This window comes from Anoplopoma fimbria, chromosome 17 (genome assembly GCF_027596085.1).
Source record: "Anoplopoma fimbria isolate UVic2021 breed Golden Eagle Sablefish chromosome 17, Afim_UVic_2022, whole genome shotgun sequence".
NCBI lineage: Eukaryota > Metazoa > Chordata > Actinopteri > Perciformes > Anoplopomatidae > Anoplopoma > Anoplopoma fimbria.
The window spans coordinates 6,785,466-6,929,255 of NC_072465.1; the positions used below are offsets into that span (position 1 = coordinate 6,785,466).

At 41.6% G+C, this 143,790-nt stretch overlaps 7 protein-coding genes across 10 annotated transcripts; 6 read left to right on the forward strand and 1 right to left on the reverse strand.

The window, feature by feature from the left end:
* Window positions 1-5,311: 5,311 nt before the first annotated feature.
* ccdc120b (coiled-coil domain containing 120b) lies at window positions 5,312-10,571 on the forward strand. The gene is made up of 9 exons (XM_054617609.1): window positions 5,312-5,393; window positions 6,253-6,383; window positions 7,009-7,110; window positions 7,206-7,326; window positions 7,510-7,569; window positions 7,889-8,042; window positions 8,180-8,281; window positions 8,610-9,647; window positions 10,397-10,571. The coding sequence occupies exons 1-9, from the start codon at window positions 5,345-5,347 to the stop codon at window positions 10,491-10,493; spliced, it is 1,854 nt and encodes a 617-aa protein (XP_054473584.1). The 5' UTR covers window positions 5,312-5,344; the 3' UTR covers window positions 10,494-10,571.
* Window positions 10,572-13,633: 3,062 nt separating this feature from the next.
* On the forward strand, window positions 13,634-22,739 carry LOC129105679 (SRSF protein kinase 3-like). 2 transcript variants are annotated; one of them, XM_054616834.1, is made up of 15 exons: window positions 13,634-14,010; window positions 17,192-17,320; window positions 17,402-17,510; window positions 17,617-17,704; window positions 17,950-18,037; window positions 18,311-18,417; window positions 18,562-18,727; window positions 18,901-18,926; window positions 19,040-19,096; window positions 20,139-20,505; window positions 20,672-20,769; window positions 21,617-21,724; window positions 21,856-21,925; window positions 22,007-22,099; window positions 22,346-22,739. In XM_054616834.1, exons 1-15 carry the CDS (start codon window positions 13,755-13,757, stop codon window positions 22,528-22,530), a joined length of 1,947 nt encoding a protein of 648 aa, XP_054472809.1. In that variant the 5' UTR covers window positions 13,634-13,754; the 3' UTR covers window positions 22,531-22,739. The 2 variants fall into 2 exon arrangements, with proteins under 2 accessions (XP_054472809.1, XP_054472810.1); XM_054616835.1 differs by having other exon boundaries at window positions 13,758-14,010; window positions 17,098-17,320.
* Window positions 22,740-23,324: 585 nt separating this feature from the next.
* Window positions 23,325-28,261, forward strand: comtb (catechol-O-methyltransferase b). The gene is made up of 6 exons (XM_054617476.1): window positions 23,325-23,399; window positions 24,598-24,769; window positions 26,997-27,114; window positions 27,228-27,421; window positions 27,510-27,641; window positions 27,726-28,261. Coding segments are annotated over exons 1-6 (798 nt in total). The 5' UTR covers window positions 23,325-23,397; the 3' UTR covers window positions 27,906-28,261.
* A 1,915-nt stretch (window positions 28,262-30,176) lies between these two features.
* grm6b (glutamate receptor, metabotropic 6b) lies at window positions 30,177-41,976 on the forward strand. Of its 2 annotated transcripts, none has more exons than XM_054616832.1 (10): window positions 30,177-30,713; window positions 34,003-34,222; window positions 35,511-35,646; window positions 35,785-35,939; window positions 36,293-36,433; window positions 36,561-36,761; window positions 37,537-37,676; window positions 38,254-38,877; window positions 38,956-39,267; window positions 41,737-41,976. In XM_054616832.1, the coding sequence occupies exons 1-10, from the start codon at window positions 30,177-30,179 to the stop codon at window positions 41,974-41,976; spliced, it is 2,706 nt and encodes a 901-aa protein (XP_054472807.1). The 2 variants fall into 2 exon arrangements, with proteins under 2 accessions (XP_054472807.1, XP_054472808.1); XM_054616833.1 differs by having other exon boundaries at window positions 34,003-34,219.
* A 1,343-nt stretch (window positions 41,977-43,319) lies between these two features.
* Window positions 43,320-47,425, reverse strand: traip (TRAF-interacting protein). Its single transcript, XM_054617361.1, has 16 exons — window positions 47,344-47,425; window positions 47,012-47,130; window positions 46,872-46,929; window positions 46,703-46,786; window positions 46,491-46,530; window positions 46,271-46,398; window positions 46,075-46,169; window positions 45,615-45,728; window positions 45,429-45,516; window positions 45,238-45,327; window positions 45,064-45,152; window positions 44,797-44,952; window positions 44,576-44,621; window positions 44,393-44,497; window positions 44,240-44,290; window positions 43,320-43,926 (listed from the first exon to the last, which is right to left on the reverse strand). The coding sequence occupies exons 2-16, from the start codon at window positions 47,107-47,109 to the stop codon at window positions 43,819-43,821; spliced, it is 1,350 nt and encodes a 449-aa protein (XP_054473336.1). The 5' UTR covers window positions 47,110-47,130; window positions 47,344-47,425; the 3' UTR covers window positions 43,320-43,818.
* Window positions 47,426-48,570: 1,145 nt separating this feature from the next.
* Window positions 48,571-54,878, forward strand: mon1a (MON1 secretory trafficking family member A). The gene is made up of 6 exons (XM_054617007.1): window positions 48,571-48,788; window positions 49,245-49,399; window positions 51,732-52,109; window positions 52,206-52,971; window positions 53,125-53,272; window positions 53,534-54,878. Exons 2-6 carry the CDS (start codon window positions 49,273-49,275, stop codon window positions 53,672-53,674), a joined length of 1,560 nt encoding a protein of 519 aa, XP_054472982.1. The 5' UTR covers window positions 48,571-48,788; window positions 49,245-49,272; the 3' UTR covers window positions 53,675-54,878.
* A 783-nt stretch (window positions 54,879-55,661) lies between these two features.
* mst1rb (macrophage stimulating 1 receptor b) lies at window positions 55,662-74,345 on the forward strand. 2 transcript variants are annotated; one of them, XM_054617391.1, is made up of 21 exons: window positions 55,662-55,868; window positions 59,164-60,471; window positions 64,388-64,564; window positions 64,652-64,774; window positions 65,311-65,481; window positions 65,584-65,744; window positions 66,447-66,582; window positions 66,717-66,853; window positions 67,016-67,195; window positions 67,337-67,436; window positions 67,598-67,816; window positions 67,918-68,064; window positions 68,407-68,560; window positions 68,744-68,833; window positions 68,958-69,170; window positions 69,266-69,346; window positions 69,486-69,667; window positions 69,811-69,920; window positions 70,083-70,248; window positions 71,081-71,217; window positions 72,510-74,345. In XM_054617391.1, exons 2-21 carry the CDS (start codon window positions 59,266-59,268, stop codon window positions 72,745-72,747), a joined length of 4,128 nt encoding a protein of 1,375 aa, XP_054473366.1. In that variant the 5' UTR covers window positions 55,662-55,868; window positions 59,164-59,265; the 3' UTR covers window positions 72,748-74,345. The 2 variants fall into 2 exon arrangements, with proteins under 2 accessions (XP_054473366.1, XP_054473367.1); XM_054617392.1 differs by having other exon boundaries at window positions 68,961-69,170.
* The last annotated feature ends 69,445 nt before the right edge of the window (window positions 74,346-143,790 follow it).

Genomic DNA, 143,790 nt, shown 5'->3' on the forward strand with positions numbered 1-143,790 from the left:
GTTGTGTGAAAAGTCGCACACTCCCCCGCTGATCTGGATCCAGAACATTTCAGCAAACCCTTTTACTAGTACATTTGCATGCGTTTAAATTGAAAACCTGCTTTTGGCCTCGTCCAAAGCGCCTTGGTGCTTAGTGTGTGAGCTCAGGGAATCAAATCCCAGACCTTATCAAATGTTGGAAATACACCAGAGCAGTAGTGCTCTCTTTTTAGAAGATAAGAGAGAGAGCTCACCCACATTTCTTCCCTCATAAAGAACACACAAAAAAAGCACAAATGACTCACATCAGGCTCTTTTAGTAATGAATGTAAGTGTATGGCTGTGGCTGAACATCATAAGCGGCCCTGAGCTCGCTCCAAAACCAAACGAGGCGGATTAGAGCCACAGCGGAACATAAAAAAATAACATTGGAATACGTACAGAAATCCCTCCAGGTATTGCAGAGCAAAGGGAAAATGCATAGGTATAATCCCCACGGATGTTAGCCCCGCATTCCTTTCTTTATTACTCCCCCCACCACCACCACCACAGCTTAGCAGAATCCAGGTGGATAGCAATCACCAGGATTGCTTTGTTTCACCCAGCAGTAGCTGTGTCAAACGTGCAAAGGTGAGCGTCAAGGCCACGGAGGAGAAACGATGAGCCACAGGGATTGGTCGGTCCGAGCTAAGCTGCCCTGCTGCGTGCCGATAAGCGTGTTATAAATCAGTATTTCATGGGCACAAGAAGAGATCATAATAGTGTGTGGAGGGGTAGGGGATGGGGTTACCTGACCTCCCATAAGCCTTGCAGAGTTCTATGGTCGGGGTTGGTCAGGTGGAGGTACTTCAGTAAATCCTCTGAACTGAATCAGCTGTATGTCTGAGTGTCACTGATCTCTTTATGGAGAAGAAACCTGTCACATCTCCCTTTTTATTTTCTTTAGGTTAAAACCATTTGGAGTTTGACATTTATATTCCTCCTCCTCATCATTACACCTCACAAATGAGGCGTAGAGAACATCCTTAGACTTTGATGTTGAACGACAAGGGGATTGTTCTCTCAACAGAGCGAGGTTTAGAAGTGTTGTCCCGTCTCGCCATTGGAGGCGTTGCGAGAGACTTCCTTGCAACGTTTCATATTGTAACGGACTGAGTGACATGTAATGTTCATCTGTTGAGAATGTGTTTTAGCGGCGTTGTCTGTTGTTTTGGCGTAGGCTACGGCCCACAGTAGCCTGTGTACTGTCTGCTAATAAACGGAAATAAGCAAGATAACGTCTTGTAGCTTTCCTTACCAAGGGTCGCTACAATATGGACGTTTCAAAGCTACACAGTATTGGCCTAGTTTTGACTCCTCAGCCACATAGCTGTAACCCTGCTCTGGTTGCCATGTGTAAGTTCACAACAGCAGCAGCTGTGTCAACACCAACAGTCAACATGAGGGCTGCCGGCCTCACCTGTCCGTAGAGGGCCGGAGATGATGTTTCAGCTGCTCTTTTCTCCTCTCAGCTGCTCCTTACCGCCTGTCGAACGACACCAACAAACACGCCTCGCCCTCCCTTGCCGCTTGCAACAGATATGAGGCTGTTGCAGGAGAATCTACTGTTAAGGCTTCCTGTACTGTAAGTCATGAATATATGTGTTATATAAATGCTGTTGACAACAGCAGCTTGTTCCTGGCACTCCTGGGCCAGATAAAAGCTGACGGCAAAGAGAGTGAATCTCTTTAAGAGCCGGGAGGGGTCGTGTTTATCAAGGGATGAGAAAACTGGATAGAAAAACTGTTGCCTGTAGGAATTTAGCTCGGCTACGAACGTTGTGATCTAATATGGATGACTTCCAAGCTGAAGGGAGAGCGGTGCAGTTCGGATACGGTAGGATTGGACCTACCTTACAGGCCTCAGTGTTTAGCCCCGTCCGACTTGAATATTAAACTCCTCGCTAAATTTGCATTCGTGTGATGCTCGCTGCACAGGGGCGGCTCACTCTCATCGCATAGCTCATGTTTTAATCAACATGGCTCCCACCGTGCTATCTACACCGCCATCCCCGGGCCCGTCCCCCGACCCCTCTCACACATGCTAAGTCAACACGTGTTTGATGATCGTCTCGCGGTCATATCGCATTGCATCTCCTCTGATCCCTCCTTTGATGCCGGCTCTCTGTGACTCTCTGTTTATCTGATTCCTCATTGTCCCACCATATCTCCCGCAGGCTTCTCTCTGGAATGCGATGCCGTCTCGTGTTTTTGTAGGGCCTACCTGACTGTACCTCTGCACACATCTGTACACCAGATGTTCATGCAGTTAGCGCTTGACTTAGACCAGTGAGACCACTGATCCTCTCAGGTGTGTTATTCCTTTTAGACTCAGTAGTGGTTAGAGGGCGACCTGTTGCAGTTGATTGATTGGTCCTTGTCTCAAAGCGATACTTGAAATAACCCTGGAGTGCTTTGATGTTCATTTGGTGCTAAGCACTCACTACTTGGCTGTTTTTGCCCTTTGCAGAGACCTTATCAAAAATTGTGGCTCATATTGTGATGCCATTCTGTCAATTCTCTTACATAGTTGGTAACTTTTCTGTTTCCATTTAGATGTTGTAATTATTGCCGGCTTACTACTAAATTCATTTTTTGTTCAGTCCAAACAAACAGCAACAGCAGCTGTTGGATTATTTTCACAGAAAGACCTAAACGTTTTCATGAACTTGATTCATTGTCAGTCACGTTAAAGTAAAACTGAGGTATAACAGGATGTGTAACCTTTGCTGAACAATAGACAATAACGGGATGATGGTAAACGCTTAAACGGTGCAACGCTGTTTTGTGAGTGTCACATTATTTCACATGCGTCGCTTGATGCCAGTAGCAACACACCTGAACCACACAGACAGCAGACGTTGTGAAGGTGGAGTAGTCAGGAAGTGTTAATTGTGATAAATTGCTACTTCTGCAGAGAGCTGATGTGCGTTCATGCTGGGGAATAGGAACCTGACACGTTTGGTTTAGATACCTCAGATGTGTGTTGTCCAATAGAGAAGTACGTAGAATCAATAAATCAGCAAACTGACTTATTTTACCTGCTAATGTTTGCCAACATTAGCTACTGGTCATACCAGACCAAGTAACGCAGAAGCAGCAAAACCCACAGAGTGTGTGGAAGACAACACAAGTTGTATTACTACTAGATTTAACTTTTCATTTGTAAGAGGAACGAGGAATCATTTCTTTCTACAAAAGTTACATTGTAACGCTTTAAATGACTGTATTATGCCAGTTGTAGTAGCAAAAATGAAGCCCTAGTTAACCTCAGATACACTACATTCTTTGTTTTCTAAAGAGACACATTTTAGTGAGCGAAAGGGATCGCACCAAGCTTCCAAGCAAATGTTTTGCTTGCTGGACAAAGCCATTCTTCAGAGGCACGGCAGCCTTTTGGCTCCAGCTGCCCGGCGACCATGCAGATGAATACCAAATGTCTCTGTCTGTCTCCTCTTGACGGCTTCTCTCTGTGGGTTTACTGCTCAGCCTTGCTGTTGAACACAGAACAGACGCTGCGCTGCCTCGTACATTCCCAGGTGAAAGTCCTTCTCAGTATATTAGATTGACTTTAAAATCTGATTATCACAGGCTTGGGTTTTTGTGTAACAGGATTCATGTGATGAGCTTTTTTTGTCTGCGCGGCGGTCGTAAATCTGCCATTTGTTTGTGTGAAAGGCCCCTACTTGTCTGTCAGAGGGAGGTCAAGCATGCTGGGGATTTTTACACATACAGGGGCGAACTGCAGCTACTGGATCAGTTCCAGGACGGTAGCCAACGCAAACAAGGGTTCCAAGTATGTCTTCGAACAAAGTGAGCCCTATTGTTAATGTTGTTTAAGCGAGGAAAACAAAACACTATGTCTTAGTGAAAAAGCTGGTCACTTGTGAGCAGAGCTTTGAGACAGCCGCTCAGACTAACTGATAGATAAATGTTTCCTTTTGAGAGATGAGATGCTGGCAGAAGCAGCCCCTCGGATGGATAATTTTGCCTCAGCCCTCGAGGCCTTCCGTCTAGATTTGAGGGGTTGAATGGAGTCGTTTTTTGATTTACCCGGCTGGCAGGGGCGCTTGTTTATGGCAGCGATTTGTGAGCAGCGTTGAGTGAGCGGCTTTTGGCAGAAAAACGCGGGCGCTATTTTTGGATGTCAAGTCTCTATTGGGCATTAGGGAAGAGGCTTTGTTCGTAATGAACCTCCATTATGTGGATAAAAGTGCACATGAAACATTGCTCACTTGCTACAGTCAAGTGAAGGCAGCATATCTCGTCTTAGTTTTTATTTATTTATGTGGCCTCATTCAATGTAAAGCAAGAGTTCCCTTCTCAATAGAACTATCCTATGTGCTCTGATATGTTCGAGCTATAAAATATAGTTAACATAACTGCAAAGTGAGTTTAATGTAAACCTTGATATTTATGACAGCAGGAGAGAGGAAACTCTGCTGAACGTTGCATTTTACACCTCGCCTCTGTTATTTATTCCATCACTTTGCTTCTGGCTCTGTTCCTCTGGCCCCCTCCTCTCTTTTATACCAGCAGTGGCTGTTGAGCTACTGAGACTTAAACACTGAGGGTTTTAGGTTTCTCCCCCTCTGTTTCTGCCTCTAAATTATTAATATTACTTATCCTGTCACATTTCCTTCTCTATTCCAAATTAATTGGTTGCTAATTGTATCTGAGAGCTAATTTTAGAGAATCACTCACTTTCACAATGCCTTAAGGTGCAATTTAAATTATCATCAGACATTTATTGATCTCTCCATAGTCTATAAATGTTAAAAAAACCCGACTAAGTGCATTTTATTAATATTGCTTAATATAATGTCAAACATGGGACTAATACTGCTTTTAGTGAAGCTTTTGCTATTCTGATAAAATGTTATTTTTTCCTGTAAAACAAATTTACTTTAACCTTGTTGAGCCTGTGACGATTTATATATGTTTTACAATCCCAGAAAAAAACAACTAAATGTTGTTCCACTATTATTTTGAAGTTGTATTAGTATTGTTTTGTTTTTTAACCTTTTCAAGGATTCAGCTTTAGATACCTAAGCAGAGGTGCATTAGCTCCCCCTGATGGTACCTGGTGTAGTCTGATCTAGAAGACACTCATGATTATCTTCTGCTGACTGTTAGAAATGCAACCACTGATTCTAGACCTCAAGAAATCACATGGCTGATACTGCAAGGTTAGAGAGAAGAAAACATCGAAGCCTGAACACATTTTGTGGACTCATTCCCAGCAGCAGTTAAGTCTCTTTTGCTTTTTCATCAGGTGAGGGCCTGGCTGGGAGCGAGAGTTGTAAAGTCCCCAGAATTACATCACATGGAGGTCAAAGGTCATCTGATCACATCCATGGGTTTGGGGGCTCCTGGTGAGTACTAATGACTTCTCACCGTGTAAAGACACACACTTTCGTGTCGGGACAAGCCTGGAATGGCTTTTGTTTTTCTCCTTTCTCCCAATTCAAGAGAGGGAAAACAAAAGTGTTTCTCTCAAGGTAACGGCCAGCTGAAATAACAGCTGCATGTGTGTGAAGGCCTTTTGTTCACTTGCTGTCGCCACAGCTGTCATATAATCTTATCACAGCACTGAGGAACTGTGAGCAGACATCATATTGTGAGAAACGACACACTTTAAAAAGCAATCATTGTGAAACAGTAGAAACCAAAACACTGCCTTTTTAATTATAATGAATACTTAAATAAGTGAAATGTCTTATTTTGAATCATCTGCATTCAGATGATTTGGCTTAAAATGTCCAACCTCCTATTGTGAAAAGAAAAGTCTGTAATTTTTGTATATTATTATTATTAACATTTTCAGCAAATCCCATGAAAAGACAAAAAACAACAATGTGTTAGTCCTTCTCTGAACTTCTGACCTTAACCTGACTGTGGCTCCAGTCCACGAGCCATCTGGTTCCTACTGAAGAGAACAGAGCATGTACAGCAGGACTGACTCAAAATAAACAAGTTAATGTAGGAACATGTGACCCAGTGCAACGTTGTGGCTCATTGTTGAGTTTTTAATAGTTTCTGGACAACAATGGAGCAGCGTGACACGGAGGAAAGCGGTATATCAGACTTTGGATACACTGACAATACTGTATTCATTGTTGGTTCGGGTCTTTTTCGTGGGAATCGTTGACCATAATAATATAGAATAGTGCCAGCCTTAAACTTTAACTCATTCCTCTTTAACCTGCGTTACATCTGTGCTGTGCTGTGTAGATGTTCAAGGCTGCCAGGACAGCAAGCTGCAGGCTGAGAGGGTTGCAGCTCTGCAAGAGAGGAAGCAAGCCCTGGAGGCTCTCCTCAACGCCAGAGTGGGAGAGCTCAAACAAGTCTGTCTGCAGGAAGCAGTGAGTAGCTCTCACTTCACTTGTGAATCATACACGCATGGCATTCTCACTGAATCCACAAGTGTTTGTTACTTTGTTAATAACTGTGTTTTTATTAAAAAAGACTGCAGCATATTACAGATTATATCATGTGTTTTGAAAATGTAACCTATGGACTTAGATGGCAACCAGTCATTTTTTTCTTTATATATAAATTGCTTGAATATTAATATTTGCTTGACTGCTCCAGAGAACTTGTAAGCACTAGCTGCCTTAATGTAGCAACAGCTGCCTCAGCTTTTCATCAACAGCTGTTTAAAACGTCCCCATGCTTTCAGCTGGAGGTTTAGCAGCTCACTCTGTCTCTGTTTGCTCCATTATTGGATTCAAAAGTTGTCAAATCTGTTTGGTACCAAAATTAAACGTATGAAGCACTACTCATCTGCAGGGTTATTCTGTTTCGTAAATTATGATAGAAACATTATTTCTGGCATCTATTTCAGTGCAGTCAACTGTTTAAGGGCTGGTTTTTATAGAGGCTTAAAGTAATCTGTTAAGTAGTGTCATTTTATGGAACACTTCAAACCTCGCAGGCCAGTGAGAAGATGGATCTTAGTTACCGGGCGCTAATGAATGTCCTCTGCAGGAGCTGACTGGGAAGTTGCCACATGCCTTCCCCCTGGAGACGGGAGAGAAACCCCCGCCGGTGCAGCGCAGAGTTGGCCTGCTGCCCAATGCCAAGGCAGAGGTAAGTCAACACCTTGAATACCAATTGTGTTTACGCAGCAGCTGTACCGCTGTGTGTACTTGCGGTCTAACACGCCTGTCTGTCCCCGGCTGAAGGATGAGGCGGCCCAGAGAAAGCAGATGAAGGCCATCTTCACTGGTGCTCTGTACCGACACTCAGAGTCAGACCGAAATATCCCAAATAGCAAGAGGACGGTTCACCGGGGGTGTCACACAGGTACAATGTCAGACCATACACCCACTTTAAAAAGAGTTAAATATCTGGTATAAGTGAATTCAAAGAAAGCTGCATTTAACAATTTTAAATGCTTTTGAAAAACAAAAATTGCATTCATGTTTAGCAAAGATATCAGATTTCATGCTGCATCATCCGTGACCTGAATGGTTTGTTGTCTTCCAGAGGACACTGTCATGTCAGAGAGTACAAGCTCCATGTCAGATTCAACATCACATGACAATGGTGAGTCATATGAATACATACTCTGTCCGTCAACAACTCCCTCTGGTGGATACTGTAAATCCATATTCATAATGAGCTTAACTATATTTGCAGCCTTCTGCCCATTCAAAGTACATCACTCACGCTTAGTGGGTTGGAGATTCATTGTGTACTTCTGGTGTAAAGACACCAAATATGAAAGCGCTGTCACATTTTAGTTATAAAACCCAAAATAGCACACTTGGCTTGTTGTGCTCGTAATGACAGTGATCATTTCTTTGTCGTCTGTGAGTGGGCGTAATTAAAAAGATAATTTCTTTGTTTTTTCTCCTCCCAAAAGAGTCTTCTCCCAGCGTGGTGGCTGACCAGCGCTCTCTGTCTCAGCCCCGGCTCACCGTGGGCAGCCCTGACCACAGGATCAGCAGGAAGCTGTCGCCAGTCGAGATTTACTACGAGATGAGGACACGCCGCAACTCTGTCACAAGCTCTGTTAGGTACGTAAAGTGTCCCCACACTGCAAGCTGTGCAGTCTGCTTGATGTGCCTGAGAGTGTTCATATAATCATGATTGTTTTCATTAATTGGTGATGAATTATAAATGCATCCATCTCCTCTTGTGTTGCTTCTCACAGCCCGGCTCACTCTTTACCGAGAAGTGCGTCTAACATTGAAGGCAGAAGTGTTCCAGCTACTCCTCTGTTGGCCCGAACAGCTCCGATCAGCGTTCACGTCAGGTAAGCTGTGCTACAGTGCCACTTCTGTCTGACGCAGCGCAGCTTCAGCACCCTCCCGCTGTGATAACTGTGCGGTTGGAGATGGCTTAATGACTTAGTTAAATGCAGACACAGAGTTGGGGCTGTAACAACGATTAGTGTCATATTCAGCTACCAGCAAGGGGCTTGAGCTCATCTGTTTTTTTAAGCAGACAAATTGCGTCCCCTCCTAAGTGATTTTCTGTGAAATGCGGTTCCATGGTTTTGACTAAAATGTTTTTCATTCACTTTGCATAGTTGCTCCAAGTCCTGTCCTAATGTGAGCTGTTGTTGTGCTCGTATGCTTTAGGTCGGATGCGTCGGGTGGTAATGGTTTGAAGCAGTGGTCTGGTAGCCTGGATGTGCCCTATATGATTCCACTGGCCCAGGAGGGCTCCAACTCTGACCGCCGAGGCTGCCCTTACAGCTCCCGGGCCAGGCGCAGTAACAGCTCAGAGGCCCTGCTGGATAGATCGAGCCTCCCCGACGACCCTGCTCCCAGAAATGGGATGCCCCCCAGAGGAGGGCCCTACAAGAGCTCAGAGACACTGACTGATGGCAAGCTGCGCCACATCAACCTGGGCAGCCCCGAGAGGCACGCTGACGGCTCGGTGGACCAGGCCAAAATGCGTCTGTCCATGGGCGAAAGAGGGGCCGGCGGAGGCTACAATGAGCTCCTGATGGACTATATCTGGGGCAAACAGCAGCGGATGCCAGTGCAGCACCACTTGTACCAGTCCACGGGCAGGATCTGGCAGGACATGCCCTCTCCTCGCTCCTCCACGGCGGCGGTGCCTCCCCATGCCAACGGCTTCTCCCATTCCCAGGTGAACCTCCCCAGCGCCGCACCTCCATACAGCCCCATGGTCCTCCGGGGGTCCCAAGCTGAGTTGCGCAGGGTCAAAGTCACCAGAACCAAATCTTGTGGACCCTTTATTCCCTTGCAGCAACATCCCCAGGATGCCATCCTGCTCTCAGCGTACGAGTCTGCCCTCCCGGCCTCTGGCACCACCACGTCCTCCATCCCCAACCTGCACCCGTACCAGACCGAGCTGTCTGGACCCTCGTTCAACCGCAGACCCCCACAGTTCTCTCTCCCGACCCCAGAGGACTCAACGCGAAGCTTGCATAAAGCCCTGGCTCTGGAGGGACTGAGGGACTGGTACCTGAGGAATGCCCTTGGCTATCCTCCTGCTGCCTCTAAGGGCCACGAGGCAGGGATCTCGCGCCTCTCACACCCCCACCCGCTGGTGCACCAGGCCCAGTCTGTTCAAGGGGAACCAGCCAACCTCCAAAGGTCTCAGATACCCCAGTCAGCCAGCTTCCACGGTCACCCGCTGCATGGAAGGTCAGTAAAGAAGGTTTCTCTTATTGCTTTGTCTCTTTTACAGCTGAATGTCTATTGGTTAAAATCCGTATAAGTGTTGTGAGCTTGAACTTATACAAGCCACACAACAAGCCTTAAGAAATGGAACTTTTCTCTTTCAATATTGTGCATTATTTTGTTGTGGTTTTGTGAGAATACATTTTATTAGACTACAAATACCAAAGTGCATGTTTGCAGATACATTCACTCACTATTTATTCGCTCAAACATCTTTCTCCCTGGCAGCAGTTCTCTCAGCAGAGGATGGTTCTATTATTCTCACTCTATTCCCAGCCAATCCATCTATCATCTCCAGTGACCTTTACAACCGTGCTTGTTTTATTTTTGTTTGTGTTTGTATTTTTGCTTGGTCAGCATTATGTGCCGCTGTCTGCCTCAAGCCAACGTCCAGGCACTCGGATGTCTCCTCATCACTCAAAGGCGTCCTTGAATCGCCCTAAGTGGCCTGTTAGAGACAGCAGTCACATTTACACATGGAACTTTGATGACTCAACAGATAGAATGTGAACATGCATTAATGGGCCTCTTTGTTTACGACGGGGATTTTTTTCCCCTCCTTTCTTAATTTCACATGTATTTTATGAACATTCCAGGACATCCCTCTCCAAGCTCTTGACGATGATTCATAGTTTTAATTTCATGAAAATATATTCTCACTGTGCCTCTTGTTTATGGAGCGCTGTATTGATTTTATCCTGCCTTCCCAACAGGTCGATGGAGTTTTCTCTCTATCAGGAGACTCCTCAACCACAGATGCAAGAGGTGACCCCAAAGGAACCCAGTGCAGACCCAGGCACCCTAGTCTGAAGCAGCAGAACACACACACACACACACACACACACACACACACACACACACACACACACACACACACACACACACACACACACACACACACACACACACACACACACACACTACATGATCTGAGCAGAAACACTGTAGCCTCACAGACACACACATTCCCACAGACTCACATAACCACGCACACGCAGACGAGTTGATACAATGTGACCTCAACAGCAGAGCAAAACATGGCAACCTCAGCAGAAAGAGACTGGAATAAAAGACAAACTGTAGCTGTACAGTGTGAAAAAGCCTTGGCAAGTTCCCCGTGTTCTAACAGATCCCACCAGTATATGAACTTCAAATCCAGTATTCTCACGTGGATGTGCACTGGAGTCGACTCATCTGATAACAATATGCTCATACTGTACTTAATATATCAATATTTCTGGTCTAACACTAGCAGTAAAATCCTTCCGGAAAACCCTGAAAAGTCTCCCAAAATATACTTTTTTACAGAATATATACAACTCTAAATTACTATTTTGTATCTTCTGAGATATAAAGAACAACTATATTAAAGAGGTAATTTATTGCTCAATGATCTTGTGATACACAAAGATGTTATATGAGCTCACATCATTTGAAAAGTATTAATACATGCCAGTGAATGTGTGTTTGTAAAACTGTAGCAAAAGTCAGTCTTCATCTGCCGTTAATTTCACAGACATTTGTATTTTCCATGTTTGATAAATGAGAGGGGCCATGAACTGTAGTGTACTGATGTAGCAGATGGGAGTGCCTACGTGTTTTAATATCGAAACTAAAACCTTGGTTAGAAACCTTTAAAGTGCTTTCACATAATCTGAAATGCTAGCATTAAGCCTCTGTGAGCTTAGTCTAATCAAAAACTGAAAGCAGTTCACGATGTCACTAAATTAGGGTATTTGGAATGATGTCATAAATATTGTGATTTTTCAGAATGTTTTCTAGATTCAGCTTAGTGCTGGCCAGTAAATGTAGCTGTCTCTGTGCGGACCTTGAAAGAACAATTTGACCAAACCTGAGGGCTGTTGTGAAACCTACTGTATGGCAGTAGCACATCACTGTATGACAACAATTTACCCCCTTCAAATCCGTCTTTTCCTGCATTTAGCTGTGGAGGATTTGAGTGTCATATGGAGCACTTTATGAACATCTTAAGCCTTAATTCCCGATGAAATTGTCACCAAGAGAAATGACAGACAGTAGACAGGGTTTATAATTAGAGGAAAGTAAGTTTTGTCAACATCTACTGAAGGTCTATCTGAGAGTGAGTCTGTATATAGAGTGTACTGATGAGTTTCAAGTTTTATTCCCGTACTAACAATGTAATTTTCAAACTAACCACATGATAAGTATTTAATCAAAATAACCCCCCCCCCTCCTACCACTACCCAAGTGAGCACTATTTAATTGGATGTAAAAAAGAGAGCTTGGTGGTGTGAACAGAATAGGGCTGCTGCAGTTTTGAATGACGGTGTGAGCAGGTCTCATACCAGTAAATGTGTTAATGAGAATTCATGCTGTCTGATTTTTGTATTTGATTTCAACGCATTTCATGTGCTTGGTTTTGTGTTGTTTCAAAAAAGAAGAAAAAAACTTTACATTTTTTCAGAGTAGTTATGTGCCATGATATATTTCTAAGTAATCAGTCTTAATAGTATCGTAAAAATCAGAATAATTCATGAAATCCTCAAGGAAACAAAGTAAATGTCTTAGTGTAGGCAGAACATTTTAAAGTTTTTTTCCCCCCATTTATTGTACTTGATCTTTGGCCATCTTTGGACTCATTTGAATGTAATTATTTACATTTGTCATAAGTGATGTTGTTTTCTACTCTGTTACAAACTGTAGCACACAGTGGAATGTTACCTGGTTTCTCCTGCTGTCTGATGTGTTCATATCCTCTCAGTCTCCAGCTTCATAGAGCTTCTTCTAGCTGGTTAAAATCTGAAATCAAAGACCAAACTGCTGTGCACTGGGGGTCGTAAATGTATTTTTCATATAATGTACTCTGTAAGATGAAAATGAATGGTATAAATTTAGCTCTAAAGCAAATTTATTTAAACTATATTATATTTATGATCCTATAACATTTTGTAGCTATCTACTGTAGCTCTTTCTCATCAGTGCAGGAATTGGTCATGTGTGTTTAAACCACTTCATTCAGCAGCGTGACGTGTTGTTATCTGATTATTCTTTTGATTGTTTTTTTAAGATATTTAAATTCAGCCGTTTTCTCTTCCCCTCCTCTCTTCATACCCAGGCCTACGAAATAAGACTAAATAGGCCCGCCCTATACTGTATGTATGAGACTGTGCATTCACTCTAAATAAAGTGTCATGTTGAAATGAATGCAGAATGTGTGGGACATGTTTATTTATTGTTACACATAAGAAGAGGAAGCATAGCATACACAGTTGCAGGGCCCGTTCCCTAGGGAAACTAAGTGGATAGTATCCCTTGAAAATGCCCAGAAATTACTTAAATAAAAATAAAAAGTCCTATTCTGAGAATTACGTAACATCATCAAACTTGAGGTGAAAAAGTGCAGGTTAAACCACTCAGGAGACGGTTTGGAAATGATAAACATAGTTTAATATTAATATCAAAACATGCATTTATTATACAACTACAGCCTAGAGGCTTTTAAATACAACAGTCATAGGCAGAAATCTCACACAGAGGCCTTTTAAAAAAAATAAAAAGAATAATTACTTTACCTAAGGTATATATGATGTTATGTTGGCACAGTTCAGGCCATCCCATTGATAAGAGACTTTGAAGAAAGCAATTTAGGTGGTGCTGTTAAGCAATATGTTGAAATTGTATTATGAAAATGTATGAAAGCATAAGTATAAATTAGAAAAAAAATTAAACAAACACCATTCCCACTTCAACGCCATTAATTATATATCAGCGAAGACTGACTCAAAGCCTTTTTATTGTATTCTAGTTTTGGTCTCCCTGGTCTCCGTTTTTTCAGAAAATGTACGGTGAGTGGACTGGACAACTGGGGTAGATGTTCAGAGCCTGATGAGATTGATGGGATGCAGGTGTGCACAAGCAGACAGCAACCAAGATCACGAGGGAGAAAGAGGGGGAGGGGCCGCCACGCGCACACACAGGAAGATAGAAAAAACATGGCACAAACAGGGGAGAAGGAAAACAGGGGGAAAACACTATGCTTTCAAAGTATCTCCCCCTAACACTGCCTGTAGAAAGTACCATAATTATCTCATGGTGGCCTGTAGTATAAAGAGTAAAGTGTTAGAGAGTCAGAGTTGTAATAATAAAATAAGAGAATGTCCACCTCGCCCCAGTCTGGAAATAGAACTAAATGTTGTCAGAAACACAGCAGCAGAGGCAGTCTGCTATTCCTGGACACGAGCGTCTCTCAGTCACACAGGTCAGAGAGGAGCGGAGTCCTCCTGCCAGGCTCGGTTCTTTTCCCGCGTTACAAATATTACATCTGGATATATATCACACACAGCGGGTAAGTAGGCTCCTCCTCCGATGTTGTTGATGTAAAAAGGCTCCCTGAGCTTTTTGTATTTCCAACTGTTAACATCGTTAACACATAAACAGCATGTCCTGAACACATGGAGTCCAGCACGAGACTCAACTGGACTAACAACTGCTAACAACCTTTACAATTAAACTTTATTTGACTTGGTGTTGCTGTGACAGCAATAAGATACATAAGTTAATTAATACGTGACAGAAGACACACAAGACACGTAAATGTTCACAGACTTGGCTATATAATTATCAAACAGCACAGAAGAATGTAAAAAGTATAGCTAGCCGTAGGCCTACATCTGTGAAGTGTTTTGAATTGTAGACAAACGCACTGTAACACAGTGTAAACACAGCTATCTTATATGATTATTAATTAGGTTCAATTGCACTTGCTGCACTCTCCATAGGCCCAACAGTAGGCCACTTTAACTGGCCATGTTGTCCCAGTACAAGACAAAACGTATGTTTACAAAATATGAGCTGTAAACATGTTAATAACCTCAACAAAAATAATTGATAAAAAATAAATAATTTCAACTGCCACCCGTTCATGTTTACAGCTGTGGCGGCTACACTTAGACCTGGTCCATGCAATATCAGGAAGAGTTCAGTTGCAGCTGGGCCAGTGCAGGAGCTATTTACGTTGACATGCCATTCGTGGTGCTTAAAATAAACGCACATGTACACTGCCTCTTTGAAATGTCAGAGAAAACTACCTCCGGCAATCAGTGACTGAAAGCACAAACTAGCTGCCAGAGACAAACAGCTGGTGAACTGTTTAAGATATGTAAGCATGATCAAAGAACTTTGTCCATATTCTCCACCACTCCTCCAATGAATCGCCACCTTATCGTGGTGGAGGGGTTTGTGTGCCCCAGTGATCCTGAGAGCTGTGTTGTCGGGGGCAATAGCTCCTGGTAGGGTCTCCCAAGGCAAAGTGGTCTCGGGGGAGGGGTCAGACTAAGAGCGATTCACAAAACCTCAATGAATCGGACGATGCAAGGTAGTGGCACCTCGCCCGGAATAGGGAAACCGGGGCACCCTCCTGGAGCCAGACCTGGTAGGGGAGCTCGCCGGCGAGCGTCTGGTGGCCAGGCCTTGGCACATGGGGCCCGGCCGGGCCCAGCCCGAAAAAGCTACATCGTGCCGCCACCCTGTGGGCCCACCACCCGCAGGGATAGGCATTGGGGTCGGTTGCAATGTGAGCTGGGCGGCAGGCTGGGGCGGGAACCTGGGCATGCTGACCCCCGGCATCACAGACTAGCTCTAGGGACGTGGAATGTCACCTCTCTGGCGGGGAAGGAACCGGAGCTGGTGCGGGAGGTGGAACGCTACCAACTAGATATAGTTGGGCTCACCTCCACGCATAGCACCGGTTCTGGAACCAAACTCCTGGAGAGGGGCTGGACTTTTTCCTTTTCCGGAGTTGCCCAGGGTGAGAGGCGCCAGGCGGGTGTGGGGATACTCACAAGCCCCCGGCTGAGCGCCGCTGTTCTGGAGTTCTCCCCGGAGAACGAGAGGGTCGCCTCTCTGCGACTGGGAATCGCAGGAGGAAAGTCTCTGACTGTTGTTTGTGCCTATGCACCAAACAGCAGTTCGGAGTACGCGGCCTTCTTGGAGTCCTTGGGTGGTGTTCTGGAAAGGGCGCCGACTGGGGACTCCATAGTTCTTCTGGGAGACTTCAACGCTCACGTGGGTAACGATGGAGAAACCTGGAGGGGTGTGATTGGGAGGAACGGCCTGCCCGATCTGAACCCGAGTGGTGCTTTGTTGTTGGACTTCTGTGCTAGTCCTGGACTGTCCATAACAAACACCATGTTTGAGCATAGGGAGGTTCATAAGTGTACTTGGTACCAGAACACCCTAGGCCAAAGGTCTATGATCGACTTTGTAGTTGTGTCATCAGACCTGCGGCCGTATGTCTTGGACACTCGGGTGAAGAGAGGAGCAGAGCTGTCAACTGATCACCACCTGGTGGTGAGTTGGATCAGGTGGCGGGGGAGGCTGCCGGACAGACCCGGTAAACCCAAACGTGTAGTGAGGGTGAACTGGGAACGTCTGGCTGAGGATCCTGTCCGCAAGGTCTTCAACTCCCACCTCCGGAATAATTTCTCGTGCATCCCGGGGGAGGCTGGGGACATGGAATCCGAGTGGGCCATGTTCAAATCCTCCATTGTGGAAGCTGCTGCTAGGAGTTGTGGTCGGAAGGCGATCGGTGCCTGTCGTGGCGGCAATCCAAGAACCCGCTGGTGGACACCAGCGGTGAAGGAGGCCGTCAAGCTGAAGAAGGAGGCCTTTTGGGCTTGGTTGGCCGAGGGGTCTCCTGAATCAGCAGGCAGGTACCGGTTGGCCAGAAGGGCTGCAGCTGCGGCGGTTGCTGAGGCAAAACCCGGGTGTGGGAGGAGTTCGGCGAGGCCATGGAGAAGGACTTTCGAATGGCCTCAAGGAAGTTCTGGCAAACCGTGAGACGACTCAGAAAGGGGAAACAGGGCTTTTCTCAGGCTGTGCTCAGCAGGGGGGGAGAACTGCAGACCCGGACCCGGATATTGTCGAACGGTGGAAAGAACACTTTGAGGAACTCCTGAACCCGACCAACATGTCCTCTGTGGAAGAGGCAGAGTCTGAAGACTCAGGGGAAGTCTCGTCCATATGCCTGGCGGAGGTCGTTGAGGTAGTTAAAAAGCTCTTCAGCGGCAAAGCGCCAGGAGTGGATGAGATTCGACCGGAGATGCTAAAGGCTCTGGACATTGTTGGGCTGTTTTGGTTGACACGTCTCTTCTCTGTCGCGTGGAAGTCGGGTACAGTGCCTGTGGAGTGGCAGACCAGGTGGTGGTTCCCATTTTCAAAAAGGGGGACCTGAGTGTGCTCCTATTATAGGGGTATCACACTGCTCAGCCTCCCCGGGAAAGTTTACTCCAGGGTGCTGGAAAGGAGGCTCCGTCCGATTGTCCATTTTTTTAAAAGTATCCGAACGCATTTTTTGTTTGCAGCCTTCACCCTAAGCGCTGCTGTCTTCTGGGCCCATCTACAAACTGTGCTTGGACTCTTCTTGCCCCATTAGACGATGTCATCTTCATATGCCGCCGCTATATCGACCCTTATTTCTGCCAGCTCTTCCAATCCACCTGACAAACCAAGCCCTCACCCCTCCCCAGACAAAGGAGGGAGTCCTAAACCTTCATCCAAGTCCCACTGCCCTCCAGACGTACGGACACATCCTCATTCACCTGAGCCTCTGGGATCCTATGAGGAGCAACAGGAGAACCCTGAAGACTATGGCGTTGGTAGGCTGCACCACCCACACCACACTCAAACACACTGGTAGAGATATTGTTCTCTAATGCAGGCGGTACATTGTGTTGCAGGTGGATACTTCCCCATAGAGATTGGAGAGATATTCGTCGACCGTTACCAAGTAGTTAAAAAGTTGGGATGGGGTCACTTCTCTACTGTGTGGCTCTGCTGGGATATGGTGTAAGTACATGTCTAACCATTTTACCTTTCATATACAACATAATAATGTAGAGATAATATGATATAACCTTAATAGTAGCTAACTGCCATAATTGTTTGCATGCAGGAAGGGGCGTTTTGTGGCTCTGAAGGTGGTGAAGAGTGCTCAAACATTCACAGAGACGGCACTGGATGAGATCAAACTTCTGAAATGTGTCAGTGTTTCCGCATTGTTTTTTTGTTTTAAATACGTTTGTGAGTGTCTGATCAACACAAAGAAAAAACTGTCTATTCTGATTATAATACAGTGGAGCGGAGAAATAATGCACTGTATAGTTATCAGTCTTGGTAAAATGAACAGTGGTAGCTCAGCCTTTCTGCAAATATATCATTTTTATACACACCAATACGATTGTCTTTATACATTTTTGGGGATATTGAAACATGTTCTGAAAATCAGGTAAGGGACAGTGACCCCAGAGATCCAAAACGTGAGACAATCGTGCACCTTATTGATGACTTCAGGATCACTGGAGCGAATGGAGAGCGTATCCTTAACAGAAACATACATGTCCCAATGTAATCGCCAACTTGTGGTGCAGGTGTGTCTGTTCTTGCAGGTATTGTTATTAAAATTCTGCTGATTACAAATGTACCTACACACAGACGAACTGATGCAACCATGACAACATCCTTATATCAAGGTGGACCTTTAGACTTAAAGACGCTGTCAATAATGTTTTCGCCTCTTCTGAATACTTAAAAAACTATACGTAACCAAGATGTACAGCATAGGACAAAGTTCTTTAACTGCTTGCCAGATGTGTGCATGGTTCTGGAGGTGCTGGGCCACCAGTTGCTCAGGTGGATCATCAAATCCAACTACTCTGGCCTCCCCCTGCCCTGCGTCAAGAGCATCCTCAGACAGGTGCTGTGCAGCCCTTTATTCCATCTAAAATCACCTTCCCTGTCTTTCACCACTGCCTGGGCTTTTAACCAATCATCTTCTATTTTTGTTCCTCGCTGACATGAACTGCATCTACAGTAACTGGATTTTCATTCCTTATCACAGGTTCTGCAGGGTTTAGATTACTTGCACACCAAATGCAAGATTATCCACACCGACATCAAGCCGGAAAACATCCTCCTGAGAGTGGACGAGGTTTACATTCAGAACCTGGCGGCCGACACCAAGCTGTGGCAGCTGCCAGTGTCCTCTGCTTTCACCACCTCCACAGGTTAGTGACGCTGCATGAGCAGACACGTGTATGTCTAGTTTTGATTATTAAGGAATATGTGTCACAGGATGATGTTCTTGATTAAATGCAAGAAAAATCAGCGCTGTTGCCTTTTTCACTTATTTTTACACTATGTGCCTCTTCTTCTTGCTGATGATTTCACTTCCTGCCAGAGAACAGAAGCTCCAGAGAAAAACAGGTGTGTAACCTGAAATGTTTTTTTCTGTTCATTATTTCATTTATTTCATTAGGACAGTTGTGTTTTGTTATAGTTGCATTATGACGCCTGACTTTCGGCTATGACTTCCTTAGAGTTTGTCCAACTTGTTGGGGAAGCTGACCGGGGTTTTCCACAGTCTTGGGGAGTGGGTAAGATGCATGTTGTGTTTTGCTTTATCACCTAAACCTCTCAACTGCAGCTTGCCAACATCTGCAGCCTGAAACTCTCTTTAGGACTATGTCATAGACGAGCCCAGTGCATTGAGATTTATTTTGATTCTGATTGAAATAATTGTGATTGTGATGCTCAAGAAGGAGGAGATTTGAATTATTAATCTACATACATATTCATGGTGTTAATATAACAGCAATTCCCCCCTACTGCCTACAGCTATGTGAGCCACACAACTTATTATGACAAAACATTTTGTGTTCTTATCAGAAAAAAAGAGATGTCTTAATACAGGCAACTCCTGGATGTGCAATTTAGGAGTTTAGGTGATATAGTAGGTGTCAACCATTCTCATTCTGCTGTACTTTTCTTTCTATCACTTTGACCCTAAAGAGACAGTGGAAATCCCTTAACAATATTACACAGTTTGCAACTCTCTTAAAACATATTTTCACAAGTACTTTCTTCATTGAAGTCAAGACAAGTGAAGACATTAAAGGGATAGAAAACTTTGTAATTTGTGCTGTATGCTATTGTATCTTATAAAAAAAATATATATATATAACCATCACAAAGACAGAGATAGAAAACTGAAATAGTCCCTGATTTCCCAGATATTTTGCATGGTGACATATGTTTTGAATTTCTGTTCTAACTTGCTAGCCAAAGTAAGGGTGTGGAAGAGGGTTTCTTGTTGTAGGCTTCTGTAAGAGGACATAACTGCAGATTTTGATGTCCTTCCAACAACTGCTGTTGTGGTTTCAAAATAGCTTGTTGCTAGCAACTTACTGTTTACAACTTATAACTAAAAGCAGTTGATAAAAGGTCAAAGAACACATCGTTTTTCTTTAATATGTGAATTATGTCTGGTGTTTTTGATGCTATAATTAGAGGGCATCAAAGTCAGATATTTTTAAATCCTACATTGTGGCTTTAATTTGCATGACTTGTTTTACTTCCACACCAGGCATGAAGTTGCTCACCTCTGATTGTTTCCCACTACAAATTGCATCCCTGCAGTCCAGCAAGGTCTCCAAGAGCCCCATTAAGCGACTGACAAGAAAAGACAGGGCTCGACGAGGACAGGAGAGTGCATCCGACCACAATCAAAAAGACAAACTTCATGTGTCCTTCTCTGATGTCCCTGCTCCCTCTAGCACCCGTAGCTCCACCTGTCACTCTAAGCTCACAGGTCCTAACCTCGCATTAAGGAGGCAGACACTGCTGTTGGAGGACGGACTGAACAGTGCTCCACACAGCCACAGAGACTCCATCTGCTCGTGGCCAGACCTCAACACAGATGCTCCTGTTTCTGGCTCTAGATCAGTGTTATTACATCAGACTGCAGACAAAGAGCCACCTCCTCCTTCACCATCAGCTACTCGTGGTCAGTTAATGTTAAAGTTTGGTACACATCTGTACTTTTGTTAGTGTGTTTACATGTGCTAATGTTAGCATGGTAATGTGTTGATATGATTACCTAGCATAATTGGTACACTCAGTCTATCCTGGTCTGATCTACTTAGTGATCACATATTTTTATGTTATTTTAGGTGTCAGTGGCTCGGATGTACATCTAGACCTACTAAAACCCCAGAATGCTGATAAAATCCTCATCAAGATTGCTGACCTGGGCAATGCCTGCTGGGTGGTGAGTGATTATTGCAAGCAAACTAAACCTGAAAACCTACAAAATGTCTCTAAATCTAAATAGTTTCATCTTCAAACTAGAAAGCTGTCAGTAACTTCAAGTCCTTGATTTATGCTTCAAAATACGCATAGTGCGAATCATACTGATTGGCCAAGATTTGGGGGAATACCTGAATGATTCCTGCATCAGACTTTTAAGTTACATTTGTTAACATTTATCATGCAAAAAAAAAACCAGCAGCAGATTTATAACTGAAATTATTTATAGTTTTATCAAAATATGTTAAGTATCAAACAAAGAGAAGAATCAATTAACTTTGTTGTGAAAAAGGGGCAAAAATATGAAAATTATTAAGAATAAAATGTAATTCTGTTCAGTGAGAAATGGGCGGGGCCAATTCTGAAGGATAGTTCTTAAATCAATAAGACCCTCACAGTTGTTGGAGCTGCAAAGCAAATTGTTAGGTGTTTTATAAATGGCCATTGTCAGGCATTTGGGTGCAATCCAGGCAGATAGGGAGTCTGAGTGATGGGAAGCAAGTCCGAACGGGAGTTACTGAGGTACAATGTTCAAGTACAGATAACTTATAGGTACAAGTGGCTGGAAGGCAAGGCACGAAGCAACAGTGTCTCAACAACTGTTGAATGGATAGCTCTGAAATTTGGGACAACCCTTCATGTCTCCATCAGGATGAATTGTAATGACTTTGATGATGTCCTGACTTTTCTCCTGACTTTCCAGTTTGCTCTGAGATGAAGAGGAACTTTTTTTGTTGAGCTTTGTTAATAGTCATAGATGCAGGTCATTTAATAGTGGAACATTAAAATCTCATCTCTCTTGTCGTCAGCACAAACACTTCACTGAAGACATCCAGACGTGTCAGTACCGCTCTGTGGAGGTTCTGATCGGTGCTGAATACGACACACCGGCTGACATCTGGAGCACCGCCTGCATGGTGAGACGAGCACCAAGATGTGTATTTAAAAAAAAAAAACTAGTTCTTCATCTCTCCTATTTCAATAGGTTTCATTCCATTAATGCCATTTGTAGATGTGTCAGAGCCATGATTTTATTCCTTTACTGTAGGCTTTTGAGCTGGCCACAGGGGACTATCTGTTCGATCCACAATCAGGAGCCTCATTCACCCGCGAGGAAGGTTAGTGTTGTTCACAGCATCCCTTTTTGTCTTTGATTAAACTACATGGGCTTCATATACAGTGTGCTTGTGTTCTCTTAGATCACATTGCCCACATCATTGAGCTGCTGGGAGCCCTTCCATCCCAGTTCGCTTTGTCAGGGAGAAACTCCAAACAATTTTTCAACCATAAAGGTATACCAGTATAATAAATGAATAACAAATACAGTAATATTTTACTAGGCTCATTTGCTCATCATACTGCCAAATAACATGCATCTCAGATTTGGACTAGGACATAATAGTCTTCAACTCATAGTCAGACTCATATTTGTCAAGCTTAAAAAGGATTTTGTAATTTTTATATCAGATAAATTACCAATTTATTTGTTGTAAATGTAGATAAAAGCATTGTATCAGTTCATATCTAATCCTGTGCAGGAAAACTGCGACACATCTCAAAGCTGAAGCCGTGGAGCTTGTTTGAGATCCTGCTGGAGAAGTACGAGTGGCCGCGGGAGGAAGCCGCCCAGTTCAGCTCGTTCCTCCAGACCATGTTGGAGCTTCTGCCGGAGGAAAGAGCCACAGCTGCCCAGTGTCTGAAACACCCCTGGATCACCTCTTAGTCGAACCAGTTCTGTCTTGTTCAGAGCCCAGTGGACTAAAGCTCTCTGTTCAGGGGCAGGCTGGCACACATTACACCCCACACGGGACATCGGACAGCTGTGGGATATACAGCAGAAGTCTAGTGCTGGCATCATGAACTCATAGATATTCATTAGCCTGAAGAAGTTGCCTTTTCCAATTTGGGTTGCTTGATCTTTTAGTATTTTAATGACAGTCACATTTAATTCAGGTATTGCAATGACCAAAGAGAAGTTTTGTCTTACTGGAAAAAAGTTCTTGAATTTCAATAAATTGATAAAATATTGCTTTTGTTTTCTATTAGTTATTCGTCAGACAGCTAAATCAAGATCTCACCTTGAGGAATTGCCTGTTTCAGTACTGAAGAGTTAGTGGTATACCAGTCTGAGGGTATAAGTTGGATTTACTCAGACAGCACTCGGTCTCAGAAATGTTAACTTGAAGGATTACCATGACTCGCCACAAGAAAGAGTCGTACAGGTTGTAATATTGTAAACCAAAAAACTGCAAGATGGGTAATCAAAATAGGATTGAGATACATAGAGATGGGAAGTATTCATTGAATGAAAAATGCCAAGCAGGAATAACCGCCTTCGTTTCTTGCAATCCCAGAGCGTGTGCATGTGGGCATGTGTGTGTGTGTGTGCGTGTCAGCGTGGGGATTTGTTGTGCTGTGCATTCCTCACATTAGGCAGAGCACTGAGACGGGGGAGGAAGGAAGAGAGAGAGAGAGAGGGAGGGAGGAGTCAGTGTACGCAGGCATATGTCTGCCTTTTAGAAAACTCACAGCTCTTCCTCTAGCAGCGAGGAGAGGTGCGAAGAGGACAGGGATTGCCGCCTGCCCACACATGTAAGTCTGTTTTTTTTCCTGTTAGATTTTAATGAGAGACCCCTTTAAGAATGCATGAGGTGTTATTTCTGTGCCTAACAAGTGTTTGTTCCTGTGTTGCCCAAGGGAGACCATGGCTCAGTCTGCTTTTAATTCCTGTTATGGACTGAAGTGTCCATATGGACTGAGTGTGTGCACTCTTAGTATTGTTAAATAGGGGAGATTAGACTTAGTGTCAACAGGACATTGCTGGTGATGCTCCTTAGTCAAGCCATTCTCACAACAAATAATGTGTTAGGTCACCACGTTTTGGATGTTTTGATGAACCTTTATGTTCCTGTTTTCCTTCCTGTTCTTTCATTTGGAAACTTTGTATGATGTGAGTCGCATAGAGACTGAATTTGTTAGATTGGATGCACAGCATGTACATTGGAAGAGTGCGAGTGACTCCCTGCATAATGATAATAGATAAAAAGTGTGTTTATCATCACAATAATTCTGCTTTTCTCAATCTCTTGGTTGTGTGCATGTTAGGAGGAAGGCAAAGTAAAGGTTAAAGTCCTGGTGCGCTGCCTTTTTGCGACACAGCTCTTAACCCCCAGCCAGTTGCCATGCAACTCAAACTCCAAATCAAAAGGAATTACCTCAACCACTACTGGTCTCTCACAGTTTCATTATTAGAGCAAGGTAAAGCCGTTTCCAGCCATGGTCTTCACTGCTTTCCCACAGAAGGAGCCCTAGTTTAGGATTCTGGCTGTGCTTCTCTCCTCCTTTGTTATGCTCTGTTCTTCCCAATTCATCTGTGCTCGAGATATCTGAACACACTGATTGGTTCTGTCAGTGGGAAGAGATGCACTCAAAGGACTGTGTTGTGCGTACACCAAGTGTGTATTGCAGTTGATATTAAATGATATCCTACAGTGATATCAGCACATTGAGATGCGAGTGGGTGTGCAGCTTGGACCTGACAGCAGCAGCTGATAATGAAAACAGGAGCAGGAACAGTATTGTACCCTGCATAGTAAACACCCATCTCATTAGCCCTACACAAAGGGAGAGGTAGAGTGTGGGGACATATGAGGGCTCTCATTTATCTCATGCAGATGTGTTGTTATTGGGGTGTGTGTGTGTGTGTGTGTGTGTGTATGGTTAATTTATCACAGCCTCTTTCCATAATGCAGCACCATATATATAACCCTGATATCTGTCTCGGTTGCAGGATGTGGCTGACTCTTCTCTACAGCTGCAGCGGTGGAGCAGCTCTTCTGTATGCTCTGTACAGATGGGTGATCCCCGCCGCTGTGCAGTACCATGGAGGATTGGCGCTGGTCTGGCATGATGTCATCGTGGAGAGGATGCTGGACACAGTGACCCAGTCCACACGTCCTCAGGTGTGCCTTTGATACACAGCATTCACCTCTTAGAGCAGCTGTAACCCACTAATGACCAGATTAGTGTGACGCAGAAAAGTCAGGTGCAGGTCAGGAGGAGATTGACCTGACCTGAAACAATAGATGTGTTACTAATACCATTCATAAGAGCTGCATTCTGCTGCTCTACTATTGTGCATGCTGGTTCACTGGGACACTGTAGCAGGCAGCCATCGGTAACGATATAAGTGACACCTGTGCTTTTCAAAAGCCTCTTACATAATGATGGGCAACAAATCCTCGTTACTCATTAACACTGGCTGCTGAGGTAAATGGTCAAAACCAGCAGTTAATTTAGCATTTTATATCTTTCTGTTAACAACACAGAGAATTATGGATTTAAAATTGAAATACCATAAATCCATCCATTATCTCTGTGTATCGCATGTATTCCATTTATACTTTTATACTATATTTCAAATTGTTTTGGTTTTTTTCTATTCTTTATGTATATTTCTTGACTTTTGCAGCACTTAAGCACTTATATTATGTTCTCATACTCTGCTTATTATAAACGCCAAACACCAAAGCAAATTCCTTTTATGTGAACATCTAATTAGCAATAACTTGAATCTGATTCTGATACAATACATTATATAAAGGAGAGCAAGATAACAAATTCCTTGTTTTGATTAACTACATGACTATAAAGCCTTTCTTATAGTTACATCAGAGCCAGCATGGGACACCTGGCCGTACACACAATAGACATGAATGCATCAGTACAAGTGTGTGAATCCACACTTGTTTTTAATGTTTCCTGAGAAGAGCTCCTTTGTGCTAATTAATGAGGGCTGATGCTTCATCTGTCCCTAATGAAAGCAAACACACTTAAAAAAGAATTCTTCATGCCTTGTTATCTTTGGAGTACAACGTGTTCACAATGTGGCTTAGTAGATGAACAGATGACAGCAGAAAATGTACAAACCTTAACTTTACATATTGTAGCATGCTCACATTTTCTACGAAAACTAATTCCCATGAAATAGTTTTCTGTTTTTGGATTTCTAGATGACAGTGAGGATGTAGCTCACACGTTGTTGGTTGGAATCCCTGGAATAATGGGCAAAGCTTTTTTTAAAACACTTGGGCTTATCGTTAAAGGCACTGCAAACCTTAAAGTTGTTTTACCTGTAAAACAACTTTGAGCAGGTGCTGCCTACACAGTACAGATTACTGAGGAAACAAGAGACGGCTGTGCAAGTGGGCAGCAGGTCCCTGTGGTGATCAGCTGATGGCAGACAGGAGTGCAGGAAGATAATCTAGTAAGACAAATACATATATACTATAAACATGCTGCCCTCTTGAAATCTTGATGATCACTACAAATCACTAAGTCAACAAAGCTGACTTGCAGCAGCCTTTTTCTAACAAAAAACATATTTCATCATTCTCGCTTCCTGTATTTTTTGATGCCTGCTATTTAACTTGCATTCCCAAAAAATACACAATTTTTACTTTATTCCATATTGAAACAAACAGTGACACAGATTCATTAAGTGATTCCTCTGTACCTTTATGGACAAGAAAAAGACAATGATCATGTAAAAAAAGGAGGGTAATGCATTTCAACACTAAAAATGTAATGAAATAAAAAAAAGACAACGGGATGGAGCATCGGAGTTGCAAAGGGTGAAACTATATGCTTTACATACAGTATTATTGCTCCTTAATGCTATTCTGTTGAATCTTCTGGGCAACATCCCAAATAAAAGAATCAGAATCAGCTTTATTGGCTCCGGTTACTTGTGCTTACTAATACACAGAAACAGACAAATAAACAAAAAATCAAGGAGGTCCAAGAAGAAAAAAGGATAAACATTAACTATTTTGTACACAGAAATATAAAAATGCAAAAGTGTATATATATAAACATAAAAACACAAAAAACGACGACAATGAAGTGTAGAAAAAAGTGCAAATATGCAGAGTGCAATGCTGCTTGAATAAATATGTCAACAATTTGAATTTAAAGTTACCGGGTTATTGCACATGGATTTGTACCATACAGAGGATATTTGAAGTAAAAGAGGATGGACACCAACAAATGGGATCTTTCTCTTAAACCCAGAAGTTCTATATGAGCTTATTGATGATCTTAAAGCTATAATGGGTGAATAATTAATGACAGATTGTTAGTAACACTAAAAAGACAGTGACAATAAAAATGCATTTGTTCTCCCTTTAGCGGCTCCTGGCTGCAGTAAAGAAGAACGCCACTAGAGGGGACCCTCGCAGCGTGGTCCAGGCCATCGATCACTTCTGCAGAAACCATGAGTGGGCCATGAATGTGGGGGATGAGAAAGGTACTGATTTCTCATTATATTATATTATATGTGTATGTTCATGTAGAATCATTACCTTACATGAGTCTGTGAGCTGTGTGTGTTTATATCTTTTTTTGTTTTAATTGCCACAGGCTGCATTCTTGACTCAGTGGTGTCTGAGGTAAACCCAGCCATGGTGCTGGAGCTGGGAACCTACTGTGGCTACTCCGCGGTGAGGATCGCCAGCCTTCTTCCACCTCACGCCAAGCTCATAACTCTTGAATTCAACCCAGACTTCGCCTTAATTGCTCGTCAAGTCATTGCCTGGGCAGGATTAGAGGACAAGGTAAAGCCAGGTGTCTCCACACAAGCTGAAAAACAATCATTTACAAAGTGTGCACAGGTCAGGAGATAATATGTTTTTCTCTCTCTAGGTCCAGTTAGTTGTAGGGGCCTCTGGTGACTTGATCCCCAGAATGAAGGAAGACTTTGGGGTGAAAACATTTGATTTGGTTTTCCTGGATCACTGGAAGGACCGTTACCTTCCTGACACAAAACTGATGGAGGCAAGTGTATTAAGCTCATTTTATATTGATCAAACTCTTTTCTTTTCTGCAGTGGTGCATGATGCTCTTTGCTTTGTTCACCAGGAGTGTGGCCTCCTCAGGAAAGGCAGCGTCCTGCTGGCAGACAATGTCGTCTGCCCCGGAACTCCTGACTACCTGGAATTTGTCCGGAGCAGCCCGCGATACGAGAGCCAGTACTTCAAATCTCACCTGGAGTACACCAAAGTGGAGGACGGCTTGGAGAAGTCACTCTTCTTAGGGTAGTTTTGTGTCATGTTTGACACAGGTACTAGCAGACCTCTGACCTCTGTTGTCTTGGGTTCTCTGAGCAGACTTAAAATCAAATGTTAAATCTGTTTTTCTAACCGGTCACAGAGTTTAGAAACCTTGAAATGAAAAGTAACGTAAAGGATTTTGTGTTATGTGCTATGTTTTTTGTAACGCCACATGATGTAAGTCTCTATACTTGATGCCTTATTAGTACAGCAGGAGGCAGTATTGCTACAATGTTCATGCATCTAATTGACAGAAGCAAACTGATCTGGGGGGATGCTTTTCCCAGAGCTTCAACTCAAATCAATAATAAATCTAATCCAGCTGCTTTCTGTGGTGCTGAAACCTATTTTCTGCTCTGATATTCTTTACCATTGTGCCAGTGTTGACAGGTGTGTTAGGAGAGAGAGTGTGTGTGTGTGTGTGTGTGTGTGTGTGTGTGTGTGTGTGTGTGTGTGTGTGTGTGTGTGTGTGTGTGTGTGTGTGTGTGTGTGTGTGTGTGTGTGTGAGTGTATGAATCAAATCGCCACTCATCTAATCTCTCAAAGTGAGTTCCATCATGCTGGGGGGTGGGGAGGGATGGGGGTTCTGCATTTGGTTTAGCTGTATGAAAAAAAAAAAAAAAAAAAAAAAAAGTGGGCTAGTCCACCTAGTGCTTTCTTCACAGACGCCTGCATGATAATCCCAATCTGTGGCCATTAGTGCACTGATAGAACGAGCAAGGGGAGAGTTCAACAGAGAGAGAGAGAGAGAGAGAGAGAGAGAGAGGGGGGGGGGAGTGCCTGGACAGAGATGCACACAGAGGAAAAAGAACGAGAGAGAGAGCTTTTAAGGGATTTGGCAGTGATTTGTAGAATCTCACTGCTGTAATGTTGCTCTTTTCCTCCACTTTTCTCTGATTCTGCCATGATACTGCACCCTGAAGCCTCAGAAGTCAGTGTTTTCGTTTAGTCTTTTATCAACCACAACTACTTGTTTTTTTTCGACCATCGTTTTTAGTGTGTTCTGCTTATTTTTGAGAGTGCGCGGCGGTCTGAGATGATAGAGGATTTACCTTTGGTGAGGAGAGGAGAGCCTTGCCTCTAGATATTTAATCCCATTTGGATGGAGGCCTGTTTGGAAGAGCTCATGTGATGGATAAAATCCAGACTGGTCAATGAAGAATGGGCAGGTAAGAAGTGCCTTGACATGAAGAAATGACTCTACTTGCAGGTTGCCTTTAATGGTATTTTCAAAAGGGAAATATTATCTGTAGCAGTTGTGTTTATGCAGATTTACATTATGCTCTTATTTTGAGAATCTTCTAATTTCCATAATTTAATTTAAATAGCATGCAACCAGATATAAAGTGTTTATTTAGTATAACATATATGGATTTAACACTAAAATATAGTTAGCCCATAATAAATATTTCTATTGTTTAAAGCCTTGCAACATTAAATATATTTCAACTTTTTATTTATCCCAGCTGTTTACTGCAGGTTGTGTCAATGATCATCCTGCAGATAAAATGAACCTGCTCTAACTTTTGGAGCATGAAATGCTGCAACGGTCCAGTTGATGTTTTCTGTTTTGCAAAATTTATAGTGTTTTCCATCCTCGGCTCTCAGCTCTCTGTGATAAAAGCCATTCACTCTGTGTCATCCTACATGCGCTCTCAAATCTTGTCCTCAGCTACAGCTACAGGGTGTATACATGTAAAGCTTATGTTTTGTCTTTTTCTCAGTTTGGATTGAATACACCAAAACGGATTACAGCAGAAAATTTGACAAAAAATGTCAGCTTTTTTTATTATACAAATATTTTAATGGGCTCTGTGTTTAAACATTAGTTGTTGTTTTTTTACCTGGTACAGATCCTTTTAGCATTTACATGCAATGTTAAAAAAAATAAAAATAAATTAAAAAAATAAATAAAATAAATAAATATATATATAACACTAACTTTATTCAAGATTTAAAGTGACAAAATGACATGTTTTTTTAAAAAAATCATTAAAAATTGCTTGTTTTATTTATATATTTCACAGTCACATACAGTAGCCTTGCTGATGTGAGAGACCAAATATATATAGGAAACAGACCCAAGAAGGTTCACAAGAATAGTATTTGACAGTTTGCAGCCTTCTTCCTCTCAGAAAGAAGAATGACTCCTACATAGAGCCATTACGATGAGTTGCTAATTAGACCTGTCTGACTGCCCTCAGGTGTCAAAGGTAGAGGGAGTGGCCTGGTGCTGTCAGTACCTCTGCTGGTCATCATCATGACATCAGAGGCCTGCTCGTCCCATCGGTGCTGCTGGCTCACTTCGCCTTTCAGATACCAAACATGTCTTTGGCTGATGTGGGCGCTGCTGGTGGGTATTGGCCCTGGTTCATGGGCCCAGCAGGGCATCCAGCCTCAGTCCATCAAAATCGAGGGGGACATCACCTTGGGCGGGCTGTTCCCCATGCACTCTCGGGGCGCTGCTGGCGTGCCCTGCGGGGAGATCAAGAGAGAAAAGGGGATCCATCGATTGGAGGCCATGCTGTACGCCATGGACCAGATCAACAGCGACCCGGACCTGCTGCCTAACATCACTCTGGGGGCCCGGATCCTGGACACCTGCTCCAGAGACACCTACGCCCTGGAGCAGTCGCTCCTCTTTGTCCAGGCCCTCATCCAGAAGGACAACTCAGATGTGCGCTGCTCAAACGGAGAGCCTCCCATCATCGCCAAACCAGAGAGGGTGGTCGGCGTAATCGGGGCGTCTGGCAGCTCGGTGTCCATCATGGTGGCCAATGTGCTCAGATTGTTTTCGGTGAGTTTTCACCCCGTCTCTCTGAAAGGGAAGAATATTTAGAGAATTCCTCTTTTGAGAAAGTAAGCAGATGGGATCAATCCAGGTGAATTCCATTATTCCTTACTGACTTCTCTTTTTAATCTAATCAGGAAGGTGAAAATACTTGCATATGAGTGAAAGCAGCGGTTTCTAATCTGGGGGTGGATCTCCCAATGGAGCCCCATATATCTAAGTGGTCTCAAGATGATTGAAGGGATAGAAAAAAAAATTAAAAGTCAATTTTTATATTAATAACTTTATTTTCTCTTATTTTTGTTTTTTTACTTTGAATTAATTCATACTTGGGGTGGTTGAGTAGTTAAGACATAGACCGCATAACTCTCCCACATGAACTCCTCTCTGCCCCTGTTTTTCCTGTCTCGCTGTTTAGAAATGCCATATATCTTTAAAAAATATATTTTCTGGATGCTCTTTGGGCTTCAAAAATCATTCAACTGAAATAGGTGAATAGGGGACATAAGTAGCATTGTGTCATTTTACACACCAAAAAAAACACCAAAAAAAAGTGACCTCCCATGTGTCCGCTTTTGATGTAGAATTATGACTCAAACTAGCTGATTATTCTGATTTAATGAACGTACGTATCCATGCTTGTACTGTTAAATTAGCTCACGGCTGATCTAGTTAAGATGTACAGGAGCGCACAACGTTCCTGCTCATTTAATCATTTTGTCCACTCTTAGATGATGAATGGGGCATCATTAAATTTTGTCTTTATTCTGCAGCATGAGCACAGTAACTTTTAATTGCAGTTCACTTATGAGTTTCACAAACCTAATTAAGAGTTCTCCTCCCATTTAATAACATCTTCTCACATATCCCAGTAATGCTGCTGTATAGATCAATATTCAGCACATACATCACCCAATATGATTTTGAAACAAGTCATTTATAACGATGAATAATTTGAATGAGCCTCTGTACACGTCACAGGATTTTGGATCCATTGTCATGCGTTGCCTCTGCAGGCTAATCCCTGTTATGTGTTCATTGTAGTTTTTTGTGTGTGTTTGTTTTACAGATGATTGACCTTTGATGATTGATTACACTGCTCATAGCGATGATGGGACATTGAGTCTGTGTAAATCCCACATTATGTCATGTTCTCATCGACTTAGTCTGCCAGAAATCTAGAAATGTCTAAAGTAAGCACCAGTCTGGGTTTAAATTGGCCAAATTTGTTTTATAAAAAAAGAAAAAAGTCAGACATTTCTACTTGTTGCAGCATTCTTTGGAGTGAGGATGTTGGTTTGAGAGCCAAGAAATGGGCAACTTCCATACAGGCAGATGTTAACTACAGAATGATAGATCCCACCCTCCACTAAGCCCCTCTCAGCAGCTCAGGACCCTGAAAATAGAGCATCAGGGCAGCGGGATGACAGCAATGCCTGGGCGGCGTGGAGTAGATTTAGTTAAATGTGATGTTTCCTCCCGCTGTCCATTTGTGCTGCTCTCCACAGTGTGGATACTTCTACACGTTGAACATCTGCTCTTAGCCAGAGGAGAAGATGATTTAGAATCTACCACACATGCTGTTTTATGTTGCCTATTTATTTTTTTTAATCAATGAAAACTGTAGGTGAAGGGCATTTTATATTATATAATGTATAATTTATGATGTGTGTATGATTTTGTATTTTATTCAGCACTTTAGCTTGTTAAATAACAGGATATATAGTAGATCCAAGAGTAGATTCACTCAGTGACTTAACTGAGCCTAAAATGAGCCATTTGAAAACTTTGGTGATAGCAGTGGACATTTTCCACTATTTTTGACATTTCCTAGAGTAAACAATTCATAAAAAAATGATCTATATATCAACATAATAAAATCGTTTTTAGTTTTACCTCTATTTATAATGCAATTTCTTTAGTATCATATAATATTTCAACCCACTGTCATTACCTGAATCATCAATCCGCAACTGAAGGCAAAAATCTCAATGAATCGGTTTCAAAGCAATAATAATTTAAATAATTACAAAAGGGAATCTATCTATTCAATTACTCTGCATCATTCAGTGCATATTTTAGTATCTTGTACCTGCACACACTTCTTTTTATCTTTTAGTAAAGTTTAATCAGATCATTAAATCAGGGCTAAACCACAATCATATTTATTTGGCTTGGATCCTGAAATATCTTGGACCGTTTCAAGTATTTACTGATACTGAGAAGATTTCAGCAGTACGGGATTGTATGTAGATACAAGTGTTACTGATAGGGCTTATTGATTTTAGAAAGTGAATTGGTGCAGATGCTTCTATGAGATTAATTTGGAGAGGATTATGTCTTGTTCACTACAAAATTTGTATGCAAACAATTGAATCATCTCGCTTACAATGACACATCCTCCTCTGGACACGGACTTTAAGAACTTGTCAAACAGCGATGGAAGAATGTTTTTTGGGGGGGAGAAAATTCACATCTGGATGAGGATGTGGTCCGTAAAATGAAGGATGACAAGTAAATTCGAGACTGACAGGGTAAACACAGAGCAGCAAACTGAAGCTGCATGTGGCCACCAGAATTAAATATATTGTATGGCTTACAGCTGAGAAATGCTAACCTTTTTCTAGTCTTTTGATCTCTGTCTCTCCCTCTGTGCTTAACGTAATTTGACTAAAACCCCTATAATCCTTCCAGATAATCTGTGAAATGGTTCTCTCGGTCCACTCTCCTTCACTACCCCTTGTGTCTACCTTTCTCTCCTCGTCCACTCCAGAGGGCCCTACGTTAAGCCACACTGTGGGACCGGCATTAGCAGGGTCGGGGTTGAGATAAACTGCCGACATAAACTGTGTCATTAAAGAAGTAGCACACCAGTAAATTAATCTTCTCATCCTTTTTTTTCAAACAAATGCTTTTACAGCTGTGCTTGCAACCATCTGTATTTCACTGTGACGTTGTCCATATCCTCAGCACAGACCAGCTCTGGACAGATTTTACTGAGAAGTTGCTGAGAACACAGGCTGTTCAAGAGATGATCGCTGTCTGTGATAGTCAAATTTAGGGATTTTACCGCACTACAACTAGCTAGTATTAACATGGAAAGCCTCCATTTAGACAGTTAAGCCAGTTAAGGTTTTGTCTGTGAGTAAGTGGTGCATCATCCTCTGATATGGTTCAATGAATCTTCTAGTCATTCTTTTCTATCTTTGCTATCACATATTGGCCTAATTGTGCTGCTCATATTTTCCCCTTTACCCGACCCTTTCGTCATCGCTGACCCATCCTCATGTCTCAGATCCCCCAGATCAGTTATGCCTCCACTGCCCCCGAGCTGAGCGACAAAAGCCGCTACGAGTTCTTCTCCCGTGTGGTACCTCCTGACTCCTACCAGGCCCAGGCAATGGTGGACATAGTCAAAGCCATGGGCTGGAACTACGTCTCCACACTGGCCTCCGAGGGCAACTATGGAGAGAGCGGCGTCGACGCCTTCCTCCAGATATCCAGAGAAGCAGGTTGTGTTTCTGGCTCTGTGGTTGTGAAATCACTACTGTGACAATAAGGGATTACTCATTTATCAAGCCATTTTGTTCCCACTCATTAAAAGACTAAAATAGAAACAAAAATCCTTTAATACACACAAACTAACAGGGCAAACAGAAGTCACTGCCTCATATGGGTTTAAAAGCTCAAATGATTTTACTCGGGTTCAGATTTCATTTCATTATGGTATCATTCACATACTGCACATCAATAATTGACAATGCTGGACAGTTCGCTGCTAAAGTATCATGCTGACCACGGTCGGTCCACCATTTTAGTCAAGACTCAAATATCTCAACAGCTATTTGATGGATTGCCATTCAATTTTGTACGGACATTCGTGGTCCCCAGAGGATGAAACCTAATGACTGGGGTGATCCCCTGACCTTTCCCCTAGTGCCATCATGAGGTTGACATTTGTAGTTTTGAGTAATATGCCTCTATTATAATTACTGATATTATCTAGTATTTGATGAATTGCTGTGCCTTTAGCACAGACATTCATGTCCCTCTCAGAAAGACAAAATCTCAAAATCAAATTTTCCAATTTGTTTTTGGTTTAAGACCAAATTACTTCAAAACTGCCATTCCCAACAGTTCAATCTGTCTTTGTGTTTAGTGCTAATTAGCACTTAATGATAGCATGTTGACACACTAAACTAAGATGGTGAAAGTTGTCAGCATTTTACCTGCTAAACATCAGCATGTTAGCAATGTCATCGTTAGCATAGCATGTTGACATTAGCAAGTCTTAAAGCTGCTAGTGTGTCTGGAGACTCTTAGTCTTGTATTATTTATTTTTATTAATCAATTTTATTAATATCCCACACCCGGTTCACAGATGTATTAAATTATTTAGACATGTCCCTACTTTAAATACCATCTTAGGTCTGATGCTTTTCATCTAGAAACTAACAAGACTGAGTCCACAGCATTGCTAGTGGCTCTGTGAGGGGCTTTACTTATGCACAGCGGTGCTTTGAGCTAAGGGCTAACATCAGCGGGACAACATGCTCACATTGACAATGCTGATGTTGAGCAGGTAAAATGTTTATCATGTTAACCATATTAGTTTAGTGTGTGAGCATGAAGCTAACATCTGCTGACTAGGCGGATAGGAAGGGAAACGTGATGTTTCTGTATTAGCAATACACTTGTCATATAAATTACAAGTATTATATACATAACAAATTAACTGGGCAGTGAGGGAAGAAAACAGCAATGTACAGCAATGCCAATGCATTTCCAATATCTCTGACACAGGTGGGCTGTGTATTGCACAGTCCATAAAGATTCCCAGAGAGCCCAGACCAGGGGAGTTTGAGAAGATCATCAAGAGACTGATGGAGACCTCTAATGCTCGGGGGGTCATCATCTTTGCCAACGAGGACGACATCAAGTGAGTCAAGTTTTGCAGCTCATTATATGAGAGAAAGTAAGTCAGTCAGTCAGATGATAAGGTGTTATATAAAGTTTGATGATAACGCAGGGGAATGAAGTAGAAAGTGTGTGATGACGATGATCTGTTCTCATTCAGACGGGTGTTGCAGACTGCCAAAAAGGCCAACCTCACAGGTCACTTCCTGTTCGTTGGCTCCGACAGTTGGGGGGCCAAAAGCTCCCCCATTCAAGACCAGGAGGATGTGGCTGAGGGTGCTGTCACCATCCTGCCCAAAAGAGCCTCTATTGATGGTAGGGCAAATTTATGAAATCGAAATATTCAATCTTACTCTAACCAAAGGGATGCAATATGAATATCTGCAATAGCCGGAGACATTTGACATTGATAGATGAGTCTAATACCAATGCAACAAATAAAGGAAATTATTGATGATTTGATAAGCCTGCTGCTAATATTTAAAATATAAAACTAGTAAATTAAGTCAAAGCCATATATCATTGTGCAAAGAATTCGATTTTTTTCTTTGCTGATTTCAGCACCATGTGATTATTGATACACTGATATCAATCACTGTTTTTTTTTTAAAGCATGCATGACATTTTTATGAAACATTAAACAAAATCTGGTTTGCAAAATTATTCAGGGTTCGACCAGTACTTCACTTCGAGATCTCTAGAAAACAACAGAAGAAACATCTGGTTTGCAGAATTCTGGGAGGACGACTTCAAGTGCAAACTAACCCGCCCTGGAATAAAGTATGAACTTGGTAGAAGAAAATGTACAGGTAAGCAGGCTGCACTTCAAAATAAAGAGAAGTTCTTGATAATGAAACTTTAGACCTTTGTCTTTTCATTATTTTGTGAGCAGTTTTGTTGTTTTCATCACTTTTTGAGACTTCTGTTATCTATCAGGTGAGGAACGAATCAGCCACCACTCTCAGTACGAACAGGAGGGCAAGGTGCAGTTTGTAATTGACGCTGTGTACGCCATGGCCCACGCATTACACAGCATGCACCTGGACCTGTGCCCTGGCTACATGGGTGTCTGCGAGAAGATGGACCCTGTGGAAGGACAGATGCTGCTCCAATACATTCGCTCTGTCAGCTTCAATGGTGAGCTTTTGACCATCACTCTCTGTTTTTAACCTCCTGTCTCATGCAATGTGTGATGATTTAGATTTTTAAAAAAAAGTTTCATTTCTTTCATCAAACCGGACGAGAAACCCTTTTTTTGCTGGTAAAAACTGCTTTTGAACTGCTGCACCCTGTCACTGCAGGTTTGAAAAGAAACACATTTTTAAAAAGAAAACAGTTGAATGGAGGTCAGCTTGAAGTCGGAAGCTTTGAGATGTTTCTGCTAATGTACCTAGCTACAGTACACAGCATATTTTTTCAAAGCACGTCCCCCCCCTCCCTGGGGCTGCCTCCTCGCTCTTCCCTATACAAAACACTCCCTCTTTCCATCCTCGTCTTTCATAAAAATAAAAAGTCATAGTTACAGTTTGGATAAAGAAAAGAAAAGTGTTCTATGAGAGCATCCTATTTACCGCTCTCCTCTTGCTGGACGACCTTGGCTTGTATGGAAGACTTTATGATTGAGCGCCTACAGGGACCTGAGAGGAACATTCAATCACGTTGGGCCAACAGAGCAGAGTGCACTGAAAGACTGAACTCGTGGAGGACAGCCTTCACTAAAGAGCACTCAGCTTTCACATGATTGCACATGACTGAAGAAAGCAAACATAAGCTGAATTCAACAGCGTGTGGGTGTTTTCTCGGCCACTTAAGATGGGGGTGATGTCTCCGTCTTAGAAAGCTGGAATTCCTCCTAGCCTTTGACTTACTATTGTGCTTTTCTGATCATGAAAACTCTGTCTCCATCAAACAGGCAGCGCAGGAACTGGAGTGATGTTCAATGAGAATGGAGATGCTCCTGGCCGTTACGACATCTTCCAGTACCAACTGTCTAATGTCAGCAACCCCGGCTACAAGTTTATCGGCCAGTGGACCAACCACCTTCGCCTCAATGTAAATATTTGTTTTGAGGAACAACTTGAACTTCTACTTAAAGCTCGACCTATTGAGAAGAGTGATACCACTCTCAAATTTGTAAATTTGATCAAAATATCAAACTATTTATGATGAATTCATGTGTTAGTCATGTCCTTTCTTCTCATAGATTGTGGTCTCCTTTATAAATGGGCAGTCACTGTGCATCTTACTCTTAATAACGTTTTAACGGCCTTTCTGCACGTCAAGACCCTGGGATTTTTATGCTCTCACTGTATTAATCAGTTGACATGGAACCCCTGCTTGGTTTTATCCACTGAGCACTCAAGTAAAGTTTATTAAAACAAGACAATGGCTTCCTTTAAAATGTTGAAAAAGAGAGTGAAAGGCAGCATAACTGTGTGCAATTCAACTACAAACGAAGAAATTGGGCCTGTTACAAAAATTGGTTGTCAGACAAATTTGATGGTAAAATCGCTACCCAGTCCAAACAGTGTCTGTGCAGCATTTCTTTTTTTTTAATTAACAAAGTATTTGATCTACAATATGCCAGGCATAGTATGACAGTGTTTGTGTGTTTGTACATCCACCCTAGTCGGAGGAGATGCAGTGGTCAGGTGGTGACCGTAAGATTCCAGAGTCGGTTTGCAGTTTCCCTTGTGAGTCTGGAGAGAGGAAGAAGATGGTGAAGGGTGTTCCCTGCTGCTGGCATTGCGAGTTCTGCGATGGCTACCAGTACCTGCTGGACGAGTTCTCCTGCGACATGTGCCCCTTCGACATGAGGCCCTTTAAGAACCGCACAGGCTGCCGGCCAACGCCCATCATCAAGTTGGAGTGGAGCTCCCCCTGGGCCATCATCCCCGTCTTCCTGGCCATCCTGGGCATCCTGGCCACCAGCGGAGTCATCATCACCTTCATCCGCTTCAACGACACGCCCATCGTTCGGGCCTCCGGCAGAGAGCTTAGCTACGTGTTGCTGACGGGCATCTTCCTCATCTACTTCATCACCTTCCTCATGATAGCCGAGCCCAGCACTGCCGTGTGCGCCTTCCGCAGGCTGCTGCTGGGGCTCGGCATGTGCATCAGCTACTCTGCCATGCTCACCAAGACCAACCGGATCTACCGCATCTTTGAACAGGGCAAGAAGTCGGTCACGCCCCCCAAATTCATCAGTCCCACCTCTCAGCTGATTCTCACCTTCATCCTCATCTCGGTGCAGGTATGCATGTGGATGTGTCTTTCGCACACATCACCTGGATTCTTTGCCGCACTCTGACTAACGCTTCTTTCTCTGCAGTTACTCGGGGTGTTCATCTGGTTCGGTGTGATGCCCCCCCACACCATCATCGACTACGAGGAGCAGAAGCCCCCAAACCCAGAGTTCGCGCGCGGAGTCCTCAAGTGTGACATGTCCGACCTGTCCCTCATCTTGTGTCTGAGCTACAGTATCGTGCTGATGGTCACCTGCACAGTGTACGCCATCAAGAGCAGAGGAGTTCCAGAGAACTTCAATGAGGCCAAACCCATCGGCTTCACCATGTACACCACCTGCATCGTCTGGCTGGCCTTTGTACCAATCTTCTTTGGCACAGCGCAGTCTACGGAGAAGGTGGGCAATTTAACCTTTTTATAGTTCACTCCCCCTTGGGATTGGAGGTAGTTGTATTTTACATGAGTACCTTTATGCCGCTTAATACTTCTACTCGACTTGGAAATTTACTAACAAAATTCAAACTTACTTTGAAGATCCATAATTTGCATACAAAAAATTATCAACTTCTAGATGTATTTACAGACTGAACTACCCAACAGCATTAAAACATTAAATGTTGTTTTGTATGACTGTTTCATGTAATAATTATTCCATAATAAAATAACATTTTATATAGACATATATATGATGTGTTGACAAGAACACTTTCACTAATGATGGAATAAAAGTTTGTATTTTTCCCGCTAACATTATAATCAATACTTAGTATAATCATGAATGTAGGACTTTTTCTTATAATGGAGTATTTTTATTTTATGATCTATTGCTTTTACGTAAAAATACATTGCTACCCAAACTAGAAAAGTGGATTGAGTAGAGTGCAGATCTCCACCAGGTGGGTCTGCAACAACCTCTGCTGTAATGTTTGATTGAATGAAAACAAACAATTGTCCAACCTTCCCCATCTAGAACGCCAGCATTATATATAAATCAAGAGAGAAACAATTAGTAATCTGTGACTTAATTCTCAGCTCAGGTAGACAGTACTCCACTAAACCTTTACATAGCTAATAGTTGTTTGCTGCTATATTCTGAATGTTATATATTGCTCCTTATAACATAAAATGGCAAAAAAATCCCCAAAGCCTAAGGTTTAATAAAAGACTAATTTCCTTAAATGACTTTCAACCAGAAAATGTTTTCAGCACTGTTTTTAAAAAGAAAGGAATCTTTTCACAGTTTTCATTAATCACCTCAATGTTTTGGCAATGTTACCACATCTGTCTGCCAAAACAACTTTAAAGGTGGTAGAAATGAATTATAATTAATTCTGCCTAATGTGCAATTGCTAATGACATAATTATTTGCTTTATGGTATAATCTATTAATTGATCGGTTAATAAATTCTTTGTCAAGTTTAGTCCCTCATTTTGTTCTACAATTAATTATGAAATGAATATCATTACATTCCTTTTGTTACAGTCATTTCAAAAGAAGGACTTAATTAATCCCTCTTGAGGAAATTCAGTTTTCCCTGAAGCTCTTTACTTTGGATCCTTAATGTTATTGACAGTAATTTAAATCTAAATTTGAGTCACAATTATGCAATACACTATAGCACGCACTAATAGTGAATAGAGTAAATGAATCCCTCAGATGTTCAAAGTGAAATCTGAGTTTGTTGCCTGTCATATTACATTTGCTTCCTGCCGTACTCACAGAACATCCTGCCTCCACTGTACTGAAGGTTTAATTTAGCTTGTGGGCTATTTCTGCCGTCACAAAGTACGAGGCTGTTGGGGGGAAATATTTGAAAAACAGAGATAGGCTTTGACTAATAGAGAGCAGTATTATGAATCAGTCAGGCCGAAACAATTAAAGCCCGAGGTGCTTTCAGTCTTTTCACCTCCTCCGAATGGAAATGAAGTGAATTAAGAAAAAGGGAGCGGAGGGAAAGAAAGGAGGTCAGATGAGCTGAGGGACGGTAGGGACCCCTCGTAGACCAATTCAACCATCCCATTCAATTAATCATCACTTAGAAAAAGAGCTAAATATAGACGCTAACTTTTGTTGAAAATAGTGGCTGTTATCCTCCCATCATGTGTACGACCTCGTATAGGAGGAGGTGATTTACCTGCATGTCGTCTGTATTTACATACAAAACAAGCATTGACTGTTCCTGAGCCAGTCTCGCCTCAGGCCAAGCACATGAACACAATCAGAACAGCTCCTTTTTTTCAAAAGGAGAGGTCACCGAAAGGAACGGATGAAAAGCACGACAGAGATGATAAAAGAAGCCATACTGTATGGACATCAGCCCGCGAGAAACCAGGATGTTCTGCTGCTGAAGATAGTGAACAATTGATGACTTATTTATGGCACAAATATATCTTATTTATGGCACATGTGTCTTGATTTATTTATGAACGTACAGTTTCTGGAATAATGAGTTCATAATTTATCGGGGGACGACCCAAGGAGAAGTTACTTCTCATTATTAGTTGGATTTGCATTAAGAGGAAGGGCAATGAGGAGAAGACATGGTCAAAGAAGGCCTGTAAATAGAGCCTCCTTCCTGACTACATATCCCAGGTCATAAATCATTTATCGCCTGCTGTACTTTGAGATGGAAATTGTAAAGACAGTATTGTGACAACCTCTGAGATGACAAAGTGTATTTTCTGGAACTTGAAATGATATAATAAATTATTAAATACACACGGGCGGATACTGAATGATTCATAACAAATTAGACAAAATTAATTTATTTTGTGACCACAAGTGTGTGTGTGTGTGTGTGTGTGTGTGTGTGTGTGTGTGTGTTTGTGTTTTAGATCTTTCTGACCTGCCATGTCTCTGTTGCAGATGTTCATCCAGACCACCACCCTGACAGTGTCCATGAGCCTGAGCGCCACCGTTTCCCTGGGCATGCTTTACATCCCCAAGGTCTACGTCATCATCTTCCACCCGGAGCAGAACGTCCAGAAGAGGAAGCGCAGCCTCAAAACCGTGGTGCAGGCAACCACCGTGTCCACGCACCTGTCCCAGAAGTCCAACGACAAACAGAACGGGGAGTCCAAGATCATCCCGGACAGATCACAGTGAAACCAACGGAACCGGATCCATGATTTTCCTCATCTAAAGTCACAAGCCCACACTGAGATGGCTGATGGAAAATCAGCATTTAGATTAGTTTTGGCTTGATTGTTCCCACACACCCCCAATCTTTACTATGGACTGAAAGACCAGCAAAGCCGTTCTTGGATGTTGTTTCTTTTCACACTTATTTAAATAACTGAGATATACTAAACCAGGAATGGGGCAGGAAAGGAAAACAGAAATGCCCACCCTTATAATGGACATCTTTTTAGCACATTTAAACGAAAACTAGAAGGACCTTTACATTTCCACATATACACCTCAACTTGACAAGGTGTTAGTTTGAACTTTCCCTGAGAAATCCTGTTTAGGAAAAAAAAGAAAAAAGAAGTTATGTTTAAATGGCGACCTTTGCCCTACAGGAAGATGTACATTAATGTGGAATCCCTTGGGGATAATTGAGGGTTGTTTACTGGCTCTAAAAGCACTGCATGGATTGTGTTTTTATGTGTACATGAATGTTTTAAATTGAAATATTGTTTGTATGGGTTGTCGTGACTTTCTGCTGATTGCACTGGAAGGAACCACCTTTTAAAATGCACCATGTCCTGTTACTATTTCTGATAGAGCCCCGTTGGGAGGTATAATTTATCACTTTACTATAATCACTCCCAGCAGTCAATGTCCAATCACTAATGCAACAAAGTGTTTTATTTATATTAGTGTTATGTATGCAATTATTGAGGTAAGCGCAGTTTTTTTCAAGTTGGAAATTGTAAATCCATGAGTGCATACAGGATACGAGTGATTATGAGCAGGATACTTATGTTCTACATGGTACTTTTACTTGTCCAAAGTGGTAAACATTTGGCATTTCCCCATATTGTTTGTCAAAATATCAAGCAATCTCGTTCATGCATGGGAACCTTGTGAGAAAACTTCCTGTCATCAGTTACATTTTTATTTTGTGCCACTTAAGGTCCTCTGTCACTACAAGTTGTCATTTCTTCTAACATAATTAATTCCTTTATTCGCCAGGATATGATTTGCAGTGTACTTTTTGTTACTTGATCTCAGTGTACGACTCAGGTTTTACTGAAGGTTTTTTTAAATAGCGTTTTCCTCGAACATTTCCTTCTGTACTGGCGCAGCCTTCTTAATACAAATGGATTCAGCAGTGCAGGGATGAGATTAATGTCGGCATGCGGGAAAACACAATTTGTACTGCCCTCTGCAGGAGAGCACACCTCAGTGAAATGTTTGTGGATAAAAGCACAGTCAAGAGGGAATTATTTGTAGACCCCACACAATCCTTAATAAAAAAAACATTGTTTATTATTTGAGTTGGTTTACATCTGGAAAGACCAGTAAAACTAAAAAATACCTCAAGTATATCCACATGTTGGTGTTTGATGGATTTTAAATAAGTGTGAAAAACAATAAATATTTTTCAAGAGTATAGAGAACAGATGCATAAGTAATTATCAATGACATAATACAGACACATTAGAATGCTCCGTAAACAAAACAGTTCGTCTCACACACATACAGACACAACAAGAAAAAGCTCTGACGCAGAGATGGTCAAGACACAGTCTCCACATTCAAGTCAACACACACACAAAAAAAAAGGTACAGCAGGTTTTTCGAGCTCAGAATGTTGTCATGTGGGAGGTCAGTTACTGCGTTTAAATGTAGTTCGATCAGAGAGTCCCGTTTGGTGCCGAGGGGCAGAACCGCTACCAGGCTGGTTCTATGCACCAGAGCAGCACAAACATGCTTCATCACACAGCAGCTGCAGCATCCTGACCTTAAGACTCCACATCCGGGGGAAGGAGAGGTCGTCCCTTACTCGAGGAAGCCGTCCAGAGTCAGGCAAGTTGAAATTTTGGGTGGAGGCCTGGTTACCTTTTTCCTTTTAGCTTTCATCAGTGGTCGAATCTCTGATAACGGAGACTGGAGTGGAGCGCTTGGTTAAGGAATGATGCAACATTAGTCATGTTTATGGCCATCCAACAAATATTTAAACTCCGGTTTGATCTCAACCAATATCTGGCTCTGTTCACTAGGTAGATGCATATTGCATCTCTCTGCTGTTTGGTGCTGAGCAGGTCGCGTACAATAGGTTTATCTAGTGAAGTAGTTTTGTTTAGCTAGTCCAAACACAGCCAAGATGAATAGTCAACAACAAACAATCAAATTAATGATTAAGTTCAAATCAGAAAACCCTGTTTGACACACACATTCCACATGAGAGGAAAAAGGATACAGGTTGGATGAATTTAGTACGTCCTCCCAAACCATCATAACCAGTTCTCACCTGAAACAAGAAACATTTTCTTTCATCAAACCACTAAAAGGCCAGAAATTACACATAATAACATTGGACCTGATGTGCAGGAGAAAGTTATGTTGTACGTACAGCTCCAAGCTTCCTCTGAGGGTCCAACATGCTACCGAAAGTCTTCTTTCTGAAGAGGATGGAGTTCCTCAAAAAAGGATCCAGGGATCCATCCTCGTCTCGAGTCTGAGGTAAGAAAAAACAATGTCAGACATGTGCAATAATTTGAAAATGAACGTTGTTGAGTTTCATTCACAAAGCTACCTTGATTACAGATGAACTTTTCTCGTAGTGTTTGGGCCCAGACGACCTGAAAAACAAAGCATTTTAATTAACATTTTATGGTATTTGTATTTAATTCTCTAGTATACAACAACACAAATTTAAAAAAAAAAAACTATATAATGAACATATGGCTCACACAGCAGCAGCTTTCACTAACAAAACAGAACACACATTCCCACAATGAGCTACATTAAACTTACGCCAGAGGATCAAGCCGCATCTTCTTGGATTGGAACTGCGTCTTTCTCTTGTCCAAATCATCAGGGGTAGTGACGTCGTACGTCATGTTGAGGTCAATGTCCTGACTGTCGGCAGGATGGTGGAAGCGAGGCTGCTTCAGCTCCATTGGGGCGGGGCTGAAAAAGATGGGTTCAGAAACCTTATCAGTAAATCACAGATAGTTTGTTATCTTGAAGGACAATTTGAAGCGAGTAGAGATTTCAGTCCAGCTGCTGGGTATTACACACCTTTCAAAGACGAGCCGACTGAGGGCTTCATTTGTCCGTGTTGGGGTGCTCAGAGTCCTCTGAAGAAACTCCACTTTTTTCTTAAGACTCTGTGGAAAGACATACATGCAGGAATCACAACGATAACTTTCTCTGATAATGACAATAAACGCATATTTGGTGGATTCGCCTTACAGAGATCTCCTTGTCAGCATTTGCCAAATCGTTTTGCAGAGACTTCATGTCCTCTTTGGTCTGATTCACCTCCACTGTGGCTTTGTGTAACTAAAATGATAAAAATAAAAAATAAACTACAGGAATTCTGCATTCAGGAAAGGCTTCCTCCAGGTGTGGTGACTTACTCACATACTCAAACATAATGTTACCTTGTTGTTTGAGGTGAGCACTTCTCTCTTTAGCTTCTCACACATGTCATTTGTAGACTTCAGGCTTCCTTTTAGATTATCGTACTCTCTTAAAAAAGGAAGGAGGGGAGATAAACACATAGTTAGAGACAACAGGAAAGTGGTATTCACACAGTCACACTCATCAGCAGCTCTTGGGTTCCTTACTTTTTGAGCGAGATGCAGTAGATGGAGAGCTGCTCCACTGCAGCCTGACTGACACCCATATCTGTGATCATGGACTCCACCTCTGCTCTCTGGCCCTGCAACAACATATCCAAGCTGGGGCAAACCAGCAGTATTAGTGCAAACCAGCAGTATTAGTGCAAACCAGCAGTATTAGTGCAAACCAGCAGTATTAGTGCACAGTGTGAGTATGACTTTCTATTACAATGAAAAAAGACATTATACTATGCAGAGATTATGATACATCAGGGAAATGAGCAATACCTTATTTTTTGCTTGTATATCCAAAATACTCATACTGATAATTTATAATATATGATATTTAAATATTCAAGACCATCAACATTTTTCTCACCCATGGAGAATAGCTAATATTGTGTTTTATATAGTGTGACCCAACTTTTAAGCCTAAATATGACAATATATGTATGAGAGCAGATACCTCTCATAGGTTTTCATTCTGGCCCTGAGTCTCCGGGCTTCCTCCTTGGCCGCCTGAGTTTCATTCTGTTGCGTCTCAAGGTATGTCATCTGTTTCTGTCAAATACAATTAAAGAGATAAACAAAAAGAATTTGCAGAGACAAAATGAGTCAGTACAAAAAATGGATTGAAACAATATAGAGAACAGACAGCTTACTCTGAGGGTGGAACAGAGCATCTCCTTTTCCATAATATCTTTCCGGACACTGTCCAGGTCTCTCCTCTGCTTGTCCACGGTGTCCTTCAGATTGTCCACCGTCTTCTGTTTGTCCCGCCAGTCTCGCTCTACAAATTGATCAGATGGACGATAAATGACTGCTGTCTGCTGCTTTCAACAATCAAGCATCAGCGGATCACACCATAGTGATGTTTCTCACCTTTGGAGTTTAAAAGCACCTTCATTCGATCAAGCTCATTCTAAGTAAGGGAGAAACACAACAACAAAGATTTGACACTTTAGATTAAATCTTTATGATGTGATGACAAGAAGGACCATCAGGTACACGATTATCATGGGTCTTTCCTCCTCTCAAGTAATTTCTCTGTTCAAACCTCCCTCAAAACATAAAAGATGCTTCAAGTTTGGTACCTGTAAGCTTTCGGGGTCCCTTGTGGCCTCCTCCTCTCCACCGATGTCAAAGTACAGCTTGTTGATAATGTGTCTGGTGCTGACCTACACATCAGGGAAAACAACAGTATTTAAATGTAAGTCTTTCTTCTGTTTGGTAAGTTGGTCCAGTCTCAGTAAAGTACTGTACCTGTTTTCTACACTGTGGACAGGTTTTCGTAGGGGCTGTCTGAAACCACTGGAGAAGACTGAGAAGAAAGGGAACAATTAGCCATTAATAACGTGTCAGATAAGTGAGTGTCGCAGAATGGACTTTCTATATCAGATTACCAGTCATAGTGGAAAGTGTGTCCGCAGTGGATGGCAGCAACATCTTTGGAGTGATCGAAGAAATCGGAGCAAATTGTGCAATAAGCTCGGATAGGCATCTTTGTGTCACACGGATCAACCTGTTATGCAAAGTGTACCAAACCGTATTACTTGACTTACAAAGAGTATTCTGCAATTCAATAAGCGTGACTGTATTCGTGAGTGTGAAACAACATTGTCTAGAGCTGCACGGTCAATGCTAGCTGTTGTCGGCTAACACTGACACGCTACTCGCCATGCTAACGTTAGCTAGCTCTGGTGAACGTTGGCTTATCATCAGTCGCCATACTTACAAAAGGACGACGTTAGGTTACTACGTGGTCTTTCGTGATGCTTTCATGCATCCCTAATTTTAGTCGAGGTGAACTATATCCGGTAGAACTCGTCCTGAGATACAACAAGCACAGTGACGACTGTCCCGTTTCCGCGCTGTACGTTCAAACGTAAGCCCCGCCCTTTACGCTGCGTTCAGGGGTTACTCGGACACTTGGTCGAAGAGTTATTCAATTTAATAACTGAATTACGGTTTCGTGTTTGGGCCCTTTATTTGCGGTGTGGCAAAGACTAACAATGATTTGGATTATCTAGTCCCAATTGATTATTCAATTTAATAATCCTACAACCTTTTTTTGTATTCAAGAAATCCCTTGAGCTGTAGTTTGACACAATTAAGTGTACAGAGCTTCTGTTTAAATCAAATGACAAGAGGAGCTAAAATATATCAGGGGCTACAAATAAACTATCATCACTCTTTTGCTATTTATTATTTTTTGCATCTGAATATCTCATGCATGCACACTCACGGTGAAACAATTAGCAGTTTAACTGATGTTAGTTACTTACTTTTTTTTTTTTTTACACCAAGGGTTTATTTTCTTACTTCGACTTCAAGCAGGGTTGTGTGATGTCCTACGTGCTGTAAACGCACCACAACGATCAAACAAGCCACTCAGCTGTCGTTACACAACAACACGTACACACTGCTGTACGCAGCATCAAGTTACTGCATCACTGATTACAAATATTAAACAAATAACTTTGGTTTTGTCAGACTCGAATAGGCTTGTTTGGTTCTCCCGTGGACTGTAGGACTGCTCCCAGGGGCGCCGCTAGGGATTTTGGGCCCCATGAAAAGAATCTTTACAGGGCCCCCAACACAGCGGCAAAATTTTTTGATGCTATTTTACATACAATGATGCATTTTAATGGTATTTTTGACTATCATTACCATATTTGTGAAAGAAGAACAGCATGACAGTTGACATGTACAGTAGGGGAAGAACTGAGCACTCTGAATACAATGGAAGTCATTTATTTGCTGCACCACTGATTCTTAAATGGAAATAAACTCTTCCATGAAAAAATAGAAAAACTAAATATATGTTAGTTAATAACTTAGTGTCATTATTTTTTCTGTATTATAATTTCATCATCATTAGGGGCCTCTCTGGGCCCCCTCCATCATGGGCCCCTAGAATCCGTCTCCTTTACCCCCCTTTTCGGCGCCCCTGACTGCTCCACAGCACTTCTCTGGACGATGACTTCATATCCCACAATTCCTACTTCCGTAACCTGACGTCCACTGTTAGCGGGGCTTGATGGCGAGCTAAAGAGGTACCGCTGCTCCTCTCTGCTCCTCCTCGCTGCTCCTCCCTGCTCGATAGCGAGCGAAAGTGGCAGTTTGACAAGCGAGCGGTGGAGCACGACGATCAAATGCAGACAGCTCCGGAAATGAAAGGTAATACTTTGGTGGTAGTTAAACGAGTCACGAGGGCGCTTTGTCAGAACAACGGCGGTGAAGCTATCCGCAGACACTGTGGACTGTCTGCTAAAGTTAGCCATCAAAGTAGCCTCAGAAGTTCTCCATCAGCATGCCATGTCTCTGAACCTGCAGGGTGTGAACAGAAAGAGAACAAGTTCTAGTAAACACCAAGGAGACGTGTTCAGGAGTCTTTATCTGGACTTTCACTTTAGCGTCATCCAAGGTGTCGCTTGTAATGTCACGTTAGCAACAATAGTGAAAGTCTTTAGCTTTTAGTTTAATATACACATGGTTAAAGTCAGACCATGACATTTGAATGACTCCGGCACTAATGGACACGTGATAACAAGAGCACATCATAAATCATAATCTCATAAAACACAAAGCTGTTGACCTTTGATCTCTTGGCGCTCCGTCTGTCCGTCCTGTCAGGTGTGTGTCCCTGCCGTAAGTAGCAGTGATGGATGGAGAAGCCCAAAGGGCCGCTGCCTCATGGGAGAATGGTACCCTCCTGGCTCCCGTGGACCGCCTTCGCTCCGAGAGGGCGGAAAGCCCCACACCAGGTCTGGTGGAGGGAACTGAACCAGGTGAGGTCTGAGCCACATAATAATAATTAAGCCTTTATTAGTCCCACAATGGGGAAATTATTTCTCTGCATTTAACCCATCCCGGAGGAGCAGTGGGCTGCAATGAAGCGCCCGGGGAGCAACTTGGGGTTAGGTGTCTTGCTCAAGGACACCTCGGCATGTTGCTGGTAGAGGGGTTTGAACCACCAACCTTGTGGTTACGGGACAAGCGCTCTACCTCATGTGCCACAGCCGCCCCAAGTTTTGAAAATTCACAGTTGAGAGTAAAGCCGAACCTACAGTGTGATTTAAATTTGGTGTAGCTCTTGATATCTGAACCACAGCAGAGTAGTCGTCTCTCTGAGACAATTAGAAAGCTCAAATATATTGGAAATGTGTTTTTTTTTTTTCTCCCAGTCCCAGGCAATATACACTCTAAATGTGACATAATGCCTTTATTTGCAGAGACCACTATCCCACTACCAATGGGATTTTTTCTGTCATTTGTACTCTAATGCTTATTTTAGCAACTGTGGAGCTGTCTGGACATTACTGGACTTGGATAAGTGGGTGATTGAATTGTATGAATTAATGAATGTATTTCTCCATCTCCTGGCACATCCCCCATGGGATTACATTATAAAACATGTTTACAGTACATGAGTATAACGTTTACAGTACACCAATGTCATACATGCAAATAAACAGCTTCAAGTTGGGCTGGTCATGGATCCCTCAATAAATAAGTAGAGATCCACTTTCTTGTGTCATTGATAATTATTTCCTCATTGGCATCCGGCCAGAATTAAGGTTCTATGATTGCTGCTTCAAAATAGACTCCTTGCAGCAGACTATGCCTGCGATAATATTGTTTTTCAATGGCTACGTGATTGTACCATGAAAAAAAGTGGAGCACAAAACACAACAGTTATTCTTATGTAATACGACACACACACACACACACACACACACACACACACACACACACACACACACACACACACACACACACACACACACACACACACACTCCCTAACAGATGGACAGAGAATGAGAATGCACATCCTGTTTGTGCAAATACATTTTAACATGTGATCACAATGATCTGTTTTCTCAATCTGCCCGCCTGTTTGCAGGGAACGCCCTTGTGATAAACATCACAAGTAATTAATTGGCAGAATGCAAGTGTTTTGGCTCTGTAAAACTAGACTGCATTAATAGTAATAATCTCTATAAGATTATGTGACAAAAAACTCCAACACTTTAGGAATGCCTTGCCATACCAACAGTGTCAGATGGAAACACTGCCATATACTTTCATAACATTACAGACATTACATTACAGTCATTTAGCAGACGCTTTTATCCAAAGCGACTTACAATAAGTGTATTCAACATAGGTATTCAAGAGAACTACTAGTCACAAGAAGTCATAAGTGCATCTCCTTTCTTAAATAGCATCTAAAAGCATAAACCAGAGCAAAAGTATAGTGCAGAAGCAAATTACTACGAAGACGATATGTGCAACATAAGATAACATGTCCTGGCTTGTCTGAAAAAAATAAAAAAGTGTCATGTTGACAGCATGTAGGCGGCAGCACACGTGTCACATCCAGCTTGAACAAATCCAAATCTGACAGTTTTCTGGATTTGCTCTTCTTGTCGAGTCTTGAGATAAACATGACATTGTTATCTAGCTGAGTCATTATCAGACTTGGCGTTTTCTCTATTAACAATTCTTCTACTTTCTCTGAATACGATAAGCTGGGACCAGAGTTTATCAATTTATCTTAACGTGGATGCTCTAAAAAGCAATTAGAAAACTAATAGCACAACTTCAATGTTGATTACTGAGGCTTTTTGTGGATTTTGGCATACATTTACTTGTTGGTAATTTTTTTCTGTTTTTGTTATAGCAAAGGATAAAATCCCACCTTGTAAATTGACCTGGCTTAATATAGAGTCTCCCTTTTCTGCTGCCTCTTTTGGCCAACATTAGCCCCGTTTGGGAATGTCTCAGCCACTGTGTGGGAGACGGTCCTGGATGGTTCACATAGAAAAGCTTGGGAAAGCAGCCTTGACCTGCTCTGCAGAGGGAGAGTTAACCTGACAAGGAAAACTGTGGTTTGAAAACCCACTCGTATATACATTTTTATATACGAGTGGGTTTTTGTAATTGTTAGGAATTATGTGAAGATGATGCCACACTCAGACATGGACAATCCAGTCAAAGGGGAGATTTAATCTTGGTTGGAAGTGTTCTGAAACACAGTTTTTTACTCTCACAGGGGAAAAAACTATAATATATAAACTACAAATATTTGACAATCATTTATCCCTACATTGACACAGGTGCCGGTCAGAAGAGTGCCATGTTCGTCCATGCACAGTCTTTCGAGGACTTGACAGCGGAGGAAGGGGATCTGAAGGAGGCCGAACCGGACAAGTCTGGAGAGTGTGCAGAGGACATCGAGGTGCTGGTGGGAGAGAAAAGCATAGAGGAGCATCACAAAGACGACATCACATCAGAGAGTAGGCCTAAGGAGGAGGACGTGTCCAGTGAGGCATGGAGGAGCCACAGGAAACACGTTTTTGTGCTGAGCGAGGCCGGAAAGCCAATCTACACCCGCTACGGCACGGAGGAGGCCCTGTCCAGCACCATGGGGGTGATGATGGCCCTTGTGTCCGTCCTCGAGGCCGAGAAGAACATCATTCGTTCCATACATGCAGGTCAGGATCTAATTTGGTTTTGTAAGTTAAAAATAAATGTGTGAAAAGTGCATTTTATGAACTATGTTTTAATCTGTGTCAAACATTTTGTGTCAGATGGCTGTAAAGTGGTTTTCCTAACCAAGAGTCCTCTGGTCCTGGTGGGCGTGTCTCGGACCTCTCAAACTGACAAGGAGCTGCTGCGGGAGCTGCAGTACATCTACTACCAGATCGTCAGCCTCCTGACCCTCACCCAGCTCAACCACATCTTCCAGCGCAAGCAGAACTACGACCTGCGTCGCCTGCTGGCCGGCTCCGAGTACCTCACCGACAACCTGCTGCATCGACTAGACCGAGACCCCGGGCTGCTGCTCAGCGCCGTCACCTGCCTGCCTCTGGCCAGCTCCGCCAGGGACATGGTGTCGTCAGGCCTGCAGGCCGCCAAATCCGAGAGCCTGGTGTTCTCCATCCTGCTGGCGGGCGACCGCCTGGTCACTCTGGTGAGGAAAAAGGACCAGTTCCTGCACCACATAGACTTGCACCTGGTCTTCAACCTCGTCGGTTCCTCCTCGTCCTTCCGAGAGGGCGAAGGTTGGACGCCGATCTGTCTGCCAAAGTTCAACACCGCAGGATTTTTCCACGCTCACATCTCTTACCTGGAGCCCGCTTCCCAGCTCTGCCTCATCCTGGTATCGACTGACCGAGAGGACTTTTTTAACATGTCCAACTGCAAGCAACGGTTCATGGAGAGGCTGAGCAAGCGCAGCGCCTACCAGGCCCTGAAAGAAGCCCTTAAATGTCCCAGCTATTCTGTGGCGCAGGTCGGCATCCCGGAGCTCAGGCACTTCCTGTACAAATCAAAGAGCTCAGGGCTGTACACCAGGTGGGCAGGACGTCTCCGTAAACAGTTTCAGAGTTGAACATAAGTCTCAAACACGCTTTGCAAATCACGTGATATTTTTTCTCTCCTGTAATTCTTGTTGAAAAAACGCCAGGTGTTTCACTTGAAAAGATGCTTTTATTTATTTTCCTCCAGTCCAGAGTTCCCTGAAATGTACCAGTCTGATGAAGAGCAGGAAAGGCTGATGGGACTGTACCAGGACCTCCACAGCAGCTTGCATCATCCAACCAGACCCCTCCGCTCCTTCTACCGCTGTAGTGAAACTGAAAACCTGCTGGCATGGGTAAGCCTGGCATTGTGAGATGAGATGCTTGTAATTTCTTTGACAGTATTTTCCTGGAGATGGGGGCTCTGTTATGAGGACTGAGCACTTTGTATGTAAGGACAGTATTTTGTGTTTAAAAGATAATAATTTATAAGTTTGGCTCTTTGCGTTAAAAGATTTACATTTCAAAACTGAGCCAGAGCAATCATGGAAATACTACAATACTCAGTTAGACAGCCTTGTGACGCACCTCGTCCTGCTCTGCCTCCTCTCCTGCAGGTGACAAGTGGCTTCGAGCTCTACCTCTGCTTCAGTCCGCTGGGGACCAAGGCCTTGGCCGTGTCTGCTGTCACCAAACTGCTGAAGTGGATCAGGAAGGAGGAGGATCGCCTCTTCATCCTGAGTCCTCTCACATACTGAGCCCGACCTGCTGAAACAAAGAGCATCACCCTGAATGCTGAGGGGCCTGGTGCCGACGACTGCTGCAGATGATACAGTAGTTCAGTATTTGCTTAATGATTGTCACAGCTTTTTATTTTCTTGCTTTGGATTCCTCTGATCTAAATCACAGATTTGTGATTAAGTAGGTTATGCAATGAAGGCAAGTTAAAGCTGTTTTTATCTGGCTCGCTTTTTATAACTTCAAATTTGAACAACAACATATGAAGCAGCATCAGCAGCATCGATGATGACACAATACCAACATGAACGGTGGTGTTTATATGCTTCTGAAGTTGTTTCGTAAATATCCGTTTTGCTGAAACAGACCTGTTCTGCCTCTAAGCCTATGAAAGATGCTGTCGTTGTTTTATAAATGCTTTCTCCTCAGTTCTTAAAAATCAGGAATAAAGCTTGAATTCCAAAACTGGAATTTTTCTGAGAACCTGCAGTAGAATGTATTCACTTGTTCTTCACATGTTATAACACATGCTGTTAAAATATGAGTTCACCACATTCCTGTTGTGTTTTATCCTTACATGATGACCAATAACTGTAATTGTCATTTGACCTCTATGCACTTTCTTTATGCAAAAGGCACTCCTAAGACAAAGTCTGTAACCTGATTACTGCTGTCATTTATTTGTGTTTATGTAAAGGAATCTTCATTTCACTTGCTTGATCTTCCAGTGTCAATCGGAATTTCCCTTAATTTATCATAATATTTGTATTAATTAAGAAAAGTATTGTATGAAATTGTATCTGCTCCTATGTTATCACAAAGGTTCACTGTATTTCAAGGGATCCTGCTTTGCTTAAAGAAAACATCCCCACATCTGCCACCTCTAATCATGCCTTAATTAATGGTAAATGTTCAAAACCAAAATAGGGTTGTGACAGAACAGATTTATGACTGCTTTACGACCCAAGGATTATTAGATATAAATAAATCACTGGTAATAAAACATATGTGTCTTGCATGACTCTGACTTTACTGTTTTCTTTCTTTTAATAGTAGGCATATTAGTAAGTGATGGAGGAAGTACTTATATCTGTTACTTAAGTAAAAATGACAAAATCGCTATGCAAAAAAAACCTGTAACTGAAGTAAAGGTACAAAAGTATTAACAGCAAAGTAGGGCGGAATGGTCACTTTCAGTGTTTTATTATTATATTATTGGAATAATCCCGATGCTTTAACACAAGCAGCATTATAATATTACAGCTGGTGGAGATGGAGCACTTTTAGTAGAAGTATAAAGTGCAATAAAATTCAAATTTCTAAAGTAAAAGCTTCTTTGGTACTTCTTGAGTAAATTAATTTATGTCAACCTCTGATAATATAAGAAGGCTAATATTACATTGTTTGTTTCAAGAACCCTACTTTATGCTCTCTCATATACATTAATTATATAATGTATTCAAGGATATAAATATATTTACAGTGTACCATCATGAGTGCTGTCATATCAGTCTGTCATCATGCTGACCAGCCCCCCCCCATGTGGATATACTGTACATTTTTTTTTTTTTTGTATTCTTATTTTTTTTATTTTTATTCTATTTTTATTTTATTGTATAATATGTGTATTTATTATCTGTTTCTGTGTAGTTGAGCTGCTGCAACACCCGAATTTCCCCCATGGGGATCAATAAAGGAATATAATAATATTACAGGAGAACAAAATAAGACCAGTAGACATGCTGGTCTGTTGCCTAAACAAGGGAACTGTACATTTGGAGGTTAATGAAACCAGTAAAAGTATTTTTTTTATCTGGTGTTGTCAAACTGGGGATACATCTACAGTAGGTAATCCTGAATATTAATCGACAGCACATGTACGTCACTGTTCAATGAGAGTTAATTGGGTTTGCTGCTGCTGACTGTCAGAGGAGGGGGAGGAGCGAACCGGAGCTCCTCTGAGGCGACGAGGAGCGAACCGGAGCTCCTCTGAGGCGAAGAGGCGAAGAGGAGCGACTCGAACTGCATGTTGAAGTTAAATCCGAAACCAAGCCAGTTTACATGTCCCAGAGCTGTGCGAGGACGGACCGGCTCTAAAATCTAATGGTGTGCTCTTCAATATACCTGAGCGAAGAAAAATCATCTCTGCGCTGTATTCTAGAGTCAGACAAGGAGCAGAGCTGGCAGTAAGAGGACAGTAACTAACCTGCACAGGTAAGCTTTTCATAACATCCACAGCTGCCGTGAACCACATATACATTTTTCAGACAAACCAGCCACCTGTTTAAAATAGCATAGCACACAAAAAAAAATATATTATACCAGGAGATTAAAATGTCATACAACGTGTTAAAGTAATTCAAAGGTATAACTGTATGCTGCTTACATTTAAACCAATATTAGTGTTTTTAAAATAAAGAGTTTTAACTGTAATATAGGCTTAGGTGCTGAAACTGTGGCATGTTGTGTTTATATGATGGTGAGTGAAAAAGCTGTGCTGAGCTGAACACCGATAATATAGGGCTTTCATTTACTATTCCATGTCTGATTTGTAAAGTTATATTATGAAATATTACAATTGAACCTTGTAATTTGATTTATTCTCAGTTCAGTTTGTGTAAAAGACCAGAGATCCCCGCTATAACCATTCCTTAAGATCAAAGAGCAAGGTGTTTCCATGTTTAGTGCAGCCGTTGTAGTCAAATTCATGTGGAATGGATCCATGATTTCACTGAACTTAAGGCAGACACTGTTGGGATAAGAAACAGGAGCATGAACATGGAGATAATACAAAAAAAGAGTATAAACAAGAGCAGGCTTAAAATGGTGCAGCCTCTGTGCAATTTTCAGAATTGATTTGATATCAACTTGACCACTTGGATGAATCGTTTTTAAAGAATAAACTCAAGGAAACCCTTTTTATATTAATGTTTCAAAATACAGTAAACACGGAGATGAGTGTCGCTCCACACTGGTGGGTTTTGGTGGTTCTGAACTGGTTTGGGACCCATTTCCTGCCACTGAATCAATACAATTGTCCTTGGTGAACCATGTGTTTGTCACCATTGATTGTGATGCCTCCTCAAATCCCCGTGGATATCTGTGCAGTCGTCAATCAAAGAGAGATGCTCTCATCAACTGTCGCCATAGTCCCCGTGAGCAAGGCTATGTGCCGATAAATCTGTTGCGTATAGCAGCCAGTGCAATAACCGCATCCCTCTCTCTGTAGCCTCACAGGCCATTGCCATAAATAAGTGATGGTAAAGACACTTTGTATATTTAATCGGTTAATTCATATTGAAGCTAAGGTACAAATGCTCAAGACAGAAAATACTAGATAAAGTAGATTTAACACATTGACTATATATCTGAATCTTGCATCTTTAATTCACCTGTGAGGGAATACACTGATGCAGCCTTCAGCAAAACCCAACCAACCGACTGGCTTGTAAATAGCACCATAGAACAATGAATGGAAACTCAATTTCAACCATTTGCTTTATTAACCATGAACATAAAGAAAGTCAATCAGTGCCATTACTATGTATACCCATGTCCTCTAACCTTAACCTCGGTTTCACATGGAGCTGCAAATGTTAAAATGTAACACCACTTTAGTGGGATTCCATGAATTATTGACTAGAAACTTTTCCGTACAACTCCTTATATCAAGAATAAGTGACGTTTCTTGATAAAGTTTTGGTGAAAATTGAGTTTTCTGTGCTGCTAAATAAAAGAATCAGAGTTTATTAAAATTCTCTGGCACGAGCAGATGAGCCGTTTCTTTTTCCCCTGGTGCTTAAAAAGGCGCATGTCGTCCTTATGACCATCAGCCCGTGCACATCTTTCCCCCTGAGAGGCACGTAGCGGCTGTGACAGGAATGCAAAGTGGAGAGGCCGCCGTTCTTTAATACAGCCTTACCGTCATGTGTGGAGTTAATGATCCACACCCAGCAACGTCTGTCCGGAATGAAGACACGGCTCAGAGTTTGAAACGCCGCTCCACTCGGTTGCTTGTTGTTTGGAGACTGATTAAGATGATACATTTTTTGTTGATAGATTTGTTGCGTGTACTTCATTTATTACTACCGGCTCTCCTAAATAAAAGACCATGACTCACAATGGGGGGGGAGGAATAACAGATAGGATGTTGGATTAACCAGAATAAACATGTCCAGACAAATGTAAATTACTTGTGCCGGAAGTCACAATGACATAAATAGTTGTATCCACTGTCTACTATACTGATCACCAACGACACAGCTCTCTGTTTTATTATGCAAACAGTGAGTCAGAGGAAGCTTTTATCTTTATGACCACAATTGCTTTTCTCCTCATCTGGCTCAACCAAGATGATGATATTTATCACCTCAGATATGATGGATTCAGTGCATAACATAATTACGCAGCTTTTCAGTTAAAATAACAGTTACCATTTTCATCAAACAATATTTTTTTCTGTGAAGGGCCACTGCTGATAATTTTTATAGTTTTGCAAGAGGCTTAGTGTTACTGAAGACAACCGTAGATCAGTTCTGAATGCAACAGGTTTCAGTCTTTAAAACACCAAAACTCCTTTCCTTGGAAGACCACAATATGAATTTAAAAGCCATGAAAAAAGCTAGCAAGTTAACCTTTAGTGTCAAAATGTTCTCAGGGTCAAGAGTGAATTTGTACGCTGTGGTTTCAGCCATGTTTTGAGCATTTCATGCACTGGTTGATTTTGGGATTTTGGGTTCGATATCTTCCATAACATGTCTTCTTTCAGACTAGTGGAAAGAAATCATCCAAAATACACATTAAGGTCTTTATTTTTACTACATTTTGTCTAATTATGTCTGTAGATGTCTCCTGAATTTACCAAAAGCTACCTTTATGTGATGCCTGGTTTGCATATTTAAATGTACATTTTCAGAAAAAATCGGATTTAAAAGAAATGCTTGTCCTAATGTAAGTAATCAACTTGGAAAGTTTCATGGTGATGTCTACTAGTACATTTTTTTACTGTATTATCCTGTAGTGTCTTGCAAAATGTATGATATTTTACAAAACATATCTTTAGAGGCAGTTGAGTTTTTCCTCATTCTCTGAGTCATAAATCTTAACCTCAGTAGCACTTTAATATACCAATTTTCCTGTTCATTCCTATCTATATTCTGAAGGTTTTAAGAAAGGGTTTGTTCATATATCATTTATAATCTGATTAGAACTTTTTTTTTTTTTTTTTTTTACAACACTATCTTTTGATTAATGGAGTAATAAAAATAAATAAGAATTTTGAACCTGGCTTGATCCAAAGTTCAGATTTCTGTTCTGGAGATGTAGGCAAACTAGCACAAAAGGATAAAGCTCCACTAGCATCAGAAAGCTGTACTCCATAAATGTATTCCCTTAATTTAATTAAATGTAGACATTTCATGGTAATATTTATTAGTTCAAAAGTTTACCCTATTCAACTGTAGTGTCTCCCCTTATTGATTTAATGACCTATTGTACTTTCTTCCTCCAGGTATCAGCGGCTGGTGTTAAGGATGCTTTTGACCCGACATCAGACCTGGAGGTAACCCCACATTGTCTGTGCTGTTGCCTCCCCATCCACCCCGGAGTGGAGATGGTCCACTCGCCCACACAGTGGGGGACATGTCTCTGTGTCCAGACTCTGCTGGCCGTTGCCTTGGCCAGCTGTCCCTCTCTTACGCCCAGCCCTGTCAACTTCTCTGTGGTTTACACCATGCCCTTCTTCCAGGCCCGGGGCGACATCCAGAACATAGTCAACAACTCGCACTACCAGGAGGTGTATGTCGCCTCTCAGAATGTGATCGAAGCCGTCAACAGAAGCTTGGAGAAGGTGTGGGAGCTCCGCACTGGGCCGGTGGGAAGCCCCGAGTGTAACATATGTGATCTGTGCGACGTTGACAAGGATCCCAACTTCCTGGAGGACACAAACAATCAGGTCTTGCTGTTGGATACTCTCTTTATGTATTTATACTCTTGTGGAAGTTCTCAGTATGGTGTATGCTATTTCCACCAACTAAACTCAAACGGAGAGCCCCCTTCCCTTTCTAAGTGTTTGTTCAGAAAGGATTCCAACTCCGCTGCCTACTGTCCTGACTGTTTGGCTAGCCCTCTTGGTACCAAAGTCACAATGGTGGAAGAGGGTCAGACCGTCTACTTCTTTGTTGCCACCACTGTCAACGACAGTGTGACCCAGCGTTACGCAAGGAAGTCTATATCAGTGCGTCGACCGCTGGCCACAGAAGACGGCTTCTATAACGACGTGCGTGGCCTGACCGTCCTTCCAGGCTTGCGGAGGACGTATCATATTGAATATGTCTACAGCTTTTTCACTCAGGAGTTCGTCTACTTCCTCTCAGTTCAGAGAGAGAGCCCCGATCAGGACTCTTCACCGTTTCAGACTCGCTTAGGCCGTCTCCCACGGAATGAATGGGAGATGAGGAGGTACCGCGAGGTGATCCTGGAGTGTCGGTTTGAACCTAAGCGCCGGAGGAGGAACGTAGCCAGCGAGCCCTATAAGGACGTGGTGTACAATGTGGTCCAGGCAGCCCACTTTGGCAAGGCAGGCAGGGAGCTGGCGGAGGAGTTGGGGGCCGAGGAGGAGGACGACATCCTCTACGGTGTTTTTGCTGTCACCGATGACAACGGGGTGACAGAGCACGACTCGGCCCTGTGCGCCTTCCCGATTGACAACGTGAACAAAGCCATCGTGGACGGGGTGGAGGACTGCTGCAAGTCTGGACCTGAGCAGCTCTCCAGAGGGCTCTGCCACTTCCAGCCATGTGAGAGCTGTCCACATGAGGTGAGGCCGTCAGTCCACTAACACACTGAATTTATCCTTAACCCGGAGGAGATGATTTATGGGTTTCCAGCAACGCTTTTTCTATGGAATTTCCCAGATATCATCTGAGGTATCTCCCAGTGCACCCAATTATATGGATAACTGTTGCTTTCTCAAGGTGCAGGTTTCCTGATGAGACCTGTTAGAAAATCTCACCACGCGGGTGTGGAGCTACAAATTATGTCTTCTCTCTTGACATGTGCGTACATATTGAAGAGATAGTGAGGTAACTGAGCACTTGTTGTGACTGGATGAAATCATTGGAAACAATAGTTAGCTTGTGTTGAACTTGAGGATAGCTGCTAGTGTTAGTGGATTAGCAAGTAGGCGTTGATTTTTCCAGATACAATTTTTTATTCAGATCATTAGGTTTATCACTTTGTGTCCTCTGTGGACAATTAATGAGAAAAAAATTCCCAGTTCACAAAACACTGGCCTTCCTTCATTTCCTGGAGAGTGAAAAACACACAATCTTTCATAACCTCTCACATGGTGTCTGTAGCCAATCAGGGAGGATATCTCGCATTAGAGCCACAGGTGGCATTATTGGCTAAAAGTTACTCAATTGTAGTTTGACATAAAAAGTGAGCCAAATGTATTCTTTCAAAGGCATAATTACATATATATTGTTAGTGAAGTTGATAAACAAGTAAACATTCCTTTCTTAACAGACTGACATTACAGCAGTAAAAAACAAAGACTTGTATTGTTTGGCTATACTGGTCAGTATACAACCAGGCTGTCAAGATATTTGTCAGGAAGCCAAATAGCCATCACCTTTGTTACTTCCTCATGATTGCATGAGCTGGGACAATCTTATCAAATTAAAGACGCTTGTCTGAAAGATTCTGAAGGGGCTTGTCTCCTCCCCTCTCAGTCTGCCAACACTTGTTTAAAATCATGGTAAAAGACAATCAAGTGTGTGACATGTTGTATTTAATGTGTATTTTGACATTACACCTGCAAGGATCTTGCAGTTAAAAAATTGCCAAGATGACTAAACTTGCACATTAAAATAAATGTCTGCACTTTCCTTCTATAATTGATCTGTATAAACGAATAATAGGGGAAGTGCACTCCTTATTCTTAAAGGGTCAGGCAAGTCAGAATATAAAGTCCTTGAAAACCTGTGTGAGCAGAAAGATTAAAAACAAGTGAGGCAGTTCACGGCTCATAGAAATGTCAATCAAATGAACCCGAGGAATGTGGACGTTCCTCTCAGTGTGCATTCTTACACTGATGGAAATAATACAGTGGGAGTGGAGAAATTAGCTTCCATGGCAGCTTGTTTGCACATGAACATTGACAGATGTTTTCTAAATGGTTAAATTAAATCAGTAGTGTTCTAATAGAAGTTCCTCAGATTTATTTGTTTTGGTCAAAAATGTTACTCAACCTTCTTCATGTGTTTTCCTATGATTACTTTGGAAAAATATTATGAAATGATGTAAACCCCGAAGAAAAGCAACACTTTCCTCACACTAGTGGCAGGAACAATGACTAACAAACAGGACTAAGGAAATTACACAAACTGTAAAATGTTTTTTTTTATCATAACACAGAGCTCCCTCAAGCTGCATGTGCTCATTGTGTGACTCACTGTTTTGGTTAAAGTTAAATCTGTCTGCAGGTTATTGTGCAAGCTTAAAGTGAAACCATTGTCATCAGAAATAGTGCTAATTAAATATGCCTTTGAGAGATAATTCATACCTTACAACTAATGCAAACATCTTTTAACGTTTCCTCTTCAAGAAATTATTTTAAATGATATATAAAAAACATTTACTGCTTTATCAGCCAGAGGTGAATCTTTCAATCTTTTATTTATTTCCCTTTTAATTGGACTAATCCTCTTCATCATGTGTCAGATCATCCATATTTCATGCCAATGAAAAGGAAACTTTTTGGGATTCCTTTAGGTATCATCAAGGCCCTTTGCATCCCAGCCAGCATAGGAATGTATTCAGAACCACTTGCATCAGCATTCAGTGAGAACTCACAGTTAAATCCAAGAAATCATGGATACAAATTGCTTTTTGGATGGAAAAATAAGGATGGAAGAAGTCTGTTGGAATGAAATATTGGACAGGGGCCAGGTGGGAGTGAGGTTTGAGGGCTGCATCAGTTGAGTGAATTTCTCAGGCCAGACAGGAAGAGTGTATTTTTATAAAAACTATTTAAAAAAGATTCGATCTTATGTCAGTCATAACTGTGATGGTGTGAGGGTAGTCAGTAGCCTGATAAGGCCATAGTGAGCATTTTGATTTATATTTTTAAAAGTCTCAGATTATCACTGCATTGGTTTCTTGTGTTGGTACTTTTGGGAAAACTGTTTTTTTTATTTCCAGAATATCATTTTTTATGTTAAGTTATTCTGTGTTGGCGGATGGGGAGGGACTTCCTATTCCCAATTTAACAGCCAGTTTGAGAATTAAGTTGAATTCCCAGAACTGAGTTCATCATCAGATCATTTCATAGTTTGCATGTTGAGTCATTGAACCTGTGGTAAGAAATGTTGGGACTCAGATGCAACATTGTTAGATGACGTCAGTTCTTCAAGGCTGAGAAATGCTGAAAAATGAACAGCAGTTTTGATTTCATGGAACTAGTGAACTCCGAAGGCCTCTTCTGTTTTGTTGCTTTTGGCTGCTGGTCTGAATGCTGAGTGACCTGCCAGCGGGATTGTCCAACAATCTGAAATCCTGGTTCTTCCATTTCTCTGTAAACAAAACACATGTAGTGCCAACAACTTCATCTGTGCCTCACAAATACTATGCTTTTCATGTTTTTTTAGTCTGCCATCGAATCATTTAGACTTTGGAGGATCATCAAATTGAATAATACTGAATAATACATTTGTCATTCTGTTGATCATATGCCACTTTCAGCTTCTGTGCTCTCACTGAAATATGAAAATGGATTTTAGTTTGGTTATAACATGCCAATATATCCTATTTCCCGTGTTCTTGTTCACACTTTTTCTCTATGTCATTGTCATGTGTCCTTAAGCTTCCCAAATAATTACTTTTTTATATTCAGGTCAGTAGGATTTTAGGTTTAGGGTACAGTAAACTGAATTATAACCAAGGTGTAATGCTCCTCTGGGGTTAGTAGGTCAATGATTTCAGCCAAAACAAAAGCTGTTTTTTCCAAGTCTCAAATCATGAGACAAGAGCATGGAGGTTGCATGTCTCCAAAATTGAAAAATGCTTCTATCCCAATTACCTGTTTCCCCTTTTATTTGACAAGAACACAATTAGAAAGTGTAATATTTTTTGCAGTAACATCATGCCCTGAAGATATTAACAAGTGTTTATTCGTCAACTCCCTCTAACCAAACAGTGATCCGCCCTGCTGCGTGTCTATAGCTACAAGGCAATCCTGCTGTCTAATAATCATTCATCACGGCCTCTTAAATTAGGAAATGATGCTATTATAACGACAGATTCACCTTGTGCTTCTGGTGTGCCGGGGACTCGTGATTTCCCTGGTGACTAGTGCAGCTCGTAGCTCGTCCTCCTCGCAAGGAAACAGCTCACTACATCTGTATGCTTTGAAAAGAAAATATATTATCGTCTGAGAATGTGGAACCCTTCGAAGCGCACATTGAGCTGTTAAGCTAATTCAAGCAGAAAATAATAATAAATACAACTCAAGCTCCAATTACTGTCTCTTTCCTACAGGTTCATCTCAATGACATCTGAGCATGCAGTTGAAAGACTGTTTTTTGTTTGTTTGTTTTCTGTACCTTAACACCTTTGCCGCCTGTTGTTGATGTCAGTCCAGTTCAAACATGTCTACTAATGCTGAGTTTATTTTCTGCCTCACTTTCTTCCTCTTTGTCTCATTTCTCTGCTGCCTGTGGCCTTGGTACTAGAGCATGGAGAACAATGCCACATGCAGAGACCATCCCACTATGATGTCAAAGCCCTACTACAGAGTGGACCTCTTCAACAGGCAGATGACCGACGTCCTGCTCACATCTCTGCTGGTCACAACCATAGAGAACAAGACCGTAGCCCATATTGGCACCTCGACTGGACGCCTGCTGCAGGTACACAACCATTTTTGGTATTAGTCCTCACTTGACCATTGTATACAGTCCACTATTAATAATTATATGTTGTGTCTGTGTTGACAGCTGGTTTTGACAAGATCCAGCCCTATTATCTTTGCCAATTACTCTTTGGTAGAGAACCAGAGGGTCTCATCCATTGCCGCTGTTTACTCATCAGAGTATCTTCTCTTTGTGGTTGGAGACAAGGTACAAGAGCACTCCCATGAAATGAGAGCAAAACTCTTTTCTTTATATCAATGTTAACCTGTACAATACCTCTGTGGATATTAGTGTCATCTGATGAGGAGGCTCTTGGGGTCAGCTTTATTCCCACAGACCAAACACCCATCTCAGGTTACATTACAATTACAAATGAGTTGGGATTGTGACTGATTGTCTGTCTTTGACCCTATTTTGTTTTACTGCCCTCTGCCCAGTGCATGCGGGGATAGGTTGCGACCCCTGTGACCCTGAGAATGAGCAAGGGGCTAAAGCAAATCGATAAACTTGATGTGACTTTGCAGTTTGCAGCGGGGTCGATATCAGTAATTACATGGGTCTTAGGACTTTTACCTTGGTTTATTTGGATTAGAGCAGTGTGTTTGACTTCCTATTAGCACCAAGAGCTTTCTGCTCAACGAGGCCAAGTATCACTTTACGTGTAACAGTAATAGCCACATTAATAATAAAGTATTACAAGGCCATAAGATTGAATATGTGACCTTTGAGTCTCTTTGTTTCAGATGATCCAGGTGCCCCAGAGAGGGCCGGGCTGCCAACACTTCCTGACTTGTGCCGTGTGCCTCACAGCCCCTAAGTTCATGGGCTGTGGCTGGTGCTCCGGAGTGTGCTCATGGGAGAGCGAGTGTCACAACCGCTGGAGGAACGAGTCCTGCCCGCCGGGGATCACTGGGGTGAGGTTTGTTCTGTAATCCGGGATACACACATCTCTTGGTGCAACTAATGAAAACATTTCATTTCAAGGTTGCACTGTGTATTCTGCTTTATTGACGCAGTTCTTTCCACGGACTGCACCTCCTGACGGTCAGACAGAGCTAACGGTGTGCGGATGGGAGTTCCAGTCTCCCTTAAGACCTGCCATCAGCTCCAGAACCCACCAGGTCCGACTAGGACAGACTGCGTGCACTGTGCTTCCGGTCAAAAGCAACAACACACAGTGAGTATCGGTGCAGGCCCTGTTCTGGTTCCAAGTCCAATGTGTTATAGAAATGTGATGTAAAATGTACCCTAAGGATTTTATTAAAAAGAGAAGGCTCATTTTTTCCCCCCAGAAACCTTCTGAGAAATTGAGAAAAACACTTATAGACCATTACTTTTCAGCACTGTGATCGCGTCTATTGAGGTTACTGTTTGTGGAGAAAAATGAGTCTAGACTCGACTTGATATGAATCCTATGATGCCTACTGCTGGTACTGATGTGTTGAAATATCTCCTTGTGACACAAGGTTGCATAACCAATATGTGTAGTTACCACTACGAGTCTACAGCCATGCTAGCGGCTCTATGAAGCTGTACTAAGACACTACTTTAGCACTTAACACAAAGTACAGCTGATGCTAATGGGAATGTTGTAATCTTTGTTGAAATGCATTGAACTCACTTAGAAGTGTGGCTCAGAAGTATCATATAAAAGTGTTTTTGTTAAATAGATTCACAAACAAACTTATTCTATAAAGGCAGAAAGTGTGGGTTTAGTTAACGTGAAAGCTGTATCTTAGGAGCAAAGCTAACACATTTAACAACTTGAGTCTCCTGATGGAGTTTAAAGTCCTACATATTTAATTTACCTTAAAAATGTAGTTGTCACTGGTGCTGCATTTTCTTTCACTGACACGTGTTTTGTGGTGCTGCTCTTCAGCTTGGTGTGTAAGATTCGCTCTGGGGCCACTGAGCTGTCCAAACCAGTTAACATTACAGTGGAGGTGCATGAGGGCAAGGTGGAGGGACGCTACTCTATTGACGGAAAGGCAGAAATGCCAGGATTCACATTTGTGGTAATCTTTGCTGCTATCATCTACTGATATCCTCATTACAACATACAAGCTTTAAATCATTTTACACGCTATTTAATCTATGGAACCACTTACTCTTTTGTTAACCAAAATACTATAATTAACTGTCCCTCCAGATTCCCAACATCACAGATATCCAGCCCAACTATGGGCCTCTTGTTGGGGGCACACTCATCACAGTGACTGGCCCGCACTTGGACGCTGGGAGGACCAGGAGAGTCACTCTCAACGACATGCCCTGTCCTATAAAGAGGTCTGGAAACACACCTTTCACAATCTGTTTTCATCACACCACCCTCAAATTGTGTGTGGAATAATTATGGTGTGGGAAACCACAGGCTAACCCCTAGACAGGACTTGGCATCCAAAGACTGACTCAGAACTTACCTATATGCATACCTATGTCTCCCTACAGAGTCACAGAGCCCAAAGGCAATGTGTCCTCCATCATCTGTCTGTCCCAGCCCATCTCAGAGGTGAGGGACGTCCCCCTGAGTGTTTTCATCGACAAGTCTCCTGTCCTCACCACAAAGGTGTTTTACTACAAGGAAAACCCGGTGATCACAGCCGTCCTGCCTGACTGTAGCTTTGACAGGTTAGTCAGTGAGACCTCCACCTTTCCTCATCTTTCTTTCTTATCTTTATCATATCACAAGTTCAGTTGTAACAGAAATCAATCTCATCTTCCATGACATTATGAAAATGTAATCATGTCTCACGTTTGTCTGAATTGCAGGGGGTCAAGGATTGTCATCGGGGGGGAGAACCTGGATTCTGTTTATCGCACCATCATCCGCTTTAAACCCAATGAGAGCCACTTGAAACCTGTGACAAGGGTACAATGCTCATCATAATGTACAGTAGATTCATTCAAAAGCATAATTCTGTTAGTCAGTCTACAGTATGCGAATTTCACAATTTCCCTTCAAGGTAATTTTCATGACATTTTTACTATGCAGGCCTTCCATTGAAATGTGATCACACTGTCTTATTTCAGGAGTGCATCAGTAAGTCCTTGCCCACGAGGATGGAGTGTATCTCTCCTGCGTTCCCCCGGGATGAGACCGAGGAAGGAGAGCTTTCCTTTGACATGGACGGAGCGTTGGGACTTTGGAACAAAGAGTTCTCCTACCACCCTTACGGCAAGCCCATTCCTTTTGAAACAGAGGGACACGTGCTGAATCTGTACCCTGGATTTGACGAAGTGTCACTACATGTAAGAAATTGCTATGATAAATGTGGATTTGTCATATTCATTATAGATTCTTAAAAAACTCATATTCGTCTCATATCTTGATCTGCCCTCCCTGTACGCAGCATCAAAAGCTGAATCTGGTGAGCTCCTGTATGACCATCATCATGACGGTGGCAGGAGTTGATTGTGATGCTAAAGTCCTGGATAATGAGATCACCTGCAGGATCCCCAAGAACATGTCCATCCCCAGTGAGGGACTGCCAGTGAAGGTAAATCAGGCTAGAGGTTTAGATGATGATTAACTCACTGACCTGCCTGGATCCAGCATGGATCCAATACAGATCCCCAGGCCGCGCATATGACTGTCCAGTGATCACAAACCAGTCTTATACATTGTGCAAGATCATTGTCAAGCAGCCATCAGATGGGATCTAATGCAAAAAAAGCTCCATATGTTTGAAGTAAAGATAATTAAGACATTTTGCGAAAGAAAATGCATTTTTTCTACATGCAGAGTGTTTATGTTACTGAAGAACTCAATGCCAGTAAAACTCTGTAAACCATGCTTTATAAAATAGTAACCACTGTGTATGATGAATTCTGTTCTTTAGATCTCCATCAACGGTCAGGTGCACAACGTCGGTACGGTGGTGAGGGTCAGCAACCACTACATGGTGGGCATTGTTCTGGGGATCCTGGCGGCTCTGGTGGCCGGTGCAGTGCTGGCCTTCGTCGTCATGAAACACTTGAGGAAGCAGAAGAAAGGTGGGCTTCTCTCTGTTAGGTGGACCTTGGTCATACATGTTTGCGCAACTGGAACCAGCTTTGGGTGGGAATTTAGGATAAATTACACAAGTCTTTCAACTAGAACATTCCTGGTGTTCCTGGTGCATGGGATGTACATGTCCTGGGGTTGATGATTAAAAAGTATTGTGAAATGTTTTTCAGCCTCCATGGTAGAGAGTCGCTTGGCTCACAATGCTAGCCGCTCCGGGACAAATAACGTGGAGCTGTCGCCTGTTGGAGACTACAGGAGAGGTGACAATCCAGCTGAGCCCTTATCTTACTGCACTGTAATACTGAATAGCTAGTTTGCTTCTGTAACACATATTATCATAACTCTCAATAATAAATTATCCCCTTCTCTCTGGACTTTTACCAGTAGTGTCCTTGAGTCCTCCCACCCCTCTGGTTGGGCCAGTGTTCCCCAGCCTGAGCTACGCCCCAGGCAGCATTGATTCTACCCTCACTCCCCTCATGCCTCCAGAGAAGATCTCCATCTCCAGTTTTAGGCCAGAGCTGCTAGAGGAGGTGAAGGATGTTCTCATTCCTGCTGAGATGCTCATTGTGCAGCACCACCGGATCATTGGGAAGGGTGAGGAGCCCCACTGCCTCTATTTGAAACAAGAATACCTGGTACCACTTGGAAAGAACAGTCTTGTCACGCTCTGTATTTTTTACCCCCTGTAGGTCATTTTGGCACTGTCTATCATGGCTACTTCACAGACCAAAACAACAGAGAAATCCACTGTGCTGTCAAGTCATTGAACAGTGAGGAACATCTATATATTTGCTTTACGATAGCACCAGAAAGTCTAACTTTTAAAAGCGATTTCTCATAAATGCTATTCCAGTGGCTTTCGTCCTTTAGTTTTGAGTTCATAATATTTGTCTGCTTGTGTGTCATCAGGAATAACAGATGTCGAGGAGGTGGAGCAGTTTCTGAAGGAGGGTATCATAATGAAGGGTTTCCACCACATTAATGTGCTGTCTCTGCTGGGCATCCTCCTGCCACAGGAGGGGCTCCCTCTAGTGGTGCTACCGTACATGAAACACGGGGACCTGCGGCACTTCATACGCTGCGAGAAGAGGGTGCGACACCTACATTAAACCAGTGCAAATTATTCATCTGATTTATGTACAGCCATCTGTTTTATGAACTATGCTAAAAAAAAAATCGATCTCCCACTGTTTAAAATCTGTTTTTTCGTCATGTGTTGGTGGGTTTTGTTCAGAACCCCACCGTCAAGGATCTGATTGGCTTCGGGCTGCAGGTTACCAAGGGGATGGAGTATTTGGCTCAGAAGAAGTTTGTGCACAGAGATCTCGCAGCACGCAATTGCATGTGAGTCACCGATATGCGCAGAGAAGTCATCAGTTTAATCACCGCCATAAGGCCTGAATTTCTCTTTGATTTAGTGTAGGGAGATGTTTCATGGAACAAATCAGGCTGAGCTTGTTACAACAGATTCCAACAAAACTCTGATTTTGCTTTTGCTCTTATTAGGCTGGACGAGTCGTATACAGTGAAGGTGGCAGACTTTGGCATGGCCAGAGATGTGTTTGATAAGGAGTACTATAGTGTTCAGGATCACAGGAAGGCCAAGCTGCCCGTCAAGTGGATGGCCATCGAGAGTCTGCAGACACAGAAATTCACTTCCAAGTCCGATGTGGTGAGCAAATGAAGATCAACCTTATTGTAGTAATGAAGATCTATTATTCTAGGGATGGAAATAAATGTTCAATGATTGTTGCATCTCTAATATGTAGATTATGGAAAAAAAAAATCAGGGGAGTGCAGTATTTATGTGTCCGGTTAACTAAATTTCGACAATTTTTGTGGTGTTCTCTTTTAATGTCAATTATCACCATGATAATATATGGCATTAATACACGTACTATCATCTGCTGTGCTCTACATCATTCCAAATGGGTGGCAATTTAAATGTTAGGGGTTAGACAATGATTAACAGGATAGGAAAGCAGAAAAACAACTGTCCAACTTTTTTCTAAACTTTGATTTTTCTTCCTTGTCAACTACTCGATAATTTTACTTTTTTATGCCTTTAAAGAAACTCAATTAGAAATGGCTAAAATGGTCACAAACAGTAGATATCTGTAATGATGTGGAATCTCATTTGGTTTAAAGGGTCACAAGCCAATACGTTTGGTAAACACTGCTCTAGCATTTTAATTGATTGCTTTTTGGTTGTGTGATGCACTAAATCTTCTGTATTGCTTTACAGCACAATACTATGAAACATTAGTGTTCCACGAATTTATTCCAATTCCACCTTCATAGCTTCAACTCAACATTGGCCAACCTCCTTGTCTGTGTTTAAGGCTGTACAGTTTTTCTTGCTAATCCCACAGAGGGGGACACATATTGCTACAATTAGCACCTTTAAAATTGTTGTGTTTTTATACTTTTCTCAACATGTATGCAAGTGTAATGTATGCAAGTGTACTGGTACTCCTGTGTTAACTTTGCCTCTCCTGATGCAGTGGTCCTTTGGCGTGCTGATGTGGGAGATGCTGACCAGAGGAGCGAGCCCCTATCCAGAGGTGGACCCTTATGACATAACACATTACTTACTGAAGGGCAGGAGGCTTCCCCAGCCTCAGTACTGCCCCGACCCTTTGTAAGTAGTGGGAGTAATAGCATTATGTTGCACACTTTGTTTAAATAGTCTAGGTTATACTTTTGCATGAATCCATTGTAAAACTTCACAGGATTGAGGTTTGCTTTAGTACGAATACTGAAATAATACTAACACAGATTCACAACTACAAGACGGAAGAACAAAGTCCAAGTAGTAATAACAAGATGTTCCAATGGTCACTCAGTAGAGTAAAACCCGTAAATTGTCCACTACTTGGTATTCCAACACAGTTAAACAATGCAGTTTGGGAGTTAATGTGTCTACAAAACACCTCTTCTTCCTTCACAAAACCACAAACACACACAACACACACACACACACACACACACACACACACACACACACACACACACACACACACACACACACACACACACACACACACACACACACACACACACACACACACACACACACACACACACACACACACACACACACAGGTCTGACTTTACAGCAATAAGCCAACTTTTGTTTGCAGTTTTAATGATACATCCCTTGGACTGTAGGCTGTTGCACAACAACTTAAAGATTGATGAAGAATAAATCAACTATTCTGTCCTCATGGATGGAAGCGCTTATGGAAAAGTCTCACCAAGGGACCCATGCAGAGCACCAACATAGGATATTAAAGGGATAGTTAGAAAGTTTGGGAAATGTCTTTATTTCCTTTATTGATGAAAGTTATATGAGAAGATTGATACCACTTTCATGTCTGTACACTATATATGAAGCTACAGCCAACAGATGGCTAGCTTAATTTAGCGTAAAGACTGTAAATGGGGGGAGCTAACGTGGCTCTGCCCAAAGCAGCTCACTAGTTAACATGTTACATGTTCAATTTAAGTGTAAAAACAACAATTTCATAATTTATGGTGAGTTGTCAGTGCCAGACTGTTTTTTTTTGCCACGACCAACTTTCTACTTCTTTAAAACGGTCTTTCACCCAGGTGAGTGCTGTTCTTGTAATGAGAATTCAAGGTTGATTTATTCGCCACCTAACTACCGTACTTAAGTAAGTCAGTAGTTATTTAAACCCAACCACAAATACATTTTACCAAATTGTGCATGAGGATATGTTGCGCTGCTGGAAGGACACCAAACATTTGTTTTTAAAGTGAGCATGTCTTGAATTTAAGAATTTTGTAAAGATGATAACTAACTATGTGAAAGTAATTATAGATTATTTTAATGCTAACTGATAATATAGTGGTCTGAGTTGTCCATCCCCCCTTGCTTGGACTCAGACTCTGTCCATGTGTTTTTTCCAGGTATAACATTATGCTCCAGTGCTGGGACCCTGATCCAGAGTTGAGGCCCAGCTTTGCTACGTTGGTGTTGGCTGTCTCCACCATCCTGTCCGGCCTGGAGGGAGAGCACTACATCAGTCTGAATGTCACCTACGTCAACCTGGACCAGCCACGGCCCTACCCTGCCCTTACAGAGTCTGCTGACGAACACAACTCCACAGATGTTGAAGACTCAGACTCAGACTCAGACTCTTCCTGATCCAATCCTCCTCCTCTCTCGACTTTAAGATGGTATTGGTGCTAACAACAAGAGCACAAAAAAAACTCGGCTAGGTCGTGACCGTGTGTTTTACCACAAAGCATCTGAAACAGAGGTGTCTTACTGTTCATTACTGGGCATTAAAAGGGCAGTAAGATGCTTTCAGCTGGCATATAGCACACTCCTCGGGCAGCCATATTGGAGGTCCTTCACTTTTGCAACAAAGGCAAAGTAAAGTTTGAGCTTCCAGATTCTGTCATCTTAAAAGTATTTCATAGACATTTAGCTTCTATATTATTTTTCACTGCTAACAGATATCACTGATGATACAACTAATCCGTTTAGTAGCACTAGCTTGTTAGCTAGAGAAAATTAAAAAAACATGTTACATGTCCGTTAGAAGATAATAAGCATTACACTGGATTGTTAAATCTGCTTTTAGAGTTTGTTCACATTCACTGAAGTAAAGGTTTTCAAACAGCAAAGTATTGTGCAAATAAAGGCATAGGCAAGGGCTGAATAGATAACCAAATCTTAGTCATGCTGAACTGACCTGTTCCCAGTCACCAGGAGGTTCTTTTTGTTTGCTTAGCTGGTATTTATGAAGACATAAAATTCAAAGTCAGTTCTTCCGTGTCCATGTCTAACAGTGTCGGCTACGGTGTCAAAAAAAGTTGTCACAAGAAGCAGAGCATCCATGTAATTCAGTGGCACATTAGCTTTCTTTTACTACATAGTGTACTGTTACAGCAGCAGAGCCTGTGTGTAAATATGTGTAGGTATGACATTCCCACATTTGCTTTTAATCCTTTTACAATGCAGTGATTGTTCTGTATATTTTGGATCACACTTCTGTAAGGCACAATGTTGACCACATTGTCCTGAAGGCAATCTGACATCAACCCGTTGCTTGCATTTCTGACACAATATCTTTGAGATAGTGTTATAAATTAAAAATATTTATTTGTTTATAGATTTGTTCTCATACTGTGGACTTCAAGTAAATATGAGAATTTGTGCAAACCTGCCATTTGCAGTTGATTTTTACACATATATAGTTTGCCTTAGAGTTGCTACGTCTTTTGATGCATTCTCCACTAGAGGTCAGCATTCTGTTAGAAGTCCTCTGCGTTGCCACTGATCAGCTCCTGAAGATGGTCCCAGCAACATGGATGCAGCTTTCTATATGTGTGCATCAGTTTTGCCGTAGCATAGCAACATGAATGACCCAGGTCTTTCCCCCTATATCTCAAAAAACCCTATGAATGCCACATAAGATCTTAAAAGCAGACCAGAAGAGCACAACAGATGAAGCAGGCGTGTTCTCCCCCCTTTTCTGCCCGCTTTCATTTGTTCTGACTTCAACCGTTTGGCAGAGGAGCAAATGACTGGGTTTCCAGTGAAATGAGTTGAAGAAACAGCCAGCGTAGACAAACAATCTGTCAATCTCACAAACAAACCTCTCACCAACATACAGTAACAACTCCCAACGCTGTAGACAGACGTCACACACAACGAGCACACTTCCCCCCACAACAAAACCGGAGTCAAATAAAACCAGAGGGAAATAAACATCATAAAGTTTTCTCTTTTTTCCTGCTGCCAAGAACAAAAGTTAATCCCCGCGTGGTGGGGCCTTTGATATAGAGAGTGAGCCCAGCTTACGTTGTCAAAACGTGTGTTTGTGTGTGTTTGTGTGTGTGTGTGAGGCCACATTTTGCAGTGCAGAGCCCACAGGATCCACAGAATCAAGGCAGCCATGATGACCCCCCCTTCTCTCTATCCTTTCCTCTTGTTCCCTGTTGTATTGTCTGGGCTATAAAAAGTGCAGAACCTGTGAAGAGTGCTGCTGTCAGCTGTGTGACCAGCTCAAGCTTTACAGCTTTTCTCCCGTGCTGGGTTCACCATTAGGTCCCATACTCTAGGCATTTTTAATGTGCCTCATACACATTCATTTTCTCCTTCCCATCTTCCATTGTGATTGTTTGTGTGGACTTCAAACCAATACAAAGGTATGACAGTTGATGCTGGTTCATCATGGTGCAGGCAGCGTGTGCCGTTTATGTCTGTATTCTGAATGTGTTCTATGGCAGCCTTATTAGAGGGAACATGAATAACCAGTGCTCGAGTGCTGTGTCAAGTTTGGATAGAGGGAAAGCAATCTGTGAGATTGGCCATCTGAACAAGTAATTTTTGAAAGCGTTAGGCTAATTATTTCCATTGCTTACTGATGATGGCAGACCCTCACAAATAAGTACTGGAGCCAGACTGGGAGCTCTTGGATTCTGTTCCAGGAGCATCTGGCTTAAAAGAAGTCCTGTGAAAAAACCCTATATGGTACCAGTGAAACAAGACTCTCATCATATCATATCATAAGAAGTAGAGGTCTTTTTTATTTATTTTTTGCCCAAGTGGTATTAACCTGGTGTACCCTAGAAACCCAGCCTGAATACTGTGAGAATCTCTTTTCTTTTACAATTCATCCTGAATCCATACATTCTGTGCAGCAAAGTGCCATGGTGACATTACAGTTAAATTTTGCAACCTTGCACTTTCGGCCTCAAACGATTAACTGAATTTACGAGAGTCTCACAGAAATCATTGAATATAATTAAACTGCACAGCCTTTGGGTCTTCTTTTTTTGTAGTGGCGGTTCGAGGTAGACATGAAGAGGAAAATTGTTTTTGTACAATGTTTAACCATAATTGGTGCATCCGGATTTCCCTACTCTGAGCACGTCCTGCTATATTTCCGTTCATTACTTCCTGTGTGCTTACAGGCTTCCCTGAGACCATCAACTACACACCATGAATTACACTTGACGCGGTTAATGTATGTCTAAGTATGTGGGCATTGCTCTTCCTCTAAGTTGCAGCAGATTTATAGTTTAGAGCCCTATTTTTAGTTTTAATTGTTGCACTTTGCATACATTTTATTTTCAAGGCCCCTCTCATAATGTGGCTCAAAGAGATTAATATCAAATTATATAAAAACAGGCAGCGGCAGCAGAGAGACAGTTGGCATGGCTCCGTCAGAGTTTAAGTCTTCTTGGAATTTTGTCCCATTCAGCAGCAACGACTAGAGTTGTTTTCCAATACCAGTATCATAAATGCCTAAAATGCTTGATCAGGTAAGTCTATGCACAAATTCAATTTATCATATCATTTATCAGCTCATATACGCTACACAGGAACACAACTACACATTGTCACTTGATACCTTATCCATACTGTGGATGTATAAATAGAACTGGACACAATGTTTGACCCAGGGTCTCGTTCATTCCTATGAAAGTTGCTTTGTGGCGCATGAAGCAAAAAAGTTTGACTTACGAGTAAAATAATTCATATGAAATGACCCGGATCTTTCGTCAATCTTACGCATCCATGGGCCAATAGAGCAGAGGCAATAGTATTTCCTTTAACCCCACATCCCAGCCCTTGGTCAAACCTCATTCTCAGGCTCATTCACATGAACAGAGGAAGGAAAATAACTTTGGATTCGTCTGTTAGTTAATTTTACAACTTTTAGGACCTAATGATTTGAATAAGGGCTATTCAAATGAAGTGTTCGCACTGGGAATTTGATTTACCTAAAAAAAAAAGATCAATTAATTTTCAGACTATTTCTATAAAAAAAGCCCAGCACTCTTTCTGGGGGATTGATCTATAAATACTGCCCGATCGGTTACCCTGCATGTGCAACTCTCAACAGAGGTGTGAAAGAAGCGAGGCTGGCTCACTTGCTAATTCCACATCAGCTCTGGAAAAAACAATCGCTGCATCCAAAATCAATAATGGAAGTAGCTAAGTATCGAGCCATATCTCGTCTTTCTCATCCCTGTTGAGTTAAACCTGCAAAGTACTGAATGGACGGGTGCTAGCAAGATTGAACGTTAGCCATAGCAATCTAGCAATATTCCACACTCGAAGAAAAAACTATTAAATTGCCACATGTTTTCACGCCCTGGTATTGGATCTGTACTCAGTATAAGCCGATACACAAGTTCAGGTATTGGAATTGGTATTGGGATTAAAACATGGTATCAAAACATCTCTACCAACAGCCATAATTTCAGTTCTGTCCTCTTTCAATTTCAAATAGTTGTGCACATCCAAACATTTTAAGGTGCTCTGTTGAACGATTTAAACTCTTGGGGTCATCGGGCACTATCAATATGTACAGTTAAGTGTTGTCTGCGTAGCTGTGAAAATATGCATCGTATTGTCAAGCGGAAGCATATAATGAAAAAAGGAGTGGACCAAGTAAGTAACCTTGTTGAACACCCTATGAAATGGGTATTTGAAACATGCTTACCAATATTTGCAAAGAACTGTTGCCCTGTTAAATAGCTTTACATTAACATAACACATAGTTTGAAAAAACAGAAGTTGTTTAAGAAAAGTCAGGACATGTATTTAAGTCTTGAACCGATTGAATTGGTAAGTAGAACATTATACTCTTTTGACTGTCTGAAACGCCTCTTGACCTTTAGTGTTGACCTATTTTATTATGAATCAGCACTATGCAAGTGACTTGCAGTTATCTTGTCTATAACCTGACAGTGTAGATTTGAGCCATCCGTCAGCAGCCTTGGCCTCTGAGCAGTCATGTCTAACTCTGCTGAATGGAGCCCCGCAAGCTGCAGCAGATGAGAAGAATGCAAACTGTTGTAAGCCCAATGTCAGTTTTGTATCGGGAAGAAAACCTTAACTCCCTGGAGAGTTCTGGCCTGCATTGTAATACAAGCCATTAATAATTTACACATCTTCTTTTCTCTCTTTTTTACAGGGAGAAGAAAAATCATACTTTTTTTCTCCCCAGCCTATGTTGTCAGCAGAAAGGACGCTCAGTCAAGATGATATTGGTTCAGTACCTGAGCTTGAAATATAGTGATGTTAAAAGCTATTGATTTTACAGCATCATGCCTGACTTATTTTTACCCAGGAGGTAGTGTGAGGTCAAGACATACTACCGATGTTATTATCTGGGGGGACTGCATAGATTTGAAGAAGGTGAAGGGGAAAACTAGTGTGAAGAGTGTGAAAGGTGTTCTTATCTCAAATAATTCCAAACAAACTTTGTCCACCACTGAAAAAAGGGAGAAATGTAAACTAAATTCGGTCTGCTCCAAAGTTCTCGTAAATGATATCTTCCTTGTGGTCATTAATTTATTTTAGAAGCGCCTGTGAGTATACATCATACTTTGGAAAAAATGTGCTGGGCTCCTTCAGCAGTTTTCAACTCATCTCTTCTTTTTCATTGCAAATCAAAATAATTGAAAATAAGATTGGATTGCCTCCTATACTTCTCAACACTTGGTGTGGGACTCTCAGCTATGTACTGATCGAAAATGGAAGGAGGGGATTAATGATTTCCTGCCTCCATTAATCTCTATCAAGCTGTGGCAGGCTTCTCAGTTGTCCCTTGGTAGTAGTAAATTGTCACAAGGACAGCAAAGAAGAGTCATTCAGGTCCATTCACACCTCTATGCTCGGGTTCAGAGTGTATTAAATCACTGATGTGGGAACTGTTCATTAATGTGGTCTCGGGTCCGACCCGGAAAACAGTAATGACTGATGAATGCATACTGGCTTGGATTACTATGATATTTGGAACACATATCCATGGTCCCCAGATGATGAGGCATAATGACTGTGATGATCTCCTGACCTTTTCTCTAGCACCATCAGGAGAATCTTTATATATCCTGTGAAATATCCCAACATTTCCACATTTTGGCACAAATGTAGGTATTCATGGTTCCCACATAATATACCCTAATGACTTTAGTGACCCCTTTATGTTTTCATCTAGCGTTGACTTTTGTTGTTTTGAGTAAAATATCTCAACAACTATTGGAAACATTGTCTAGAAATTGTAGACATTCATGTTCTCCTCAAGATCATAGCCTGTATATAAGAAGTGGACATAGTCACTGTGACATCATCCATTGGTTGTTGAACTGCCTTTTTGAAGCCTCAAGTTCATTTGAGCCGTTGGGATCTGGCTTTTTGGAACCAGAAGTGACACAACAGGGTGGAGCTAATAACAACCGAACGACAATTAACTTTCATGAGCTGAAAACACACTGTGAAAGGGTTCAAGCTGTAAGACAACAACACCGACAACATCCAGAGCGTACAATCAAGTAGCTACCTGTGTAACGGGTGGTGTGTGGACCCAAGTGCAGTACGACCAGGAGACAGGGTAATGTTCAGGAGCTTTATTCAAAGCAGAACATACAGCAGGTAGACACTCTAGAGAGCGCTGATCCGTCAGCGGAGCAGGCAGACAAAAACCAAGAGGAGCGAAGGCTAATCTCGTGGTCGGGGACAGAAGGCTGAGTCAGTTACCGGGGCAGAGGCAAGGCGGAGAAGTCCAAACAAGCGGTGTCGGCAACGGGAAATCAGTCCGGGGAATAACGCTGGAAGGTCTGGCATAATGCGGAGAACGATCTGGCAGTGAGTGTGTGTGAGACTGGGGTATTTATACTGAGGTGAGTAGTGCAGCAGAGTGAGCAGGTGAGAGTGATTGTGCTGACGAGGTGGGTGTGGCAGACAGGTGCACTGCATGAGGCTGATTAGGTGAGTGAGGGAGAGTGTGGTGAGAGAGCGGGGGCTGGGCTGTGAGCTGAGAGAAATAGTGCAGGAAGAGTGAACAGGCGTGACTGTGACAACCTGCCAATCACCAGGTAGCCCCGCCTTAAAGCGAAACCTGCTTTATCGTCTAGTTTACTCTAAATGGGACCATCATTTACTAAATTACAATCATGCTGTATTGAGGAAGACTTTAAACTATAAACGGAGATCATAAACTCATGTTTGCAATATTCACTGAGGTAATAAAGCAAATGAGAAGTGAGTCATTTTCTCATACAATCTGACTTCTTATCACAACCAGAGGAGTCGCCCCCTGCTCACTATCAGTGAGAATGCAATTCAAAGCCCTACCACATCGGTGTCTCTTTTCAGACCCGAAGATTGCCTCACTGCCACCAATAACCAACTTCAATGATAGGGGTCCGCGGCTCCGGAAAACGGACCTGCAGTTAGCGGTTGTAGCAACTCACAATCAACCAGCATAAACCCCAGCACCGGGGGTTTGTTGACTGTAAATTTTGATTGTATGGACCCAGTAGGAAAGATGATGACCCCAATTTGTTTGGAGCATGTGGCTACATCTTACACACTGCACCTTTGACCTACAAATTGAATTGATGGAATGCATGAGATCAGCAACAGATGTTGTAATAACTTACTCGCTAAAAACTGCGTAAGAAGATGATCTCACAATATGGAGAAAGCTCCAGCTGTGCCTAAGGGCTCATAGGTATTTACCTTCTATTCAGCTAATTTGTTATTAATGAATCATATTTCAAATAGATGGATGCTCTGTGCTTACATGAGGATGCCATAATTCAGTAAAGACACTACTAGTGACCCTAGGATTTACAAGAGCAAGAGAAGATAAGACCAATACACGATTGTGAGTATTACCATTGATATTTAATATGAGGTACGGACATGTGCTTTGACTTGCAGTTGGTGACCTGACATGCTTTCCTGTGCAGGGCCTCTCAGTTCTTGGTTTAAAAGTGATTATTCTGAGCCAGTCTGATCCCCATTTTCTCAAAAATGGCATGATGGGGTTGGCACAGTCTGACTTACACAGCCTGCAGAACTGTCTGTATCTTGTATTTTAACTGTATGGACTAGAGTTCCAAACCAAGCTTTGATAACGTATCTAAAAAAGGTTTCTAGTACAAGAAGGCGGAAAACCTGTGTCGGCTCATCGCCCCAAACTCTATGTCTCTTAAGATGTACTGCAAGCAATAAGCATGACAAAGTCCACAGGTTTACTGGAATTGCGTATTATTTGAATAATTCATTGCCCAAAGCAAAACATTTATTGAACCTGATGTCAATTAGAGTCTCCTCCTCTCCATTAGGTGCATCATGTAATATTCAAAGAAGCATTACAGCTGTCCTTCAAGGAAGAAATCCCCTTGAGGAACATTGAAAAGAGAATTGTGATTAGTTCGTCCACAGTATATACAGATACTCACTCTCTCTCTGTTTGGGAGAGAGGGAGATCATCACTTTTGAATGGACTGAAAATCCCTGTGACAGGATTCTAAAACCTCCTGGAGTCCAGGTTTAAATCATTTAGAAGGCAAAAGTAGCTTTTACTTAGCACGATAAAGATGAACCTAATGAAGTGGAGTTCACTGCAGTGTCAAAACCCTGAACTACTGTCAAAGATGAATTTCTTGCTGGATGTATATTAGCATATGTCCTCATCCTAGGTTGAAATAAGTAGTCTTGGCAGGTCCATCAGTGGTTGTAGTGCAGGCATACAGTTGGAAATGATACCAGACCTGAGCATTGTCGTCCTGTGTATATGTGGAGGATGAAGGAGTGGAATGCAGAAAAAAACTAATCTACGGTAAATCTTCCCTGAGCAAATAAATATTGAGAAAAGTGTTCGCATAATACATCACAGCCTTCGCAACATATTGAATTAACGATACCTCGCCCAAAGCAGAAGATGTTTAGAGAGTTCTGTTCTTGGATCACCTCGACTTTGGCTGAAGGCACGCTCATCTTTTCATCTCATTTGGTTGTATTATCCTGGAGGCAGCACAGTAAAAAAAAAAAAAAAAAAAGCTTATTATCATTATTATGAAACAGAATGTCGGATAAAGTTCTAGTTATCAATGGTAGCAAAGAGCTCCGTAAAAACAAGGCCACAGGATAATGAATAAGAACACTTAAAGAAAATGTAAATTCTCCTCAGTCTCGGCCTGCCAGTGTTTAACTCATTACATCCATCTTCGGGGTCAAGGAAAGTTCAACCTTTCCCCTCATGCTAGGGCTAATTATTTTCATGAGTAGTAATGCCATTGAATCGTTATGCCCTTTGGTTTCAACTGCACATGTAATGTTATTCAAAATACTTTGCCATCAATATTCCTCTCAATATTCCTCCGAGGTCCTAACAGACACAGAGCTGGCAGCAGCTATGTATGAAAGTTGAGTATCAAACCAAACAGCATCCGGAAACATCCACTATGTTAAACATTTAGCCATTCAGCATCCCACCAGTTATTTTTGCAAACCTAAACGTCCATGATGTGCTTTGTTTGACCATCAATATAGGAGTGAGTCACAGAGAATAGTCTCCAGTGGGACAATAGTCTGGTACCATTAGCTGAAGGCAGAGCTCAATTATGGCGGGCTTTGTGTGAGTCCTCTTCCTTGAGTCTTGTATTGTATTTCTTCTCCGTACATAGCAAAATGAAGATGATAAAGCCATCTTTTTGGACATCCGTGTCACTAATTTGTGCCTAGGGGTGCGCAGGGTGATAACACTGGAACACAATGAGAGGCGAGGGAGCACATGTTTGGCTCATCCGTAGAATTGTCACACTTGGTAATGGAAGTTCTCGGCTATTGTGCCCCTTTGCTTACTTTGATGGAATTTTTCTTCTCACTCTACGTCCTTAATCTTATAGGGAACTGATGGTGTGATAGAGAGCCAGTAATCATATTCATATCATAGCAGTTATATCAGTGGCAGCAGGGTGCATGTGTGAAGCTATTAGGCTGGTTTGGGTTGATTGTATGGGATTCAGCATCTGGGAAATGGCTTGTTTAAACCGGTGTGATTAGGCTCAGAAATCGGTATATGGTAATATGCTGATCAAATATGCACATCACCTTACATGGAATAAAATTGTACAGCACAGTAATTCAAAATGTTGCCAGGATTGCATGGATTTGGTGGATGTCTTTACCAGTGAATAGTAACTCAGTATACTATTTGAAGTACTTTACTTAAAGTGTATATAACGGATTTTTTATAATAACGTATCAAATGACAATGTGAAAACAGTGGTATGATGTGAAAATTACTGCATAATCAGTTATTGCAGGTTTAAGTACAATGTTTAGAGTATTTTCATATCATGCTATTCTACTTTCTTGAAAGTCGTATTGTCACTTCTCTCTCCAGTACATTCACTTCACAGCCATACTAATTAATTTGCAGATTATGACTTTGAATGTAAAACATATAATCATCTTATAAAATCTTATAAAGTAGTTCAAATTATCTGCACCCCAACCAGCTACAGCAGAAGTAAGTAACTTTTATCATACAGCACCTTTCAGGATCCGAACATCACAACGTGCTTCACAACAAGAAATAAGGCAACAGACATAGATACAGACTAATAGAAATTAAAAAAAGAAGTATATAGAAAGTTACAAAAAATGCAAGTCTAAACCGTTGACTCTTGAGTTGTATTTTGGCTACCTGATAAACGCAACTACACAAGTCACTCTCCTTTTAACTCTGTTTTGGTCTCTATTTACTCCCGAAGGACACATCTAGCAGTTTCTCGCTAACACTGTCTGCTGAGCAGGTAGTGTACAGTAACGACATTAAGTGCGGTGAGAGTGAACCAGAAGGGTAAAGTTGTAAGAGAACAGAGAGACTTTATTCTAATACCATCTATATACAAGGCAGTACAGAGGAACAGAACTGCGTTTCCCTGGTCCCTGAGCAAACCAAAAGAATAAACATAAGGTGCAAACGACAAGATACACAGGCACAGAACAATATACAACACAAGGTACAAATATATAGTAATGTAATGATTTGGGAGTTTATTCATTCGCTCTTGTCACTGGTTTATCATTGTTCTAACTCTGCTGTCGTTTCAGACCCAGCCACTCCCTCCAGCCAATATAATCACCTCACCTGCTCTACTCCACTCACCTGGTTGTCATTCCCTCATCAGCTCCATAGTGCATATATACAGGTTCACCTTCTTTGTGCTTTGCCAGATTGACTATGAGCCTTGTGCATGATGTCAAAGCATGGTTTACATTTTGTAATACCTTGTCATTTGCAATCGTGTCATCATTATAAGTGTTTATTGTGAAAATAAATCTTATCTCTCCAGTGTTCTGATAGACTTTTAGTTTCTTTAATCCCAATCCTGATCCTGTTATGTGACCAAGCCTGGTTATTTGGATATAGCTTCTGTCTAGCCCATTTTAGTAACTTTGATGCTGGCCTGGATTTTGTATCCTTGTATTTTTTGTTAGTGAAGACTCTTGCACTTCTACCTTTGCCTCCTGAGTCTTGCATTTGGGTTCTATTCTGCTTTTTGTGAGCTGTGATAAGTAAAATTACAAAATAAGTAGTGCGATATTGAAAAATATAATGAAAAGTGGTGTGAATTAGTGCAATAAACAGTAAAAGCTGATAAATGTTCCTGTGGGCCATGAAACCAAATCTAGTTAAAACACAGTATGAATCAGAGTTGCTTGCTTCTTGTCTGTCAGTTCATCACTACCCCTCTCACATTACACATACTAGTCATTCCATCCATTGATATCATAAGAATATTCATTATTGCTTTAAGTAAATATTTATAATAATACTTTTAATTAATTTTAATATTGCTTAACTGTATATTATACTCCATGATTACTATTATAACTTATAGTAAGTATCTGAGTAATTCCTCTCCACTGGGTGTGAGCATTTTTTTGTTTGTGGCACAGTCTTGTCATTTTTACGTGTTTGATGCCAGTACTGCAAATATGCAATATCTCTAGAAATGCGTATAATGTCCGTCTGAGTCAGCATTGCACAGCATTTTCTGATGTTCCCCCTATAATCAGAAAAAGTTTGTGAGAGTGTGAGATCTGCATACACAAACAGCCAGCACCAGCTGTATTTCTCATGCATGGAAGCTGTCCTCTCCTCAAATCTCACACATGGAAAAATTTGATAATGAGGCACTATTTCCTATTCATGCTGTCATATACTTTATGTAGGTCCACCGGTATTCAATATTTTAGAGATCACATCTCAACAAATTCCCATTTATCATCAGGTACACTATGTGTCTTTTTTTCCCGCTGAGCTGACTAGTTGACAAGCACAGGATACGAGCCTAGTAAAGAAAGCATCAATCATTCAAATCCTCTCCGGGGACCAGCCTGTCTCTAAGCACTCTCTGCTCACTCACCATAATCAATAACCCACCAATGAGCGCCACATCCTGTGACAGAAATCTTTTTTTATATGAGTGCGTTATGGCAGCATCATGCTGACATTCTCCCTCGCATCAGCATCCATTTTTAATCGCGGTATCTGGCCTCTCTGCTGCTCATCAAGTGCATCAGCCTCCTGTCAGAGTTTGGAGGGATGCAGAGAGGGATGAGAGCTCTTACTTGCTGCTATGTGGAAATAGATGTGCTGGAACAACTGCCTACCTCTCCTGGACCATCTGTGGAGTGGCAGTGCTGGGTGACTATTACATAAGGCATTCACAACAGGCCCTTTCTTTCCCACGTTATGCTAACAAGTCCTTCAAATAATTTGAATTTATGTCTAGAAATGACTGTGAATGTGTTTTGTTATTCAGCGTCTTGTTCTTCCGGCTGAAACTGTTCTCCTTTTTGGTTGATGTCTTGACTGGCAAGTTTTACACTGAATTACTTTCACTCTCGTACAGCAGGAAGGTATGTTTACATTATTTCTGAATCTTATTTACAGTAAATATGCAATGACAAATTAACTGCATTTAAATCAATTGCTAAACTGGTAAAAAGATCCAATTCACAAAATTGTGTTTTTTGGTCTTTGACACAAGACTGGTGTTTAATAGTTTCAAGCTCAAATGAGATTTCCATACAAATTTACTTAACCCTATAAATAATTTATTTTGAAGTTGATGTGGCGTGTGTAGTTACATAAGTCCAACATTCATACTTTTTAGCTCTGTTTTTGGTCTCTACCAACTCCTGAGGGCAATGTCAGGCTCTCTAGCTGCTAAATGCTCCACTATGTTCCCCAGCTAGTCTCTAACTGTGTTTATCTGCCCTTCAGGGCTGAGCAGGTAGTTTGGAGTAGCGCTTACAGCTTTAAAGCTTAAAACAGCTACCTGCTATGGCTGAACATGACACTATGGGAACAGTGACAGTTAACCAAAACAAGTTGTGGGGCCGGAAAACCAACACAATGATTTGAGGGATTCTATAAACCATTTCATAGTTTTGAATGTAACCATTCCAAAATATGTCCCAAATCATTTCCTATTGCAGTGCAAATAATATATAGGTTTATTACCATTCTAATTTTGAAAGAACCAGTAGATCCAGATTTATAGAGGCATTTAAAAATTGGCAATTAGTGTCACCTCCTGACAATAATAGGAAACATTGTCTGCTGGCTAACTTTAGCCCTCTTGAATAATATCTAAGTGTAACGGCAGCCCCAGGTCAAGTCCACCCACTGCATGATTTTGAAAAACGCAAAAAAGGTGGACAAAGGGTTTGGAGATAAAACCATGCCCACTTTTTTATGACGAAAGCCTCAACACAGCACTGACAAACATTACAGTGACAGCTATAAAGGCATATGACATGGATTTACTGTTTATCAGACCACAAATGAGAGAAGAAACACCCCCCGCGATCCCTCAGCTCACTGGGAGACTGCTTTGCCAGGAGGAGGGCGGGCGTCAGCTCTAGAGACTACTCTGATTAATGTAGATTAGTCCCAAATGGTGGACTCAATGTCAGAATTGAGTTTTGCAAGATTAGGGCTGATTTTGGAAAGCAATGTCAATCTTAACACCAGCATTAATGTGCACAGCAAAGTCAAATCATTTAGTTTATAGCTTAAAAAACACGTTTAAGTGTGCAGTAACTCTTTAAATACCATTAATCGTTTGATGATTGGTTAGTGATTTATATCAAAGATAATCTATTAAATCATATACATGTAGAATACTACTGGCTTGGCACTAATGTGAGTTAGGTGTCATAATGGCCCATCCTTCTTTCATATGTTCCTTTTTGCAGTGTGTTGAATGACATCAGCTGACAGGAAATAAACATGGACCCAAGCTGTTGCCTAGCAATGTAATTCGGTCTATTTAGCTCAGGTGACTTGAGGGGGGCTGTAGGGTTGTGTGATAATTATCTGTGAGGTCATCACTACAAGCGACCGCTGTCAGACACAAGTAGTCATGTGATCCATTGTTAATGTGAAAATATTGATTAAAGCTTTTAAAAGTATTTTCGGTCTTATTTCGTCTTTACTGTTTCCCTCTGTCAGCTTAGCTAGCGGCTAAACACATGAAACTGATAACGACATTGTCATGTAACTTTCAGTGAGACAGCAAACAACCAGATTTTTCCAAATCACAAGAGTAATCTTTGGATGTGATACACTATAAAGCAAATTCATTACAAGTCATAAAATGAGTTCCATATGGTCGTCATCAGCTATCTCTGAGGCAATCCCAAATTATTTTGGTACTAAGTAGAACAATGTGATTCATTGCAGGGCGGTCATAAAGTTGAGTGTCAGTTACATATGTTTGTTTGTGAGTGTTCCCACAACCATAAAGGTTTACAGTTGTGGGAAATGTCTGTTGCCAATTGTTAAACATGGCGGTGGATCTGTAATGATACGGGGAGCCATCTAGTGAGTCATTTCGTCTCATAATTACACTGCTTGGTTTCATATCAGCCAAGGAATATGAAGCCATTTTAACACAACCAGTAGCACCCTAGGGTGCAAACACTTCCCTCATGATGGTCCCATCTTTCAGAGGATAATGCTCCCTTACAAACGGCAAAAGTGGTTTCCGGGAACACCACAGTGTTGGCTCTGGAGGGTTTCCTTCTTGATGAAAAGATTCGGTATCCACCACACACAGTGCAGGATGTTGTGTGACAGCTGCACAAGGCAGGCTGAAGCATTTCTGAAGGAAAGTTGTATCCCATTCCCTGCTGCTAATTTGTGATTTCATCAAGGCCAAATGCAAAATCACAACTCAAAACAGTTAATTCTAAATCATTTCAAATTTCTTTAATTCTATCTCAATTTACCATCCTCCAATGCATTTTTACAGTATATTAATTTAGCTGTACAGCAGAAAAACGAGACCACCACAGTGATTATTGATTAACATGGACCAAATTATATTTTCATATCCTCTATGTATGTGATTTTACTTATTACTCATACAAACATTAAGGAGATGGCTATAGGGAGCTAAACAAAGCAAAGGAAGTAAAATGTGCAAACATTCAGGCTTGCTATGAATTATTTAGCCCAGAGCTGTTTCAGTTTACCAACGAGTCAACTGGGAGAGAAGATTGTCACAAAACAGAGAGTGTAATTAAAAAAGAATGTCTGTCAAGCATTAGGTGCCATCAGCCAATGCAGCAGGAGCAAGAGACGGCAGCGGGAGTCATGGAAACAGCTGATAGATAGAGCCAGGCAGCATGAATGGGAAGATAAAGACAATGACCTGTCAAAGGGATCAGGGGTGTTTGTGTTTCGTCTCCTGCAATATAGTGATGTCAACCTGGACAACAGCAACAATATTGTGCAACCAATTGCCAAACATGGGACTCATCTCTTTCTTTTACAAATTCCTCATGTTCTTTTCCAATGAAGCTGCTTTAACCTTTGACCTTACAACAACAGCCAGGTGCATCATCAAAGCTTTGAGAAAGGACCATGTACATGTTGTAGATGCTCTTTCTGCTCCTTGGAAGCAACAGCGCTTGCCCACGTCTGTGATTCATCTATACACGAGATTCGATATATGAGGCTTCCACCCTTTAAAAAAATTAGCACTCATCTCCAAAACTAATGAAAACCTGAAGCTCCTCAATCCCTGCATTGGCAATTTGCATAATAATTACAACGTGGCAAAGACAGAGGGGGAGGACAGCTAAACAAACCCCTGCCGTCTAAATAAGTATAATTCAGCATACAGTAAAAATAGCCGTGTCTTCTTCCTAATGGAGTCAGACCGTGTTTTATCTCACTATTACACACACTACAGCAGTCCACAAGTGTCTGAAGGGATGCTCATGTCACTATGGAGTTTAATCCAGAGATTTACTGTTGTACCTACAGGTGCAAGAACGATTTAAAAAGAATGTTCAAAATCAATTCACTGAGGCTGGAGGTATCCTGACTTCTAATGCTGAGTGTGCCTCCAAAAAATGCTGGATCCTACACTTCCCACATGCAAATGAATCGTTATTAGACCATCCAAATATGGTAAAAAAAAACCCAACACGTATTAAAACTCCATGCTTCCAGTTGTGATGCAGGCTTTCTGCTAGCATCCAAATCCATGCTGAGATACAGTATACCTGCTGAGAAATTACCCTGGTGACATCATCAGGGTTCCCATTTAAGGCTGTTTCCAGCAGTTAAAGAAAGGATTAAGAATGGGGACGTCACCTTCCTCCATTGATAGATTGTTACCTAACTAAATCCATTAAATACAGGGACAGAAGAATGTCCTCCACAGTGAATGACATCAACCCAGCTGCTCATGTTGTTTGCAGTCAATTTACAGAAATGACAGTGGATTATTGCTGAAAATAAGCTCTGTGGCAAACACGGGTTTATGATGCCTACACATTTTGCTCTGCAAGATAATCTTCACAACAGAAAACAACTTTCATGATTTTTGGAGCATGAGCGCATTGGCAGAAGCAAAAAGCGTTAACGTTAGCTAAGGCTATAAATGAACATGAGCATAAAAAACAAGGTTGTGAAGGCAAGCTAGTCAACATGATGAGGTTTTGTAGTATCATTTAGCAACTTGTTTGCAACCTCTTTTTACGACACGTAAAAGCTTCAAATTATACTCTTAAACTTGTGTTAACCACAAACCTAATTTCAGGCATCTGTGCAAAAACCCATTCCAAAAATCCAACTAAACAAGGTAACGGGAAGTATAAAAATGCTAACTCATTTCCGTGTTTTGGGACTCGTTCCTGTACTTCTGCATACTGAATGTATACACATGGTGTTTTTCCTTTTTAATGGTTGTAACAGTGAATAAAGGCCTCCTCTACATTAATGGATGTTGTTATTTCTAATTTTGTCTTCTGTATTGGTCGACAGGTGATGCTCTGGTTCACTGTTAAACTGTGATCTGTAGGCTTTAGCTTCATGTTCTGTCTGAATCAGTTTGATATCGCAGATATATTCTTCCAAAAATATATTTTAGACCCTTCTTCTCATTGTAATCTCTTTGTTGTTTTTCCAAAAATGTGATAATATTTTTTCAGGTAGTGCAGTTAGTGACAGTGTGGGCTCCATGGTACCGTAGCTCGATAACCAGCTTGGTGGTTGCTTTTTTACTGTGGCATATATCTGGCCAAATGTAGATGACATGTTGTCAGGTCCACATATTCCTATAGCTAAGGTGCAATAAAATAAAAATAGAAAAATAAGACACATCAAACATCAGCAGTAAATGTCAAATGTCGTCAGCCGTAGCGTTTCTCAGAGAGTGATGGCTTCTTTCCAAACCATTGCCAGTGGGAAAAGTTCATTGTTGTAGAGACAGATGGAACAGATGGAACAATTCACCAGGATTGTATCTGTAACAACCAGAAAAGCTCAATTCACTGTCACCATACAGTCTTTCCACCTTCAAAAATAATCAAACAAATACATTACAACAAGCTCATGTCTGTTCTCTGGTGGTTTCTTAAAGGCATTCTGTGTAAAAATCATGAACAGAAGCCAAACTAGAGGAGGCAGGTTGAGGGAAAGTGTATTGTCAAAATCATAAATACATACAATATCAAAATAAGGGTCAAAATACAAAAAGTCCTCTGTCTTATATAGATATATAAACAAAATGAAGGTAAAATCCGTCACTGACCACATGAACCAAACCTTTCTGACAGTCAACTTGAATTAACAAAGATGACACCAGATGGTTTCACATCAATTCGTGATCATCATCGCCTATTTAACTGCACAGCAGGACAGACAGACAGTCCAGCTGCATTTTTCCTGTGGGTGCTGCGTTGGCAGCGTTGCCTCTGTCGTCTCTGTTGGACTTTATGTTCCAGCTCCACTGACACCTTGCTTCACACAGTCTCACCTCTTATCTCCCACTGAAAACCCACCTGTCAATCATCACAAAAAGGACGAGTAGCTGGGCGCTCAGCAGCCGCAGCCTATATAAAAATCCTCCATCGTGATTCCTAATCTAGGTTTCAGACGCTGTCTATTTGGTAGCAGATTTAAGCAAAGAAGACAACAGTTGTTGGTTATTCAGTAGGATTTGTCTGAATGCGTGTGTTTGATCCATGACTCATCTGGTGTTATTCTGAGATGATCGTGTATACATAGCTCTGGCTTTTTAAAGAGTCCCAATTCCTAACATTTTACAAACAAAATGTATTTGAGGATCTGAAGATTTAAATAGTAGTGGATGGATAAGCAAATTCCCTCCTGGCATCAGTTTTATTTTATTACAATAAGGAGCGCATTTAAAGGTGACAGCGAGGTCACAGTTAGTCTGCAGCGCTATATGATTTAGCGAACTTAATGCATTTATACTGTAAACATGATTTAAAGCTGCACTAATCATTTTTATTATCTATTTTTATTAATAACATTAGAGAAATGACTACTTGTATGTAAAGTTTGTCACTCATAGTGACAAATCCAAAGAGAGTTATCATCTTACTCTTACTGAGCGCTAAGCCAATTTAGCCTTTTTTAGCTAATCGTTATGATTTTTTTTTCAGTGTCATCACTATCATCAACCTCATTCCCAGCAGCAATCAGCTGTTACAGCCATTTTTAGGAAATATGGATGCTAATGTAGCTTGTACCCATGTCCCCTGGTTCAAATTAATTCTTAAATAAATACAACATTAAAAAGATTAAATGATAATGCTGCTTTAAATACATTTCTTTGTGTGTCTATTTGCTTTTAAAACTACATACAGGGCGTGTGGCCTGCATGGTTGGCCCAAACTCTTTACAGATTAGCCTTTATTTCACAAAAGAATTCTTCGAAACTCAACTTAAAAACACTGCAGTTTAAATCAGAAAATAAGCCTCAGACACAAGGGCTTTAACAATATTAACAGAGAGTTCAGCGCCGGTCATGCTCTTCTGAATAGCTACAGTTTGTAAAAATGATGAAACAGCACGATAATATTCCCAGCTGCAGCAGCTGCTTTTTTTAATTTACTACACATTACTGTTTCCTACTCACCAACTGGCGCAAATATGACAAAGAAACGAATAATGGAGAGATGAACATTCAGTTGTTAGTTTATTAGGCACACCTTGCTAAAAACTAATCTAAGTCTTATTGTCTTACACAACAGCCCTGCAATAAATCCTGAAGTTTAGAATATTGAATCCACCTTGAGGTCAGTCCTCATTTATACTTCCAACTGTGCACTTGCTGACTTTACTCAACTGTTTGAAAGCTGTCCTGCCACTTTGCCTGCCACATCTACCACTTATTCTCACAACTCTGTTTTAAACTGAGGAATAAATAATAATTTAACTGAGTCTAGACAAGGCAACAGGCATCCACACTTGGCAGTCCAGCCAGTTCCTTTTGTTAATTCAAAATGCCTCGAGCGATTTGTGAATCTGGCTGCTGATATGTTACTTACAGAGCACAGGGAGTCTGTGTTCATCTGCCTGCCTGCTTCTCTCTTGCATAAGCCAACAAAAAACTAAACAAATACTGTAACAATAATGCAATACTGTTCTCTACCTCCAGGTTGTAACAGCCTAGCCAAAAGCAAATAAACTACCTGTTGATAAAAAAAGTGGACTTCACACTGTTGTCTGTCCCCACCATCTTGATTCATTTTGGCTTCTTGGAGCTCTCACACTAGTGTCTCAGTCTTACCACACTTCAAATTGCGAGAAGGAGAGGCATTTCAGAGAGCTTCACTTTCACAAAGGCTTTTCAGCTCAGGGGTAAAGCAAAAATAATTTTGCTGTAACACAACACATATAATTCATGAGGTAACGATCTCAGAAAGAGATATTGAAGCAGAAGAAATTCCCTGCTTGTGTTTTTTTTTTAGGTGCGCTGCTGATTTGGAGTCCTAAAGTTTTGTAATTGGCATTGTCCTTGTGTCAGAAGATGATGTACTGCTGGACACAACATTTCTAACCGATACACGTTTTTCGTTGTGCTGCAGAAGTCCACTGCTGATTCTTCTTCCAGAGAGGACCAATTCAGTTTCACTGAGGTCTCTGGATGCATGCTCCCGGGAAATGAAAAATCAAAGAGCTGGGGAACATACATTTTTCAAGGGGGGAAAATCTGTTCTGAGAGGGTTTGCCTTCAAAAGGTATCACGCTGTAGATGTTGAATAAGAACAGTGCCTCTCTCTTTCCAACAATGGGCTTTCTTTGTTGATGATTTGGTAGATGTTAAAGATGCGCTAGTTATAATGTTTACTGTCACTATGAGTCAAATTACTGACCTGAATCTGCAGTTCCTCTCAGCCCTGCTGAGCATTTTAGCTTCTCTAAACAGGTTATTTTGTATTTTACGGCCAAGAACTGTTTTTCTTCAGTCTCCCCTCTGTCATCCAGCAGAGGCAGGGACCAGTTTCATCAAATAAATCCACTGTATACAACCTGACAGAGCACCAAAGTGACCGAAGTGACAGACCAAGTTAGCAATTAGCTAGTAAACATAGTGACGCATTCAGCAGCGAAAGAGCATGTCGTGTTCCTAAACCAAAAGCCAATATTAAGTGCAAAACACTGAAATATTTACCAGACATTGCCAGAAGGAAATAAAGCAATCTCTCAATTATTATTATTATAACTCATGCCATGCATGTTTAATCTTGAGGATAGACTGCTTATTTCTAAAATATTCTAACTGAAAAAATTACTCTGATTAGCATAATCAGTCTTTCAGCAATAATTCAAGTGCTAAACTTGAGAAAGCTGTTCTTCATTATTTGCAGACAGTATTACTGTAAATTATGCCAAAAAGATTTTATGTTTGGAAACTAAGAGTGGTGCTTTATGCATGTTAAAATGTTTCATATAATGAGGCGTAGAAACATAAAGGACTTTCTATAGGAATCAACTAAAACCTTAATATATACAGTGTCAATCTGGTGCTGATGTTTCAGTCTGAAGGAAACGTTTTTGCTTTGTATAACAGTATGTGGTTACAGCTCATCTAGCATGCCATTGCACAATATTGAAGTGTGTGCCCTATATTCAGTAATGATTACTGTAAATGTGGATGCTTAGCGCAGACTAATGTTAGAAAATCCGGTTCATTAACCACAAGTGAAAATTAGACTTTATTTCCTGACACTGCTAGACAGACAAAAAGCAAATGGGTTCTACCGTGAAATGACATTTCTATGAGAAGCTGATAAATCAAATCAAAAGGCTCTGTGCAGAAAACCTATGGGAATCAGACAATACTGCAAGGTGGACTGGCAGATGAGATCATGGGAGGCGATTTGCCGCTTGTCTCCTGTCGCCACAGGACAGATCTGAGGAAGACGTCTCCTGAATAGCTTTGGACATTTGGGCGTCTCAGTTCCCAGAGGGCTTTGCTCCCTGGAAACTGTCTGCAAATGTGAAATGTCATCTCAATATATTTTTTATAACCTTTTCCATGATTCCTGACTTTATTGGTTTCTATCTATCTGTCATTCAATATCTTTGATGATCTCCTGCCTATTTAAAATTACAGGGGGGAATATTTTAGATTAATCATAGTTTATTAAACAATGCTCGGACCACCACTTTGGTTCAGACTAATATTTCTCTACAACTAGTCCTTTAAAATGGATTGGCACATCATTTGGTACTAACCCTAAATGTTAGCATGCCAACACACAAAACTACAATGGGGAACTTTGTAACTTCTAAACATCAGCATGTTACCATTCTCATTGTGAGCATGTTAGCATACTGACGTTAGCATTTAGTACAAAGTGCAGCCTTACAGAGCTGCTAGCGTGGCCCCAGACTGTTAGTTGAAAACAGTGACTTGGAAGGGGAAAACATGGTCAACTTTTGCATATTCCTATGATTAAGTTGCCTGCATTGGAAGCTCTTTCTTATCTTTTTCAGTCTGAACTGTTATCTATTATATTTTCATGCTATTTCATTGTTCTATGACTTTTTTATTCATGTAAATAACGCTAATGTGAAAGATTCACAATTCATCTCTTTTTGGGGCCTACAGGATGGTGATGGAAATAAGTTTTTTCTTGTGTTTTATTTCAAAAGTCTCACCAGATTCAGTCACACAGTTGTTATCACATACATAGTATATATCAATCATAGTTAATAATATGAAAGACATGCTGGCCCAGTGGTCAAGCCGTACATTCAAATTCTAGATCCCATCTGTTACTTTCTGTTCAGTTTGGCATCTGTTGGTGTTTTTCGTCTCTAGACAAATTGATTGTTTAAAATACATATTTTCTTAATAAATCCCTAACGAGTCCCTTAGGTCAGCCATATGTGCCAAAAAGAACAAGTCGCATTGTGCAAAAGTGCAGTGTGAATACTTCCTTTTACTGTAACTTTTAGCTGCCGAGGTGATCATTTTGTCTGCTTAGAGACGTGTTGTACCTTCGCATCGCCTTCTGCACGAATCAAGCCCACATAACCAGCTTGTAGTGGGACTAATGAATGAATTACAGTAGAAAAAACAATGAGCAGCTGGCACCATATTAAATAGAAAATACATTTCTCACTGAAAGAACAAATCAAATTAACATTCATGAATGCTGTTTGTCCAGTGAACCCTTTTTTCTTAGTGATGATTTTTCTTTCACATCCACAGGAAATGCCATAATGTGACCGGCATACTGGTTGTTCATTTTCAGCACCACGGACAGTTCCACATCTCTTGGATGTGTGAGATGGTGATAAACAAAACTGAAGAACAGAACAAACTGCTCTGTCTCATTTTGTATTTTCCAACTCAACCTGCTCACTGCTCTTTCGCAAGGTGTTGTTGTTCTCCTCATGAGCCAATTAAAACTCTACCTTTTATCCCAGCCAGTAAACTCAACCCTTCCACCAGCTGCTGTGTTTACTCACATAGCAAAATCCCTATTACATTTGCAGTTTTTAATAGATACATTCTCTCATATTCTTACGTATTCCAAAGTCAAATGTGACTTTAAAGATGCCGTGTTGAGTTAGATTCACCAGGACGCTCAGTGGAAAGAGCAACATAACAGAATACTACAGAAAACAGGAATTACATTGCAGATTAGTATTCTTATAGAGTCAGCAGCAAAACAGAGGGATTTTCTCTCATTGTTTATCTTCAAACATTGATCTTTAATCTCGGATATATTCTGCTTCCAGAAAAAGTTTGCTAATGTTTGCAAACTTGCTGCATGTTTTGGTTGCATTATATATGTACAGTATATTCAGCTTTTTTGTTAAAAGAAAGATGAGAATGTGTGTCTCTTTCGTTCCATCTTTCTTTAAGAAGAACTGTTCTAAACATGTCTGGCTGTCCAACCAGCGTGCTTCCAATGTGATTCCAGCTGGATCAAATCAAACTATGTCCAAACAAGAAGGAAAATGATCATATACTATGCACCTTGGCATGGTCACATTCACTATATGCAGCACCACAAGATGATTGTTTTAGATGACAGCTTTAGCACAGAGTAACTCTACATGTTGTCATTTTCATAAAACCAATTTAGTCATGTCGTCAGGGGCTGAGGCTTAGACCGTAAATAATTTCACTTCCTCGTTCTGGAAGCCTCTGATTGCTGTGATACAGCTTGGGATTGGGAGATGCATCCAAGTGTGACAGCCTGTGTCAGAAACAAGCCGGCACCATTTTAATACCACAATTTGTAGGTGATTCAGTTCCATGGCTATGTATTTGATCATATAATTTTATAACTAACTTAATCTATCGGTGCGTTTCAGGGACAACTACATTATCAGGAGCCTGACAAATCATATGGTGGTCTATAATGGACACATTTAAAGCCACACATTGACAATATTTTGAATGCGCAATAACTTAGAACAGAGATTCAACTGTGATGTCTGGCAAATAGTTCACACTGGGTGAATAATGACGAATACATATTGATGTAACAATTCGTTTTTTTCTTTTGCCAAGTTTTCTGACACCAAAAGGTGTTTTTAATCCAATATGTACAGTAAACTACCAAAAACACAGCTAATGGAGACATAAATGCACTTCCCTAAAGTTGGGGGATTTACAAGAGGTGTATAATGTAAAACCAGAATGGTCAAAATCTGTGCACACATTTTTTATTATTCCCTAGTATGGGTCGAGATAATTTAACTGGATACTACAATTCTGACAATGCTGCTCAACACCGTTATTTGTTAGATTCCACATGCCTTCGTCTTACAAACTCCTGTCTTGTAACCTAAGTGTCCTCCTTAGAATTGAAGTCTCCAAGCTCAATAAAATGTAAAAAATAACCCTGACGACATCTTCGGGTTGTTTTTTCAAACTCACTCCAGAGCTACAGAAGACATTACATTTTTTTTTTCAAAGGCTGAGTATCAATCCCTGTGAAGGTTAAACTGATCCTGAATTGTAAAAATGGGTGGATCAGTGGCCCCATTAAAATGGAGTCATATGGTGTGCACATGAAAAGAAACAGAGATGCACTCTCACATGCACTTTCTCTACTTAATATTTGTATTGCAAGCAAAATCATTTATTGACACTATAACATGCCTATTTATCCCGCTTGGTTAACATAAGTTATCAACATGAAAATGCTGACAAAATGTATTTAAAAAGAAGTCCACGGCCTCTGATAGAAAAGATAAAATTTCGTCCTTGTGACAGGAAGATGATATTGGGCCCAAGATATACTTTTCTCAGTGATGGAGTGTCCACAGACCAAACAGAGGATCAAGGCTGGTGGTAATTAGATTTTGGATGGATTCTGTTCCTTCAGGCATACAGAATGTAGGTCGTCAACATTTGTCCGAGGCTGTGTCTGCGGCGTGGGGCCCCTGTCATGGCTCCCTTGTTAGGGGACACATGTACACACACGGCCCACAGCATGTGATGGGCCTCTAATGAAGTCCAGCACACATCAGCGTCTTGGCCTGATACTGATGACAGATCCAGGAAGAAAATTCCAGCTTTGTATGTAACGATCGTCACCAAACCTGAAAGCATAGCAGTGCATGCTTAGACAAATACAAACCACAAACTCAGTTCCTTCTTCCTTCGCGCCCCATTGAAGCAAAGCAAGTTTATTTTTGTGATTTTTATTTCTATTGAGATAACAGCTTTTATCTCCTCTGAAGTCTTCAGTTGCCAAATAAAGCTAACAGCTGTGACTGCACGAGAACATCTGTTGGCTCAAGAGTACAAACTCATCCAATTACCCCCATAAACATTGCTCCAGGCATAGATGCAGGGGGAAAACACTGATGAGCACTTACATCGTCGAGGAAATCTGTCACCACATGTGTTATAGTCAATGCTATTCACTTATTCTTTCATTTTTTAAACTCTGGAAAGGCTCCAGTGAATTAAAGCTGCCTTGGTTGGTGAGAATTACATCTCGGTGGGCTAGGTGTTAGAAGAGACAGAGAGGTGTCCATGTAACAGAACAACCTCCATGGTTGTTGCTGTGGAGATGTGCAAGATCGCAGCAAAAGTGGCTGTACAGTAACTGTCCTTGATTATGTAAATCTATCACACGGCCCCAGCCTCCACGGCACAGCACGATATGTTTGTCTCCTAAAATGCCCTTATTGTGGTGTGCTTGTTACCAGGGTAACTGCTGTTTTTCACATTGGGAATGTGTAGGATGCCAGAAGCAATGCCAGAATTTGGTTCAGTATAGATAACCCGTGCAGGCTTCACTTGCACATTGCAACAGATTTGTAAAAAAAAACAAAAATGGATATGAACTACAAATGGCTCCAGTTATAGTAGGGAGATACAGCCAAGTCAGTTGACTTGAGAAGAGGTTTCTTCTCAAAACAGACCAAAATAAGGCTGTTCCTCAGCTGTGAGAGGGAGAAATCTGTGAATAATGAATTGGTATGAGTTAGAGACTGTACATTGTGTGTGCTTGGACAATCTGAACCCCAGGGCAAAATTATACCTCTTCAGAAATGCTGATGTTACATAAGCTCCACTGGGTCATGAAATGTATTTTTTTTTTTTTTTGTGGAATAAATTGGAAAATGACATCCCAAACAAAGCAGTCCAGGAAGCGGACATGTAACAATGTCTTTGAAGCACTGTCGTCTGTAAGTGGTCATAAATTAAGAGGACTGAGGAAAACAATTCGATTCAAGTACAGCAAAGAAGCCATACTATGGTGCAGATTTAAATCACTTGTCATTTCGCAGACTTCCTGCTGAAAAATAATTCACAATTAAAATTTTGATCATTATTGCCTCAGCAGCTACAAGTCGATTGTTTTGGCTTAAGGAACAGTTTGAAATTTTGGGAAATACGCTTAATCACCTTCATCCCGAAAGTTAAATGAGAAGATAAATACAAGGTTTGCCCCTTAAATACAGAGCTATAGCCAGGAGCTTAGCATGTTGACTGGAATTCAGCGGAAACAGCTAGCCTGGCTCTCTTCAGAGATCCAACATACGCCATCCAGTTACTCAGAAGCACACTAATTAACACGTCTTTGTTTAAAGGTGAAGTTTGTAGGATCTGGCGGCATCTAGCGGTGATATTGCAGATTTCAACAAACTGAATTGTCCCAAGAGTGCCTATAATGTGAAGGAGAACTACGGTGGTCAATGTGAAAAATTGAATGGCCCTATCTGTAGCCAGTGGTTTGTCCATTTTGGGCTTCTGTAGAAACATGGAGGCCAGCTCTGTGAAGAAGACCAATTCTTATTTGCAGGTGATTATGTAGTTATGAAAATAATATTTTATTTCTGCCAATAGATACCCTAAAATGCTACACACTGTTTCTATACCCAACAGAAATGCAAAAAAATTACTAGTTGTGGTTTTATACATAGTTAGAAGCTGGAACTCCGACTTAACAGCAACAAAATAGTGAATTCCTATGTACTCTCTAAAACATTATTTGGTAGGTGAAAGCCACAGTCATGGGCTCTTGTTGTATTCAATAATGACAAATCTGTGTACGTGTGTTCACAATTGTCCTGCTAGAAACAGGACATTTACTACAAGCTAGAAGAAGCTAGCTGGTACATTGCCCAAATTCCCTTAAACTTCTATTTGGTTCTTATAAGTAAAACCTTTACTTTTACCTGTTGATAAAAAGGCTATAACTTTTCTAGTTAAAATAACAACACTAACAGAGGAAACTTTCTTCCACCCAAACAGAAAACCAAATGTAGGCCTACCATTCTTGGGCATGCATCTATACTAAGGCTAAGCTACTCCGTTGCTAACGTTTAAGCAGGGTAACTCACCTGTATGATCACCTAAGTAGCTGCTTCTAAGATTGCAAGTCAATTTGGCAACTGTAAAGAAGTAAACATCTGCACCAACTTTATTATTTATATGTTTTTTTGGTGGTGCTCCCACTGTGTGTGTTCAAATAGTGACAGTTTGAATAATGTCAGCAGACATTTAGATACAATTCCGTGCCAGGTTTAAAGAATGGACTTCGTGGACTAAAAGGCATCTTGCCTTAAGTGATTCCAATACTTTGACCCTTGTCTTCACATTTCATGCTCGGACAGTTTCCCAAATCACAGTATCCATCTACACTTTTACATTCCCTCTGTGACAACACCAACCTCTGAATAAGCCACAGCTACTGCAGCTGCCCATGTAATCACATAGACTCAGGCCTGAGGACCAAACCAACAAGGAGGTACTTACCCACAGAGGACGAGTGATTCACTGAATAATTCAGCTCAATCAGGCCAGTTTAAACATTAATGGGTGAGTGGGAGTTCCTCTCGGCACCTCCCTGGTGACATACAGTAGTTGAGGAGACACTCTAATTGCTAACTCTTGTCCAGTAGAAGTCTTTAATTAAAGTGAGTGGAGAGTGCTGGAGCTTCCTTGGCGCTCAGCTCGTCGACCCTTTGGAGAGTGACAAGCAAAGTGGTGCCCCTTTGGTCAACTCTTTCACAGACCTGTTAAAATTACATGGAGGGCCACTGCCCTTGACTACATTAAGTCATATTAACTGAGTCAGCTCCAATTCGTTTGAATCCACTCACACCAAGTATCATTATGTGACATGTGCACGCAGTTTGTAAAAGTCAAATCCAAAGTGTCTTAATCTTTGCCTCCCTTGATTCCCTTAATGACAGTCTATCTTTTCAAGGCTTGCGTTAGTAGGGTGAAATAGATAAAAGCTTCATTGTTTGCCTTTACAGATAACAGAAATGGCTTCAATTCGAAATATGGGGTAGGGGTGAACAATATCACAAAATCTGATTTGATACAAAGTAATACCAGGGCCAGAATCCCCAATATCGATACAGAATACTTTGTCCTCCAAAACATGTACTATCATGTAGGAAAGAGATATGTGTAGTCATTTATGAGGTAAATTGACTCTACAATTCACCCATGGCAATGGGTGAATTGCAATGGAAGCACTAGCAATGATTTTTTACGAAATGTTCAAGGCTACAAGCAGAGGAACTTAAAATCATGAATCTCTGCACTTCTAGAAATGTATTGAGGAATTACAAAGATTTAGAAAAACACAACTCAGTAAACTGATTGACAGGCAGAGGCATCATTCAGTGAATATCTCATGGTTAAACCAGGTTACATCTTTTAAAAAGCCATTAACAGCACAAGCCACAGCTCATAAATTAGACAGCATTCAAAGTGAGAAAAACGAAATGGCAATTTTTGCTGTGAAAAGAATCCCATCTGGTAATGGGAAATCAATATACCAGCCATAATTACTGCACACAGCTGAAAGGGTAGCAGTGGTTGCGGGATATAACTAAAGAGGGGTAAGAGTTGCAGGGGCAGGCATTTCCTCTAACATTATTGCTGCAACACCGCATCACAAGAATGTGCTACTTTGCTAATTAGCGAAAGCTGTGTTGGAGATGCTGAATAAAATATAAAAGGACGATAGGACTGTGATAGCAGGAAATAATTATTGGGATGAGAAGGGAGCATGTAACTCCCTGTTCAATCCTACTGGTCCTAGGTCTGGATAGATTTTATGCAGAATATTGTGAAATAATATGAATGTTTTCTTTCGTATAACACATTAACTCAGTCATATTACTAAATCAAGCCCTATCTAGATTCCAGATAATAAGCACTGGTAGGTAAAAAAATATTTTTGCCCAAGAAACTGAGTTTGCTTTTGACATTGTCCTCAAGAAAATGATCATTTCAGGTAGCCGATTAACACACATATTCCCAGAACTGCTACGGTATTAGCCAACTGTATTATTATTATCTAAGTCATGTCACCATCTGGACCTCACAGTAACAGGACCACCACATTTAGCATACAATCCTGAGTGGCGCTTTTATGTAACTGTGTGGACTAACCTGAGTAATCACGCTGTGGAGTCATTAAATAGACTGAAGTGCAATGAAGGGCCCTCTCACCAACCCTTCCCCCTCCTGAACAACCATTAGCGCCACAATCACCACCTCCGCTCCGCAGGTCTGCCTACTGTCGGATCCACTACCCACCCACCTGCCCACCCACCCCGCACCTCTTTGCATTTTTGACCACCACTGACGTCAGCTGTTGCCATGGCAGCGTGCAGTACATTGCGTGCAAAACCAAATCCATTGTGATGGAATTTATTGATCACCTTCATCCTCATCATCATTGCCATCATCATCCTCCTCTCTTGTCCTATATGTGGGCTTAAGATGACACTCATCCGCTGTCGTTTTTGAGAGGCCAATTTATTATATGGGCTGATCTGAGAGCCTCTTGTGAACTGAGAAAATCATCACTGAAAATTGATGCTTGGGAGAAGCTTTAGGGCCCTTGATTACGGTTGCCTCTCCAATGGTTCGGGAGAGGTCATTGAGTAGGGTCGTGAAGTCCCCAGTTTGTGCAGTGTTTGTTAGAGGAGCTGAAAGAGTTGTCCAAAATAAATGATCATGCCAGAATGAGATGGCCACCAATGCACAAAACACATCAGTGATTGTTAATGAAATGTCTAGCTGCTGTACATAAAGATTTGCTGTTTTTTTTGTCTGTTTTATCTCTTTGAAGTGAACCTTTTCTGCTAGTTTGTGATTTCTTTATTTATGTCTTTTATGCTGCCATCTTGGCCAGGAATCCCTGATATTTTAAATAACAATGGGACCCTGGAAAGATAAAGGTTGGATTACACAAAATAAATCAAACTACTGTTGACAATCACATTGAGGCCTGCGGGACTTACATAAATTTTGCCCGATTGTCACAACAGAGAGAACAGCAAATAGTTAGAAAATAAATTGCTATTTACCTACACAGAGTCCCCCACTTTCGGCAACACAGAAGGTAAAGTACAAGAGCATTGTTTTTCTGCTATAACGGTTATACATAAGATGTCTGTAGGCATATGTTCTAACTTTGGAGTGAGCCCGGCTAGCCGTTTTGTTTCATCCCAAGTTAAAAGTGTCTCTTGGCTCCAGCTCCATACATCATGCAAAGACATAAGATTGGTATTGATCTTCTCATCTAACAGTCAGAGTACAGAGAATGTGGAAAAAAATATTTTTTTCTTTGGCCTGTAATGCACCAATCATCCCAGATTTTGTGATGAATTTAAAGCAATGGCACACAATAGTAATTTACTAAACACATCATCCAAATAGAAAAATTAGAACAAGTGTAATTGTGTTGACCACCTCCAGCTTTGCAGATCTGCCTTATCAAACAATGTTGTATCTGTGTCAAGAGGATTGGGTTGCAGATTACTCTATTGTCATTTCATTCCACAGACAGAACAATTGGTTCTCAATTAGGCATGGTTATCAGTTTTAAATATAAATCTGAAATAAAAAAAGAAGCAGTGGGCAATGTTTGATGAATCATGTCATTTTGAATCTTGGATTAAGGACACAGTTAAAAATGTTGCCAAGTTGAAGCAGGGTATTCAGAGTACTTGTTTTCAGCAAATGCACCCTTCATGTGGCCAAAAATACACCAATCTATTAATGAAATACTAAGTGGAAAGCTTCCAAAACTACGACTCAAGTGATGTATTAATGCAGCCATGTAATTTTTGTAGCCACCATCTATTGTCTTTTTTTAGGCAGGATGTTATTAGCATACTCTGCTGTGCATGTGCGCAGGCGAGCTCAACGCAGGAGACTTGTTTTGTTCATTTATTAATAATTTCATCATTCAGCTGTGTTTTTCCACTGCCTCCCATAACTATGGCAACCAGCCGCAAAGTCTTGAGGAGAGTCTGGGTCTTGTAAGGAAGGGAAAAAAAGCAAAATGTTTTCTACTATTCTCTTACAGCAGATGTTTGCTTGTGACTTTTGGCTGGATGAAGGCAGTCCATCTTCCCAGTCAATGGAGAGCCTCTCATCTCCTTGAAAAAAAACTTACAGACAATCTACCCACAAGCAGACGTCAACCACATCTAACCACCTACCAGCCACTTGTAATGCAGACACTGTGTGGGGTGCGGTGAGCAGCAGGCTAGCTTGGAAGGCTTAATTCACATCTCAGCTCGGTTCCACTCATCATTACAATATATCTCATCTCCCCACGATGTCGATTTTTCTTGCCTCTCAGTTCATATCAGCATCCCACATCACACACTGAGTTGTTGCAGGACTTCAATTGTTTTTTTTCAGTGCTAGTGGGTATGTTGAACACTCACAGTAGATGGATCTGTAACAGGCCTACCAGGTACATGCCTATGGGTCTATGGGGGCTTTGACCCCCTGGGCCTCCAAAACCCTAGGGCATGATACTTCAAAGAGATGCAAAAAAACTACTATGAGATGTACAACAACCACAAATAAATGTACAACAATCACAGGGGCAAAACAACGTAAAACAACTGCAAAGGACTGCAAAGCAACCACCAAGATAAGCAAAACAACCACAGAGAGGCACAAAACAACTTCCAAGAGATGCAAGATAACTGTAAAGAGATGCAAAACAGCCACCAAGTGAAGTAATATTACTACAAACAGACATAAAATGACTTCAAGGTAATGCAAAGTAACTACAAAGAGACACAAAATGACTTCAAAGAGATGCAAAACAACCACAAAGAAACACAAAATGACTTCCAAGAGACACAAAACAACTACAAAAAAACCTAAATGACTTCAAAGAGACACAAAACAACCATAAAGGGATACAAAATGACTTCAAAGAGACACAACACAACTACAAAAAAACACAAAATGACTTCAAAGAGACAAATTACCTCAAACAAAAAGTTTATAATGAGACTCAAAATGACCATATGGAGACACAAAATGACTGAATAGAGACATAAACAGACTATAAAGAGAAGCAAAACGACAACAAAGGGATGCAAAATGACTCAAATAAATAAATAAAGGTTAAATTTAAGGAGATTCACACACAAAAAAGAGATGTATAATGACTACAATGCAGCATTTGTAGTCGGTTTGTGTCTTTATCAGTCAGGGTGTCTTGCATCCATGTAGGAGGGGTTTGGGGCCTTTGCCGTCTCATAATCTGTGTTTAGAGGGGTCTGGTAACATTCAGCCACTGATGCACGTCAGAGATCTCATAGGTGGCAGGGGGTTCACTTCTCAGAAAGAGAAGCTCCTGGTGGAATTTGTCCATGTGCGTTTGTGCCCTCAGGTTATACCACACGAACATCCTCAGCGGATGAACACAGGGAGGCTCGCCATAGGATATATATTCATACCTGAAGACAGCACCCCCTGTGGATGCCATTTGTGTGTTTGTTTATCTTAATAGGTCGCTGGCCTTTCACCTGCAGGGTTGAAAGTGACAGCACGGAATGTCAACGAACGTATGTAGTGCAGATTTGAAGTATAGGTAATTTACCTGAAACACAAAGAGTGGCCATGGAAGAGACATAAACTACACTGTACTGAAATTATACATTATACCCAAAAGGTCACAGCAGAGTGGGTGGCGTATGCAGTGATGCAGGTAGGTGTGATGCTGTGTGACTCAGATATAATCATTGTTGTTGTTTTACTCTGGTTTAACTCAGCCTCCACCTGCATCATCAATATTCATTTTATGTTAAATATTTCACTGTCTCTTTTCCAACAAATCTGTTTTTTAAGCTGGAATTTTTGCTGCAACAGCGCAACAAATGCTCAAATCCTTATCTCCTGCCCACGAGTCTGGCACTGTCTCATGAAAACAATTCGCCCATTAGTCGTAGATAATAAAAAAAGGCAGGATGCGTTTTGTTCTACTTCAGATCTGGAGCCTCTTGTGTTTACCTCATGCTTGCGGTTTACATGTTAACAGCTTTAAGCTTATTATTTCAGAGAGTTGGATAAAGGATAGAGGAGTTAAGATGCTCCTTTATGGTTTGGTTTGTCTGCACTGTATGTCTCTGACTCAATTGATTATGTTTATGCACTAGTGCAACGGGCTTTGAAGATAAGGTTTAATATTATTATTCTGTTAACACATATCAAAATGTGATGATTACAAAAACACAACATCCCACACTATAACCTTAATCTTTTTCATAATCTCTTTTCCTTTTTTTGCCTATGTGTTAAAAAAAAAGCGAAACTGCACGTGAGCGCAGGCATTAAAATTTCATGGTCATCATCTGCGGGGGGGGGGGGTTCATTTGCTGGCTTTCTTGCATTCCTGATGGTCGACACGTTGAGACATTGGCAATGTTTGTGTTCCATTGTTGCTAAGAGTTTATGCCAATATGTTCAGTGTGCTGCCATGATCTAACCTGACCTGCCAGATGGTTTGTTATACAGAACCATCTGAGAGGCCGTCAATGCAAACAGTTTGGGAAAGAGTAGGCCCTTTCCTCAAATACCTAGCAGTTGATTGGATGAACCATCTGTCAAACTCTTGCCATCTTTCACATCGAAAAAAAGTAATTGGTTCCGTTCTTTGGCAAAGATATACTTCCAGGTCTAATAGAACTGATGCTATTGCAGCACTTATACGCTAACCTCTTTAGGAGCCACCATTGTTGTTGTGAACGAACAGTAGCCTCGCTGTGTCGTCTCAAACTGGTCTGTGCTCTGGCTTGCCAGACACAAACGAATCGCTTGACCAGATATATTTTCATTGAATAAGTAATCCCGTGATTCTCGTATGATCTCCTTACATTGTGAGAATCCAGCTGCCGTGCAAAGGTAAGTCATGATCTGCCTCTGCCCAATGTTGAGCAATGTAAGACGAATGGTGATTCAACAGAACACAGGATGTGACATGTGCTGTAAGCAAAAATATGTTTGAAGCGAGCAGAGTAGGTTTTTTCCACCACCACCAACCCCATCCATTGAGCAGCTACAGCCTGAGGGATAAACAGCATTCTTGTCCAGAGGACAAAAAAGCAAAAGCAAAACACAAGTCAACTGGGTCATAATATCAGCAGAACAGTAGTGAATCTGTATTTGGTGTGAGGCTTGATATAGATTCTGCAAGGGAGCCAGGGGTTGGAAAGAGAAGTGAGGTGTTGTTGTATGTTGGTGTTGGCTCGTGGCAGAATTAGACAAAGAAAAGAGCAGAGCAAACATAGAGATACTGGGTAATGGATGATGTTTCCCTGAAGAATGTGTGATAGCATTGCTGCTATTGCAAAACCTGCATTAGGAATAGTTATGTTTTTTACGGAGATGCAGCGTTTAATTACTTTCTAAGAGAAAAATTTAAAGAAGTGATAATTTGTAGCCTTTTTATAAATAAGAGCATGAATGTACGGTAACAAATTAACTGAAATAATTTTTGCAAAACCTTGACAATAATCCCTTTGTCCCTCCTCCATGAGTAGAGGTGCGAGTGTGTGTGTATCCACGAGGCCTGTTTCTCTAATGTTCCCAGTGGGGAGCGTTCTGAGGTCCAGTGGGTCTCTGTGGGGAGTTGGTGACTGGCACTGCTCACCCTGGGGCTATTTCGTTAACTAGGCCACTGTGCTCTCCGCTCCCTGGGGCTGCAGTCTCTGCTCTCTGTGATCCATCTTTCTACTGAGAGCAGATGTGATGCCACGAACGTCACTTAGCACATGAAGGAACAGTGCGCAAGCCGCCAGGTTCAAGACATGAACAATTATATTCAGCATGAAGGCAGGACATGCAATGACCTTATAATTGCACTCTCCGGTGGCAAATGGAAATAATATTACAGACAATTGAAGGCTTATTTAACAACAATCAAAAAAAATATTCTAGGTGAAGGATTGCAATATGTGTGAGCGAACCAACAATAAACAGTAATTTAGTTTGGTAATACATTATACTTGGCCCACTATGATTCAACACTACAATGGTAGCTGAGACAGTCAGCCTTAGAGGTGTAAATCATGAGTCACTTTGCTAAGTTGTACTGTTTGGTTCAGTTCAGCTCATAGACTGTTTATAAGAAGTGGACATAGTCATTGTGACATCACCCATTGGTTTATCGACTGTGGTTTGCAGCCGTGAGTTCGGAAATTTCGCCGTCGCCATCTTGGATTACGTCCGTCGCAATGTTTGCTTTTGCAACCGTTAATCATAGAGACGTTGTATACCGCTCTGGTAGCGACAGGGACCTGTCAATCACCTTAAGCTGGCCTCATTTTCTGCTTTATGGTCTATTTTACTCTAAACTGGACCATTATTTACTTAATGAACATTAATATTGGTGGCCCTGAGAGCTTAGAAAACTGAAAAATAAAGTGACAAAAAGGTAAATAGAAAAGAAACACAAGCAAATTAAGAATCTTCACCAATTTGACCAATCATGCAGCATTTAGAGAAACGCTGCAAATAGAGAAACGCGCTGAAAAAGCTATGTTGCCATATTTTCGGTTTATGAATTGTCCAATTCCAGATGAAGGGGGACTGTGTTCAACCATTTCTGTAACTTTCCAAAACTGACGGACAAGTCATTCAAGCCTACTTTGCTTTGTGATTGGCTGGCTGTGTGGATGAAAACAATTTTTTGGTACCGACTTGAGACAGCACGTCGTGCAAACCACTTCTTTTTATTACGACCTGCCTATAGGGTTATCTATTGCATCTCATCCAAATACACTTCAGTAAGTACAAGAATAAGTGAACTCATCTCCGTTCACACCATACACCGCACAAGACACTGCGAGAGTGAACTGAGGGAACCCAATTTGAGTGCACTAACTAGTGTAAAAATACGTGAATGCTCAGGGGGATTTCGTTAATGTTACATGAGAATTGAAGAGGTTGTTAAATGGTGTTCACCTGGCCTTCTCTACATTTCCTGGACCCATCTAGTGATCATATAGTGAGCTTTCCAATCAATCATGTAAGGCTCTAACTCACGTTGGAAATTTCTACTTCTTTTTCACATGATTTCTTCTCCTAACCTTTAGAAAACACACACATACATTACTCTAGGGGGACAAGAATCTGAATCTGTACATTTTTCACCGTTTCTTAACACTTCATCCATCTTTTTTGGTGGGTTGACAGTTTTTAAATATCCATATTATCGCCTGCTGCCAGGTCCTGCCCTTAAGGGCTTCTGTATTCTGGAGGAAAGCAGAGCTGCACTCACTGAGACATTTGGCTGGAGGGAGTTTTGAGATTTACTGTACAGTCTGCTGACAGGTAAACATGCTGGACTTCTGCTGGCCGGAACAATAGCTGAGAATGCGAAGCGGTTAAGACAGGTTTCCTCTGACTCATGTGGATTACTAGCAGAAGTGTGATGAGAATGGGCTTTATTTGCCCAGAATGTATCCACCAGACTAGCTATATAAGGCTTTATATCTGCCCTGTGGGTACGTATATATTTCCTTTATCAGATAACTCAATCCATGACAATTCTTCAAAAATATCCAGTTTATATTCTGTGTCATTTACATGGACTGCGTGCTTCCTGTAAGACTAGAAGATTGTATATTAAGAAATGCAAAGATACACATTTCATATTTATATGTGTGTTTATGTGTAACCATTTGACCCAGGAGACCCATTGGATGTAATCTCTTTTCATCTAGCTCCAAGCTCAATGTGTTTGGGATTAACAAGCCAATAAAAGTTTACAGATGGAATAATGGCACTTATAGATAGAAAATCCATTGTGAGCAGGCATTGTTAGACGGGTTGTGGCAAAATGAAAGATGCTCGCTCCCTTAAAAATTCAATTTCCCTGATATCTATAGGAATACAATAAGGGACTGCTGCCTCTTTCTTCTCCTCTTCCTGTGCGTGTGTTTTTGTGTGTGTGCGCGAGCAAGTAAGGATCAGCAGTCAATCTGAATCGTACCTCAAGGGGATGTGTTTGTGAAATTGGATTTAGCCTGTTATTTGATACATTATCTTTAGCACAATTTGTCCGCACACTGATTCCACTTAGGTGCATATTGAATTTATTTAAGTGTGAAATATGTGTTGCGCGACAAGGTCAGCTCAACACATATTGGAGCATCCAGAGTAAGCTGAAATGCATCCCGAAACAATCTGTACACACATATTTATGTGTTTTTACTTTCTGTTAACTGCTTTCTAATGAGACTCATTAGGCACAGAGGGAAGCTTAAGAAAATAAGTAGTAGTGTAGCAAGTGTTGATAATCCAACTCCACATGTGGGAATCAGTTTTGACGCCCTCCTCACCGTGACTAAACTCGCCAATCACGGGACGTGCATCCATTGGTTGACAGCTGCAGACCAGTCGGGTTGGTTCTCCAGCTGCTGGAACATCTCTGGAAGTCGATGGGGATAAAGTGCTGATGCAGTTTGCCTTCCCCACCAGGCCATGGCACATACCTCGCACGCCACTGAAATATTCATGAATAATCCTGGAAGTTGGTGAAAAAACCTATTTATCCCACAGGAGCATCATTAAATGTGGACCTGACAAAGGGCTGAGGGAGCGTTTGTTTCCGTGATACTGTGTGGAGTGGAGGGAGAGGGGGGATTGTAGAGCAAAGAGGAAGCCACAGTGCTTGCGGCGAGGATGAACTAAGTGATCTTTTCTCTCTCTGGGATTGCTGGTAATTAAGAGCAGAGAAAGTGTCCTTCTCTGAGGTCAGCTCCTCTGCTCTGTTTCCCTCTAACCCCTCGTCTCTACTCCAACACACACACACACACACACACTGGCTGGCCTCTTAATAACTGCATCTCCCACAGCTTGCTGTGTATATTGACTCAATAAATCCACGGAAGAATCATTTGCTTACGTTGCTGAAAAACAGAAGCTCTCATCACGGTAAACCCTTTGAATCGCAGAAAACATGCAATTTGTCACCATTAGTCTCCAACTTTTTAATAGACTCCTTGAAAACATGTAAATGTGGCTGTCCTCCACATCGTGATTCATAACACGCTTTATTATGAAATCCATGCAGTGTCTCTAACAGGGAACGAAACAGAAATCAGATTTTCAATGGGTGAAGTGACGGTCATGTATGAGATGGAAGGCGCTGCATTTTTAAGTGACATTTATACTCTCATTCTCTGCACCCCCATCCCCCAACACCCACCCACCCACTACCACCATCTCTCTCTCTCTCTCTCTCACACACACACACACACACACACACTACTTTTTCTCCTCATGCCGCTGTTCTATGGGCCGCTCTGCGTTGCGTAAACGGAGAGACCAGTTTGAAAATAAAAAAAATGTGTGACTCAGTTCAAACACGTTTTATTAAAGGAGCACCAGATGGCTTTGACAGAAGCTAAACTCTCTCTGCTGCTTAAGTCTGCTGGAAGTAGTTTGCAAAGTTTTTGGGCTAATCCACCGTGCACAAACACACACACAAACACACACACACACACACACACACACACACACACACACACACACACACACACACACACACACACACACACACACACACACACACACACACATACAGAAGGAAACAGGCTGTTAATTTGTGGGCTAATTGTTTTCACCGTTATCTTGCTGTGTTCTTTATACAATGGATGGATAACATTATTACCATACCAAGGGAATGCAGATTTTAGATGCAGACTAATTCCTCTACCAAGTGGAAACAGCGGTTGATCTTTGACCCCTTTTTCCTCATGCTCTCCTGTATTACTTTCACCGCTCTCACCATTAAATGCAAGCATTTTTTGTATCCGTCTCAAACACATTACATGAACATCCAATGCAGGTACAAAAATATAAAGAGGAACACATCAAAGCCAAGGTTGAGAGCATTACGCAACCAGGCTGCCTAGTCGCAGCGGCGACAGCCTATCAAGATGCTGGATCCTATTCTCCAGGTTGCCATGGTTGCATCAGTAAAGTTGTGTCATCCAATCTGTGATCATTGCATTTACTGTAATAAATTAATAAAAGATAAGAAGTTGTAAAAAAAAGATGCACTTTTTGGAAATTACTTTTCTGTCTTACAAGCTAAACTGACTCATTTCTCATCACATTTCTGCAGAGCGGACTATCATTCATCTCACATTGCTGTCATTCACTTTGATTCTTCCCCATCTATTTTGACAGCGCATCAGTGGCAGCGCCTTGATATGAACGCTGTGCACAATGCATGCAATAAGACTTTGATTCGCAAAGACACGGTTGCCCTCCACCTGAAGAAACCTCCGTCATTCTGCAAAACTGACATCCAAATTGCACAAAGCAGAGATAGAGTTGGTCTCACCAGTCTATGACTTATTGAGTAGGTGGCTTTTTATTCCTCACTTTTGATCGCTTTGAGAGGGCTTATCAAATAATGTTGTCATGGAAACCATCCGTCTGTGAACCACCTCTGTTGGTGATGCGACTGCGATTTAAAAGTAGTTCACAGTAAGCTCAGCAAAGACGAGAGTTGGGAGTGACGATGAAAACTTCCCTCCCTAGACTCACAGTTGGATGCTTCAGTGAAGGTTGGTCTTATGCTACATGAACAATGGCAGTTGCAGCATGTGTCAGCAGAGCTTTCAGGTGAGCAGAATGTCACCAAAAGGGTGAGCAGAGCACTGACAACTTAAATACACCGCCGTGATTAAAAGAGTGCAATGGATGTACGTAGCAGTGAGACAAATATGCCGTAAGTATAGTGGTGAGCTCAAGTCGGCTGCCTTAACAAGCTTGCAGGCTTCGCTTAATTCAATTAAATGTGTTAAAAACAACGCAGGGTTGCCAACAAAATTTAACCACAAATTCTGGATGATTACTTAACCAGACCACCGTATATCTGCTGTCTGCCTTGCGATTGTAGTGATAAAGTAAAATATGTGCACTGTTTTGGTATCTGAGAAGCCTTCAAACTCATAGATCTGTTAATCAAACTGGACTTCATGGCTTATATTTCGTGACTCACCTGTACCCTGGAAGGACATGATCCCTCACTGGCTTCCCAACCACAAACACTACTTATTGTGCTCTTTGGAACACAGAACCAAACTGGAGGTACTGTTGTTGCTAAGGATCAAACTTGGTAGGCGGTTGTGTTTTGATCCTGTTCTATCCAAATCCCCATGACCTCTTAATGTCTCCTATAGATGGATTAAGTTGTGGGGCCAGGAAGTGACACCTACACATGTTCCTTTGCCTTGAACAGTGATTTGGCAGCGTGGCAGTGAGAAGCAAACATTACCACGTGGCTGACCTGTTATTTTCCGTACACCCTGCGTATGGTCGCCTCCCAGCCATAAACACAACTTCCTCCTCACAGACCAACCCTTTCAGACAAACTCCGCAAATTCATGTTGGAGTAAGAGGATGGGGAGCCTGGGAGAGTTTGTGCATTTCTCTGCAGATCTGGTTACATGACCAGAACAGCAGATGATGACTAAGGTAGTAAGGTTTCATGTGTGTGTATCCAGGTTGAGTACTGCGTGGATTCAGGGTGTTCAGCAATGATAATCGAAGCGTTGGTCATTAAAACAGTTGTAGTAAATGGACCCTTTTGGACGCATTAATCAATATTGGTCTTGTGTCACCAATTATCTTATTGAGGCGCGAGACAAAAAGCAACAAATTGCCATTCTGAATGCCCTCAACAACTGTGGAGTTGATTGTGTGTAAAGCTTTTATTGAGTCTTTGAGTGAAAATCAATAAGATGTAATATGTAACACAAGCATCTTTGTATTTTTACTTCCTTGCACACGACAGGATTACAACAATGTTGGCATCCTTCCGATCTCGTGGTATGATCACAGTCTGGCAGATGGATCCGAAGAACCTGGCACGAGACACTGACGATGACTTTTACAGTAGCTCAGCGGAATTACAGGGGAGAGTTTAAAATCTAGACTTGACTCATCTAGCCCTTTTCCTCTCAAAAAGGCGATACGGCAGTACATGAAGCTAATGTATTAACACAGAGCAGATTTGCAGTTGGATGTATATGCCGGGGTTATATATATATATATATATATATATATATATATATACATGGATATATATATACATATATATGTCTGTCTGCCATACCTTGCCTTAATGGACCTCAGTATACATGTGAGGATTAAAATAAAGTCAAAGCAGGTAACCTTACAGAAACTTTCCAATTAACACATGATAACTAGTTTTTTGGACTGTACAAGTCAAATTTTGTTTGTCATGTTTGTCATGTGCCCCAATATAATTTGGCCATAAACTTCACAGTGATGACAAGACGACAACCATGCTAATTTTTGAGCCTTAGATGTGCTGGTTGGGCGAATTTTCTTACTTCCGCACAGAGGAAGGCTAGCTGTTTCCCTCTGTTTCCAGTCTGTAAACTAAGCTAAGCTAAGCTAACTGTCTCTGTAGCTTCATGTTGAACATACAGACATGAGGGTGGTATCAATCTTCATATTTAAATCTCTGCAATTAAGAGAATAAGGGATTTCCCTAAAGTTGTGATGTTATTAGCGTAGCTTAATCATTTACACTTAGCTCACAGCCTTTCTCTCTATTTCAGATATTGCAGAAGTTACTCTTTGGAGCTTAATCACCAAAGTGACCAAGGGTATTCATTCATATAATCTAAACTAAGTCCAAACAGCCTTTGACAAAAATGAGCTCACAGTGTTATTTCAGGAGAGCCAGAAATAGCAGAGGGAATCTTGGCAAGTACTAATATACAGTACCTGCCATAAAAAAACAGACATGAAGACATTTGAACAGCTCTTCCACTTGGCCGAATGCCAGCATCAAAAAATCCACTGAGCTCCAGCACTTAAATTCAATCCCCCAAAAAATCACCTGCTGGAGGGTAATCAGCTTTATAAGAGAGGAATGGTTAATAATACTCTCTTTGATCAGCTTTTTGTTTCAGCGTACCTAAACTCTTTTGTCCCAATCTAATATAACATTTCCACACATTCATCATTCATCCGAATTAGGTTCTCTTTGCTTCTGAGGAAATACTAGATATCCTGTGACACTCTGGGATTTGTTCAGTGTTCAGACACATTTCAGAGTTGGCATGTCTAATTAATTTAAAAAGGACTAAAGAGAAATAGTAAAATAATATACGCCATGTATACGCTCAGCCAGTTCTACCTACGCTACCCACTCTCCTATTTTGTTACTTTACTGAGGTTTTTGGGGGATGTTTTAGTTCAAGAGCACTCTCCTCTGATGTATTTTATAACAGGGCAAAAAAAAAAAAGCTCCTACTATATGCAGCCTCTCCGTTGTTCTAATTTTAATTTCAATTTCACCAGTGGCTATGATGGTGGATGCTAAAAAGGTCCTGCCAAAGGGGAAGTGGATGGATCTGCAGGCTTTAAAGAGGCCTCTGAGTGCTGTGATGGGCTGTAATGGAGAAACATTCACCCTTCCTCTGGATAAATGTGACTCGCTATAACAATGTCCATGTCATGCAATCATATAAACTCCTCGTACAGCCTTTCCTCCCAGGAATAATGATAAAAGCCTCTGTTGCTGACAGAGAGAGAGAGAAAAGGGGAAAGATAGACAATATAGCTATTGGGTGAGTATGAAGCCTCAAAACATGTTGAAACTGAAAGCCATAGAGACAGTGATAATGTGTTTGTGAAAGAGACACATACACAAACTTACATTTTCTAGTTAAAAACATTCTTAAACAATCCATTTTACTGTTAAATAATGTCCTGCGTGTATCAGTTGTCATAGAGTAAACCATCTTCAACACTTACATACATTTACTACATATTGTAATCCTCATGATGCGGCTGATGCCTGCAGCTCTGACCTTTAAAAGTGGCGGTAAAGTGTCAGCAGCACTCAGTACGGGGGCATCAAATCACGCTGTGCCCTTCATGATTTCACATCTCAGAGGGGCTCCTCTTGAAGATGCCGTCATGCAGCGGGCTTCTGCCAGAGGAACCATCCGTTCATGGATGGTCACCAAAAGAGGAGGGACAAATTATATTTCTGGAAAGTTTCTTTAACAAGGGAACAACAACAGGCTGTATCATTCTTAAAGCCTGGTGTTGTGTTGGTGGTGAGCAGTGGTGGAAAAAGAAGTCAGATCTTTAACTTAAGTAAGAGGAGCAATACTAATGAAGTTAGTAGTCTCCAAATTAAGTTAAAGGGAAACTTTTCCAGTTTTCACACAACTTTGTATCATTACAATGAGCTCCTGGCTCCTTGGCCAACAAAAGTCTGCATTTCTGGGCTGTTGTTTTCGAGATTGTACTTCAGCATTTTTTGTATGCCTGCTTTAATAAAGAGATAGGCATTGTGTAATGATTTAATCAGAAAAATGAGCCAGAATACAGTAGTGCAGAGCGAAATGCAGTGTTTGGATGAGAAAGCAGCCAAACATCTGAGAGTCAAGGACTGCCAGCCCGTGAGGATAGCGGCGCAATGAGCCCAGTGATACTTTTTCTACGATTTCTACCTCAGTTCAACAAAAATTATAAAACCAGACTTTTTTCTCCGGTCATTAAGCAAAAATGTATAAAACATTTGTGCCTTTCTACTGCATATGCCCAGTTTAAAGAAAATAATATCTTTCCAGCAGTGATCTACTTCATGAAGTAGAATAAACTGGAAATATCCAAGTACAAGTACCTTAAAATTGTACAGTTCTTGTGTAGATGTACTTCGTTAAATTCCAGCACTGTTGTTGAGTACCAAATGCTATCTAGCTGGTGACTGATTATAAAATCATCTTTTCCCCATCACCTCCTCAATATGTTCACAAACACAGAAAAATAACCCCTCTGATCAACGGTTGCTATAGCAACTCCAGCTTGAGCACCGTGATGCTACAAGGCCATGGATGTCGTTGTGATATCAGGCGCATGCAGTGAAACAGCACAGTCTGTCTGTGACCAAAAGTACTGTGAACGCTTTAAAATAAAAATGAATGAAAAGAAGCAATGGGATGATGGTTGGGGGGGGGGGGGGGGGGACAGAAAAAGAAAAACAATTTTCAGATAAAAAATAAGTAGCATTTATTAACCATGTGATGTCAGGACTGCAGAATATAATCAGACCAGAATCTCTTGTGAAGAAACACAAAGAGCTATGTGCAATCACACTGAGGCTGGACCGAGAGGAGTAAAAACCCACATCAGACGACGCTGACAGGAAGATTCTGGTGCTTGTTGTCAATATATCGATAAAGTATCCTCTACTATATGAACATGTTTGGACCATGTGGCCACAGGGAGTACTCAGGTTGTACGCCGCTGCATGTGAGACACGACGAGGAGCTGTTGGTTAGCCCTACACACAACATCCTGGTGACAGATCCCCAGCTGTCTCCTCTGTCCCGGTGTTGAGAGATGGCAGCTGAGTCGACGTTGTGCACTAACTACTGCTTGCTTCATTACATCACTGATGTGGTCGTGACAGGAGACAAAGTGACTGACTGCAAGCGCTGAACACATCAGACATCGCTCCGTGAACACTTTTCAACTGCTCCCAGGCTCTTAGGCGTTGCTAATCTTGCCTTGTTTCACGCTTGTTACAGTCCTGCCAGTCTGCTGTATTGAGAGGTGCCTTTACTGCTTCACCATCAGTGTTGGTCAAGTTCTCACAAGAGCTAGCTCTAAGTTTAGGTTCACACAGTTTAAAATCAATGAGTTCAAGTGAAAGTTCACAATCCTAAAAATTGAACAAGTTCACTTTGTTTTCTTAAATAAATAAATAAAAAAAAATGGTCAGTTGCTATGGTGTTCAATAAATCTCAAACCCGAGAACATAAAAACCAGGCACATGCACATGATACGAGAGATAACAACCAAAAAACATGGGTGTTGATTTTCTTTTCTAACTTCAAGCAAGAAAGCAGAAGTTGACCAACTCCTTCCAACTTGGTCCCCTGAAAGGACGAGTTTGATTATAATCTTCCTGAACATAACTCACGGCCCCTTATAACTGAGCGACCCCGCTGTGCTACGATGCTCTTCTCCCCCTCGAGAGTGACCAAGCCTGGCAAGCCCATCATGAGCAGCTGAACAAGCACGATCCCAGTTGGAACGCGCCGTAAATGGCCAGTATGGCAGCTTGGCTTCTCTTGGTGGGTGCAGATGGCACCCAGCGACACCGGGGTCAACGTTCTGTCTTCGCCCCGCCAAAAAACACTCATCCCGAGTGGAAGGCTCCATCTTCACCCGCCTCAGCAGATTTCAGCACATGTGGGTGAGGAGGCAGCAGAGATGCACTTCTGTTTGGAAGTATTCTAAGCATGTTAGGGACACAACTTGAAAATGAAAACATGGAAACTTATGATGCATTTAGATCTGTTATTGGAAAACCTTGGTGTGTAGCTCCAGTTTCTATAGTAGCAATGGAATTCTTCAAATTTCAAGCCTGCAAATTTCCCCGCTGCGGGACTAATAAAGGATTATCTTATCTTATCTTATCTTATCTTATCTTATCTTCCGACCTCTGATTTCATCCATCTGAACATATGTGCGGCACCGTACAGTATCTGTCACATTGAGGGAAAACCATCTGCTCTCTGAGTGTCTCAACCCATGAGCGTCCACTGTTTTCACTTCCTAGTATTGTATATATGTTTCCCCTTATGCTTCATTTACGATGTGTGTGGACATGTGGACCCTTGAGGGGTTTTCATAAATTGCGGAAATGTTAGAGCGTCATTCCATCTCAAAGGACAATCAGGGGGTGGTTGCAGATGCTTGAAATGACAGTTTAAAGGGTTGATTCACCCAAATTACAGAAAAAAACATGTACAGCATGTACAGCTCGGACTTAAGCCACGCTGGTTTTTGCTGTATTTGCCAAGGTTTTGAGATATCCATCACTGAGATTTATTCCGCCACAACAGCACTGGCTGTAATTGATGTACTTCCTTCCAAGAAAATAGTACCTATATAAACAGTTTATAGCTTGTTTTATCCAGGGTAACATTCAGGCACCGTTTCTGGAAGGAGATGTTTCCCTTTTTTTAGTTTCTAAAGCTGCGAGCACCACCTGATATATCAACCTGCTATAATCTGGCCATGCATCTATCTACACAAAAAGTGTTGAATAAAAAACATTTTTTTACTTTCCCACATTTCTTTTCCTTGTTTGGATGAACAAACCATCTAAGTCTGGCACAACAATCTTACCATAAACAGTCCTACAAACATGTTTCTTATCTCATTATTAAATTTGCCAATCAGATAAATGAATTATTCAAGCCCAGCCTATAGAGCAGCAGCATCTGATTGGCCAGCTGCATTTTGGCAACATATAACAACTAATTCTCCTGTCCTACCCTGTTCCTCTCCATTTTGCTGACGTGTATGCCTTTTAAATGGAACCTGTTATTGCACTCCCTTTATTGTTGTTATGATTAAGCGTAACTGTTACTGCACATTGTGGGGAGAAACAACTAGGGCACTATAACAACCCGGCCAGCCCTGTGTTGAGCTGCTTCTAGTCAACCTCCAGGGCTGCTTTTATATCCTAGTCCATCACCTCACACAGGCTACAGTGGAGTGAGTCATATAGAATTGCCAAACAAGGCAAACTGTAATGTCCAGTATGTGCAAACGTTCACGTTGAAATCCTTTTTTTAGGTGTGATTCCTGCAACTTGGCCAGATGATATTAGCAACCAGTCAGTTTGTGGCCAACTATGCTGTTGGCCACAAACTGACTTAGTATATGTATACTGTTTGTATACTCCTACTAAACCAAACCAAGTAGTTTTAACCAAACTGTGACACTAAAGTCTTGTGAGAAAATAGGCTTCTCATGAACCCCATCTCCTGGGTAGAAGTTCTTTAAATTTGACCCATTCGTCCACCACAACCTCCTCCATCCATGCACTTTGTCGCTCTTTATACTAGGCTTGGTCAAGCCCTACACCCCCGCCCGACCACTTCGCTCTGCGGCCTCGGGGCGATTGGTTGCCCCGTCGCTCAGAGGTCCCTGCGGCCGATCCACCCGGTCACAGCTTTTTTCTGTCCTGGCCCCTCAGTGGTGGAATGAACTCCCCACCGACGTCAGGACAGCAGAGTCGCTGCCCATCTTTAGGCGCAGGCTGAAAACTCACCTCTTCAAGAAGTACTACCCTGAGTCTTCCTCGTAGCACTTACTGTATTCGTATCAGTTCGCTGCACTTATTGAATTCGTATTTGTTTACTGCACTTATCCTATTCGTAGTAGTTTGTAGCACTTATTATATTCGTATTAGTCTGTTGCAATTATTGTTTTCGTAGTAACTTGCCTCTGCACTATACTTTTGCTCTGGTTTATGCTCTAAGATGCTTGTTTAAGAAAGGAGATGCACTTATGACTTCTGGTGACTAGTAGTTCTCTTGAATACCTATGTTGAATACACTTCCTGTAAGTCGCTTTGGATAAAAGCGTCTGCTAAATGACTGTAATGTAATGTAATGTAATGTAATGTAGGCTACTATTACTATCACTACTAAGAATTGAAATGGAATTGAAATGTTAACATTCATCTTTAATCTACATTTCACCACACAGGTTCAAATGGTGGGTAAGGTGAGCGTGAGCGTACAGGTGCATCCTCCACACTCAGTGAGAGCCCGCGGGGGGCTGCACGTCGCTCGGTTGGTCTCTGACCCTTCTCCCGCTGTCCCGTCCTATCCGCTGGGCGCTCTGGACACTCGACTCCCCCCCCCCCTCCCTCCCCTCCCTCCCCCTCCCCTCCCCTCCCCCTCCCCCCCCCCCCTCCCTCCCCCTCCCCCCCCTCCCTCCCCCTCCCCCCCCCTCCCTCCCCCCCCTCCCTCCCCCCTCCCTCCCCCTCCCTCACCCCTCCCTCCCCTCCCTCCCCCCCCTCCCCCCTCCCCTCTCCTCTCCTCCCCTCCCCCCTCACCCCTCCCCTCCCCTCCCCTCCCTCACCCCTCCTCCCCTCCCTCCCCCTCCCTCACCTCCCTCCCCTCCCTCACCCCTCCCTCCCCCTCACTCCCTCTCCTCCCCCCTCCCTCACCCCTCTCCTCCCTCACCCCTCCCTCCCCTCCCTCCCTCACCCCTCCCCTCCCCTCCCCTCACCACTCTCCTCCCCCTCCCTCCCCCCCCTCCCTCACCCCCTCCCCTCCCTCACCCCTCCCTCCCCTCACCCTCTCCTCCCCTCCCTCACCCCTCTCCTCCCTCACCCCTCTCCTCCCCTCCCTCCCTCCCCCTCTCCCTCCCCTCCCTCCCCTCCCTCACCCCTCTCCTCCCTCCCCTCCCTCACCTGGCCTCCCCTCCCCTCACCCCTCTCCTCCCTCACCCCTCTCCTCCCCCCCTCCCTCACCTGGCCTCCCCTCCCTCACCCCTCTCCTCCCCTCCCCTCACCCCTCTCCTCCCTCCCCTCCCTCCCTGGCCTCCCCTCCCTCACCCCCTCTCCTCCCTCACCCCTCTCCTCCCCTCCTCCCCCTCACCCCCCCCCCCCTCCCTCACCCCCCCCTCCCCCCTCCCTCCCTCCCCTCCCCCCCCCCCCCCCCCCCTCGCCTCTCTCCTCCTCACCGCGCAGAGCTCGACGCGCGCGCAGTCACAACAGATGGTACAGTACTACAGGCTGCACGAGAGCAAGAATTTGACGAAGAAGTACTTTTATACCTGTAAACTTCATTTAGTGTAACAGGAGAAGGGGGGGGGGTTCTCATCGGACAAACTCGACTTTGACAGTCACTGGATTCTACGTTTAGAGGCGGAATCTTTCTGTCAAGGTAAGTTGGAATGTTTTTTTTTAGCCGATCAGATTTCTGAATCAACTCAGCAGCAGAATGCTGATAAAAAAAGAAAACACTAAACGCGATGACTTCCTCCATCGATGTACCTAGGTTATGTTTTATAACACTAACCTTAACCATTTAAGCTTGTTACATAATGTTGTGGAGAATGAAGACCTAATGGATCGAATACCTAAAAAAATAACAGGATATTTACACCATTTGAATGAAGACAAATCTGTTTTTATGCATTAGATTTGCACTCCATTACAACAACAACAACAACAACATGTTTCCTAAACTAAAGACATCCCCAAAAGCATCTCTTGAAATAGAGATAAATTGACACCAGTGACTGTTGTTGTTGTTGTCTTTTATTGGTACTTGGCAAACTTTATAGTTGCAGCATGAATGCAAGAATGAAAAGAAACATTGGAGCTCCTCATCATCCTGAATTCTTCCAGTAAAAAAAGAGTCTTTTTAGTTCTTATATCCTAGGAGTTTATAGCCGACAGCACTAAGTCTTCACCGGCTCCACGGGCACGCATCTGTGTAAGTGCTGATGCTGCAACTCTGTGGGGATGCTGATGCCACAAACACTTGAGCAGCATTCAAACACACAACGATCATTTTCAGTGACTTAGGATGAGCCTCCCACAGTGCAAACTTTTAATGCGAAAAAAAAACATACAGGCACTAACTATCATGTCAAAGGTCGGTGATGTTCTCTGACAGTGTGATTTTTTTCCTTTTCTCCTGAAAAGTAGCCGGGATTAGAAGGAGGGCTTTAAAACAGGGCAAGCTCACTGCTCAACAGTGGCTGACGATACAAGACCTTTAATTATACATCTAATTATGACCTTAATGAAGATTAAATAGCCTTCTCACTCCACCTTTAATGTGTCATTTTTATTACGATTTTCTGAGGTTAATGGCCATCAAACTCTGCATGCAAAAAAGATTAATCATTTTTCTTGCTGTACATTAACACACGCGTTGATGACCATTTTACACATTCAAATTAATGACCCAATAGGAAATGATCCATAATCAGTGTTTTGCATTCTACAATGGCACCAGTTCATAAGGAAGACCTCCTGCTACCACCAGCATGCAGTGAATAGATAAGGCTTTTACTGTAACCGCCTGCGAGACACTGACACTAATCTCTCTGAACTCCTGCATGCTCCCTGCCTCAGAAGAACATTAGAGTGCAGGCACTCTGACATTTAGTTCTAGGATTTAATAAGACTAAGACTGGCCTAATCGAGTCTCAATCGGCCTCTTGACATTCATGATTATTAATCCGCTATTAAGATTGAAATTCAGGTGTGCGCCTTTGGTAACAGCAAGCCAGCTGAGCCACAAAGTCAGATTTACTTGAGGGAAGAAAAACACCGCTGGGAGAGCATTTCTACCTTATAGGTGGATTCCAGTCATCCATATGTCATGTCTTTAAGGCCCTTTAAGATGAGGGATGTATGTAATGATTTATTCGCTCCCAGGAGAGGTCAGGACCCCAGGTGGACCCCAGGTGGAAAGCTACAGGAAAGCGCATCAGACTACCACATAGCCTAGCGAGTTGCGCACTATTAGATCTCCCGGGAGAGCCACATGAACTTTGTGTTGCATCTGCTTTCTGTGTGAGCTGCTGAAACAACAGAGAAGTGTGGAGATGTGAGGATTGCTTTGAAAAGGCGACTGCAGATGTACAAATGTTCTAATACTGGCGTTATTAATTAATGGAAATAAGTTACTCCTGTATAAATTAGCCGTGGGGATCAATTTCTGGAAGTCTGCTCATTCAGATCAATGCTTCCTCTAGATGTATTGCACCAATCTATGTTTTTATTACGTTTTTGCTTTCACTAGTCCTGTGGTTCTCTGTATGCAATACATATTGCACTGCGCAATTTTCCGTTGTCTTAAGGTATTATATTTTCCCTCTTCCTTGCATGTGGCTTCTTTTGTGCTTATTAAAACTTTTATTGGACCTTTGAGGGTCCTCAGCCACTAATGCTGCTGTGCAAGAGCCGAGCGACAAACTTCACGAGTGCTCTTATACATAGTCAAGGGGTGCACTATGCTGAGTACACGTACTACATCAAAACACACACTGGGCAGCAATATTGAGGCATAAATTGGCATATACTACAGCGCGGGTATCATGTGGAGAGCCAGAGAGATTATCCAATATCTGAGAAACTCTTCTTTTCATTTAAATCCAACAAGCTGAGACTGTGGATGCAACGATGCTATTTATTTGCCTAACTTTAATATGTCAGCCTGAGTGGACAGGGTCATTCTCTCTATGTGGAGAGAAAAGTACACATTTTGACACTGAAGCACAGGAATTGTCACCGGGAAGCAGGCACCGCTGCTGACATTATTGGAGTGCCAGAGATGCTCTTAATGTGGTGTTTCATTATATTGTCGCCAGAGTTGTGTGAAAATAAGAGTAGTGGGCTTTTGAGTATGAGTGAGGGACCTATATTCTACAAGAGAGGGGAGTTTAATGACTTAAGTCAGAGACAACATCCCTCAAGTGTGGAAGGGTTAGATCTAAAGTAATAAGATAGGACTGGCTCCTTTTATGAGAACTGTAGTGTGTGGACTGTGAGTGTAGTCTCTGGCTTTGAAGAGGGGAATCAAAAGCGTATGGATACTCAGCCACTGCAGAGGCTGACTGTTGTATTGACTTAACTTAACCCCTTTTGTCATAAATGTATATAAATTCTATATTTTTTTGTCTTTTCTCGCTGAACAAACAGCAAAACATAAAACGATAGAGAAAATAAAATAACATGACACACGCTTTCTGCTTTCCAAACAGCCTGCAGATGTATTCTGCTTCATAATTGTGATGTCAAGCAAATAGGAGTATGATGCCTTAAATATCGGTTCTTGCAGAGCAAACGGCGTCCTGTAAACTAACAAAATCCATCACGTAGACATTCAGTACTACATATGTTAAAGGCTACCACCATTACCTCTGATTCAGTGCTGGATATTTTTTGTTAATGGGCTCCATTTGACGCTTCTCTAGTTTTACTGTTGCTGCTGTCCATCCATCGAACTCAGGCCGACGCTTTCCTCACATGACTGAAGCCACCAAGCAGAAAAAAGTGATGCCACAAAGTCCGAGACTAAACTGCAGCAACACATTTGTAGCTTTTGTGTGCGCTCTCTCCGTTTACAGTCAGTGGATCAATATCATGCTGTGAGTGAGAGGGATACTACGGTGAATAAATCCTGCAGTGATACCTGTAGCAGTCGTGTCACGCACCATCTGACATTAAGCTGCTAATCTCCACATGAAAGAGAAAATGCTCCCATTCGTGACAGAGATGATGGATGCATTAAAAGTGAAACACTACACATACAGCGTATGCATACATTAGTGGTTGATTGTCAACATCCTTATAACAGCTCATTCATGCATAGTGAGTGGTTCTCTGCTGGTCTATTTTTAATCGTGTGTCAGCTACCGATGTCACAATATCAGAAATGTATTAGTCGATACCAATGCCAGTTAAATTCCATGATTCTCAATACCCAATCTGATACCATGATTAAAAACAAAAAAATATATCCCTTGTGTTTCAACACACACTTCTTTATTCCTCGCTAAGGTTACTTTTGAACATATCATTACCTCTTAAAAATTACACGTCTCCCGAAACACATATTTGCTGACCAGCCCCCCCCCATGTGGATATACTGTACATTTTTTATTTTTATCTATTTTTATTCTTATTTCTGTTCAATGTTTGTTTTGTTGTGTAGTATGTGTATTTATTGTCTGTGTCTGTGTAGTTGAGCTGCTGCAACACTCGAATTTCCCCCATGGGGATCAATAAAGGAATATAATAATATTTACTGAATAGACTTTGAACGCATCATGACGTTAGCTGTTAGCTCCGTTATTTAGCCAAGAATTACTGGATGCTTCCTACCGGCTGCTAATAGCTAACTATATTAGCTGTCCGCCTGCCTAATTCAACACAGACCGGTTGTTCATAATGTAGCACTACCAAGGGAATACGGGACGACGCTGCATTAACATGGAATTAGTAAAGGAAACGGTAGATGGCAAACCGGATATCATGCTAGCAGGGAACGAGAACATCACGGTGCAATGAGGTGACACCGGCATCGAACACGGCAACGGTTCAAAGTTCAAATATTTTGCCGCCCTTCGCGACAGAACTTAAAACCGGATGTGTGCAATAACATGTTTAAATAAAGCTGCATTTTATAGCTACACGTGTAACTGGGAAAATTACAAAAATAGTAGATATTAAATACGATCTTTTTTCTATAACCATAGCACATGTATCGTCATGGGTGTTTCGTGGTGCCTTCCTGCCATTGTTGTCATTTTCAAACTTGCAACTGACTCAAGTGACATTGCTAATTTATTAGGTTTTGTAGTGCACTCTGCAGCCATGAAGGGCTTTATACAACTATTTCCACATATGTAATAGTACTCTGAGTTCCTTTTTTAATGGCCCCCTAAAACCTTTAAAGCACCTTGTGTTAGTGAATATCCTCTACTGGAGGGCCAGCAGTTAAATCTATCTCTGTGCCATTCTGTTCTGGCTGGTTGCTTCTTGTCACAGGCATCTGGGAACAAGTTGCTGACATCGACTCTGTCATCATTCATTAAGGGTTGTTCAACAACAGTTATGTTTTAATTACTTGTGGCACTACAAGTACTGTTTAAGAGGAGGCAACAATTAGTGTCAATTAAAAATAAATAAAGTCAAAGTCATCAATCATGATTTAGAGCAGTGGTTCTCAAATGGGGGTACGTGTACCCCTGGGGGTACGTGAAGGCACTCCAGGGGGTACGTGAGATTTAAAATATATATATTTTAAATCCTTTAAAAATAGTTATTTAATAAATATTCAATAAAATATAAGTTTAAGTTCATAAACTGAATTCAATGCAACAATGCAATTTTCAGTGTTGATAGTTTAATAAATCAGACACTGATGGCAGAGCGCTGTGTATTACATATTTTTTTCAACCAAAAATGCTTTCCGCTGTTAAGGGGGTACTTGGCTGAAAAAATATTTCACAGGGGGTACATCACTGAAAAAAGGTTGAGAACCACTGATTTAGAGAATGGAAACGTCCACCAAAAAAAGAAAAGAAAATCAAACCGGAGTGTTTTCTGCCCTCGAACCTCATATTTAGTGAAAGGGTTAGTTGGCGCCATGCAGCTTCAAAGAGCCACCCTCCCTAGCATCCACAAATACAACATTTGAAGGGGAATTTTAAATGGAAGTGGATTAATATTTCACCTCAACATTGATTCATGCTTGCGTCTGTAGACATTTTCATCTGCGAGCCGGTCGCCTATGCAAAGGCGTGGAGTGACGTGACCGCGCTCTTCACCCGGCACATCCCCCTCCTTCCCACTGTGCATTAAAAGTAATGGGCCTCCTATGGCGAACATTGTTGTCTCCCCCACTAAGTTTGTCACCCCAGCTACCTGCTTTGTCATTTCCTCATTCACAGCCGTAGTAGAGGAAACAGGGGGTTGACAGGGTGAAGGCTGTTGATGGAGGGAAGGTATCATTATTGATTTGTGCTGTTTGCTGACTGCGTACGGAAGAAATAAGATGGCATTTCCGAGATATTTCGGTTGCAAGGTAATTTCTCAGGTGACATTTTATGCATCGACTCTGCGGCATGGTTCCGCTCTGTGCAACAAGAAACTGATGAAATTTCTTGAAATTACCAGTGACATGTTCTGTTATTGAGTGCAAAACACACGCAAGCTACTGTAGATATAATGTAGAAAATGATATTATTTTCTCAGGGGGAAAATAGAAATGAGAGCTTCCAGGTTCTGTTTGTCATGTTGCATGTGTCAGTCCTGTTATTGAATTCTCTGTCTTGTTTAATATGGTCTCCTCTACATGTTGCACTGGTCTTCACGCTTCGCAGGTGAAGGACAGGGGAAATCTATTTCATTAAATATTGCATGATGGACCTTGAAGACAACCGTCAGTTGCATGACTGCAATCGATGCTGCTCTCTTGTGCTCTTGGTAGTTTGTCACCGTGGCGACACAGGTGGAGATGTGCTTTGAGTTAACCTTTTGAATCGTCACTTAATGGCGCTCTGACATCGACGTGAATAAATTGGCTGCTGCACGTTGAAGGGTTGAACAGGCTTCATGATCTGTTATTTTATTTTTTTTCTTCTTGTTTTGAGCTGGACTTGAAGCAGGATGACAAGCTCAGCTTTTCTCGTTTGCAATTTTAAAAGGTACAACAGTGCAGGTTTGGCTTCTGGCAAAACAGGAGGAAGACAGGGAAAAGGGGCTGAGTAACAGAGCAGAGAACTTCTTTACAGACAGTATGCAATTAATCTGAAATCTTTAAGGTCTGCGTCACCAGAGGGAGCAAAACTGAGTCTCTTTTTTTGTTCTTATAAAGAGCACAAATTAATCACATGTTCCCAGCAGGCTTGATCACTCACAGTACATTCTATTATTGTTAATTGCAAATAAAAAACAAATGATTTAACTGTTTAATTACGTGCACAACAAATTATATTTATGGGCATCTGCCAGGATCTTTATTGCCTTAGTAAAAATGGACATTAAAACAACAATTATTGATTTTCTCTTGCCGCTTTGAGGAAGCAGAAACAAGTTGTGAACATTGACATGCCTTTTATATTGATGAGTTGTTGTACAGTTACTTGTTTGCTCATCCAGCAGATACGGAGCTACGTTATAATTAATTTGGAGTTGTGTTTCTGTCCCCCTGATGAATGTTAGTCTAACATTATCTCTCTTTGGCTCTGTGTTTTGTTTCTACCAACTCCTGAGGAAAATATCCATCTCTTTGGCGGCTAAATGCTCCGCCGCTAGTCTCTAACTTGTTCTGCCTGCTGTTTGGTGCCAGGCAGGTAATGTACAGTGGGTTTATAGAGCTATTTCTATTAAAAAAAATTGACGCTATGAGAGCAGTAAGAGTGAACCAAAACATTACTATAAAGCTCTGTAAAGACGAGGGGATCTGCATTCATGTCATACATTGTTCTTATCCAAAAATCATAACCACTCTAAGAAGCCTGTAACGTTATCTTTATGGCTTTAAGATTTTTCCTTGAAACAATGTTGTTAGAGCTTTTTGACACAGGGTCGAAACCTTTGGTTGCCAGTCTGTCACATCCTGAGTCCTCTGGTAGCACGTAAAGATCGTAAAGATCCCCAGATGATCAGTGTACAGTAATACGGCTGACTGTGCCAAAGCCCTGGGCTCATTCTCACCATGTCTGCCCTTGTGTGTGTGTGTGTGTGTGTGTGTGTGTGTGTGTGTGTGTGTGTGTGTGTGTGTGTGTGTGTTGTGACTGAGGGAAGATATTGTTTACAAGAACCAGAAACAAGTTTATGTTTCTCCCCTGAAGGTGATTCATTAATTAGACTGACAATTTGGCTTTAATGAGATGCAGCAATTTCCCATTGAATGAGATCCGTTTTGCGAAACTCTTCGTCAACACATGAGGAGGAGGGAAACTGGGCTGTGGGAACAGGTGGCAGACGTTAATGAGCTCATCCAATAAAAAAACCATTCAAAACAACAGTTCCTTTACTCCTCTCGCGTGGAAGACACAATAGTAACACTGATCCCTGGGGATGAACACGTATGAATGTTTTATCTCCACTTGCAGTTTGAAGACATAAACAAACCTCTTGGACCAAAAGACAAACTAGAAAAAAAAAAGTATTCTAAATTTAGCAATACGTAGCTTACAACATAAACCCTCCTCCCAAGCGAATGATGCTTCTCCCTGCATTGAGCACAGACATTACTGTACTATGATGCCACACACTGAAGGACTTTGTAACCAAGGCAACTAACAACAGGCGCAGAGAATGGTCAGATTAGACGGTGAAGTGTGAAGAGGAAGCATTTAGCATTTTTACATAAAGCAAAAAAGAGCCGGGCTGCCTTACATCCAGGCAGCGCATTAAAAGCTGAAATACTGGTGGATGTTACACTTGTAGCAGCCTGTCTGATGGCTTGTGGTGAGATTGTATGCCGAGTAGAAAAATCCCAGAGGAATGCTTCAAAACCGGGGCTCAAAAGGCTGAAGGCACGCAGCTGAACACAGGGATGGAGATGAGCTCATCACTGGGTGGAGGTGGATGCCTCCATTAGCAATAAGGATTCACACCTCAGTCATTCATCTCATCACCTCCCACAGCACTACACCCCCCCCCCGTCACATGTTCTGAGTCACCTGGCTCCTCGCCACTCCTCCCTGCTCACTCTCTCAGCGTGGTTGTATGTCAGCCTTTCTCTCTCTCTTGCTCTCCCCTCATGAAGCGCACCATAGGCAGATTAACTGTATCGCTGCCTAGACAAAGCAAGGAAACAGAGGAGAGTATATTTAGGCACAGACTGCTACTATTGACTGGAGAAAGGGCCCCAGAGATGGGCTTTTTTTTTTTCGTTCACGTGGGATGAAAAGAAGCATGAGCGCAGCTTTGTGGTTGATAGTAGGTTTCTTGTAAAGCGATGAGCGTGGTCTACCAGCTACAGTAACTTGTGCGAGCAAGGTCGAGCGTGCACCAGTAGACCAACCTTGTGCGCTTCCGGTGTTATGCACAGTTGCATGGCATTTCTGCCAGGAACATTGTCGTCATGAAGATAAAACGAGAACAGCCACACATGTCACACATGACAAGCTGACGGATCGGCGCCGTTTGAAAGAATGAGAGGGGTGCTTTTTGTTCACGCAGAGACATTTCACTCAAAACCAAAAATATCAACCTCATGGTGGCACCAGGCAGAGTTTGCGGCACTAGAAGTTGCCAAAGTCAATAGGATCTGGGTAATATGGAGAAAATCTAATAAACAATATCTTATGTATAATGGCACACTATCAATATTGCAACGGTATTTTAAGGGTTGACGATTAGGCTTTCAGAAAATATTTACACAATGAGAATTTTAATAAATAAACATCAGTAATGTGGATAACTAAGTGTATAAAGGCAAATAATAAAACAGCTAGAATGGTCTGGTATGTTCACTTAACTGTAAAAGAAAAAGTCCTTTTAAAACCAGAAAAGACAACATTTTACAAGACGTTATCAATTCTCTACTCACTATATCCATACAATATCGGATCAAGTATCAAAATATACAAGACATAGGTACATACATGATATATTGGTATGAAATCTGTATGAAAATGGCCATGATAATGAGAGACAAAAAAAACAAACGTAATTGTAGAATTACTACATTTTAAGCCATTTAGAACAACAGACTTTCTTCTATACGGAGCCAAGAAACAAAATAAATAAGGAAATAAACAAAGGAGGTGTTGACAGCTGTGTCTGATGAAGTGAACATCGCTGGCGTGTTTTGAGATCAGATGATAATTTGGTGAAGGAATGTGCATGATTTAGCATTTTGCTGAGTGGATATAAAATAGTTGGGAGGCAGGCATCAGCTCTTTTTCCTCTCTCTTTCTTCTACTTTCCTGGTTCCAAAGATGATTCCCCCCCCCCAAAATTATAAGTTGTAAGAGCAAGTTATTTCGTCTCTAACTTGATGACGCTTCAACTGAAATTAAAAAAGTATAAAAGAAAAACTTACTGCATGGATTTATTACATAACACTCTGCTACATTATGGTACAGTAAGTGGAGCTGAGTTGGAGTGCAGCGCCGGTCCAGTAGAGATTTGGACCGTGCTCCGTTTCCCTTTGAGAAGGACAAATGTGATCACACTGAGGGTGTGAAACATGCATGAGCGCCTACAACAATTTAAGCATTGGCTGAAATGCGAATGACGTTTCCTTTTTTTTTTTTTTAGAGCAGCTTGGTGTTTTTGTGTGAGCGTGTATAACAGGAAGTGTAGCCAGCATGGGGATGGGGTTCGCTTGGCTCCGTTTCGGAGCAGGTGGGCCGGACTGGTGGGCAGGCGGTGCTGTGATTCCACTGGGACCATCAAGCCCATATCGCAGGACAGCTCAGAGCCCCTCACTGAGTCTGTGCTTACAAGCACAGACTCAGTGAGGGCAACACATGTACTCACCCCGGATCTGAGGAGCAAGAGCGCGGCCAAGTTCTTTTTACACCAACCAGAATATGTCGCCTCTTACAGAAGTGTGCCGCTTCACCCGTGTGACCACTGCGTAACCATGGAGACTGGGTGTTGTTATCTTGCATTTACACCCATTTGAAACGTGTTAAAGCCTCTGCAGTGTTATTCCGTTCTGCTTGGATATTCTACAAATTACTCAGCAGTGTCTCCAACATCTGTCTACCTGCACAAAGAGAGAACTACAGCTGCTTCTCTCTACTGTAATTCGTGAAGCAGCTAGACATTCAGTGCAAGCTGGTTTCTCTTGCTAAGTATCCAAAAGCACACAGCAGTGACACAAACCTAATTTTCATGAACATTCTATCAAGAGAGATTACGCATCCCCTCATCCTGCTGGGTTTCTTCCCCCAGAGAGAATGGCTTGTAAATATGAAGAGGCTGTGGAGAATATTACAGAGCTGACTTACATTAAGCTTCTGTAGGTGGAAACGGGAGGGTGGTAACCTCTGTATTTTCCTGACAAAAATCATTCTAATATCTGTGTTTATTAATCCTACAGCAGCTGTCCTTCTGCAGCCAAAGCTTTATAAATCACAAACACGACAGGAGTTATTATTCTCCTGTGTGACACGACCAGTGAATTAACCTGCTCTCACTGCACACGCCTGAAACCATCAGAGCATGACAGTGTTTTAAAGACCTTCCCAAACATCCTGGATATTTATGCCTGGAGCCTTCTATCTGCGGGGCGTCTGTCAAGTCGTGTTGGATCTAATTAATGACTATGGTGCAATTTTACTGATGGCTCATTTGCACGTGGCTACTCAAGCCCATTGGTCATATTTTGCGATGACTGTTGAGGTGGAAGAGCTAACTCTGTTGTTTTCACTTTAGTTAAATCATACACAGTGTTTTTCTTGTGTAGCAAAGATTATTATTATCACAGGCTCCACCCTGGAAATATACTGAGCCACTACGATAGCGACCCCACCCCCCACAGCTTGCATGCTAACACAGACTAACCACTTATTTGAAACTGCGACGATCAACAGTTTGCGCCAGGGGAGAATGTGGTACTGTACTTCAGACGGTTATTACAAACAGGCAACAAAACGCAGTCTGATCAGTCTCCAGGATGCACGGTACTTCCTTTAAACAGTCCCAAATACTTTAATAGAAATCCTTAATCAAAGGGACATAAAAGAAATGTAAGCATTTTAAAAATCACTGTGGATATTTTACTATGCCTCTGCACTGGTGACAACTGTGGCCTTAGGTATTTTGTTTTTGTCTTCCATCCGTCCATACAACCGTCTGTCCGTCTATTCTCATTAACGTGATATCTCTCAAACAACTCAAGGGAATAACTTCAAATTTGGCACAAGATTCCACTTGGACTCAAGAATAACCTCATCAGATTTTGATGGTTAAAGGTCACTATGACCTTTAAGAATTCCTACGCTATTTATGGCCATTTGTGATGACATTTTGGACACACACGGATGTAAACCACAAAATCACTGGTTGGCGGAGGAATACAATATGAGATTATAAATTCAGTTTATAAACTACATGACTGAGGAATAGTGTATGTCATTTTTTATTTAGTAGGAAACATCTAATTTTATTTCTTCCAACACACGGCAAGGTTTAGAGAGGTCAAGGTTATTTTTAACTTATTATTAAAAAATATATATTTAGCTTTCCGACCTTTGACCATCTCTATTTTCAAGTAATTTTTCCTGACTTTTGAAGATAACTATTTAGTGTACTTCTTAACCTCTTTCTTAGTTTATTTTTTGTTTTGTTAACAATGCAGAGCCAGCTATTGACACTCATACAGACCATTGTTGTTCACGTACGCCCACTCATTTTCATCAGCTAAATAGAGACTATTACTGAGCTTTTTCACTCATTCTGCCTGACAACCGTGGTCACGCTCTTTCATATATTATGTAGTATAGTAGAAAAATGTTTACTCTAAGGTTTTATAGTGTCGATCCAAACCAACCCATACCATGAACCATGAAAAATAAATGACTTGCTACATTGAAATGTGGGGGAAGTGTAGCATTTCTACCAAAACAAATGTACTGGAAAGATTTTTCTAAAAAGATGTGAACTCTCACCTTTGATAAGCAATAGAAAAATTTATATCATATATTCGATGATGCTTACAAGCCCCAGACACACAATGTATTGGTGCTTGGTGCAACAAGAAATCAAAACACACTATTCTTTTAAATTGGCGGTAGAAGTTGTATACATACATACAGTTTTTTACAGATTTTCCATTGAGGTGTGGATACATTTAAAGTAGGATTAATAAAGGATGTAATCTGACTCTCTTTAAGGTACGTTCTGTAATATCATTAGATTGTCGTCCTTAATTGTGCTGCCGCCCAAAAACCCCAAGCAGAACGTGTTGAGACAAGCATCACATTAACTAACACGAACTGATATAATATCATTGTTCCATTTTCTAGGCTTCTCTCCAAAGCAGCAAGCGTTAGAGAGAAATCTTCTCTTTGATTTCACACCAAGCCCTTAGACAACAACGGCTCCGCAGCAGTCCAACCCATCAGCTCCTCTCCCCTCCAAAAACCTCACACACACTTCTAACAAGCAGCGGCATGGTGCCCTGGCCATGAAGCCTCTCCGTGCTGTTTTTCATTTGCTCTCTCAGAATAAAAGAGAATTTAAATGAACATGAGGATGGAATTCACGGTTGGACTTGGACGTTGAGCTAACAGAATCTAAAAACTGGTTAACTTGTGAACAACAAGGAGGCCTGTGTATATTGAATCATTACCTCCTAACTGGTTTTAATCTGTTTCACTGCATTGTGCTGATTCCATGTTGGTTTCTAGCTGAAAAAAACGAAAAGTGGTGAAGTGAGCCAGGTCAATTTCATACACATGAGTTTGCCCTGCCTTTTGTACAACAAAGTTAAACCTCAATGCAGTATTCCTGTTTCTGCTGACTCACTGGTTTAGCTATAAATCTAAAATCTACTCCACCAGAGCTTGAGCTATGGTAGTTAGTAACGGGACTGAGAACAGCAAATCTGTATTAAAACATTTGCTTCAAGCCTGATATTGAACTGACTTGGATTTGCAATTCCCACAATTGCACATTTTTGTTAGCTTGCTTTGTCTTTTCAGTTTTCTGCATCAGTTGATCTTTTACGCAGCATGTTTTGAAGTATTTTGCTAAAAAGTGCAGCCTTTGCACTGCCCCCCACTCCCTGTAGATTGAGGCTATTTCATTAGTGAAAAGACATCACATAGAATGAATCTGAACCATGCAGATACCCACATCTTCATCACACATGCGTCGCCTTTGAGCAACGCATTCATCACAGCGCATTCGGTTTCAGTTGTGCCGGACTTCAGACAAAAAACCCTCCGGATCTGCCTTGTTTTAAACATCAGGCTCTGGGATGCAGCAGCGGCAGCCTCAGCACCCCCCCTCTGTCAAAGGCATTTTCATGCTCTCAGCTTCCTATTTTCAGTTCAGTGAAACGATGATATAAGAAGCCTCCTCTCCCTGGTGGAGATTGGAGCTGTTCAAACTGAATGAGAAGAGAGAATAAAAGATGGAGCCGGCATGCAATGCTACGCCGAGATACGGCGGAAACTAATGAGTGCATTAGACACAATCTATTTACTTTACACAGGGGAGAGAAGATACAACACAGGGAGGATGGTGCTGGGAAGAATGTGTTGTCATATAAGCGTTAAGAAAGATGTGGTCTATTTTTGTGCCTGCAGAAAAATCCTTGGTCTCTTTCCCAGAAAGATTTACAGAAAGATTGTACAGATAAATATATTTATTTATATCAATTTAATCTGAAATACATCACAACTATTCGATATACTTTGGTGAGCTGACTTTCATCAAGCGCCACCACCCCCAAGTCTGTATTTCCATTTATCCACTGAAATGTCTCAACATCTACCTCATGAATTAGCATCATAATTTGTACATATATTCAAAGTTCCCAGAGGATGAATTTTACTGACTTTGTTGATCCTCTGAATGTTCCTTTAGTGTCACCATTAGGTTTATTTTTTTTATTTTTTATATATATTTAAATGAAATGTCTCAACAACCATAGGATGGGTTGTCATACAATTCATGAAGACATTCATGGTTCCCAGGGGATGCATTTGAATGACTGGTGATTTCCTGTCTTTTCCTCTGGTCTTTTTTTTCTGTTATCCAATGAAATATTCCAACCTCTCGTTAGTGGACTGGCACAATATTTTGTAAAGACATTCATGATTCCTAAGTTTGGTGATCCTTTGACTTTTCATCCTTTGACTTTTCATCTCTGAAAAACCAACCCACCACGTCATGTTATTTTACACCACTTATCTCTGCTTTGTGTTAAATAAACAATTAAGCAGTAAAACAATGGCTAACAAGATTTCCTAAAAACAATCACTGCAGCCTCCTAAATGAAACGTATGTGTTTGAATGTGTCACTAGAAGCGTGTCAAGGGTAGAGCGGACTGCAGCAGCATGTCAGGCCGCCGGACGCCATCGTAGTCCCGCCGTGGGTCCAATCCGGTCAGCTGAGGCCGCTTGGCCTCCGTTTTTCTTCATGTCCACTAGTCATCGAAAACGCCATGAAAAACCAAAAACCTGTACAGATGTTAACCATAGGCAAGGATTAGACCAGAACTTCAGGTATATCATTTATTTTGTCTCTCTTTTTTCTCAGTGTTTTGCATCTTCCCAACATCAAGAGGTATCCATCAAGAAAAGAAACGCTGATATTATTGAAAACAGAAAACTGCTAATTTCTTACATGTGGTCTTCTCTTGCATGAAGGTGGGCAGCAGGGACTGAGTAATGTGACTGCCATCTGGAAATGTAACTGGCTTAATAACCTACAAGATGTATCTGAACTACCCCCCGCACACCACAATTAGGCTGGGACTCAGGGTCATTAAAATGTAGGAGACTTTATTGTACAGTGAGTCTAATGCTGTGTCTAACAAGACAATTAACTAATACAAAATGTGACACAGAAATGAGCTGGTTCGTGCCTGTTGGATGATACTACGTTGGACTAGTCTACTGTAGAAGATCGACTTCTGCAGCCGATTACATACAGTGCAACACAATTTGCCTACAGGAAAGTAGCTCATCCCACAATGGGGAGGCATTCGTCGCGGTGAACTATTGTTTGCTTTCAAATGTTATTAATTTACAGTCTCCTCCTGTCAGTTTCATTAATGGGCTTTCCTGAATTTACCGCTCATAATTTGTGTCGCTTTCGCGCTATCAATTTCACAGTCAGCACTCTGAGGGGACTTTCAATTAGCGCGAGCCCGACATCCAAACCGAGGCCGCTTTATTTATCCCTGCCGTTATGTGATAATAATTCATGTAATGCCGATTTTAATGCGCTGCAATTAAAGTTTCTGTCCACTGAGGCAGCTCGGAGGAACTGAGAGCTAATAAGACTGGCAGTGCTGTCGGCTTCTGCGTTGTGGAGGAGAAGCTGAGCCACTGGGTCTCCTCATGTACACGAGAGAGGACATTATGCTCTCTATACATTTTGGTTGTGTCATAAGATAGAATGTATTTTAACCCTTTCAGATAGCAGCCGTATTACGTGTGGCTACTCAACTCATGTTCGACCAGCGTTGGCCCAACCCATATGACACAATGGCCTCCCTGCTTATCACTTCTGATTAGCATACTTTGGCATTTAAATAAAAAGAATTAAGCTCCAAAATGTAAAAAACTATCGATGCATTCACATGACATTTAACATCACCTATACAGCAAAAATACGGATGAAGGAAAGTGGCCCTTCCCAGAGAATAGTGCATTATCAAAAGAGGAAATAGAGCCTGTAAAAATACAGAACATTCCCTTTTGGTAAACCATACGCAGGCATACAAAATATAAAAAAAACATTTCAGGAAGTGCAGGAAAAATAAAATATATTAACACTGGAAGTGAAAACCTGTTGTTCTGCCTTGTATTCAAGTTGAAACTTTATTCACAGATGCTTAAGCTTCTGTACTACATCTGAGAGTCTTTCCTTATGGTTTTCATTATAGTAAATTGAGACACAGTGCATAGTAAATGATCTGAGTATAACTTTGTGGACCAAACTCTCTCTGCGTGTGTGTGTGGATGTGTGCACATATGCAGGCATGTCGAGGTTGTGGTCACCAGGCTTCTCAGCAGCGCTACGGTGTCTCCAGTTGGTTACACTTCTAATCAAGGGCACTTAAGATGCTGCACTCACCACCTTACGTTGCCATTCCCATCACTCACGCCAACACTCTCCTGCATGGGACTTAAACATGACATAAAGGTACAGGAGTTTTGACAGCGGAGGCATTTCTTGGGCTAAAATTAGAAATAGCGTCTGTATCCGTTGCAAATAGGAACGGACACAAATGTTCTAAGTACAGTGCGGTTTATGTATTCACACTGTAATGCCCACATACGAGTGTGCACTCAGGCGTGCACTCACACTCACACGCACTGCTCTCCCTCAGGATGGATTGTCTGTAGCTGTTTTATCAAAACAAGCTGGCATTGGTTCTCTCATAGTCTCTCCATAGGGAAGGCACTTACCTGAAGAGCCACACACTGTATATACAGGCTGTCCAGGTCACTCTGTAGCACCCTCAGGCAGCCATATTTGAGGTCAACAGTGGCCATGCAGTTGTGGGTGGATTGAACATAGTCGGCGCCTCAGCAGGATTCAGTTTTTGTTGTTGTCCTGCTTTGCTGATTACCTGGATACTTAAGTATGTAATTAATTTCATTGCTTGTTAGCTATTTGCTCAATTTACTGGAACGTTGCCATCAAGGTGTCACTGTTTTGTTGTCAACACAATTACATGCATGAAGGTGTAGCTGCAAAGATTCCTACAATTGGTTTCATTGTTAAATTAGCCTGCATACCGCTAAATTAGCCTGTAAGGTTATTACCCTAGCTCTAACTCAAACTGTCTACCTGCCTGTTAAACCACAATGTTTTGTTTCGTGTTTCTACATCTTAAATAAAAAGAAGAGAGGTGGATGATTTGGAGTTGTGTAAAGGAACCTTTGATGAAGCTGATGAGCGACAAAAGTAAAGTAATGATAATATAATTCAATTAATAATTGATTGAAGAAAAATGCGCAACGCTGGTAATAACTCAGGCGAAATGCTGCTCATTTATCAAATTAGGATATTTATTGGGCTTTTCGCTTCCTGCTTTTTTGATTAATGAATGGCCTACTTATTTTAAACATATTTATTAATGACACAAAATTATTTGTGTCAAAAAGCAAAAATCTCCATATAGCAAAATTTAGAATGCGGGAAAAGAAGCTTCTCCTCAGTGGCAAGCCAAGCTCACAATTACATTTCAAGCACTAGTAGCAGCGTCAGCCTATCCACCAACGTGAATCAGTTTAATAACTGATGTGTCAAAACCATAGCATCTCATATTCACAAAGTCTTCAAGACTTACAGGTTAAATAAACAAAATGGAGAAAAACAGTTGTGCTGGCATAGGTACTGCTCTGTATGTCTTTGATTATAAGTGTTGTGGAACTAAGGGGTTAGATGAATGTTGGTGCTGACAGGATTAAAGAAGAAATTAAAGACAGGCACAGTCATAGGTACATAGTGGACACACTTTGAAGTCACTTGTAGTCAGCTGTTCGTAGGTACAGATTCTGACATTTTTGCCAAAGCACATTGAGCCAAAAGACACAAAGAGCAGCTACAGTCGTCAGTTCTGAGACAATGCTTCCTCAGGTTGTAATGCACACAGGCTCTGAGCATCTGGGTTTGTAATCACATAAGCGTAGTTGTTAACGAACATCCCTGTGTGCTGCCCTGCCTAATTAAGGATGTGCTTTTTAAGATAATGGCAGCCAGTGTAGAAAGGCCAGCCTTCAAGTCCTTTGACGGCGGGCAACATATCATCTACAACAGAGCTGAGAGGGTACAGTATGTGCGACAAGAGCCTGCAGTCTCACCTCCCTGTAAGAGGGGCTGTAACTTTTTACTTGTGATTGTCGTAAAGAGCAAGGTTGAGCCTGTGGTGTTGTCGCCAGCCTGGAGGGGCTCTGAGTGTGACTGAGAGAGAGAGAGAGAGAGAGAGAGAGAGAGAGAGAGAGAGATGGCACAGGACGACAGAAGGAGGTGGGAAGGACGCTAAGTGGAGAGAAGAGTGAGGGCTTTCTCACGCTCGCTCTCCGCCGCTGAAGAAGCCACTGCAGTGTTTTTTCTCATTCAGGGAAGAAGGCAGCGATATGAGTCGGATTGTTTTCAAAGAATCACAGCATATATAAAGAGTGATTGTTTTCTAAAGGCGACTGAATGATTATGGTCCCTGGCCTTGGTAAGGTCCTGGGAAAAAAAAGAAAGAAATATAAAATAGATTGCAAAGCCTCCAATGTGAGGTCTGGCAAACAAATGAGAGACGTAATGGATTCTTGAGAGATTCGCGGACGCCAACAACCATGTTCAGCGCACTTAACTGTAATTAGAGGAGGGCTGAGGAGAGAAGGCTGTTTTTTATTACAGCACTGCTGGAGCTGGCTGTGCTTTCACTCCCAGCGTAGTGTTAAGCAAGCGCCCCGGGACACAGCGATTCCTCGATACAAGAAAGGCACGAACCGCAGGCCCGGTGAGACGCACTGTGGGAAGACGACTATCAGCCATGAATAAATAATTTGATTGTGAATGCGGCCACTTTTAAAAAGCTTTTGCAATCATTCATATTGCTCATGCTACTGATTGATGCAACTTTACATCGCTACGATAGTCTCCTCACCGTTGTTGTCTCCTCTTCATTGCAGCCCTCTCGGCTCCTCTGCTGGCCCTCCAAAAGGTTGAAACGGCATAGCCTTATTCGCTGCAATGCAACTTTAATTAGGGCGGTAAAACCCCCCAGAGACGGTGCATGCCAACTTTTATGTCAACATTTCCAAGGAGCCATTTCCCCTTAAGGTCATAGTAAAAAGACACAATGCCTGTAAGTTGCAGTAATGAGGCAGTGTGGTGATGCTGCAGAATCGTTTTTTTTTCCCTTCCGCAGTTTTCTTCTGAGAACTGGTTCTATGAATACATTAAACACCAATGCATTAATGCAGTTCATACCATATACTATGAAAAATATACATATAAAGGGCTTTAATTTGGTCTTCTGCGGTGCCCACATCTTGTGATTGTGATTTTATAGAAAATAATTAGCGAACAGTGCAGCGTTGTAGGGTCATGTGCCGCCAAATTTGGATATATTGCATAACATCAATATTCCACCTTGAGTCTACCATTCATAGAGTATATCTAAGTCATCACTAATGGATTCCGTTGGCCCTCGGTTCAGCCCTTCATACATAAAGGTTCACTCCGAGTCGGACAGCTCTGTCTCTAATGGGATTTCACTGTTACTATATGGAAAGCAATAACAATCATTAGCACGTTCACATTGACCTGTTGTTGCACCCTCGGAGCATTAACAAGTGCAAAATTATTATAAATTTGACACATAAATATTAATTAGATGGTTGTGTTATAGTTGCATGAGCGTTACTGCTTGGCTGCCCTACAACTGCACACCCTTCACACCTGGCACCTCTTTGATGTGATATGCGCTAACACTTACAGTGAAAATGATTTGTTCAACGATTAAGGTGTCTTTAAACCCCCCCTTCAAAATGCCACGATCATACCCGTAGCAAAATGTTTTTTTTTGTTTTTTTTGGCACATCAGTTATGTCACATAAAGTCAAGTCATGTCAGATGAGATTTTACACCATCCACATACATAATTGTGTCTCAATTGCTATTCAGATTGCACCTCTGACATTGCAGCTCAGTCCGACCTCTCACATCGGGGCAAAGGTGTTGTTCACCTGTCACTCCAAGCATGACATGTATTTGACATCATTGCAAAAAAATGATATATGGCAGAGAGTTGAAACATATTGGTACAATTGAAGCCTTACTAAAACTTGAAGTGTAACTGTTGGCCTTCAAGTTGAGACAGAGCAAAAGTCCAACAAGTACTTGTTTTCATGTTTACTATCATCCTCCAGTCCTCCTGTTTACTTCCACTTTAAATTTAGTTTCCCTGCAACTTTTTTCACAGGAAGAGATAGGGGAAGGCAACCATTTGTGTTCCGTGCACTGATGTCACTTAAGACTTACAGGATTGTCGCCATGCCCATCTGTGTTGACCTTATCTCCTCTCAGCTGAAGGCAGAGGGCTGTCAGAGTGTCTTGGGCAATCCCAGGAGATCAGCAGGGATGAACGAAAAAGAATGTCAACTGTGTTTATTTCCTAATAGCTTGGAGAGTCTGTCCTTGTGGGTCTGAGGCTCCAACCAATCCTCAGGAACAGAGTGAAAGACTGAGAGGGAGAGTGGTGGTATTTCAGATGGTTGAGCTGAGCATCCTCAAAACAAAATTACTAGTTTGTTCAAAACGCATTGTACACATTTTAACACATTGTAATTTGATCCAATGTACTTGTAAAAATATGGATTTGCACAGCTTTAAACTAAATGCTCTGAGTTTTGTGGGCACAGCAGACCAATAAAAGTGCTTTCTGCAAATAACTGTCCCTTAAAAATCCCATTCATATGCAGCTGATTTCATATCGGAAATGTTTGGCTCGAAATGAAATGCAGCTCAGATCATATTCTATTAAAACATAAAGACAAAAAGTTGATACAGGGTCAACGAATTTAAACCAAACTTTTTGAATGATTTTACTTGATTTACTTTTTCCCCAAAACCAACAGTATATGGCTGGCTGTAATCCTTAGTCTCAATGTCAAAGTTCTTTGATATACAGCGGGTAAAATAAGTATTGAACACGTCACCATTTTTCTCAGTAAAAATATTTCTAAAGGTGCTATTGACATGAAATGTTCACCAGATGTCGGTAACAACCCAAGTAATCCATACATACAAAGAAAACCAAACAAATAAATTCAGAAAGTTATGTGTAATAAAATGGAATGACACAGGGAAAAAGTATTGAACACGCTTACTGAAATGTATTTAATACATGGTACAAAAACCTTTGTTGGTAATGACAGCTTCAAGACGCCTCCTGTATGGAGAAACTAGTCGCATGCATTGCTCAGGTGTGATTTTGGCCCATTCTTCCACACAAACAGTCTTCAAATCTTGAAGGTTCCTCAGGCCTCTTCTATGAAATCTGATCTTTAGTTCTTTCCATAGATTTTCTATTGGATTCAAGTCAGGTGATTGGCTGGGCCATTCTAGCAGCTTTATTTTCTTTCTCTGAAACCAATTGAGAGTTTCCTTGGCTGTGTGTTTGGGATCATTGTCTTGCTGAAATGTCCACCCTCGTTTCATCTTCATCATCCTGGTAGATGGCAGCAGATTTTTATCAAGAATCTCTCGGTACATTTTTCCATTCATCCTTCCTTCAATTATATGAAGTTTGCCAGTGCCGTATGCTGAAAAACAGCCCCACACCATGATGTTCCCACCTCCAAACGTTTTTGGGGTGATGTGCAGTGCCATTTGAGCCATTTGAGCTTTTACCCATCATGAGATGTTTCTTGTGTGACACCTTGGTAATGAGACACCTTTTTATAGGCCATCAGTTGGGACTGAACCAGCTGATATTAATTTGCACTGACAAGGGGCAGGATTGCTAATTACTAATAGATTTCAGCTGGTGTCTTGGCTTTCCATGCCTTTTTGCACCTCCCTTTCTTCATGTGTTCAATACTTTTTTCCCTGTTTCATTCCATTTTATTACACATAACTTAATTTCTGAATGTATTTGTTTGGTTTTCTTTGTATGTATGGATTACTTGGGTTGTTACCGACATCTGGTGAAAATTTCATGTCAATAGTCCCTTTAGAAATATATTTACTGAGAAAAATGGTGACGTGTTCAATACTTATTTTACGCGCTGTATATGCCCAACAATCAACCCTGA

Excerpts from the sequence above, each read along its gene's own strand:
- traip (XM_054617361.1), bottom strand. The coding sequence starts at position 47,109 with ATGCCTATCCGAGCTTATTGCACAATTTGCTCCGATTTCTTCGATCAC. Across the intron at positions 46,399-46,490 it reads GGTGCTTTTAAACTCCAAAG|AGCGAGACTGGCGGGACAAA; the intron begins GTGAGAAACATC and ends ATCAATTTGTAG. Across the intron at positions 45,517-45,614 it reads TACTGCATCTCGCTCAAAAA|AGAGTACGATAATCTAAAAG; the intron begins GTAAGGAACCCA and ends TCCTTTTTTAAG.
- comtb (XM_054617476.1), top strand. Across the intron at positions 27,422-27,509 it reads GGGCAGGATTAGAGGACAAG|GTCCAGTTAGTTGTAGGGGC; the intron begins GTAAAGCCAGGT and ends TTCTCTCTCTAG. Across the intron at positions 27,642-27,725 it reads CTGACACAAAACTGATGGAG|GAGTGTGGCCTCCTCAGGAA; the intron begins GCAAGTGTATTA and ends TTTGTTCACCAG.
- mon1a (XM_054617007.1), top strand. The coding sequence starts at position 49,273 with ATGGATGGAGAAGCCCAAAGGGCCGCTGCCTCATGGGAGAATGGTACC. Across the intron at positions 49,400-51,731 it reads GGTGGAGGGAACTGAACCAG|GTGCCGGTCAGAAGAGTGCC; the intron begins GTGAGGTCTGAG and ends ACATTGACACAG. Across the intron at positions 53,273-53,533 it reads CTGAAAACCTGCTGGCATGG|GTGACAAGTGGCTTCGAGCT; the intron begins GTAAGCCTGGCA and ends CCTCTCCTGCAG.
- LOC129105679 (XM_054616834.1), top strand. The coding sequence starts at position 13,755 with ATGGTGGCCTGTAGTATAAAGAGTAAAGTGTTAGAGAGTCAGAGTTGT. Across the intron at positions 18,418-18,561 it reads TCAAGAGCATCCTCAGACAG|GTTCTGCAGGGTTTAGATTA; the intron begins GTGCTGTGCAGC and ends TCCTTATCACAG. Across the intron at positions 20,770-21,616 it reads TGGGCAATGCCTGCTGGGTG|CACAAACACTTCACTGAAGA; the intron begins GTGAGTGATTAT and ends TCTTGTCGTCAG.
- ccdc120b (XM_054617609.1), top strand. The coding sequence starts at position 5,345 with ATGGAGGTCAAAGGTCATCTGATCACATCCATGGGTTTGGGGGCTCCT. Across the intron at positions 6,384-7,008 it reads AAGTCTGTCTGCAGGAAGCA|GAGCTGACTGGGAAGTTGCC; the intron begins GTGAGTAGCTCT and ends TGTCCTCTGCAG. Across the intron at positions 9,648-10,396 it reads GGTCACCCGCTGCATGGAAG|GTCGATGGAGTTTTCTCTCT; the intron begins GTCAGTAAAGAA and ends CCTTCCCAACAG.
- grm6b (XM_054616832.1), top strand. The coding sequence starts at position 30,177 with ATGACATCAGAGGCCTGCTCGTCCCATCGGTGCTGCTGGCTCACTTCG. Across the intron at positions 30,714-34,002 it reads ATGTGCTCAGATTGTTTTCG|ATCCCCCAGATCAGTTATGC; the intron begins GTGAGTTTTCAC and ends CTCATGTCTCAG. Across the intron at positions 34,223-35,510 it reads GATATCCAGAGAAGCAGGTT|GTGGGCTGTGTATTGCACAG; the intron begins GTGTTTCTGGCT and ends TCTCTGACACAG.
- mst1rb (XM_054617391.1), top strand. The coding sequence starts at position 59,266 with ATGGTCCACTCGCCCACACAGTGGGGGACATGTCTCTGTGTCCAGACT. Across the intron at positions 64,775-65,310 it reads TCTTTGTGGTTGGAGACAAG|ATGATCCAGGTGCCCCAGAG; the intron begins GTACAAGAGCAC and ends TCTTTGTTTCAG. Across the intron at positions 67,196-67,336 it reads CCTGACTGTAGCTTTGACAG|GGGGTCAAGGATTGTCATCG; the intron begins GTTAGTCAGTGA and ends TCTGAATTGCAG.